This window comes from Cibotium barometz, chromosome 12, assembly GCF_041138505.1.
Source record: "Cibotium barometz isolate CiBa-2024 chromosome 12, ASM4113850v1, whole genome shotgun sequence".
Classification (NCBI taxonomy): Eukaryota; Viridiplantae; Streptophyta; class Polypodiopsida; order Cyatheales; family Cibotiaceae; genus Cibotium; species Cibotium barometz.
In genome coordinates, this window is record NC_141057.1 from 31,336,237 (window position 1) to 31,480,415 (window position 144,179).

Genomic DNA, 144,179 nt, shown 5'->3' on the forward strand with positions numbered 1-144,179 from the left:
CCAAGTGTACACCGCTAAGACAGATTATACCACTAGTCCAGAGATGGGAGGAAGTGCTTCTAATTCCGACTTTGCCACTCATTCAGGGCTCATAGGATGCACCTCTAGCTCAGAGTATACCAATAATCAAGAGCTGATGGAGAGAAATTCATGTGCCTTCTTGCAGCCCATAGGCTCTCACAACCCTTTGATTGATACTACTCTATTGAATAGTCATACTGTGGAAGTGCTCACCAGTGCAGCATTTCCAGGCATAGGGCAAGAACCTAAGGTCTTTGGGCAACAGCAGGAAGAGCAAGGTCTTCAATTAGTTCATCTCCTCCTTGCGTGTGCCGAGATGGTCGGAGAGCAGCAATATGACGTCGTCCAACCCCTCCTTAGCAAATTGCAGAGCATGTCATCTCCAGATGGAGACCCCATGGAGAGAATTGCCTTTTACTTCTCAGAGACCCTCTTGAGAAAAGTTAATAGTATTAATCCCATGGATTTTTCCCCCCCATCACATGAAACACACATCATGGACCATCTCTCCATGTCAGATTATGCAGCTAACCTTAGGCAAATTGAGATTGATAAATTTTACCTTGCTCTTTACCAGGCATTGCCTTATACCAAGTTCTTGCATTTCACTGCAAACCAAGCCATCTTGGAGGCTGTGGCAGACTCATCCCATGTCCATGTGATAGATTTTGACATCCAACAAGGGATTCAATGGCCCAATTTCTTTCAATCACTGGCTGCCAGGCCTGGGGGCCCACCAAAATTGATAAAACTATCAGCTGTTGGGTCTTGCATCAGCAGGCTGAATCAGACAGGGAGGATGCTGGCTGAGTTTGCACACACCTTGAGCTTGAACTTTGCCTTCAATCCAGTTGTGATAAGGAAATTCAAGGAGCTGCATGTGGGCATGTTTGAGACAAGGAAAAGTGATGCTGGTGGCCATGATTATGGTCATGATGACGACAATGATGGCGGCGATGATCATGATGATGATGGAGATGAGGCCATGGCAGTGAATTTCCCTGCAATTCTCCATAGCCAGCTATGGGAAGGGGTGACAGTGGAGGTGTTCTTAAGGTTTGTGAAGAAGCTGAATCCAAGAGTGTTGACTGTGATGAAGGCAGAGAGGCACAATGATGCACCCTCCTTTGTGCACAAATTCATAGAGATATTGTTTTACTACAGTGCTTTATTTGATTCATTGGAGGTTTCATTGGACAGGACGAGCCCAGAAAGAGCTAGGATTGAGAGGGTTCTTCTAAGCTATGGCCTCAAGAACATAACCTCTGCAGGGGATGAGGAGCTTGCCATGCATGCTAGCACGGAGAAATGGCAAGCCCTTCTCAATAGGGCAGGTTTCCACACAACCCAATTCAGTGACCACTCTCTGTACCAAGCCAAATTGCTTCTTCAACTCTATGCATCAGAGGCTTTCAAGATTGAAGACCTTCACCACACCTCTGCCCTCAGCATAGGCTGGAAAGAAACCCCCCTCTTTGCTGTCATGGCATCCTCCTTAAGCAAACTAGAGCAAGTTTTTTAAGCCCATCATTGCATGGTTGGAGGCTTAACCCTTGCTTAATCCTAGGTTTATATGGTCACATTAATTAAATGCCTCGTAAGGCGTTTTCCCGGGCTTACATTGATGCCTGATAGGGCCTCTTAGATTAAGTAGATATAATATAGGGCAACTCAAGAGTAACCGAGAGAGCAAAGGCTGTTTTTCGGTGAAGCAAGCAATGTATTTTTATGCTTATCATTTGAATGTAAAGTCTCTAATATTTGCTCTCCATTATCAAATGAAACATCGAAGTCCTTTTATTTCTAAGTTCTCAATTATGTTCTCTGTGTTTTGCACCATTGTCTACACTATCTTCTTGCAAGCACTGCTTTTCTTTACTTCTCTCTGGACAAACCTAACTTGATACTACTTAGAGAAGGTGGAGGCTTTTGAAGATTAAGGTAGGATTCAAGGCCAATTTTAATGCAATGTTATTTAAACGTCATGGAGTAGAAGCACACCACATACCAATCTGGGCAAACACTTGATGCACACCACACACCAATGTGAGCAAACATTGGGCCCTATTAATCCTTGGGATGATAAGACACTTTTGTCTAGCCCAACCTCATAAAGAAGCAGAAGTACTTGAATTGGCTAAGAAGGCCAAGGAATAGAGAAAAACAAAGTCAGAAGCCAAAAGGCTAGAAAAGGAACATTGAAAGCTCAATAACAAATACAAACTACAGCTCAGAGGAGAGAGCCAGAGCTGAAGAAGAGAGAGCCCAAAGAAAAGCTTTCAAGGAAGTGCAGAGAAAAGCCTCCTAGAGAAATAAGATACAAAAACAACAATTAACAAGAATTATAAAGAAGTAGACTAAGCCTCCTAGAGGGGAAGGGGAAAAGATAATAAAGCCGGGGATAACAAAGAGCAAAGAGAGCACTTAAAACCAAAGGAAATAATTCTAACTTTTGGAAGAATGAGAAAAGACCTCTTGTATTTGTAGTATAAGAAAGTAGCTAAAGGAGAGGTAAGGTAAGTGTTTAAACTCCCTAACATCTTTAGTGCCGTTCCGTTTTAGGGCTTAGCCTTGGGGGTATGAATGTATGATATCATGGAAGTTCAACAAGCGACCTTAATGTGGATAAAAATAACTTGATCGAGGTATCTACATGTGTTGTGATGACGAGGACAAATTTAAGCTAGCTAACCAACATATGTGTATGGTCCCAAACTTACCTCGAGATCGGATGAGCTACCAATCCATACATGAGGTGGAGCTGGCGTGTCTAAAGTCCTAACACGAGTCCGCGACATTTGTGCTTTTCCCCTTCCCTTCCCTCTCCTCCCCTTCCCTCCCTTTTCATATTTGGCCTTGGTGGGTCCTCCCTTCTCATATTTGACTCCGTCCTTTCATATTTGGCCTATCTGTTTCTTACATTTCCCTTAAGCATGGAGTCATGCACCCTCCTCATGAAGCACATTGAGTTCATTGAGACCAAAAGCTCTTAGTGGTTTGCATTGGTGTGCATTCTCCACATCTATGGAGAATCTTGATGTGGAGGATTTGGTTAGAGGGCCTTTCTTATTATGACATGTTAGCAGCCTCCGAGGGCCTTTCAAGGCTCCCTAAGATTTGGGATGCAGTCTTAGATCTATTTTTAGATAGGCATGGTGCCTAACGAGTTCACATAAAGTAGTTTGCCATATCTAGTTATTCTCACCTGCAAATCTTTGGCGAATATGTAGTTGCCTATGGTTGGCTACCTATATGTAGGCTACCAAACCATTGTTAGAGAGGTTTACCATACAAGGAGACAACAAGGCCTAGGATTGCAAAGCACAAGACAAAACACTTCTACTAGTAGTATAGGTAGGTGACACGTCGAGGAGACACAAGGACCATTCCATACATAGCCAGAGCTCTACCCCATGACTAGCTTCAAAGATCATGAGACATTCAAAAATCCCATCGCATGTTTCTCCGAGCTTGCATGAGGACTATTACTCAGCTTTCCTCTCTATTGTCAATGCCATAGGGTTTTATATGTGCTTAGATGTGGCCATTTCTTCCACCTCGATTGCATTACCTAATAGTTGTCATCCTCACATTGCAATTGTCCATTTTGACCATTTTGCAATGCTAAGGTTGTGATCCCCACATATCGAGTGTTAGACATAGATGACCTATATGGCGGTGTAGAGATTCTGAGACCAAAAGACTTGTATCTCACATGACTTGCGAGAATATTTTGAGGTTTGCATGTGAGGACGGCTATGCATATATCCCTATAGACTTCTAGACTTTTCATAGTGGCCTCATAGGTGGTACCTTATTTACTATAGAATAAACTTATAATTTTAAAGGTCATGTCATTGCATAGGCCTCATAGTAGGTACCTTATTTATTATAAAATAAACTTATACAATGCTCTTTATTTATCGTTAAATCTTGTGTGATTGATAGCAAGGGTAGAGTTGATGGGGGATCTATTACATGAGATAGGTGAAGTTGTCAAATGGTGAGGATCTTGTAGCAACAATAGTAAGTAGGTTGGAGGGGCTACTCATGGTGGCAAGGGTTTTGGTTTCTTTTGGATGACATTATAATACATTATATTATCATTAACCTTGAGGTTGCCAGACCATGCACATGGAGTTTATGGGCACCATTTCACATGGGGTAAATCCAAAGAAGAGGTTAACAAGGTATTTTGATCCCCCTTGAGGAAGGTTCATGCATAAGATTTATTCGATAAATTAAAAATTAGCTTAGATTTATAAAAACATGCTACCTTTTTGTTAACCCGGTGGGGATGGTGGTGGCAATGATGGGAACCACCATGTAGTGTGAGGATCAGGTTGTTTGACTCCTTGGTCCATGTTGGTGTTGATGCAAGGTAGCTTTGGTTGTTGGAGCTTTTGTGGCCTTGATGGGTTAAGAGTTTGGGTTTTCCTTCAAGCTATTTGGACTACTTCTCTAACTCAATGTGCTCTGACTTATAAATCTCTTCTATTCTATGCTTTCTTCATTTCTCTAGCACTTGCCACTTTCTTTAACTCTTTACTACTTTCTTCAACATTGTTTTTTAAAGAATAAGTCTATTCTATTCTATGCTTTATTCATTTCTCTAGCACTTGCTACTTTCCACTTGCTACTTTCTTCAACTCTTTAAGACTTTCTACAACATTGTTTTATAAAGGATAAGTACTTATACTATAATGAAGAAACAAATTGAGTTGCTAGCATTGTAGGCCTAGGATAATTTAGCTTGTTGCAAGGCATGTGATATGAATTTGCAACTCTCTCTCATGTTGATATCCACAAAAACTATGTAGCCCATTAGGGAGCATTTGAACATATTTTGGGCCTTTTGCTAATGAAAGTAATTAGAACCGGACCAATAGGAATAGAGGTTGTGCACATTTGGTCTCCTTTGAATATAGAGAGGGAGACTAGGCTATAGGGAGGGGGACTAGGCTTTCAATACTAATAATTACACTTTTTCCTTTCAAAAAGTAGGGGGGTTAGGGTAGGTATGGTCCCACCATTTTCGTGGCTCAAAAAATCCTAAAAATTTTAAAATTTTTGAAAAGTCACTTTTCCCCCCAAAAACCCATCTCAAATTTCATTGTAGTCAAAAATTTCATTGTAGTCAAAAATTTCATTTTCAAGTCCGCTTTCCCTCTTGAACGTCCAAATTAAACTCTTGTTAACCTTCTTCCCTTCCTCTTCCCTTCCTCTTCCATCTCTTCAATATCCATCAAGCCTGAAACCCTAATCTGCATAGCATCTTTGCGTTTTCTTTCTCTATCTCATTCGCCCAACCCTAATCTCACTACTATAGCTTCACAATTGATATGGCTGTACCACGTAGAAGACCAAAAGATGAGATTGAGGAGATCTCATTGTACAACAAGACGGACGATGATGGTGCTTGGGTGAGAGAGGCATTTCGCAAGGGTGCTTGGGTTTTCCTGCAACCTCTACTGCTATTGGTCCGCACCGAGTTTGACGACGAGATGTGATGGAGCTTCATTGGAAGGGTCATCTAGAGGGATTCAAAAATTCGAGCAATGGAGACGACCTGGTGGCCATTGTACAACATGTGTACATGATGGCACGAGACATACATCTTCGTGAACAAACTCGATTCCCATGCAACTGTGATATTATGATAGCTACATCTTTCATGTTTAATAATCTTATTTTTGGGTTGCAGATATTTTTCCTTCCAACTTGGCAGAGGAGAAACCATTATGAAGCCTTACCGGAACATTTTAAGCCCTCCATGTGCAGACATTGGTGAGGCACTGTTTTCTTATAAAACTAGTGCAGGCCTTCTTAAGGAAAAGATCTTCTTTTACCGGCACTCCTATGTGGTGCCAATGCATGACGGTGGGTTTGGTAAGGTAGAGATCATCACATCTCCTCTCCTCTCTTCTGTTGAATAGCCAACTCTTGATGCTTGGACGATTATGGTCATGAAATCAAAGATGCTTTGTGATATACAAAAATCTTTGAAGTTTGCAAAGCCATCTCGATCTGTGGGTCTCAGTTGGGTATGCCCAATTCATCTTTTTGCTAAGATATTCAATCAATTTACTTTCTCACAAACACTTACCATGTTTGTGTGTAAGAAAGTACTAGGTGATGACATGGTTGCCTTGCTTCGAGAGCAATGGAACATTGTAGAGGGGCAACATAAGGATGATATATTCAAGTGCACAATAGTAGAGTCCAGTGTTACATTTCAGTATCTTAAAGCTCGTGCTACCTTCTACATTCGCTTTTATTATGAATGATGGATTAAGAAAAATAATAGTTGGGTCCCATTGCAAGCCGATGAACAAGTTCTTTTGCCTCTTGACATATGCGTTAGGTTGCCCAATGGTGTGTTGGAAATTGTAAGTGCAAGCAGGCATTGGAGCCTCCTAAATATTAGGGAGCACCTCAATATCATGGGAAGTGAGGATATAAGTGGGGCACAGCTCAAGGTGAAGAATAGGAGTCGAAGACCTTGGTAGATACTAATTGGGAATATGATTGTATAAGCATGACTTAATAAGAAAGCTTTGTAGTTTTTTTATGAAGTCTGTTTAGAATTATAATATTTGCCTTCAACTCTTGGGATTTTTTAAATTTACGTATGTAATTCATCAATGAAAAGTTTTGTCTTGTGATTGTTATGCCTTTGTAATTTTTTATGTTGTTCTTTTAGAATTACAATATTTAGAGCTCTTTTTATGAAGCCCTTTAAGAGTTATAATATTTAGAGCTCTTTTTATGAAGCCCTTTAAAAGTTATAATATTTTCCTTTCAGAGGTGTACTCGAGTCACAAGATGACAATTATGGCACAATATCTTAAAACCATTACAAACTCATGTTTCTACCTTGAGAAATTTAAGTACAAATGTGTTTTGAGTAAAAAACATCATAAAATGAGAAGAGAATTTCTCAATCTTTACAAAAACAATTATAAAATTAGAAGAAAATTTACAAGTATTTACAATTATAAATAGGGAGGAGGAGAATGAAGCTTTCTATTTTGTCTCCATCTCCTCTGGTTTTGTTCTCATGTCCCCCTTTGTCTCCTCTGGTTTTGTGGCCTCCTTTGTCTCCATATCCCCCTTTGACTTTTTCTGGCTATTCTTACAGCAAACTTGAGTTCCTTCTTAGCTTTCTTGCCAACACCCTTCTTGGCACCCACTTGAGGACCACTTTTCTTAGAGGTACTTCCTGATTTAGTATCCTTAGTTTCTTTATGTGTGCCTTGTTGAGGAGCACCCTTGGTTTCTTTATGTAGAATTCCTTACTTAAACATCAAATGCTTTAGTGGGAATGTACATGCATTTTCTTCTTCTTCTTAGATGGAGAGGCTTGCCTTGGGGGTGGTGGAGAATCTAGATCATTTGGAGTAATTGAATTATTCCAAATAATATTGATAGCTCTTGCACGAACACTCCACATCCAAAACTCGTGAGATCCAAGAGTCTGTCAAATTAAGAAAATTTCTCATATTTAAGAACTAAGAACTATACAAAATAAGTTAAAAAATTAAGTAAAGATTTACTATAAAAATAGTGGGTTTTTTAACTTAACCTACACTGCTATCAATCTCGGTATATTTAGACGGTATATTTAGATAAAAGATATTTCCACACATTGGCAATAACATGTCATCCACATGAGGTAGAATCTTTTTGTAAAGCCACTGGGGCTGATTCAGAAACTTATAGTCTGCCTCCTTTTTCAAAATTGGATATTGATCTTCAATAGCCACAATAGCTCTCTTACATGCCCTATTAAAAATTAAATTTGAATATAAGAAAAAATAAAGTATGAAGCTTAGAAGGAAGATCAATATTAAAGTTATTAAAAAGAACTACTTACAATTTAATCTGCCCATGCATCCCAGTTAGGCTATTCATGAAAATAACACTCCTTCTTAGAAGATTAATAACACAAGCACTTCAGTGTCCACTGGAAAAAAGTAAAAGAAATATTTAAGAAAGCGAATATCATATGTTAAATATTTAAACACATAGGAATCATCAGTTTTTAGAGACGAAGCTCTCTACATATGGCAAAACAACAAAACAAATGTTCTTACTTTTTATTGGCTTGAAAAAGGATGCCAGCTCGGAAGTCTTCTTCTTCATATCAATCAATGATGCAGGCGACACTAAGGGATCACAAATGAATATTTCGTTGACTTGATTTGGAAGCAATTCCTTCATAAGTGCCTTGAAAGAGATTATAAAGGAAAAATAAACAAAATAGAAAATATTCTTACATTATTATATATGAGAAAATAAACATATGTGAAAAATGTAGTCATACCTTAAACACATGAGAATAACACTATCATTGATCTCCCTATCCTTCCCTGCAAGCATGTAAATGTCCCCAGGTGCAATATAGAGATAGTCTTCCTCCACTGTGCCAACATTGCAGATTAGCTGCCCTGGTACTTGGGCAAGGCTTTGAGAATTGGCCTTCTCCAATTGCACAAGGGTCTCTAAGCTATCATGCACATGTGAGATCTTTTCCTTCACCTCCTCCTCCTTTTCCTTCACCTCCTCCTCCTCCCCAGAACTCTTATCATTTGGTTGAGATTTCCTAACCAACTTTCTTTTCTTCTTGGGAGGAGAAGTAACTTCTTAAACTTTTATATTATCTTCCTTTGATTTCCTTTTCAATGCTGGGGGAATTGCAAGGATCTCAAAAGCTTTCTTATCCCTCATTGGCAAGGGATGAAGAAATTTGTCAAATCTGTACCTCACCCTGCTAACAAGTGTCATGTCTCTATCCACATCAAAATGACTCTTCTTGCATGGGCAGCACATATGAAGCTATCATTCATGAAGTCTATAAGAAAGTCTTCACAAGCTTCTTGAAGACATGCCACTGCACTGCTCTGCCATCTATAATGTCCTTGCCCTTTGATATTGTCACTTACTGTTCTTACAATTCTCGAGAATGGTGCCCTAGGGATGAGAAGATGTGTAGACTCTTGTGCTTGCCTTATCTCAGCAACAACAAACAATTTCTTTTGTTTTGAAAGGAAAGTTCTTGCCTTAGATATATTGGTTCTACCCTTTACTGGTTTCTTCTCTAATGGTTGCTTAGAAGTTGTTGCCTCTGGCTTTGGCTCTGAATCTTGCTGTTTAGGAAGGGAGGGATCTGGGTAAACCATTCTCACAGTTTGCTTTGTACGAGCCATACTTCCAAGAAGTGATGAAGCAAGAATCAGTCCAGGGAGCGATAAAGCAAATCGAGTCCAATCCTTTGAGAAGAGCTGGATTCACACGATGGAAGGAATCTGGCGACAAGGCAAGGGACAAGCGGAGCACTGTCCACGGAGCGATAAGGAAAATTTAAGCATGATGGGAAGGCTACACTCGCGCCGTGGAAGGAATTGGGCGAGAAGGTGGGCGATGAGCAGGCGCTGTCCACGGAGCGATAAGCCGAATCCAAGCCTGACGGAAGTGTGCAGTCGCGTTGTTGACGGAATCGAGCGGGGTGAAGAAAACGTTACGTTTCGCCCATGAAGCGATAAGCCGAATCTGCTGTTGACAAAACGTAGAATCGCGCCATAGAGGAAGGGCCGAATGCTGCGAAAAAGTTCAGAAATAATGACGTAAAAAGTTCATGCGCCGTCAATGGTACCCAATTAAAAAAATCAATATTTTCTCCTTTTTATAGAATGCGATGTCATCATTTGTGAGGATGACTTAAGCCCTACATGTGGCTCTCCGATGATGATGTAAGCCCTACACGTGGTTGGAGGGTGATGATGTCAGTCCTACACGTGGCACAACGGCACACTTCGGTGATGTCAGCCCTAATAATATTTATATATAGTCGTGCCTTGTTTAAATTTTATTTTTTTAATTTCGGTCCCCCTTCCTCGCGCCGTAGATTGGTTTCGGTCCTCCTTCACTCGCGCCTTCAGTTCACCATGCGATAAGCAAATTCGCTTCTGGTCAATTCTTCGTCCTCGCACCGTGGCTTGGCTTCCGTCCCACTTCACTCATGCCTTCAGTTCACCATGCGATTGGCAATTTCACTCCTTGTTAGTTGTTCGCCCTCACGCCACGGCCAACAATTCGAGCATGGAGCAGGTGGTTCACTGATATGATCCTTTGGAAGATGTAGAGATACTTGAAGAGGTAACAAATGAGCCTAGTGCCAATGAAAACCTATTCGATTTGTTAAGAACACCATATTGGGGAATATGGGAATTTCTCACAAGTTTGGGACACGTGGTCAAAAGTTTGGATTAACCATAACTTGAACATCACTAATCCAAAATGAGCACTTTATAGCTCTTTAGATTCCATTTTTCAAGCGCTTTCCAACGATAGGTCATATGATAGGGTTTTGAGAAGCTTACAAACATGTTATCCATGTCCCCTTTTTTAAGTATTCAAAAATGGGAATTGGGAAATTCCCAAATTCACTAATATGTTGTTTAAGGAGAGCTGGGCATGATGAACCTCTTCCAGATGTTGAGCCTATATTCAATGTGCCCCTTAATTTATAACAAATTGTTAAGGACATGGCAAGCTCTATGTTAGGGGAAGAGTGGGCATATTGTTATTTGGTTAGTACAAAATTATAAATGAGGGATCATCACAATATTTTCACATGTCTAGCTTTGCCCTATCCTCATCTGAAAAAAAGAGCATGTCAGGAAGGTGGGATGCCTATTCAGAAGATAAGAGGATAAAGTTTTATCTTGACAACTGTCCTATGCACAAGAAAAAGTGCAAAGTTCTTGAGTACTATTTTGGATTTGTTGCTTATCTATTTCTTCATGCAGACAAAGAGGACTACATAAAGGCTGAACTGGAAGTTCGGAAGGGTCAAAAGGTTCCACAAGCTTCATTTATCATCACAAAGATTGAATCTGATGAGGTTATGGACCTAGTTTCTAGTGATGAGGAGTGCCTTCTAAGCATAGGGTTTGATGTGGCAGAGTTTAAGGCATAGGGTTTGATGTGGCCGAGTTTAAGGCATCCACTGTTATTGATGCAGGATCATCTGTGCCATGGAGAACACTTGAAATCAAACTTCATCATCCCTGGGCTGCCCTCCTTTCTTATAAATGGCAAGAATTTTATTCTTCTCTCCCACATACAAAAGCTTTATAATTTAAGGGAAGATTATTGCCTTACAATTATAGCAGATGGTCTTGAAGCTGCCAGGGGTGTACTTGATGTGGAAAATGAACATAAAGAGGAGTTTTTGGGGTTGGACACTGAGGTGATAGGGAACTTCATTGAAGCCCCTAGAGCCATGTCATTGTGCTTTGACAAAGCCAAGGAGACTGAATCTTCTCTTCCCACAGAACTAGAATTTCAAAGTCTTCAAGAGGAGTTAGGAATTACTGAAATGGGAAGAGAGCCCTTGCCCGCCCCTTGATCAAGGAAATGAAGAAGGCTCCATCAACCGTTGGGATGCATCCAAGTTGGAAGAGGATGAGAACCAAAAGGTAATTTATCTGTTCTTGAGTGAGTGAATTTATGTGATTTATGGTATTAACTGAATTTATGTGAAAGCCAAATTCTTTGTTTAATGTAGATTGAGCTTGATGATGCCGATGGTTTCCTTGGATGTGGAGGTGCTGCCCGTGCAAGAGTTGGCCAAGATGCTACTCTTGCACACTACATCCCATCTTTGACAAAGAAATATTTATTGTCTACCACAGCAAATATTCTATTGATGCTGAAATTTCACTTCTCACACTCAAGGCACTATCTAGATATACGGGCTATTCTTTTATCCCTTACAATACACATAAGGTCATGCTGATAGAGAAGTGTGCTGCTATTCATATCTTTGGATACGGTACAAGATTTTGGCCTTCCAGAACTGATACTTCCTCTGTTATGCTAGCTATGCTCTGGGTGCAGGACTAGAAGATGTAAATGCACTCAAGGGTTATAGTCCAAGAAGTCTTTGCGTTATAGAGAAAAATTGCCTAGTAAAGAGGAAGAGTAAGTAGAGAAGAGACTCGAGAGCAATCAATTATCTTGATTATTTTGTTATATCTTTTATGTAATGAAATGATGTGATTAAGTTTTAATTATAAGTCTCTATTAAGCAAAAAATGTTTACAACACTTCAAAATGTTATAAATTTTGCATACAAAATTTCATTACACTAAATCCAAATTCTTCCTTCTCATCTTCTTGATGATCTCCATGCTGCATGACGTGTTGGTCGTCTTGTGCCAGCTTTCCACTTTAGTGATCTCCTCATTTTGGCTTGATTTCATGCTGCCTTTGCTAAATCACTCGTACGGGCCTTTTCCATTGATAGTTTTTGCCCAAAAGTATATCTGTAGAACCAATTGAACATTTCTTTGAGGTAATTTGTATGAGTCTTTCCTCCTCCATGTCGGGTGTTTTTGAAATATACTCCTCTAGCTCGGTAGTGAGATTTTTCCATTCCTTAGGTGCTCCACATATTAAGAGAACCATATTCATTCATGAAGTATGCACCATGTGCATAGAAAATGTGTTGTAGAAGAAAACAGGACCAATTCAAAAGCTATACTTCATAATCATTTCAAATTGATGAGTAGAAAGAAACTCATGTTTACCATGTAATGCGTAATGTTGGTATCACCCCATGTATTGACCATGGCTTTTGTAAAATTTTGAAGCTCTTCTTGAAATTTTTGGCGCTCCTCTACAATCCTCCTGCTTTTTCTCATTAATTTAACCATTAATTTAACCATCTTATTGAAGTCTAACCAAACCTTCTCACATAGAACTACAAGGCTTGCATTGGTGCAGTCAAATGTTATACATTACACAAATTCTTCCACAAGTCCTAGGACTTCGAGTTCTTTACTTTTTCTGGCCTCTCTAGAAAATGTCTTGTCTTATATCCACTCATTGACACCTGTTGGGCCGCTCATGATTTATGCCAGAAGTCTTCTTGTTAACATTAATCTGCACATTGCTGCCATGGCACCCAATTGAGTTGAGTAGTTCCTCTACTTTTTGAAGAGCTTCATGTTGTCTTTCCGCATAATCAACGTGACACTTGAGTAGACGATCAAACACACGCATGAATGCATGCAAAGTACAAAAGTGGACATTCTTGAGTTCGAAAGGAATTACAGGATTCCATACGGGGTCTCTCAAATGCCTGTTTGGCTCAGCTAGCATGGTAGCAGACAAGACACCACCAACCTAATTGCCAGCATTATCATCCACTATGTCATTCTCATCATCTTGATCCTCTAGCTTCCTCTTCCTTCCTGCCTTCTTCTGTTTCTTTTCTCTCACCATTCTCATGCATTATCATCCACTATGTCATTCTCATCATCTTGATCCTCTAGCTTCCTCTTCCTTCCTGCCTTCTTCTGTTTCTTTTCTCTCACCATTCTCATGCACCCTGGACAAGGATTTGGGGTGTTAGCACCTTGTGGACACCCAAGAAGACACTTTATTGTCTTCAAGTCACCTCCTAAATGCCAGTCTATTGTGTATAAGTGCCCTTACCCTCCACTTCTAATTTTTTCTCATGAATCTGTGCTATAATGACATTGGTAATCCATAGTATCCTATCAAACATCCAAGCCAGCACTTCATGTGTTTCCTTCGGTACTTCAAACGCCCCAAGCGACCATATCTCTCTCTCATATTGGACACTAAAAGAGGGAAAACTTGACTTGCAAACCCTCTCCCTATTGCTTGTCTGATTGTCTTGGTTTTCATTAGAACCTTCCAAAGGTAACTCAATCTCCTCAGTCATGTTGATTTCATTCTTTGTATATGCCATTGCCTCATTCATAAGTGTGATACTCATTCGTTTCTAACCTCTTGCCTTTCACAATCTGACACTCATCCACTTTCAACACAAAACTTACCTTGTCACCTCGCATGACAAACGAAAGTAGATAAGTTTTAGTACTTAAAAGATTTTTCTATTAGCTCGCAAAGAATGTAAAAAATTACTTACATTGTTTAGGCAGTTCATAGAATAAGATCATAGCTCTCTGAAGACATTGTAGATCAACAAATATATTGTTGAACTCATTGTAGGGATACATAATCTTACCATTTGTGCCTCGCTTTTTCCTCCAGCTGCAACGGTTAATGTAGCATTGATGCAATAGTATTCTCCAATTTTGCATTGCACATCATCATTGCATGTCCTCTTTGCTAATCTTATCTTTCTGGGGACAGGAAAAATATTCCTTATGATGTCTTGTTTGCGGAGTGTATCTTTTAGCAATTGATGGAGGGCTTGATATCCTTTTGTGCTAATGCCCACCTTATCACATGCATTCTAAACCTCCTCAATGCTTAGAAGATTGGTAATGTCATCCATTATCTCATTTGTGAGTACCTTACGTATCTTCTTGTGGCGTGGGTCTCAACCTCTCCAACAAACTGAATAAATGAAGGAAGATTAGTGAAGGGTGGAGGACAATGCGAAGAAGGATCATTAGGATATAAATATCCATCAACCCAAAGATCCACATTAGTCTGACCATGTTGTCTTCTTGCATGCTTCTCATGTGCATTCAGACTTTCTTTCTTGATTGGTGCATATTCATTCAATATGCGAATATGCAAGTCCACCTTCCGTACTCTTGTTGAATCTGAAATTTCTGCCATTCAAAAAATGGAAGAGACTATTTTGAAGTGACTCGTGACTGTCCTATTTTATTCATAATAGGGCTATTCTATTGTGAAGAGGGAGAGAGATAGATAGATAGAGAGAGAGAGAGAGAGAGAGAGAGAGAGAGAGAGAGAGAGAGAGAGAGAGAGAGAGAGAGAGTCTTATTGCAAAGGTTGGTAGGAAATGTAATGAATAATAGTAATGATTGAAAGAAATGAAATGTGGGGGGGAATTTCAAATATGACTATTAAAGTGGAGTAAATAAGATTGAAAGCGTAGATATCAGTGATCCTAGTAGAGGGTTTTAATAGCTAGAAAGAGAATGCTAGTTCAAAAATTAGAGAGATCCCATACTTTTAGGCCCAAAAGTAGGCATCATTATGAGCTTTGTCTCCTTAACCCTCAATAAAATTAGTCTTAATTCCTTAAAATTAGGGATCCTTAGGGCCCTTTTTATGCTCAAATGCCCCCTAATGTACATGAGACAGGAAAAGGAGATCTTCAAATCCACTTGCATTTTTTCTATCATATTTGATGTACTTAGGAAAGCTATGGACAGTTGGCTTGATGTTGAGGATATAAGAGAGGTTGAAATGTTTTCCTTATGTTGCATCATAAGCAGGTTGTCCTTGTGCGTTCCTTGACTACCCGAGAGGAGATGTTCTTATGGTCTGCTTGCACCTTCTTAGGTCACCACTTTTAATTTAATGGATTTTGATGAGGCTTGTTGGCTTTAGGACGTTATGTTTGGTAACCCAAATGTTTAGGTTGCCATCATAGAAACCTTGAAATACTAAGAGATGTTTGGACAACCATTGTTGGCATGTGAGTAGGGTTCTTTATTGGCAAGGTTTCCTAGCCTTAGTTGGACTCTTTCTTGGCTTCCTAGGGTTAACAAGATCTACCACCATTATCTTACATCAAGGAGTCATGATAGATACACCAAAGGGTCACACATCCAAGATATGAAGCAATAGTGTCCAAAGCTACAACTTGGACAAGCACCTGTAATGGTGTGACGAAATCTTTATGGTGATTCCCGCTTCAAGAGCTTGTGGTAGCAAGTTAGAATGAAGTCCTCAGTGATGTACTTCATGGATATATTATGAGACTAGTTGTTGTAGTAGCATTAGGCCTCTTATGAGCCTAAAGTGCCTGGCCGGCCACAGTTTAAGTGAGTGTGAACACTTATGGCCATGTATATAAGTGAATATCTCTCATAATACAACATACTCTACCATTTTGCAATAGATTCTTGCTCTTTCTAATCCTCTTTCTAATCCTCTTGCTAATCTCTCTCCCTAATGCACGCTAGTGAGTGTGTGTGATTGAAGTGAGGTGAGAGGAGGGACGAGTACCCGTAGTCCAACATGGCAGTGTGACAACATTCACGGGAGGCATGGTGGAATCGCTTCTTAAGGAGTTGTAGAGCTTGGAGACCTCAAGGGTTAGGAGCTCGGCCATTGAAAAGATCCTCACGGACGACAGTTGCAGTTCACCTGGTAATCTCTTATTGGATGTGTTTCAAGGAGGGTTAGGGTGAGCCATAACATTTTTGGCACTCCTGATGGGGAGATTGGATTTTTATATTTTCGTGATATCTTTTTTTTTTTGGCTCACTTTCTTTTTGAAAATCATAAGCAAGGTTACATGTGATTTGTGTTAGTGGGAAAACTAAGAGATGTTAATAATGGGAGAGAAGAGAGGGAAGGAATTGGAGGAACGTCGACATTATCATCAGAACGAGATGGGGATTCTCAGTTCCTCATTTGATTCATTGAAGGGACATTCATTATTTGAAGAAATTAGCCTTCGATGATGTCCCTTTGTGTGGCCGGATTCTTGTCAAATGTTGTTGATGAGGAGGACCTGTTCCTGCATGCTTCTTCCCATGTGCTTTTTATGTTTTGATGTATATTTAAGTGCTCTTTATGAAGTAGATATACATGAAGTACAAGAAGTGAGTCATATAGACTCTTATTAAACTGCTCTGTGTTGAAGTAGCCACTTTGTTAGTGAGGATTCAAAGAATTACGTTGACTTACGAGGCTAATATAGATATCTTCACTAAGGATTGAAGATCATTGATTTGTGAAGATGGTAGCTAGCGTCGTTTGGAGAGGTTTGTAATTTGAAGGAAAATTCCATGCGATGGGTTGTACCATTGACCAGGCATTCACCCACCATGGCCCCCCCATCCAGAGATGTACCCATAAGTTGTCGATGTTGAGGCTTTGGTGCAAATGTCCTCTAGTGCATGAGTATGGATATGTAAGTGATAAGCTTAACAAAATATAATGGCTATTGAAGATCCTTGGGAGTTGCCATATGCGTTTCTCCCTTGTTTTTGTGTTTTTTTTAATTTTTAAAAATTTTTAACTACCACCTTGCGAACATGTTCTTGTGGCTACTCTCCTTTTTGAGAGAATAGGTTCTTATGTCTGCCACATTGCTTTTGCACTTATGCTTCACATCCAGAGGGGTGAAAAGAGCATTGTGAGTTTATCTTTGATGTGCTCATAAGCCTCTGTTATGCAAATGTGGGAATTGATTCTTGAATTGTTGGCTCAAATGTTGCTGAGGCGGTAGGTAAGACTGCTGGTTGGTTACCATTGGGGTTGTTTGGACACACAAGCTCTTGTGTAGGTACTGAATGCACGAGAGTGGTTGAGTGACTTTCTTGGTGTTGTTTTGGCCTCCATTCTTGTAGAATTTCAGGTGAAGCTATTGGGATTGAAGTCAGTGTTGAGGCTTTCTTCACATTGTTTGATTTTGGCAACCATATGATGGCATTACCATCATAGTATCCTTGTTGTTAAAGCACATGCATAGGCACCCATCTTTGATGAACATTATAAACTGGTGGATGATGCCTTTAGTGCTGAGGTTTGTTTCTTTGAACAGGTTGAGGGAAATTTTTTATTCGCTTGGAAAGCCAAGCAGGTATTTCCTTGGTAGTATCCTTGTGCTTGTATTAATCTTTTTGGTACCCACACTTGTTGACTTGATGGAGTTCGTTGATGAACTCACATAGGTTTTTGTGGATGGTGTTATGGAGTAATTTTATTTTTCCTTGGCCTTTGAGTGTTGCGTTGAGGAAGAGGCTTTAATGATCAAGGCACCCAAATTGAATTGGCACCTTCATAGTAGCCTTAAGCAACAAGTAGCTGCTTCTCCACCCACATCTTGATACCATTAAGATACTTTGATCTTGGCTGTCTTGGTGGAGTTTTCTTTTTTGTGGAAGTGGAAGGTTTTGGGATCTCCTTCACATGGGTAAAGCGTTGAGGCTACAAGTTTAAGACTAATGGGTAATTTTGATGATGATAAGGCGAGAGTCTCTTGTGGAGTGGCTATCAATGATGAGGCTTTCGAGCATGCGGTTGTCTCCTTTGGTAGGGTTTATTGATGATTAGGCAGAGGCTTTGAGGCTTTTCCTTTGAGTTCCTTATTAGAGATAGATGGTTGCGCTGTGGAAACTTCTTTAAGAATAGCTGGTGATTGTGAGGTCTTAGCTCTAACTTCGTTGGTGAGGATGGGGTTGAAGAAGTAAATACTTTATCAGAGTCAATTGTTGATGCAGATGGTAGGTTATTATGTAGAGGGGCTTTCGTGGGAAGAGGCTTGTAACTTTTTGCGTTCAGCATCATGGAAATCCATTAAATTTGGATCCTCTTCCTTGCAATATGGTATTGTCAACTTTTTGACGTTGACCATCATGATGAATCTATCGCTAGCAAAGCACAGTGGTGCTTGGACAGCAATAGTCCATTTATGTCCTAAGATCAAATCTGCTTCTAACACATACTCAACCACAAAAAACTTGCAAGTAAGGGTGTTAGTTTCAATATACATTATATGTTCAAAGTACCCCAAACATGGCATGTTCAAGTCTTGTGTAAAGAGAATTCTTTCAAGATGAGACGTGAGTGTTGGTTGTCCTAACAAATCCCATAACTTGAGGGTCATGAGATTGTGTTCTTGTTGTTGGGTAAAGTTGTGCTTAAGCTATGGTGATTTTATTTGAAATTTTCAATCCAACCAGAATCCTAGGGATCTTTTCAATAAGATATGTTGGAAGTTCCAGCTCCTCTATGGTCTCGTTCTCCTGTAATAGCAATTGTACAATACCTACAGGATTGTTCAAGGTGACTATTTGCATGGATTCATCAATTGAATACAATGAGTCACGTATCCAAGTTCCACCAAGGATGATATCATACTCAAGGGAATCTAGGGTAACATGGAATGTAAATTTCACATCTCCACTGATTGTTTGAGTAGCATAGCTAAAAGAACCGGGAACTTCAATGTTTTGTCCATTGGCTCCTATTATAAGACCATTGTCTGTAGGGATGAGTTTAGGTTGTCCCAATGACACCCAAGTGTCTATTGTCATGATGTTATGACTAGCTCGAGGGCTGATTAATGCGCGTTTGCGCTTGACATCATTGCTTGTAGGGAAATCCAACCATGTCATGATAGAATCTTCAAGAGGAACCATGGATGTTTTAGTTTTTGTTTTAGATTTAGATCCCATTTCTGTTTCATATTCCCATTCACTTTCATCCTCTTTTTGGCTCTTAGCTTTTTCAAGAGTACCCAATGTGTACACTAGCACACTTAGTCCTCTAACAATTCTAAATGAGTTCTATTTGGAAACTTGTGAATCCTTATAGTCCTCTGACAATTCTAAATGAGTTCTATTTGAAAACTTGTGAATCCTTACAGTCCTATTCTATGGAGTTCTTTATGTCTTGGTATAACTCATGTTGAGCTCTTAAAGGTGCAAGTGCTTATGTTATGCTGGCTTCACCATGAGAGAAGCATTCCTCCAAATGAGGTTTTGAGAGACTGCTTTAATTTTGTAAGGGAATTATCGAATTCCTCACGTGCTTTCTCAACCGTGCAATTCATGCACTCTGTCTCGAATAACTCTTCTGTAGAGAGTATGTCTTTCTCTTGAAAGGGGAAGCGGTACTCCTCTAGGTTTCGTATTTTAGTTGCTTTTTTAGTTTTGGCATTATTAGGCTTAATCACAATCGGTGATCCTATAAGACACTCAACCGTGCTAAGCATGCTCTCCTGAGCTTGCTTTTTGTGTTCCGCATATGTCATATAATCATGATTTTTCATTTGGGGTGGTTGGGTGGGTTCTAGTTTCTTGAGTGCACTGAGTGAAGAGTTAGAACTTGTTTCATCCTCACTTAGTAACGTACTAGAACTTGTTTCATTTTCTGACTTTCTTTGGATCGTCAATTTTTCATTATGTTTGTCTATGTGATGAGATTGAATTCTCTTTTGGGCTTTTGTATCCTGTGTCGCACATATGAGTTTTGTGGTTTGTGTAGTGGCTTTTGAGCTGGATGCTTCTGCATCATGTGTAGCTTTTGGCTCTTTTGGGTTTATGTCCTCCACATGCTCCTTTTCCTTATCATTTAATTTAACCTTGGTTTCGATAGTTTGTTATCCCTTGTTTTCTTGGGTTTAGAAGGTTTTGTTTTCTCTTTTGGATTCTGCTTTAAACCATGTTCTTCTACCCATGTTGAGGTATTGTCTTTTACGCTCTTTTTGACTGTTTCTCGTACCTTGGCTTGTATGTGTGTAAGCACATTCAAGGGTACCGTGGACAATTTCCCGTTTTGTACACTTAAGATGTCAAGAGTTATATTTTGTGAGACAAGTTGTATTGAAGCACCTCGTCTTGGGCAATCTTGGAACATGTGATCAATGCCACATCGTTCACACATGCGTTGCAAAGTGTCAGTGACGATGGGCATCGAAGTATTCCAAACTATGCAGTCTGCCACTTTGTGAGGTCCACGACAATAGAAACACTGAAGTGTTCGATTAACTACTTCCTGAGCAGTTTCTACCCTTTGGACTGTTTTTGTTTGGTGCATGGGAGATGGGGGGTTTGAGTCAATTTTTGATGAATTGGGACACTTTTTGGTATCATGATCAAAGGATTTACAATATATGTAATACAGAAAAATAGGTGCCTTGTATGCACAATGTGGATTGGGATGGCCATAGTAGTGATTGCACTGAACAAGGCATTTTGCTCCTCACTTGTAGAGACATTAAGGATGGTTTATTTTGAAGGATCTCATCCACTCTTATAGATGTTGGTTGTAAGCTTTTAAGCAAGGCTGCATAGAATTCAGGGAATGACAATTCTGAGATCAATCTTTCTTTTGCCATTACTTCACTTGGTTTAGATGAGGAACATCTCGTAGCATGTTATCATCTAAACGTACTGCTTCTATACAACATTGATCAAATGTTTCCAGGTTGGATACAATGATCAAGTTGTGTAAGTTATTTTTCTTTAAGCCCATTATGAAACATCTCTTCAATTGAGAACCATTTAATTTCTCCCATGGCTCAGATCGTGAGGCCAAGAGTTTTATCCGAAGGATAAAGTCTCTAATGGTTTCATTTGGGTTACGCTCAATTGAATAGAGTTCTTTTGCTGCACTCCACTGATCACCTTATCTTGAAAAGCCATGGAAAAAGACTGACCTTAAGGTTCTGAAGTTGGTCTTGATCGTCGGCATTAATGTGATATGAACTATCGACTAGCCATTCCCTCTAAACATAGGTTCAACGCATGTACCTTGGTGGGGCAGTTGGGATTTCCAAAGGCTTCACATCTCTATTCAAACATTTGTATGAATTAAACATGATCTGTTGTTCTATCATATTTGCCCATGATTTTGGAGATTTATATAGCTGTATTCTTGTATAAGTCACTGAGGTCGTATGTGAGTGCTCTTGTTGGGAGGGACTCACTCAGTCCTTGGGCTACCCCCTTCCTAGACTAGTCAATATGTCCAAGGTGTGGGCATCCACGAAAGGACTGGTACCTATAGGATTTGTGGAGATGTTAGGTAAAGGACCAAAGCCCGGTGGAATTGAAGTGACAAGGGGTGTAAAACCCGATGACATGCTTTTCATAGGCACGGCCAATGGTATTTGGAGGTACATTTGTGGCATGGCTCGAAGATGTCAACCATCGAGTTCAGTCCTTGTGTGATCCTTAGAAATCCCTCTATCGTTACCATGTCTGATTGCCTAAATGCTCCTTAATGAGCAAGCACACGTTTTTTTTTTTTTGCTTTTTATATTTTCTCACAGCCCGTTACAACCTCAAGAGGCCTAGCGTTCTCTTCGTTGGGTCAAACGAGTGTCCGTTCGCCCTAATTAGCTTAGGCACTATATGTAGGTAAACGATCTCCTAGATATATTTTTCCAGAAAAAGTGCATGCTAGTAACTTTCCAAATGGAAGAAGAGGTCCTAAAACCTATTTTCCATCACTCTCTCAAGACGAAAAAAAATTCGATAATTTTTTCCATGTTTCGCAGCACATTTTTTAGGGTGTTCTAAAATGATTTTTGAAAAACTTTGTATGAGAGTTGTAGCATTTTCGGAGTACTACAACTTTGTCTCGCTTACTCGTTCGTGATTTTGTCGTTTAGACCCTAAAGTAGCTCAAATATGGTTCAATGTCATTTTTGCACTGGTTTTTATGATTTTTCATGCTTTTCGGACTGTTTTTTGCCTCAATTTTCAAGTCAAATTTTGAGGCTGTTGGTCGGAGACCAAAATGATCGATTTTGACTTCAGATGGCTTTGACCAAAGTTGAAGAGCTCGATGTCAGCTTTCCGATGAGCCCTAGAGCGCCTTCATCGGATTCACGGTTTAGGAGATACGAGCCTCCAAATAGGGGGGTGTTTTTTTTAATGGTGTGAGGTCTTAAGGCATGAGACCCTTAATCCGTGAAAGGCTTGGCCGTGAAACATTTGGCCATGAAAGGATTGGCCACCATGAAACTCTTGGCGGTGAAAGACTTGGCCCGTGAAACTCTTGGCCGTGAGACGCTTGGCCGTGAAAGGCTTGGCCGTGAAACTCTTGGCCATGAAAGGCTTGTCTCACGCATTTTTTAAAAATAATATTTTTTAGCGCAAACTCCTAGGGCATGAACCCTTAGGCCGTGAAAGTGCAAAAATGGTTCACGGCGGCGTGAACCACCAAATATTTTTTTTGAATTTTTGTTTTGTTTTTTTTTTTGGAGCCTAGTGAGAAATACGAAGTTCCTTGTTGGGGAGGAATATGTTTTGAATTTGTCTAATCTAGTTTGCAAGGCTTCCATTGTTAATGCACATGCAATGTGAGCATGCTTGAGTAGAGGTCAAGGAGCTGACTTCCTTTACCTTTGCATCTAGGATCATTAGAACCTACATGATTTGATTCGAGTTCTTTAGTTTGCTTTTTCTTTGGAAGTCACCTCCCTTTTACATCTCTCAATCTATCTCTTAAATCTAAAAAACTTGTTGAAGCACTTATCTTTAAAGTAATCTCTTTAAAGAAACATTGAGGAGACCTCCCATCATGGCATAAAAACATGATTGTAGGTTAATAATTTTATTCTCTCGAATGCAAAACCACATTGACCTTACCATGCAAACCACAAAAAGTCATCTTTGACAATACGACAACAATCGATCTGGCTAGGTAAATGATAGCAATCCTTTAGTGGTGGTAGGATCTTTCTCCACAATCTAGTAGTGGATACACAAGTGGAAAATGGCTTGTTTCTCCCATCCTTTCTAACATATTTATTTTTCATTGATACCTACTCATATTGTAGAAAACCTTGCGCTCCAAGTTTAATCGGAGTCCTTCAACCTCAACATTTTATTTAGTATGAAACAAAACTCATCATTTATAGGAATACTAGGTATACGTATCATGTTCACATTTGGCCTTTCCAATAAAAGGATCTCAAAAAAGGGCACATTAGAGAGGATAAATATAGCATTTTATATGCATACCAAATCGCAATTCTACTCAAGACTAGATTGACCTCTATATATTTGATAGTCTGAAGGAGGAGCGATGAAGGAGGATATTAGTACATCACTATAGAAAACCACCTTCCCGAGAGAGCATGCCATAACTATCTCCATCATTTTAGTCATCCTTTTGAAAGTTTTCTACCCATTCTAAAATGAGAGGGTTCTAATGGGTGAAAATGTTCTCTATTATCAAAACCAATCCACTAAATAGAAGGTTTGTCATGCCAATCAAAGCCCTTGCCTTAGGGCACAACTCTTAGGTGAGAAAAGGGAGGGAAACATCAATACTAACATGATGGGGAAGTCATACCATTGTGGAAAATCCTCGAGTTTAATATTTCAAATTCACTAGAAGTAATGCAAACCAAATGGGGTCTCTATTGTCATGTAGACCAAATGGTGTAATGCAGACTCAATCGAGTATCTCATTTCTGAATGGCTTATAGACCAAATCAAGTGTCTCTGTTGTGAGTGGCTTCTTCCATGCATATTCCTATGATGGAGGGAGACTAGCCACTTAGTAATTAGCTTATTAGTATATTCCTATAATGGAGGGAGACTAAGCCCTCCTTCCTCCTTTTGGGGAGTTAGCATATATTCTAGGGCCATCTTAGGAGAGTCCCCATTCCATAGGAATCTCATGAGAAATATGCAGTTTTTAGGCTAGTCATGGAGGGTACCCAACAACTAAGAAAATAATTCAAACCCTGTGAGATAATGTCCTACCAACTAAGTTAAGTTTCTTTCCTTTCCATTTTAGAAACCTTGGTGGCTAAAATTTTCCAAGGCCAAATCTAGCATTGTTTGGGACTTATACCAAACCCCATGCAGATACCAAGAAGCCTGAACACTTTACCTTCTTGGATCCTTGACACCCTTGTGAATTTTAAGAAAGGACATTGAATTCCCCACTCTTCCCCGATTGGAAGTCTAAGATCGATTCTCTTTAAGCACCTCTTGGTATTTTGAACAACCCTAATCCAAAAGGCTTCAAGTGAGAAAAGGGTAAAATCAAGCTTAGCCCATATTTATAGGAATCTTCTCCTAACCTAAGAATACTTAAACAATGAAGTATTACATTTAAATTAAGAACGTCACTCCTACTTAGAATCTGTGAGAATGGGATAATGATCAGAGATCAAAAACAAAGTAAGGGTCTGAACAAACAAAATCTGAAACAAAGATGCTAAGTTGGTGGAGATATAGAACACGATCAACCATATTTGTGGGAGTCTTCTCCTAACCCAAGAATACCTAAGTAAAGTGCTTAGAATCCTGTAAGGTTAGCACAATCGGAACATGACCAACAAACATGAAGTAAGGGTTTGAATGGTAACAAAGATACTAAATTGGTGGAGATATAGAACATGTCTAGCCTTGCTTGTCTATAAGCATTCTCACTCACCCCACTAGAGTTATGCCAAGTGAAGATCTTGTGTGTGCATAGGTCAAAGAAGGTCAATTTCTCTACTAGACTCTTCAAATCTTGTCCTCATCATGATTGTGAGCATCATGTCATCAACGTATAAAACGATGACCAAAAAACAATCTTTACTCCTCTTTACATAGAGGCTACAAGTATGCATTTATCTTATCATACCATGCTTAGGGGGTGTGTTTGAGGCCATATAAATATTTTCTTAACTTGCATACTTTAGACTCTTTCCCCTTCTCAACAAAACCACAAGGCTGAGATACATAAACCTCCTCATGCAAATCATGATTCAAGAAGGTAGCCTTGATATCCAACTGATGTACATTCTAACCATCATGTGCTGCCAATGTAATAATACACATGATTGGAGTCATATGAGACATGGGTGTGAAGGTCTCATCGTAATCTATGCCCTTCTCTCGAGCATAACCCTTTGCAATAATCCTTACCTTCAACACCACCATCAACTTTAAGCTTAAGCTTATAAACCCACTTCATACCAATGGCCTTTTTACCATCAGGAAAATTTGTCAAATACCAAGAATCATTTTTGAGGATTGAGCCATACTCATCCTACATGGTCTACATCCAATGATAATTTTCCCAGGTATCATTTTTGAGGATTGAGCCATAGTCGTCCTACATGGCCTACATCCAATGTTAATTTTCCCATGTTTCCTCAAAGTAAATAAGTTCCTATTCATTGCATTTACTAGCAATGAGAGCATGATCCATAAAATAATATGATACATGTGATGAGAACTTGCACATGTCAAAGGAGTGGAAAATTTGCTATCTCGTAATGTTTACACCAGCCATTTTGGCATACTCTTGGACATATATATGACTGTCCTTTTATCATTCACTATATCGTTCATAATTGCTAATCTATGGGTAAAATTTTGAGCTGATTTTCAGCCGATATGGGCTGATGTATAGCACCTTATTGAGCATTCGTTTTCTCTACATATGGCTGCTCGACATTGTTTAATGGTAAGAGTGTGCAAAGATATATTATGAGCAAACATTTTGTTGTTTCTTACATAAAATCGTAGGCTGAACTGAGTTCTCAACAAATACAACATCTCTACTCACCAAAATCCACTTAGTGGCCGGATGGTAAAGTCCATATCCTTTGATTTTTGAGTTGTATCCCACAAAAATGCATTTTATTGCCTTATCATCTAGCTTATTGCATTGTTTCCAAGGCATAAGGGACATCAAAATACACACAACTAAGCCACAGAGGGCTTTTTGCCATTCCGAACTTGACAAGGGATAATTATGTACCTTGGAAGGGCACCTGTTTAGCACATGAGTGGCACACATCACTACCTTTTCAACAAAAAACATGAAGCAAATTCTGGCTTTAACCATGCAATGTGCCATCTCTCCATGAGAGATATGTTCTCATCCACACCATTTCGCTGAGGTGTATAAGGCACCATGCATAGATGTTTTATGCCTTTTTCATCCATATATGCATGAAACCCTTTTGACATACACTCACTCTTTTTGACATACCCTCCCCCCCTCAATCTGTATGAAGGGTGCTAACTTTACATGTAAACACATTTTTAGCCATAGAAACAAAGTGTCCAAAGCATGTAAAAACCTTTGACTTTGCCTTCAACAATGGATACACCCAAGTGTCCAAAGCATGTAAAAACCTTTGACTTTGCCTTCAACAATGGATACACCCAAGTGTGCTTGTAGTAATCGTCAATAAAGGTCACAAAGTAGAGATATCCCCTGATTAATGGTGTCCAAATTTAAGTGACCAAAGTGGGCATGTCATAGCTCTGCGTCACCCATATCTTGGTGGTAGTAACTCAACAAGCATCATGTGCCAATTTCTCATACCAGTCCAACTTCTGAGGCCCATGGCTTAGAGTGTATGGGATACCATAGTGATGCCTCCATCACTTCGATAATGAACTATACACTTGTCATCCAACAAATCTAACCACCAAGCCTGCCCTAACAATGGTAGTGACTAATAAACAACAAGTTCTATTGAACTCTCGGAAAAAACATGACTTCTAAGAGAGTGATTGTCTCACCATTTGCACAGCAGAGCAGTGAGCATAACCTTATCAACTTCTTTCAGCTGACATGAGGAGTTGTTAGAACATGTGAGAGGAAAGTAAATCAGGTTAAGATGTAATTCTCCTACTAGCACCACTATTAAAATACCAAACATGTTGATCACTACTGCTGATATGCATACATCATGGAGAGAAGGGTCATAACTGTAGTGCATACTGAAAGCCCAATCATCATGTGCATAGTTCATTGACTCCTTCTTTTTTGCACTTGGTGCTGATGCATCAGCCAATAGCCATGCCTGATTCTTCCTTCTTTTCATTCTCCATCCTTTTTCTATGCATTCATTGATATAAATGGCATGGATTTCGATAGTAGTTACATTTGCCTTTCTTCTTAGGCTTATCACCCCCCTTCTTGACATCCTTGCTAAAAGATTGGGTTGATTCTACCTTTGGCTTGATAATTGCCCTAAGAAAATTCTTTACTTTTACCTTTTTGACTAGCATCAAATGCATGATCTTCCACATACATACTAGTTTGGTTTTGATGGGATTTCTCTTCTTGCAAGAGCACTGCAACCAACTTATCAAATGTAAGGGAATTGGGGTCACCCTAAAGTGTGGATATCCGCAAACCCTTGGTATAAATCCAAAAAAAGAGAGTAGTAGACACCATGTTCAAATAGACCTTATCAATACATGCAACCTGCTCTCTAAGATCTTTGATACTTGTGAGAAACGCATCCATTAAGTCTCCCTCATTCATATGGTGAGACTCTAACTGCTTGCATAAGTAAGCCACTTGTGCCTCATTACATATCTAGTAAAGTGCAACAAGCACATCCCAAGCTTACTTGGCAATTTTACAAGAGTAAATATGAGGAATAATGCTCCTTTTTACAACAAGTGCCAACAATGCATGTGCCTATGCATCCTTGTTATCCCATGTGGCTTATTCCGCTATATGGGAGGTGCGAAGGTGGATGTCACAGTTACATCGGAACTAGTATCACCATCCCACCTGGCTTGTTTCGCTATGGGAGGTGCAAAGGAGGATGTCACAGTTACATCGGAACTAGTATCACCATCCAAAGTACTTGTATTATGTTGCAGGGCATGCCTCAATGCCAATAACAACATTCCAAAGCCCTTTGGCAACCAATACATGATGCATCATATAGAACCATAACAGGTAGTTGGTCCCATCAAGCTTATCCTCAGCGACGAAAAACATCCCAAATATATTACTAAATGCCATTTCAATTTGTAAATAATGAATGTATGACACAAAATGCAAATATCCCAACTACCTGTAGATACTATTAATGCCCACTGATGAATGCAACCGAGATGGCCACCATAAGATCATTAATGACAAAGGAAAGTGTATGAAAATGGGCGGTGTAGAGTGTAGAGTTTAGAGTGTAGAAATGTTGCTAGCAGGAATGCAAAAATTAATGTAAGTGATGATGTCAACACTATTAATGATGAGCTCAAAGATGCAATGTTGAGACGATGACAACCCTATTTGCAACTTAAATGTTGCTTTGCAGTGTAGAAAATCCAATATATCAAATAAAGATAGTTTGAACTAACACTCCCCCCGAATGTTTGCAGAAACCTTACAACATGCGAACCCCCAAAACACCCTGAAATGTGTAAATATTTTTGTCAACTTAGTTAACCAAACACTATAGAGTATACTCGGATATCTCAATCTGAGAGACAATCAAAAGAGTAGCTCTAGGACTTGTTTTGATACCAACTATTAGAGTTAAGACCAAGGTAACAACACACACATAGATGTAGTAAGCAAGGAAAGATGGAGAGAAGCACCACACTCAAAGTAGATTGACAAGAATGAGTGAAGTACAAGTGAAGTGACATGATCAAGTCAGTTACACACACTCATAAGAGTGTGTATATGTGCACGGGAGAAAACCTCCTAAGGAGAAAAAAGTGCCTTGACCTGTTATTAGCTTACATCCACACATCCACTACCATATAAATGGCTATAATAACCACATTATTATCTATATCTACTCTCCCACAACCTAGCTCTCCTAGGAATAGAGTTTGGAGCATATATTAAAAAGATGTTAATAACTAAACCTTGGATATACACTTTAATCTAATCCAAATGTGGTTCTCAATCACAACTCCTCCTCCCTAATCACAATAAAAACACTAGTCTTAAAACCCATCGCCACTCCTCCTCCTTTGCCCCTCGAGTAATCTAAGAATACAAATTGCTGAAAGAGTTAAGTCTCTCTAATAGAAGCTCAAGTGCTACCCCATGGGTTAACCCTACTGATCCAAACGTGGTTCTCAACCATAACTCCTCCCTAATCATAATAAAGACAATAGTCTTAATACCCATATCCATTAGAAGCTCAGATGCTACCCCCTAGGTTTAACCCTGTTGATCCAAATGTGATTCTCAATCACACCTCCTCTTCCCTAATCACAATAAAGACACTAGTCTTAATGCCGATATCCACTCCTCCTGGGTGATCAAAGAATATAAATTGCTGAAAGAGTTGAGTCTCTCTAATAGAAGCTCAAATGCTATCCCTTGGGTGATCTGAGAATACAATGGCTAAAAGAGTTAAGTCCCTCCAATAGAAGCTCAGATGTTCTTGAAAAGAAAAAATATCATGAAAATTCATATCCAAAAATCCATTGCTTTAAGAGATATTAAAGGGTCAGTGAAACCCTTAACAGATATGATTATAATCATTTGATTTTCTTTCATTTTGGCATTTTGTTCTTTTTTTCCACATGGGAAGTAGCTTTGGCAAGAAAGCCTACAACTTTTGGTCTTAACTTTTCCATGATTTTAGTTTTGACAGAGGGGACAAGGAAGGAAGGAACCTCTATGTCATTGATTTTTTCTATTCTTCCTCAAATCTAAAATGATGTCTTTCCATGTATTGGTCTCCAATCTCCAATTATGCTATAACAGCGGATCTCAAAGAGGCAAAGAGGCCTCCCTTAACAACACTATCCTCATCAGGGGTAACAGGAAATGAGGATTGCTCCATTTCCTGAATAGTAAGCTTGGGACAAGATATATTTTCACCCTCTTCTTCTCCTTCAAAGAGAGGGTCAAAAAATTCAATCATGAATAATATCTAGAATATTCATCTCCCTTGCCTTGGCATCTTGATTAACATCATATTATGTAGAAGCTTTATGTTTCATTGATTTTGTTTAGGGGATGAACTTAGGAGGCTTATTATTCTGTTATATGATATGTAACCTTAGGGAAATCAAATGTGACTTTTGGGATCTTAGGAGAAGTTGGAATGTCTTTTGGCGTTGGATATAAATCGGCACTTATGTTTGTGCACAAGGGGGATGCAGACGGATGTAAGCAGAACTGTGTTTTGGGCAATAAGGAAGTCAGCAAGTTTGTCAATTTGTCGGTTGATGTTTATGTTTTTGAAGCTTTGATAGTAATGTTTATCAGTCTCATTAATGGAAGGTGTTCCTCTCTTTATAGTACTCTGTATAATGTTGTTCATCTTTGTTGATCTTAGAGAGAAAGAGTTTTTTTGTCAGATCAAAAGTCGGATTGTTTGTCATCCTGTTCAATCTGCTAGGAAGTTACACTAGTTTACACTGGCAATCATGGTGCTTGTGATGGGTTGTCATGGTCGAATTCATTTTCTTATGTGAGATTAATGAGTGCTAAAGAGGTTACAAAGCACTTGTTTGGGATGACGTTTGGAATTCTTTCAGAAGTTGTATGATTCCGACGGCTGTTCAGTTTTGACCTAGAGGATTTGGGAAGACCATCTCATCCTTATTTTACAAGATCTGTAGCAAGACAGCAAAGTACACAACAGGAGGAAGATGATCAGAATCAAGTATTGCAGGAAGGAGGTGAAGAAATTGGGATGCAAAGTGATAGTTTGGAGGAAGAATCAGAGCCGGATACAGAAGAATTCGACGAAACGGAGGAGTATGGTGGTGAACCATCATAAAGAGATGTGTTAGAGGAAAATAGGCAGATAATTCCGTAATTCATAGGCACAGCAGTATTACAGCAGGCACCCAGGAGGAGATTGCAGTATAATCCTTTAACAGTAGGGAGAAGAGCAGTATTGGAAGCACCTCGACCACCATCACTAGGGTCAACATCATCATCATCATCATCAGCATGACACAGGCAGGGTAATTATCCCCAAATACGCTTCAAAACATGATGGCAGCTAGAGCGGATTTACGCGTCAAGTTCGGGACCTTTTTGGGAAAGTCTAAAGAAGACCCTGATTGCCACGTAGCTCAATTTGAGACAAGATGGCAGGCGAGAGGATTTGACAGAGTATATGATGCGTAAGCTAAGATACATCAGTTTGAGGCAACATTGGAGGGCAAAGCCATGCAGTGGTTCAGTAATTTTAATGCAGGACATTTTGCGGATTACAATGCATTGAGGAATGGATTTTTGAATCGGTTTTGGAAGGAGAAGACTCCAAATGAAGTGCTTTCCAAGCTTAGGGACATTAAGCAAAAGAGGATGTTTGTGGAAGATTATGCACAGAAGTTTAATCAGTATCTGAATAGGCTCATGAATGTGGAGAGACCTACGGATGAAATGTTGGGGCGGGATATTTCATGAATGGGTTGCGCAAAGAGCTATGGAATGCAGTAGCAGGTGTGGATATTGCAGCCGGGGTCTGGATGCATTGGTGGACAATGCTACAAGGGTAGAAAAGAGATTTGGATTATCAAATCCAAGTTCAGCACAGAAGAGCTCCAGGGATAAGAAGAAGAAAAAGTCGAACGGGAAGAAGAAGAAGAAGTCAAAAGATGATAGCAGTGATGAGGATTCAGAGGAGGAGTTAGACACAGATTTAGACAGTTTGAATTCGGAAGAGGATTCAGAATCAGATAGTGAGGATGATTCAGACACTGATTCAAGTTCAGATGAAGATGGGAACAGAAAGAAGAAACACAAAAAGAAATCTAGTAAGAAGTCTAAGAAGAAGGTGAAGGATAGTTCGGTTGAAAAGATGGTAGAAAAGAAATTGAAGGAACTGGGAGTTAAGGAGTCAAGCAGTAAAACAACTCACTATGACATCTGTGATAAGTATGACCATAAGACAAAAGACTGTTGGTATAATCCAATTTTTAGGGGAGTAATCCCTGAAAGGATACAGCAGAAGAATGAGCAGAACATGGCGTATGCCAATGGAGTTTTTTCGGAAGCTTCAGGGGACAACAGAGATCATTTAACAACCAAGGATGGCAAAGGTAGCAGCAGCAGCCATATTCAATCTGGAGACCACCATTTAACTCTGGAAGACCACCATTCAGAGGAAATTTCAATCAAGGAAGTCGACCAAGATTTGGCGGATGGCAAAATTTCAGACCATCATGGGGAGTAAATTGGGGTCAGCAACAACAGAGTTGGCCACAACAATAAAATTGGCAACAATCACCTAATTGCAATTAGCAGGGCTAAAATCCGCAGGGTTGGAATTAGCAAGGGTGGAATCAGCAGGGACCTAGTGAGCAGTTACCTCAGTTACCTGCACCACCTATGCAACAAGGTGAAAAGGATAAAGCACCACAAAGTAATTTGATAGAAGTAGAGATTCCTCAGGATCATGGGACAAATCAGGTATCGGCAGATTGTTCTCCTGAATGTGATTGTTCTCAATGTCGGCTAGAGGATCCAAAAGTGATGGTTGTTACACATGCTAAAGCAAAATTAAAACCACCTTTGGATTGGGAAGAGCAGAAGGATGTTCGTGGATGAGGCAGCAGAAGAGTTTCTAAAAGCAAAATTAAAACCACCTTTGGATTGGGAAGAGCATAAGAATGTTCGTGGATGAGGCAGCAGAAGAGATTCTGAAAGCACAAAAAGAAGATCCGATTCCGAAGGGAAAGTCGAAGTTACTAAAGAAGGTGGAGAGTAATGGGGAAAAGTCAGAAGCATTATTTCAGGAATTGCTAAATACCCCAATGCATTTCACATTGGATCAATTGCTTTCGTTGGTTCCAATATTTTGAGAGCAATTTTATTTTAGGAATTGCTAAATACCCCAATGCATTTCACATTGGATCAATTGCTTTCGTTGGTTCCAATATTCAGAGAGCAATTTTATTCGGCCGCAAGGAAGTCAAAAGTTCCAGAATTTTTGAATGAATTGGAGCCAAGTGTGGGGAGTTATCAGATCAGTCCTCTTGATGATGTGGATTTTATTGTTCCAACTGTTCAACTAGAATTTGATGATCGAATGTTTTCGGATGTTTTGCTAGATGGTGGTTTTAGAGTGAATATTTTGTCAGAAACTAAATTTTTGAAGTTGAAAAATGCAAAGTTGGAACCATCACCATTTCAAGTGAGGATGGCCGATCAGCAAAGGGTTCAACCAATTGGAATGCTTAGACGCCAATCTCTCAAAGTGCACGGATTGCAGTTTCAAGCAAATTTTGTTGTCTTAAAGATGCAAGATGCAGGGAATGCCTATACAATGTTGTTAGGAAGGCCATGGTTTAAAACATCAAAGCTCAAGCAGGATTGGGAAAAGAATGAAGTGATATTGAAAAAGGGAAAGAATTTGGTAAGATTTCCGATGGGTTCTAGGAAGAAGTTGTCGATGTCATTGAAGCCGATGATGGCTCAGACAATCAATTTGGCAGAAGAAATCGAGGATGATGAAGAGGCCTGTTTCTTGGCGGCTAATCCGATTGTAGTTCCTGTATTTGAAGTAGATGTGGAATAGATTATTGATCGATATGCCTTGCAGGAGGAATCAAAGATGGTGTCTAGTCAACCTGTGGAGAACGGTTCAGCACAAGATCAGACGTAGAAGTTAGATAAGGGTGTCCAAGATAACCTGAAGGAGGGTACGGATTGTTTAGATGGAGATGTTGCACCAAAGGAGGCAATCAGTCGAGCAAAGTTTTTGTATGACAAGTTGATGGACAAGGTTTCAAGAGTCAAAGAAGATGATCTGCAATCTCGGATCAGAGGAAAATCCAAAAGTAGTCAAAGTTAATGTCCATTTGGATGAGGAATTCAAGGAGGATTTGAAGGAATTGTTATGGAATTGTTATAGGAATTCATTGATGTGCTTGCTTGGGATTATTCTGATTTGAAGGGTATGGATCCTGAAGTGTATAAGCATCAGATCAATCTGAAAGGATGCAGTTCCAGTGATTCAGCAGAGGTATCGGATGAATCCAAATTATGCCAAACAAGTCAAGGAGGAGTTGGATAAGCTTCTGCAAGTTGGTTTCATAAGGCCAGTGGATCAGGCGGAGTGGTTGTCACCAATTGCAGTAGTGCCTAAGAAGTCATGAAAAATTTGTGTGTGTGTGGATTATAGAAAATTGAATGTAGCAACCATTGCAGATCCATTCCCATTGCCATTTATTGGTTCAATTCTGGATGATGTAGGAGGACATGAGATATATAGCTTTCTTAACGAGTTTTCAGGGTATAATCAGATCCGGATGGCTAAAGAGGATATAGCAAAGACTGCATTTATTATTGAATGGGGAGCATTTGCTTATACAGTTATGAGTTTTGGTCTCAAGAATGGACCACCTTCATTTTCAAAAGCAGCTTTCAAAAGTTTTGAGCCATATGTGACAGAGTTTATGCGGATCTTTATGGATGACTTTTCAGTGTTCGAAAAGAAAGTTAAGCATTTGGAGTATCTCAGGAAGTGTTTTGAAAGGTGCAGAATGTTTAGAATGGCCCTAAATCCACATGTGTGCTATTGCAGTTCAAAGAGGGAAATTGTTGGGACATATCATCTCGGAAGAAGGTATGTCGATTGATGCTGATAAGATCAGTGTAATTCAGAAAGCAGCACCACCTGACAACTTGAAGGCAGTTTCAAGGTTTATGGGTCAGATTAAATGGCATAATCTATATTTGAGGTATTTGGCGGACGTTAGTGCTCCATCGAGTCATTTGACAAAGAAAGATGTGGAGTTTGTATGGGGTGAGGCTCATGAAAAAGCATTCCAAATCATGAAGAAGATGTTGGTAGTATCTCCTATTCTCTAACCACTAGATTGGGAGTTACCTTTTCATGTATTTGTAGATGCATCGGATATGGCTGTTGGAGCCGTTTTGATGCACAAGAAGAGGGATGGTTCCGACCAATCTATTATGCCAGCAGGATGTTGAAGCCAGTAGAGAAGAACTACACCGTTACAGAACGAGAAGCTTTAGGGATGATTTTTGTATTGGAAAAGTTTAGGCATTATCTATTGGGGAACAAAGTAGTCTTTCATGTTGACCATCAGGCACTGATATTCTTGGTGAAGAAGCCAAAGCTAGAAGGAAGACTTGCCAGGTGGATGCTTTTGTTGCAGGAATTCGATTATATAGTGTTGCATACTCCCAGAAATAAGCATGCGATGGCGGATTATCTCAGTAGGCTGGAGAATTCACAAGAGACACCAGGAGTGTCAGATCAGTTGCCAGATGCAGAATTGTTTCGGGTGGAAGGTCAGTCCTTTGACAATTGGTATGACCAAATGTTGCAGTTTTTGACAGATGGAGTGTTACCTTCTAATATGACAACGGATTAGAAGAAGAAATTTGCCTTGAGGAGTAGGCCATTTTTTATTATTGCTGGATCATTATATAGAAGAGGAGCAGATCAGATTATTCGCAGATGTGTTCCAGATGAAGAACAGAAGGTGGTTTTGAAAGAGGCACATTGCGGAATGGCTGGAGAACATTTTTCATGAGAAATTACAGGGCAGAAGATTATGCAAGCAGGTCTATGGTTTCCATTGTTGTTAAGAGATGCACACAAGTTTGCCAGAGAATGTGTTCAATGTCAGAAAATTGGTCAACAAACTCAGATGGATTGGATGCAGGATCACCTAGTATTACCACTTGAACCGTTTCAAAAATGGGGTCTGGATTTTGTTGGACCAATAAAGCCAAAGGCCAGGAGGACATGAGCAAGAAATATTTTGGTTGCAACAACAGATTATGCTACAAAGTGGGTAGAAGCAGTACCTTTGAGGGACAATAAAGCAGCAAGTGTGGCCAAGTTCCTCTATAAGAACATCATGACTAGATTTGGATGCCCAATTGAATTGGTGTCAGATCAGGGTGTTCATTTTCTGAATTCAGTCATTGAGGAGTTGACATCCAAGCACATGATCCTCCACAATAAATCTACCCCATATCATCCAAGTAAATGGACAGGGCTGAAAGCACGAATAAGGTGTTGGTGAGGATTTTGAAAAAGATTGTTTCAGATAACAGATCAGACTGGGATGATAAGTTAGATTCAGCATTGTGGTCATTCAGAACATCATACAAAGTGGCAACAGGTATGACACCTTTCAAGTTGGTCTATGGAATTGAAGTAGTTGTTCCAATGGAATATGTGATACCTAGTTTGAGGCTAGTTGTTCAACATAGATTGAGCCTAGAAGATTCAGTTTTGTATTGCCAAAGAGAGTTGCTGAAATTAGAGCAGGATAGGATTTACACTACATATGCAGCAGGAATTGGTCAGCATAGAAGACAGGCATGGATGGCAAGGCATGTGAAGTTCAAGATCTTTCAGAAAGGCGACTGGGTAATGCTGTCTAATTCAAAGTTGGCGCACACGCAGGCAAATTGAAGCTTAGGTATTTTGGCCCATATCAGATAGTGGAAGAACTGGGCCAAGGAACATTCCGATTGAGGGATGTGTTTGGAACTCTGATTCAGAAGCCAGTTAATGGGTTCAGATTGAGAGGGTTCAGATTGAAGAAGTTCTTTGGGAGAATTCCTGAGATTCTTGAATGGATGATAAACAAAGCTAAGGACATTTCAATTAAGTATGTGGGTGTTGATTTTGAGGAGGAAGATAAATCAGTTTTGGAGGTTGAATATTGTCGTTGAGACGCGGATTGTGGATTGTTTGGGAGTTGAAAGCGGAATCAGAATATCATGTTGTCAGTAAACATGTCATGTGCAGGGTTTTTGCAAGAGGAATTGTCAAATAGGGAGTCAAGGCAGCGGAATTGCAAATATTCGAAAGGACAACACTCATGGATGACAAGGCCGTCCCATTGCCACATGTGAGATTTTCGGTGGTGTGCATTTTTTGGGAAATTTCAGTCTGCATGCGGTGCGCTGAATGAAGCAAAAGGAAATGATATAAGTGCATGGGCGTGGTGTGACCATCCATCTCAAATTAGCTCGTGCAGGGCGATGATGTTTTCAGAAAGTCTGAGGCGGAAGCAGCTTGCGCTCACACAAGAGCACACAAGTGAGTCAATGACTCAAACAAGGTCGATGAAGACTGCCATGGAGGAGTTGTTGCGATTGAGAAGGGAAAGTGTCCAAATCATTGAGGAGAGCAAGGAAGCAGATTTGGGAGAGGAGAAGATAACCCGGAGGAGATCGATGTCGAAGAGGGATTCGATGTGCAGGACAAAGAAATCGAGGTATGGCTCAAGCAAATTGGCTTGTATGAGTTTGCATGCTTACCATGGGCTGCATGGGAAAAGAACGAGTTCGCGAAGAAGCAACTGTGTCATCTGAGGGATAACGCAGGATACATCACAGATGACAAGGAGGTGACGCCGAAGCTTGTGGTGGAAGTTTTTCGGGTGCCGTTCATCCAAACACAGAAGTTGAAGAAAATCTCTGATGCTCTGATTCGGGCCGAGTTTGGACCCCCAGAGGGCACAAGGTCTTACTATATGGTGAGGAATACAGACAAGCTGAGGAGTACCCATCTATTTTGGTACTTAGACAAGGTATGCATTCTAGCTAAGACAGCCTATATGTCAAAGGGCGTGTTTGCACCCCTCTACAATGCAGAGAGAGGGATGAAGATGGATTGGGCCACTTTCATCGATGATGACGGGATGCAGTTAGGGGAAGCGTGTGATAAACGCAAGCTACCTTCAGAGGGAAAGTTAGCACCCTACTTGGTGGCAATCTTCGGATATGCGTTGTAGGCGCCCCCTGTTTCACCGATGTCCCCATCAGGGTTTAGCAGAAGCACGAAACAGATGACGGTGGGGGAAGCGAAAAAGAGAAAGCTAGAGTGGGAGCCATCGGCATCGGAAAGTCTATTGTGTGGATTAACTTGAAGGGCCCGAAGTTAAGTCCTCCACAAAAGCATAAAGAAGGGGGTAAGTTCAGTTTCTTTCCCCAATTGCCAAGTGTTTTAAATCCGGATGCAAAGACAAGGACAATTACAGTATTCCCTAAGAGGTTTGGGGAAGTGTCGGGGGAGCAGACCCCAGTGACGGCATCACAGAAGTTAACACCATTTGTCATAAGTGCGAGTTCGAGTTTGCTAGGGATTTTTTCAGTGCAGGATGCAATTCAAAGCCTATCTGATTTGAATCGGTTCATCAAGAACCAGGAGGCTATGCTCTTAACACTGGAAGCTCTGAAATTGGATACTAAGCAAGTTGATGCGTTGGAGAGAGAAGTGTAGAAGCTGCAGGACAAGTTGGAAGAAGCGATGGAGGAGAAGAAAAGCTTGCAGGAGGAAGTGGAGCGTGTAGGAGCTGCGATGCAAGCCAAATATGTAGAGCTTTTAAGCACTGCGCAAGATTTCGGAGTGTGGGCGGATGGCCTAAAAGCAGCCACAGAGTCTCAATTTCAGGAAATGGAGGAGAGGATCACTCGGTTGATCACAGACAATAACTTTTTGCCGAATCGATTGTTGACGCCCTTGGTGGAGATGGAAAAGGCAGCCTTAGATGGGCAGGCAGTTACTGGAGTCCTGGTTGCGGAAGCGGATGTGGATCTGTTGAAGAAAGAGGTGTTTGATTACACTTAGGAGTTATGGAGGCAGGCGACTAGCATTTTTTAGGAGCATTTGTCACACTGCCAATAGACAAGTTCAAGTCTTGGTTCGAAGCAGCAGGTGAGGAAGTGCCGAGGAAAGAGAATCGAGAGTTGAGGAGTACTGTTGCGGAGTTGAAGAAGCAGTTGGAGGCAGAATGGAGTGTAGCAATGGACCAGATGGCAATATTATGAGATGAGACACCTGATAAACAAGATGATACTACAAAAGGCAAGCAAGGTGAGTCTTTGGTGAAAACTGTTATTTTAAATGTTCAAGATGTTGCGGAGCCAGATGCAGCAAAAAGCAAGGAAGTGGAAGTCGGATTGGGTGCAGTGGACAAAAGTGTTGGCAAACCCATGGATAAGGCAGAAGGTTTGGCGGATCAAGGGATTGTGAGTCCAAAGTCAGCCTCTGGCTCAAGCCACCGGGCTGTGCCAGGTATTTAGGGATGAACTTAGGAGGATTATTATTTTGTCATATGATATGTAACCTTAGGGAAATCAAATGTGACTTTTGGGATCTTAGGAGAAGTTGGAATGTCTTTTGGCGTTGGATATAAATCGACAGTTATGTTTGTGCACAAGGGGGATGTAGACGGATGCAAGCAGAACTGTGTTTTGGGCAATAAGGAGTCAGCAAGTTTGTCAATTTGTCGGTTGATGTTTATGTTTTTGAAACTTTGACAGTAATGTTTATTAGTCTCATTTATGGAAGGTGTTCCTCTCTTTATAGTACTCTGTACAATGTTGATCATCTTTGTTTATCTTAGAGAGAATGTGGAAGTTAGAGTTTTTTTGTCAGATCAGAAGTCAGATTATTTGTCATCCTGTTCAATCTGCTAGGAAGTTACACTAGTTTATAGATTTTTTGGAAGGGTCAGCGATTTGTTGCGTACTTGGCTCCTCATCACTAGCAGATAGTCTCTAGCAAAATGCCCCTTAACACCACATTTAAAGCAGGTGTTAGGGAGATTCTTGTAGATATTGTTTTGAATGAAGCATTCTCTAGTGTCTAGAGACATTGGGATCTAGAAGAAGACATGTTTAAGGATGGGGCTTGAGGGTAAGAAAATCATCTACCTCTAATGTATGAACCTCACTTATGGAAGAGGTTATAGCCTTATGGAAGAAAGGGCAAAGAAAAAAGAAGTCCAAGAAACCCTACCCGAATGGAGACCTTTTTGGGTTTGAGTTTCGTAGGGTAAAATTTAGAAAACCATTGGGGTTGAGCATAGCAAAATCTTCTACCTCTAACGTATGAACCTCACTTATGGAAGAGACTATAACCTTAAGGAGGAAAGGGCAAAAAGAAAAAGTGAGTGTAGGAAGCTCTACCCAGATGGATATCTAGGTTTCTTAGGGTGAAACCTAGGGAACCATTACAAAACACAGTGTTTCAAATAAGCTGCTTTCATCCTACTTCTCCTAAGCTCTACCCAGATGGATATCTAGGTTTCTTAGGGTGAAACCTAGGGAACCATTACAAAACACAGTGTTTCAAATAAGCTGCTTTCATCCTACTTCTCCTAAACATTCCTAACCCACCTCATAAGCACATTCAAAGGGGGTCACAAACAATAGAAATAACCTATAATAGTTTGAGCAAACATCCACACAATGTTTTGTTCTACATGTGATCTATAGTGACGGACGTGTTACCCGAGCTAGCTGTAACAAAGCCAAGATGAGCCTGTATAGATGCTCCAATCGGTTATGGTGCTCTGTCCTCCCCCTTAGTACCGAGACTTCTCCCGAGGTACTAGTGAATCCTTTGTGTTATTCAAAGAGGTTATGAGCTCCCCAACGTAGATGAGATGGTTGGCGATTGCTTCTCTCTCTACTAAACCCTCAAGGGTTGGCACTCCCAACTCATGGTTTAGAAAAAGAGGAGGAGCGAGGAACAATCACATGTAAAAATGATTCTTTCTCCACTCATTCTCATTACATGCCAAATCCTTGGGGGATGTCCTTGAATGGAAAGCAATCCCAAACTATCACTACTTGCCACATCACCCTGGAAAAAATGCTTTTTTTCTCCACTCATTCTCACTACATCCCAGATCCTTGGGGGATGTCCCTGAATGGAAAGTAATCCCAAACTATCACTACTTGTCACATTGCTATGGGGAATGTCCGCTCATTATTGACCTTTAAAGCTCATATTGATAAAACCTCTTACTCCTAAAACTGCATGAATGACTTGTCAAATCTCTCTGGGCAATGTCCCCTCATTTTTTACCTTTCTCATAGAAAAAGCTTGTATTGATAGAACCTCTAACACCTAACTGCTGCATGAATGACTTATCACATCGCTCTAGGGAATGTCCCCTCATTTTTGACCTCCCAAACTATCACTACTTGTCACATTGCTCTAGACCTTTCTCATAGAAAAAGCTCATATTGATAGAACCTTTGACTCCTAACTGCATGAATGACTTAGGACTAGGACTTAACAAGATTAGAACCATGTCAACTTTTGCAAGGATTTTGGAAACTAGTTTGGGGAAATCCTCAATAGACCAAAGCCTAGGGCCATCATTCTCGACTTCCATCTCCTCCTTTTTAGCTATCAAACCCCCTTTACAAAAAAAATTCGATTGTTTTATGCATGTGCTAGACTCAGACATCCAAAAATCTACACCTACATCTTTTTGCTAGGGTGCAATATGGAGTCTTAAGCGTTATAGAGTCTATGATCTTGAGGTCTCGAGGCAAGGAAGATCAAGTTGAGCTGTGACGTGGTATTCCTTGAATAACCTCATCAGGTGGAGTAGGAGACTTTGTTTACTTTATCCAATAGTGAGGAGCACTACTAGTATACACAACCACTAGTAGACTCGCAACCTCCCTCTCAGGCAAAGGGCTAAGGGCACTTACATGCTGGTATACATACAAGAGGGTGTTATATAAATAGTTTCTTAATGCAAAATTTTAATGTAAATCATATCCGTTATTATGATTGATTGGAGTATAGGTGCCAAGTTTTTACTATGAAGACAAAGTAAAACTTAAGAGTAACCAAATCCGTTATTATGATTGATTGGAGCATAGGTGCCAAGTTTTTACTATGAAGACAAAGTAAAACTTAAGAGTAACCAAAGACACATTAATTATGCAGACATAATAAAACTTAAGAGTAACCAAAGACGAGCTTATTCAATCCTTGCGATGGCGGCGAGCGCTTGAGCGAGAGTGTGGAGCAGCAGCGGGGTGCAGTGTACACTCTGTTGGCCAGGTACTCCATCAGCCATCTGCAATTTTCCCTGCCTATTTTTTCAAAAGCTTACGGAGGTGAGGAAGGTGCGTTTTGGGTGTGAGTAAAACGCGTTAGATGGAAAGAAGAACTCCCCTTTCATTGATCAGAGACCAGGTTGGCTGCTCTCCGATCAAAGCCATGGAAGGTACAGTTGCTGGCATTGTCCAGGCTTTCTCTTCTGGTGAACAGGTGGGGAAACCTATTATGCCATGGCCCCCTCTCAACACTAAAGGCAAAGAGCCATGGTCTGGTGAATCAGAGCAAGAGTTGAGAATGAAGTTAGAAGTGGCCCAACTCCAAATCTTCTTGCTTCGCAGGCAAGCAGAAGAACCTTCTATGCACAGGCAATCTCATTCTCTACCGGATACAATTCTGGAAGATAACTCCATTCCTGATGAAGTTGAGGACTCCTCTACAGTAAGAGTCAATCTCCCCTTGGATTTGCTCCGGGATGTGGAGGGAGATTATGCAGGCAGATGTCTAATAGGCCTTTTATTTGGCCCGAGACCACCTATAGAATATCTCAGGAAATGGACGGAAGACACGTGGGGCCCACTGGAGGTTGAGATAGAGGCAGTTCAGGTCCTCCCTAAAGGCTACTATCTCTTCTTGTTCAAAAACAGCACAATGGCCATCAAGGTTCTTGGTGCAGGTCAATGGATGTACTGAAACGCCCCCTTCTGCTTCTTCAGATGGACAAAAGATTTCTCGGCAAGTGGACCTAAGCCTTCAACATGCCCAGTGTGGATTGAACTACCAGATCTACCATTCCACATGTATCAATGGACTGATAAGATAGCAGGCGCTCTGGGAAGAGTCCTAGGTCACAGACCTAAATCTTTTATCAACCCATCCTGGCACCCTCAAGTTCTAGTGGAGATTGACCTTGAGAAACCTTTAAAAGAGGTCATCTTTATTAACTGTGGAGAATTCAGTATTACACAGAAAGTCCTGTATAAACATCTCCCAAATGCCTGCTTTCATTGTGGAATGAAAGGCCACATCATCAAGGAATGCCCCTTAAAAGTTTCTAATAAGGGTGTTGCTCAACAAAGAGTTTCCGAGCAGAAGGAAAGACCGCCTACCTCAACCAAAGAAGTCACTGTGTCTATGCCCTCGACAGCGAATCAGGCAGGTGATAACCTCCCCCCAAAGAAAGTAAGCAAAGAAGACTTCATCCCCCTTCCCAAAAAGAAGACTTTCAAACAAAAGAAGAATAACCCTTATAAACCTCAAGCCAACTTCTATTCACTTCTTGACAAGCCTGAATTTTCCGATGAAGATGAGGAAATATTAGATACAATCCAAGAAACCCAGCTTGATGTAAATAGATTGACATCTGAGCTCAATCATCTTGATGATCATCCCGGGGAAGATACAACAATTCATGAAGCTGAAGATCATCCTCAGAGGCCTGCTGCAAGTGAGGATCTACATCAAAGTCAATCTGTAGATCAAGACATGGAATTGCTTAAAGAACTTAAGCGAAACCACGTCCAAGTGGAGAGCCCAACAAAGGGAGGCAGCAACAACAGAAGCAGAAGACAAAAGAAACAAACCCAGCCCAACATCCCATGAAACTTCTATCATTAAATGTCAAGGGTCTCTCAGATCCCACCAAGGGTAAGAAAGTCAAAAGCTGGCTTAAGCAACAAGGCAATTTTGATGCTTTGGTTCTAACGGAGATTAAGATTAGTGGAGACGATCTCATTCAGAGATTGAACTCTATAGATAAAAATCTCATCTGGATATTTACTACCCACCCTTAGGGCTCTGGTGGAGTTGCTTGTGGACTCCACCCTAGATGGGAGAACCAGATTAGAGACTTTTAGATTGACCTTTTTGATCAATGGGTCGCCTTTGAATTAGAGGAACTTGTTCTGATAGGAATGTATGCTAATTGCCCTCAAATCCATAGAGCTCGGATATGGGAATCTGTAACTCACGAATATGAACCCATAATCTTGATAGGTGATCTTAATATGGTTGAAAATGCAGAGGATAGATTCAAAAACCCTGGCAAACTAGTGTCAGGGCCAGAGAAGCAAGCCTGGATTAAATGCAAACAGCATTTTAATCTAGTAGATATTGGCAGTATTGGGCATTTCACATGGCAAAATTATGGAACATTTATGCTAAGGAAAGCTCGACTGGACAGATGCTATGTTAGCCAAGAAATCTGTTCAATGTATGTTACTGTGGAATGCAAAACTTTATATGATACATGCATGTCAGATCACTACCCCATCTATGCTCTTTTTGATAAGGCAGATAAAAAAAGGGGAAGCAAATGGTTCCATACTGACCCCGCGCTCTTCAAACTTCCTATAGTACAAGAGGAAGTAAAGAATATTTGGAACCATTTCTTCAACTTAGGGCTTACCCCAGCTAAGGCCTGGACCTTGGCAGTCAAATCGACCCAATCCCTTCTAAATTGTACAAGGAAGGGAGCTAAAAAGAAAAGAGAAAAGAGAAAACAGGAATGGCTGACTAAAATACAAGATCTTGAGATGAGGGTCAACTTGGGAGATGATACTGCCCAGAAGGAGCTAAGAGATACAAGAGCTTGTCTTAACCGAATGGAAGATAGAGAGCTAGAGGAATGCTCAGTATTCTTTAGAGAGTGGTGGGCTGGCCAGGCAGATAGACCCACGCCTGAAATGTTCCATATGTTAAAAGTGAAGCATGCCGCAGATACCACCCCCCTATTAAAAACAGAAAATGTAAATGCTATTGATGATCAAAAGGAATACTCTAAAATCATTAGACAGAGCAGGGCTAAAACAGTATCTCCTCAACAAGCGCAATGGCTGGAAAAAACCTCACTACAGAAGAACTTGCAAGGGCCATTGACCATCTAAAAGACAAAAAATCACCAGGAAAGGACGGCCTTCCAGCGGAATTCTTCAAAACCTTCAAGAGCCATCTTATTGAGCCCTTGAAGGAAGTCTGGAAAGAAGCTTTGCATCATAAGGCCCTTCCTCTCTCAATCAACGAGGGCATCATCAAATTAATTCATAAAAAGGGCGACAAAGATCTCATCTCCAACTAGAGACCTATTACCCTGCTCAACTGTGCATACAAAATATTTGCCAAGGCTTTCTTACAGCTGCCTTAAGGGTAGGAAAATTATGCGCAGATTGGAGCCATTTTGGTAGCCTTATAGGTTGTCATGTGCATGTACATGGACATTCCTAATCCAAGGCTAATCCTTATAGGCAACAGATAAACATCTAGATTAAGGCTCTAGCATGGGTCTAGGTGTGCACAGAAGACAGCCAGGAGGGCTTAGATCATGTTGGCCAGATATGAGAAGGCTTATGGGGAAGGTCGGCAGCATATTTAAATATATGGATTTTTCTTCTGGCCGATTGCTGGTTGGCCAACTTCTTGGGCATACCTTTGGCCTATGAAAGGCTAGGCCAAGATTCATTCTTGCTATCTCATTCTTGCCAGAGTCATTGTACCCCTTTGTACATCTATGAATATACCGAAAATACAACCATCTCTCTCTCTATTCTTTGTCTATGCTGATTGTTCTTGCATCATGTGCTCCTATGCAGTGCTTAGGGCTGAAAGAAGACTCCTAGAGCTTCCGCACGCGACATTGGTATTAGAGCTTCAGGCTGATTCATAGATATTGTTGTTGCCCATGTCCCACCCACCCTTAATGCATCGCGCATGGATGAAACCATCTGACGAGGCAACATTGTATCAACATCAAGGTCACCTGCACCCTGCACTGGGGTACACAGTGACACTGATGGCATGATCATTAGTGCAACATTTTGTACAAAATAGTACCTTTTTCTAGGAATATTTGTCATACGTATAACACGCCGACAGCCTCTGAATGGACTGACCAGCAGCCTGATGACATATATAAGCAAGCGCGTCAATCCCTCATTATTCATTCAGTAATTTAGCAGAGCATTCAGCAGTTCAAGCATCAGTCAACATCCTACTCTCTCCAGGCTTGTAGTGAAGCTCCTCTTCAGCATTCAGCCAGCATATGTGTAGTCCTACAGCTATCTGGACTTGCATAAGTGGCCCGAAGAGTCTTTTGCAGTGCCTCGGATTAGTGGATACTCAGCTGACATACGGTCTTCCTCGTCCTTGCGTTGGGGAGTCATAGGGGTTGTTCTCAAGCATTGTACAACATTCTCCAAAGAATTAATATAAGCAAATACTCTTGCTTGCAAGGGGGGCCCTTCAATGGGTAAATTGGGACCCAATCTTGTGTTGTCTACAACACTTCTATAATTCTGTTCTCCTCACTCTCTCTACTATGTGAATTGGATACTGAAGATCTCACCACATAAAGGTATAAAGAAGGCCCGTTTGTGCGTCACCACGATTAACCTCAGCGCATGTAGCACTAGTATTAGAGCATTAGGTTGGTCACCCAACTCGGCTACCTACAGAAGTGAAAGCATTCGGTGGATGGTAAAGCTACAGTTTGGAAAAAACAACCAGGCCTCCACCATGTCGGGAGAGAAATCGCATCAAGAAGAAAGCCAGTAGGAAGTTAAGGAGGCACAAAGCTTTTGTCACATGCCCTCTGCACTGTAGTGCATGGTGACAAGATGGCTCATCATCATCAGTGCAACATTGTACATTATTAGTACCCTTTAGGATGATAATTGTCGTATGTCGTGACCCCATTGTAATCCTCAGTCTAGGATAAGTCATGCACGAGCTACGTAGGTCATTCCTCACTCAGTCAGTAAGTATGATGGTAAGTGTGATCATTTAGCAATTAATCAGTTCATTCATCAATTTACTGCTCATTTTCCATTAGCTAGGATTACAGATCCCCGGGATAGAGTCCACGTAGCGACTTCCCACCTTACGGGTGAGGCAGTCACTTGGTGGCAGCACTGGTCTAGTTTTCATGCATACCAGACCACAGGTGTCACAGCTTTTAGCTGGGATACATTTGTTGACCTAAAGACGAGATTTCTCTCGTCCCAGTATATGACCAGCTTGGCAGATGAGTTTTATGGACTCAAACAGAACGGGTCACTAGTGCTTCAGTTTTCCGGAAAGGTTATAACTTTAGCATAACAATTAGGGTTATCTCAGCAAGCCAAGATGGATCAATTCATTTGTGGATTAGATCCTAATATCTGGTTCACAGTTTGCAACTTTGAACCCAGTACATATGACCGGGCTTTGACTCTTGCTCAAAATGAAGAAATGAAGATGAACGGAGGCAAGCCCAAGCAGTCGTCACAGTCCAGTACCAAACCCCCGCAGCAGCAATCTGCTGTGCAGCGAGAGAAAGGTAATGCATCTTCTAAAGATGCTAAGAAGGACGGCAGTAATAGCTCTAGTACAGGGGTAAGAAGGATAAGGAATCCAAGCCTAAGAAAACCCTTGAGGAAAAGGCTAAAGCAGACATCACTGGAGGTTATCTTCCTCCAGAGGAGCAAAGGAAATACCAGTCAGAAAACAAATGGCAAGCGGAGCAAGCCTCCAAAGCTCCTTCTGCCACAGTTGCCACAGCATCTTCAGCTCCTCTAGCCCCGCCTACTACCACAAATGCAGTTCAACTTTTACCTTCTATGCATCCTATGCCATCCGTGGTACTTGATGCTAAGTAGGAGGGTGAGAGCAATGCTGCACAGAAAAGCCTCATCCGAGCTTATGGCTTTGCCAAGGGCCGATAGTTTGTAGTCCTATTCGACATGGGCAGTTTTGGGGACGCCATCTCTTCCCAGTGGGCTAACAAGATGAGCTGCACATTAGTACCATATCATTTGGATGCGGACGGGTTCACACCAAGTCTCCGCACCCACATATCTCAGAAGGCACAACAGTTTACCTTTGAAGTTCAAAAGGCCTCATTCCAACGAGATTTCATTGTCTCGCCTCTTCTGGGGTGTGACATGATCTTAGGAATCTAGTGGTTTCGTCAATATGAGCCTATTCCCAATTGGGGATAAGACACTTTTACTATTTGTAAAGGTTTTCCTGAGCCTGTCATGATTCGTGGGGATAGAAGCATTCTTGGCATCCCATTGATTTCGCACCTCTAGGCCGGACGAGCTATCCACAAGGGAGCGGAAGGGGCACTACTTTATGTTCGTGCTCAGACAGCCTCTACCTCATTGGTAGCACCTAGCTCATCTTCAGTCCCATAGTTAGTAGACCTCCTGTCCAAACATCAGGACATTATGCTTAGGGATGATCTTCCACCCAGTCTCCCTCCATAGCGTCCTGAGGACCATCATATCAATTTGGTCCTTGGATCAGAACCTCCTAGCAGGTTCCCCTATCGTCTTTCGAAGACTTTAGAGGGCGAGCTAGAAAGACAGTTATCTGAGCTCCTCTAAGCCGGATTTGTTCGGCCTTCTTCCTCACCATTTGCTACACCCATCCTATTTGTCCAAAAGAAGGATAAGTCTGCACGCCTTTGTGTAGACTATAGGGCATTGAATCAACTCACCATTAAGAATAAGTTTCCTATGCCAAGGATTGAGTACATTTTGGAGCGTTTAGACAGCGCAAAATCGACCTCAAGAGTGGTTGCCATCAGGTCCGCATTTTCGAAGGTGACATTCCAAAAACAGCTTTCCGGACAGAGCGTGGTCACTACGAGTTCGTAGTCATGCCTTTTAGGCTTACCAATGCACCCACAACCTTCAATAAAATGATGTCCAGGATTTTCGCAGTTCTCTTTGGTAAGTGTGTCTTCATCTCTCTTGATGACATACTTGTATTCTCAGCCATTGCGGAGCAGCATGAGAAAGATGTGGAGAAAGTCTTGGAACTTTTGCGAGATAATGGGCTCTACATAAATGCCAAAAAGTCTTGGGCTCTCCATCGGTTCCGATGGGATTCGATTGGACCCCTCAAAGTTTCAAGAGATCTTGGATTGGGACATCCCTTAGACCGCCCAAGAGATCCGTTCTTTCGTAGGTCTTTGTCAAGCCTACAACACCTATGTTCACTAGTTTTCCAACCTTGCAGCACCTCCCACCTACTTGCTCAAGGGGGTGAAGACTCGTAGACAAAAAGTCTATCACAGACAAGGCGCTTGATGCATTTCGTACACTCTAGAAAGTTGCCTCAGAAGCGCCTGTTTTGAAGTTAGCATCTTGGAATGAACCTTTTGAGGTCATTACCAATGCAAGCAGTGTAGCCATAGGTGTAGTTCTCTAGCAGGACAATAGACCTGTGGCCTACTAAAATGGAAAATTGGATGTCACTTTTGCATGTGATAACAATGCTCAAACATTGGAAGCCTTTCCTTTATGGATAGGTCTTCACAGTAAGAACAGACTACCAAGCAATTAAGTGGCTTCAAACCATGCCAAGTGCCCAGTGGAGTGATCGGCAAGCCAGATGGAGTTAGCTCTTCCAACAATTTGGAGGAATGATCGAGTACATCCCTAGTAAGTGTAACCCAGTCCGCAGATGCTCTTAGTTGAAAGGCCCGAAAACTTTGGAACTAAGTTACAGTTGTCTAGTGCATTCCATCCCCAGACAGACGGCCAGACAGAAATCTATAACCAGTTGGCCTTTGATGTTCTCAAGTCATATTGTTATGACCAGCAGTCCAAATGGGAACATTATCTTCCATTGGTCCAAGCCATCTTGAACGATACTCATTCATCGAGTGTCGGACAGACTCCGTATGAAGAAGTCTTTGGTCGCCGTTTTTCTTCTCTTTTGACGAGATTGGTGTCTCCATCTCTTGAGGCTAATAAAACGACGGAAGCATTTTCCGAAATCATTGAGTCAGTTAAGGACCGCTTGACCAGCACAGGAAGCTTATAGCAGACAAGCAAATAAGTCTAGACGAGATGTCCACTTCAAGGAAGGGGATTGGGTCTATCTGCGCATCATGAAACAGAGATTGAAACAAGTGGGCAAACGTTGTCCCAAGCTTTCTTTGCGTAGTTTTGGACCTTTCCCAATAGTTAAAAAGGTAAGTGATGTCTCCATGAAGTTGAAGTTGCCTAACAGTTGGACGATGCATGATGTTTTCCATGTTTCTTGGCTAAAACCATATGTTGGATCAGAAGTGTTTGATGTTTTAGATGAACAACAGCCAGACGTGGTAGACGAAGCAGAAGTCATGGAGCTTGAGCAGATCCTTCTTCATTGTTGGAAGCATGGTTCCGGTCGACGGATATCTCAGTTCTATACGAAGTTCTGAGATCGAGGTACCCACGAAGCCGTTTGGCTAGACGAGGAGTTGTTTTAAGAGTACCCCCAGTTGTTGGCGGACTACTTGGAAGCCATGAACCTGCCGCCAAGCTAAGCAGGAGGGAATGTCACATGCACTTTGCATTGTAGTGCATGGTGACAAGATGGCTCATCATCATCAGTGCAACATTGTACATTATTAGTACCCTTTAGGATGATAATTGTTGTACGCCGTGACCCCATTGTAATCCTCAGTCCACAGGATAAGTCAAGCACGAGCTATGTAGGTCATTCCTCAGCCTTAGTCAGTCAGTCAGTCAGTCCAAGTCCCTTAACCCACTTGAAGAGATGCATTCATGCATGTAGAGTCAGTAGAAACCTTAGGGTTTGCATTAGAAAGCACTCTGCATATTGCATATCATTCATCCATTGCATATAGACCATTGTAGAAGCCTTCAAATAACATCTAGTATTCATTAGTATTTATTTGGCATTTTTTTCATATTTTCCAACATTATTACAACATTTAAATACCATCAATATCATTTATTAGCCACAAGATCCAGTCGTGTAGCTCTAGGGAGCCAACCGACCAGCCCATGAGCATATAAATAGCCTTGCTATTGCATCACTCCATTCATCTATCTTCAAGCGTGTGAGCCTTCAGCACAAGGAGCATAAACGATTGGACATTCAGCCATAGATATCATAATTCAGCCATCAAAGCTCAAGCGTTGCAGTCCTCAGCCTTGGAGCATCATCGCTTGACAGTTTCAGCCATGCATCAGCAAAACGCAGCATCTCTTGCAGCCGGCCAGCCTCAGAGCTCCATCAGCCTTTTGTTTTCAGCATACACAGCAGCCAGCCAGCATTTGTGCATCATCTTCATTGTGTTTTCAGCATCTAACAGCATTCAGCCGGCATACAACCCATCGTTTTGCTTCAGCCACTTTGGTGAAGGTAAAACTCAGCATTCATAGTCATTTCAGCATTCATACATCGACTAGAACAGTCCCAAACAGTCCCCACCTTAGCCTCAGATTCGCAGCCTTCCCTCATTTCATTGGGAAGAGTGCATAGGCTCGAGATTGGTCATCATTGGTGCTTCTATAGCCGTGTACAGTTCAGCTCGACTCTTGGTCCTTCGAGATCTTGCGTTTGGCTTATCGTCAGTCCAAAGTTAGTCTCTTCAAAGTACAAAGAGTTTTGTGTGAATATATGCTCTTATGTGTGTGTGTGTGTGTGTGGAGTGCATGTGAGAGCATATCTTGATACCGGCCAGCATAAAAAGTGCCCATGACTGCATAAATGCAGTTGGCCAGCAGAAAATTGCCCACGACTTGTCTGTATGCAGTCGGCCAGCAGCCCTGAAGCCCACGCATCACCTCTGTGCAGTCGGCCAGCCACAGGACTGCTGTTGGGACAGTCGGCCAGCTTTGGAGTGCTCCTGCCACCCTCTGGCAACCCTCCCCACCACTAGAAAAAATGGAAAAAAATAGGGAAAAGTACGGGGAGTGTGGAAAAATGATAAAACACCTTATACAGGGCGGGCACACCCACAACAGAGGCCCTGGTGTATAAATATAGACAGGAGATGACTTCTAACACCCCCTCTCAGCTCCTGGCTGTGAAACCAACCCAAGGGAGCTGGAGTGCCGCCTGAGTGTAGCTTGAGGTAGAGACTTCGTGAAGAGGTCCGCCGCATTGTCCTCCGTCGAACAATAAAGTAGCAAAATGTCACTAGCCAAGATCCTCTCACGTACAAAGTGATACTGTATCTCTATATGCTTGGTCCGGGCATGGAAAACCGGGTTCCGAGCAATAGCTATACAACTCTGGTTATCGCACTGGATAACTGTGGGCTCCCTCTGTGGAAACCCAATCTCGCCTAGCAGCCTCCGCAGCCATACAACCTCACAAGCAGCACCACAAGCAGCCCGATACTCTGCCTCTGTCGAAGAAAGGGCAATAGTTGGCTGCCTCTTGCTGCTCCAAGAAACTGCTCCTGAGCCGAGGGTAAAACTGTATCCTGAAGTAGATCTCCTCGTGTCTGGATCTCCTCCCCAATCTGAGTCACTCCAACCTTGGAGCTTGACTCCATTCCCTCTTGTGTAAAAGAGTCCCAGATCCTTCGTACTCTGCAGATACCGCAAGATCCGCAATCCTGCGTCCCAATGAGACTTCAATGGCGTCTGCATAAAAGAGCTCAACAGCCCCACGGAGAAGCTTAAGTCCAATCTGGTGTTCAGCAACCAGATCAATGAACCAACCAACTTCCGGTACTGCGAGGCATCAACTGGCTCACAAGGATCTGTAACGGTTAACTTTGTGTTCGGGTCCATCGGCGAAGTAATAGGCTTGCAGTTCTCCATCCCAAAGGCCTCAAGCAACTCATGAACATACCGCTGCTGAGAGACGAAAAACCCCCTCTGGGTCTGCCAGATCTCCAATTCCAAGAAGAAGTGGAGTAAGCCTAAATCGGTCATCTCAAACTCCTTTGACAAGGCAGCCTTCGTCACTCCAATGTGCTCCACATGACCGCCGGTGAGAATGAGATCATCCACATAAAGGATGATAAGCGTGACCATGCCGCGTTCCCGAAAGAGATACAGGTTCGGATCTGCAACCGATCTCTGAAATCCAGTCCGAATAAAGAAGGAATCAATCTTCTGATTCCAAGCCCTGGGAGCCTGCTTAAGACCATACAAGGCCTTACGTAACCTGTAAACCATCCCTTCCGATCCTGGAACAATGAAGCCTGGAGGCTGCTCAACGTACACCTCCTCCTGCAGGTCACCATTAAGGAAGATCACGATGCTCCAGCATGGTCCTCGCCATCTCCACCACAGTCCTGTTCTTGCGTTCAACAACTACATTCTCCGAAGGCGATCCAGTATTGGCCAATTCCCTTTTGATGCCATGATCTGCACAAAATTTGAAAAATACAGTTGAGGAGAATTCACCTCCTTTATCAGCCCTGAGAGTCTTAACCTGATATCCAGACTCTTTCTCCACCATCACGTGCCAATCCTTGAACCGAGCAAAAGCTTGGTCCTTCTGGGAAAGAAAGTAGACCCACGTGAATCTGGTACAATCATCAACAAGCAGCATAAAATAGAGAGATCCTCCCAAAGATGGTATCTGCTGAGGTCCACACAAGTCAGTGTGAATCAACTCCAATGGTTTCGAAGCCCGCCTGGAAGCCTGCTTCAGAAAGGATTCCCTGTGCTGCTTACCACGTATGCAAGAGCTGCAACGTCCTTGCCTACTACCAACATCTGGCAAGCCAACCACCATCTGGTCCCGGAAGGCGCGCCTCAAAGCATCCACATTTAAGTGGCCAAAATGAAAGTGCCACAAATCTCCGACCTGAGAACCTGTCAAAGTGGAGAGTGCAGAGAGCTTGTAGATACCATTCTCCACACCGCCTTCCCAAACAACCTGGCCAGTCTCACGGTCCCTTAGAGCAACTGAATGCTCCTCAAATTCCACCCGAAAGCCAGTCTTGCATACCTCATGCACTGACAGAAGATGAAAACCCAGAGCAGGGACATAAAGAACAGGGGAAGCATGCTTGCCCCCCTTGCCGTCGGGAATAATCTCCATCCGACCCTCACTATGTATCGGAATAGTGGAGTTATCGCCAATAAAGATGCGACCTGATTGCTGTTTCAGATCCAGAAAGAAGTCACGGGATGGAGTCATGTGCCTGGAAGCACCACTGTCGAGAATCCATTCCCGGGTATCCTTCGCGGTGAAGCCAACTGCCTCCTCGCTCGAAGATGATGAAGCATCGGAGTCCACCATCTCTAAGTGCACAAATGCCGGAGTCTTTGCAGCTGAGGCTGAGGAATCAGCACTCTTCCCTGTCCGCTTAGGGCACTTCCTCCAGTAGTGGCCTTTCTCGCCACAATCATTACAAGATCTTTCGGCCTTCAGCTTCTCTCGTTCTGAATCAGGCTTCTTGTCAAAAGACTTCTCCGGTGAAGCCTTCCCTTTGCCCTTGTTGTTATTCTGGCCTTTCGACTGTTGGCCAGTTAAGACCTCCGAACCTCCGCTCTGAGGAGGGTTCGTGAAACGTTCCTCCTGGTCCAAGACCATTGGCACAAGCTCCTCCCAGGTTATGGTGTTGAGCCTGCCACTCGTAATCAACAAGGAATAGAAAGCAGATTACTGACGAGGCAAGTGGGACAGCAAAGTGATGGCCATGTCTTCAGATGATATCTCTTTCCCAGCTTGTAGGACTTCCTGCTGAAGGGCCTGCAGCTTGTTAATGTGTTCCCGCATCGTTGAGGACTTTGCAGGGTTCATAACCCGCATCTGCACTTCCAAGGAGATCCGTTTCATGGGTGATACCCTGTTATACAAAGAAGCCAAGTGCTCCCATATGCCTCTCGCCAGCGTCATGTGCTTCACATGATTGATCACTTGTGGTGTGCAATTGAGGAAAATAAACGACCGGACCTTGGCGTTGACACGATCCCACATGTGTGCCTGTGCCTCTCGGTCCTTCCTCGTCGATAGTAACTCCCCTTCCTCAGCTTCCGGTCGTGGAACCCCGATGATGATAAAATCAGCAAGGTCATATGACTCCAGCACCGACTCCATCATGACCTTCCAGATGCCGTAATTGGACCCGTCCAACTGACGATCCACTGGGAACGTGGGGAGAGTCGGAATCTTCACGTGCTTCGCAGCCATCTCTAGTAAATCTGCCATCGCGGAGAGTAACCTGAAAGGGTGGGTGGGTGGGAAAAAAAAATCTGAAAACCTGCAAGTGGCTGTCCAGCACCTTAGCCCGCCTTCCTCTTGCACCTTCTCTTCCCGTACAGCCCAAAACAGTCCACCAATCAGTAGCCTAACGCTCCCCCTCTTGCTTAGAAAAACTCCCAAGATCTATCTCGAGTCTAGGGCTCTGATACCATGTTAGAATATGCAGCGGAAATGATAACCAAACTTGGGTAGACAAGAGCAAGTAGACTGCAGAAAATAAACAGCACAAGAAACACAGAGAGATAGGTGTGTAAACTCTTCTCTATACACAAGATCCCGAGAAAACTGAATGAATGAGTGGTGGGGGCAAGGGGCCTATTTATATGCCCTTGGGAGAGCAGTCGGCCAGCATAAAAAGTGCCCACGATTGCATAAATGCAGTCGGCCAGCAGAAAATTGCCCACGACTTGTTTGTATGCAGTCGGCCAGCAGCCCTGAAGCCCACGCATCACCTGTGTGGAGTCGGCCAGCCACAGGACTGCTGTTGGGACAGTCGGCCAGCTCTGGAGTGCTCCTGCCACCCTCTGGCAACCCTCCCCACCACTAGAAAAAATGGGAAAAAATAGGGAAAAATACGGGGAGTGTGGAAAAATGATAAAACACCTTATACAGGGCGGGCACACCCACAACAGAGGCCCTGGTGTATAAATATAGACAGGAGATGACTTCTAACAGCATAATGGAGTTGATAGTTATATAGTCTTGTGGGTTGACTACCATGAGTATATAACATGCACGTTCCTAAAAGATGAATTTGGGCATGTTTTTGGATTCATCTAGGTATATATAATAACGCAAATACTATTCCGGTAATGGGATAGGGGGCCCTTCAGTGGGTAATCAGGGACCTCATACGGTGTACAGTTTCTATCTCTCTCTCTCTCAATCTTTTAAAGTTTGAAGTAATAAAAGTGGATTGCTAAACTCGCGAAACTCAGGATACAGAAGGCGGTGTGAGAATTTGTGTGACAGGATCCTTAATTACGAATACTTCCGCTTCATGTTACAGCTTCCAAATCGACACACCAAAAGATGACACACTAAAAGAAAGTACGCTTCCGCCAAGCATAGAAGAGCTCTGGTCTACCTGAGAAATGAGTCTGGCACTCTCACTCCACCCCTTGGAGGATCATCCTCCCTTGGGACCATTGCCCGAAAACCTTTCTGGCTCCTAGGACTGCCATCCCCTTTGGGCTTTGTGGAACACCACCAACCAACCTCCTGGGAGCTCTTCCCGGTCTTGTGTTCATTGCCTTGGTCTTCGTACTTGTGCACTTTCTTGTACCTTGGACGTGTACACCTTCATATGGAACACGCGGAAGCTCTGAGAGTCTTCTTTCAGCCCTAAACACCACTTAGAACATGCTGATGCAAAAACGCAGAGAGAAGAGAGAGAGAGAGAGAGAGAGAGAGAGAGAGAGAGAGAGTTGGAAAATTCAGTATATTCATATGGTACAAAAAGGTACCTCTAGATCTGCAGCCATGGGCTGCCTTCCATGAAAAGGTGGAAACACCCAAAACAGTCCTAAATGCTGGACCCATAAGGGAGTGAATGGACACAACAATGAGCAAACATGCCTATTTATAGGCTGGAAAATCATTGATGGTCTGGCCGACTGCTGGTCGGCTAGGTTCAAGTCCAAAGAATCATGTGATATGCAGCCGCGGATAGGTCCATTCACTCCCTTAGGAGTGAATGGACACAACAATGAGCAAACATGCCTATTTATAGGCTGGAAAATCACTGATGGTCTGGCCGACTGCTGGTCGGCTAGGTTCAAGTCCAAAGAATCATGTGATATGCAGCCGCGGATAGGTTCATTAGTCTACTCTTATGCTGGCCGACAGCAACACCACCTCTTCCATCAGATATCCTCCTGCCCAAGACAGCATAACATGCTCCTAAATTCTGGTTCTAACTGATTCTTAATTCCTTCTTTATCTGCTGCCCTTCAGGACTAGCCTCAGAGAATGTCCATGGCAAATCTTGCACATGACATCCCCCTCTACTAAACTTGATGACGGGATTCCAACCTGTTCTTGGATGACTGCCATCATCCTAGTCTGTTCACAAAGTCCCGCTGTCATCCCATCCATCTCTGGCAACCCTTTTCACTGAAAGCCCGGCCCGGTCTCCAAATCCAGTCTGACTCTGAATAAGATCTATGCATCTGTTCCATCTAGTCTCCAATCCGTTCTTGCCCTGTCTCTGAACACCGTCTTGGTCTTCATTCTTGAGAAATGAGTCTGGCACTCTCACTCCACCCCTTGGAGGATCATCCTTCCTTGGGACCATTGCCCGAAAACCTTTCTGGCTCCCAGGAGTGCCATCCCCTTTGGGCTTTGTGGAACACCACCAACCAACCTCCTGGGAGCTCTTCCCGGTCTTGTGTTCGTTGCCTTGGTCTTCGTACCTGTGCACTTTCCTGTACCTTGGACGTGTACACCTTCATATGAAACACACAGAAGCTCTGAGAGTCTTCTTTCAGCCCTAAATACCACTTAGAACATGCTGAACCTGATGCTCTGATACCAATGTAACACGCGGAAGCTCTGAGAGTCTTCTTTCAGCCCTAAACACCACTTAGAACATGCTGATGCAAAAACGTAGACAGAAGAGAGATAGTTGGAAAATTCAGTATATTCATATGGTACAAAAAGGTACCTCTAAATCTGCAGCCATGGGCTGCCTTCCATGAAAAGGTGGAAACACCCAAAACAGTCCTAAATGCTAGACCCACTCCATAAGGGAGTGAATGAACGCAACAATGAGCAAACATGCTACAATATGCGGAAGCTCTGGGTAGTCTTCTTTCAGCCCTAAACACTCTTGGAAACCTTCTGATGCAAAAACGCACCATCTGATGCAAAAACGCAGGTAGAGAGAGAGTAGAGAGAGAGAGTGAGAAGTGCTGGAAATTCAATATATACTATGGTACAAAAAGGGTACATATCTGCAGCCATGGGCTGCCTTCATAAAAAGGTGGTTAATCCTAAAATCTGTCCCCTATAGGACCTTTAAGGATCCAAACCCCTAGTGGGATTGAATCAATAAGACATTGAGTAAGGGGGGCTATTTATAGCCCCTTGGAATAAATGGTGAACTGGCCGACTACTGGTCGGCCAGTTACAAGTTCATCAAAGTCCCTTTAATGCAGCCCGACTGGATCTTATCCATGTTCTTGATGCGCTTGCTGCTGTCCACTCTGCTGACTTCAGCCAATAGCTATTCTGGCAACCAACATCCTCTTTCTTGCAGCCGACAGCCCTTGTCTGGATTCATGTGCTTCAGCCGTCTGCTTCCCTCCATGATCCCACTTGTCCTGCTCCATGCTCACCTCAGATGCTACACCTGAAGCTCCTACATTCTGGTTCTACCTATCTTCTACTGGTTCATGGTCTTTATCTGTTTTGCCTCTTCTGGATCTAGCCCTGAGAATGTCCATGGCATCTATGATGCACATGACATCCCCCTCTGCTAAACTTGATGACGGGAATCCAACCTGCTCTTGGATGACTGTCATCATCCCAATCTTGTTCCGAAGTCCCTCTGTCATCATCCATCCCTGGCAAAACCTTTTTCTCTGAAAATCCGGTCTGTTCTCCAAACCACTCTGTCTCTGATGAAGATCTATGCATCTGGTCTTCCTCTAGTCCACAATCCATTCCTGCCCTGACTCTGAACACCGTCTTGGTCTTCATTCCTGGAACTGAGTCTGGCACTCTCACATCACCCTTGGAGGATCAACCTCCCTTGGGACCGTTACCTGAGAACCTATCTGGCTCACGGAACTGCCATCCCCATCTGGCACTGTGGAACACCACCAACAAACCTCCTGGGAGTTCTTCCCGATCTGTGTTCTTGCCTTGGGCTTTGAATCCGTGTACTATCCTGTACCTTGGACCTGTACACCATCATATGGGACTGAATCAGCGTTTAGCCTGGCTGAGCCTGATGCTCTGATACCAATACAATATGCGGAAGCTCTGGGTAGTCTTCTTTCAGCCCTAAACACTCTTGGAAACCTTCTGATGCAAAAACGCACCATCTGATGCAAAAACGCAGGTAGAGAGAGAGTAGAGAGAGAGAGTGAGAAGTGCTGGAAATTCAATATATACTATGGTACAAAAAGGGTACATATCTGCAGCCATGGGCTGCCTTCATAAAAAGGTGGTTAATCCTAAAATCTGTCCCCTATAGGACCTTTAAGGATCCAAACCCCTAGTGGGATTGAATCAATAAGACATTGAGTAAGGGGGGCTATTTATAGCCCCTTGGAATAAATGGTGAACTGGCCGACTACTGGTCGGCCAGTTACAAGTTCATCAAAGTCCCTTTAATGCAGCCCGACTGGATCTTATCCATGTTCTTGATGCGCTTGCTGCTGTCCACTCTGCTGACTTCAGCCAATAGCTATTCTGGCAACCAACATCCTCTTTCTTGCAGCCGACAGCCCTTGTCTGGATTCATGTGCTTCAGCCGTCTGCTTCCCTCCATGATCCCACTTGTCCTGCTCCATGCTCACCTCAGATGCTACACCTGAAGCTCCTACATTCTGGTTCTACCTATCTTCTACTGGTTCATGGTCTTTATCTGTTTTGCCTCTTCTGGATCTAGCCCTGAGAATGTCCATGGCATCTATGATGCACATGACACATGCCTATTTATAGGCTGGAAAATCACTGATGGTCTGGCCCACTGAGCTGGTCAGCCAGGTTCAAGTCCAAAAAATCATGTGATATGCAGCCGACAGGTTCATTAGTCTACTCTTATGCTGGCCGACAGCAACACCACCTCTTCCATCAGATATCCTCCTGCCCAAGAGAGCATAACATGCTCCTAAATTCTGGTTCTAATTGATTCTTAATTCCTTCTTTATCTATGGCCCTTCAGAACTAGCCTCAGAGAATGTCCATGGCAAATCTTGCAGATGATAAGTAGTTACCCAAATTATGATCTATTATCCTATGGGTCATTTGATTTTTAGAAGACCACGCTCCCCTTGTGGGATAGGACTAGGTCTTACCTACAAATCGTATCCTTGAATCTTTGCATGGTCAAGGTGTCGACGAGTAGGAAATTTTCTCCAAGTTAAGACTTAGTAGACTATCGTAAGTGTTTCCTCTATTTTGGAAGGGGGGAACCTTACAATTAGGAATTTTGAGCCTCAGAATTATGCATAGGCACTGACTCTCGCTCAAAATCAGGAACTGATGCTGGACTCAGATAAGCCCAAGCAAGTACAGTCTAATTCTAAACCCCAACAACAGTCATCTACATAGAGTAAGGGGGCTTAGAACAACAAAGACCAAAAGGACCAAAAGAAAAACCTTAGGGTCAATTGGGCAATAAGAAAGATTCTACACCCAAGAAGACTCCTGAGGAAAAAGCTAAGGAGGGCATTAGTGGAGGTTACCTCGAGTCGGATGAACAGACACGATATAGGACAGAGAACCGTTGTTTCTTTTGCCACACTGTGGGACACGGGAAGAAAGATTGGAGTAAGTTTCAGATTGAAAAGTCTGCCAAGGCATCCACTTCCATAGTAGCGATCGTAGCATCCCCATCCACAGCTCCGCCATCAGCCTCTAATGCCGTTCAACTATTGCCCACTTTGAATTGAGTACCACCACTGGTATTTGAGGATAAGCAGGAGGGTGAGGTTGAGGGACAAACAAAGGAGCTCATCCATGTGTATGGCACTGCAAGGGGATAGCAGTTCATTGTCCTCTTTGACATGGACAGTTCTGAGGATGCCATCTCTGCGTAGTTGGCAAACAAGATGCGTTGTACCTTGGTTTCTTACCATTTAGATGTGGATGGGTTTACCCTTGGTCTACGTACACACATCTCTCATAAAGCTCAACAGTTTGAGTTTCAGGTTCAAAGGGCAACATTCCAGTGGGATTTCATTGTTTCCCCTCTACTAGGGTGTGACATGATCCTCATGATCCAGTGGTTTAGAAAGTATGCACCCATTCCTGATTGGAGGCAGGACACTTTCACCATGTTCAAGATTTTCTTGAGCCCATTATGATTAGCGGGGGATTGGAGCATTCCTAGAATTCCACTCATTTTCCACATTCAGGCCCAACGAGCCATAAGAAAAGGAGCAGAGTGCGCGTTGCTATATGTTCGCTCTCAGTCTAATGCAGTTCAGACAACACCCGTAGTAGAGTAGAGGATGGCTAGTCTTTTGTCTCAATATAGCAACATTATGCTGCGAGATGACCTACCACCCAATCTCCCACCCAGTAGACCTGAGGACCATCGCATAGAGTTGGTTCCTGGTTCAAAGCCTCCCAACAAGTTCCCCTACCGCCTTTCTATGGCATTGGAGAGCGAGTAGGAGCAACAGTTATCCTAGCTACTCTGGTTTGGATTTATCCGACCTTCCTTCTCCCCATTCGCTGCTCCCATTTTGTTTGTCCAAAAGAAGGATAAGTCTGCACGCTTATGTGTGGATTACAGGGCGCTTAATAAGCTAACAGTTAAGAATAGATTTCCTATGCCCAAAATAGAGTACATCCTAGAACGATTCAATAGTGTAAAATTTTTCTCTAAGATAGATCTTAAGAGAGGCTACCATCAGGTTTGGATCTTTGAGACTGACATTCCAAAAACCGCCTAACCGAGCTCGGCCACTATGAATTTGTGGTGATGTTCTTTGGACTCACCAACGCACCAGCGACGTTCAACAAGATGATGTCTCTTGGGTTTTTCGGGATCTCATTGGCAAATTCGTCTTCATCTTCCTAGATGATATCCTTATCTTCTCAGGGACTACAGAGTAGCATGAGCGAGATGTGGCACAAGTTTTGCAACTCTTGCACGACAATGAGTTGTTTATTAATGCCAAGAAGAGTGAGTTTGGAGTACTGAAAATCCATTACTTGGGATGTACCATTAGTTCATCAGGTATTAGCCTCGATCATGAAAAGGTATAGGCAATTCTCAGTTGGGATATTCACAAGATAGCCCAAGAAATCCACTCATTTGTGGGTCTTTGTCAAGCCTACAACACACACATGGACGAGTTTTCTGACCTTGCAACACCTCTCACCGACTTGCTGAAGGGCGTGAAGATTTGTCACCAAAAAGTGTCCATCATGGGCAAGGCTTTAGAGGCATTTCAGGCAATGAAGAAAGTTGCCTCTGAGTCTCACCAGTTTTGAAGTTGGCATCATGGGATGATCCTTTTGAGGTGATTACCGATGCTAGTAACCTAACGATTGGAGCTGTTCCTTAGCAAGATGGTAGGCTAGTGGCTTATTATAGCCACAAGTTGAATAACGTCGAAAAGAATTATTCAGTGTTTGACAAAGAGCTTGGAAGTACTTTCTTTACGGGAGGGACTTCATAGTTAAGACAGATCACCAGGCACTTAAATGGTTGCAAACCAAGCCCAACGCCCAATGGAGTGGCAGACAGTCCAGATGGAGTCAATTGTTTCAACAATTTGGGGGAATGATTGAATATGTCCTTGGCAAGAACAACCCCGTTGTCGATGCTTAGTCGAAAAGGCACAATCCAAACATTGCAAGAGTGATAGAATGCACAACGGAAGATAGAAAGTGGAAACATAGGAGAGAGTGAGAGAGAGATGGAGAGGAAACACAGGTATAGACCTGCTCTCAATATCACCAACCAAGAATATAAGTCCCGAGCAAGAGGGGAGAAGGCCTCGTATGTGAGGGATTGCAGCAAACAATGCTAAGCAATGAAAAGAGTGAGGGTATGCCCAGCTATATATATGTCCATGTAGGGGCAGCCGACCAGCTCTCCACGACTAGGATAAAATGTCCAAGACTCCATAAAATGGGAAAAATATGGGAAAATGATGTGAGGGGTGACCAGCCCCTCTAGCTAACATGGTCAGCCCTAAAGGCTAAAATAGGATACCACACATGAAGCCATCAACAAGGGGATGATGTCTAACACCCCCTGGATGCTGAGTGAACTCCAAGAAACCAGAGATGCCATCCTCGATCAAAGATGAAAGACTGCGGAAACAGGTACCAAGAAAGCTCCACAAGCAATCTCCTTAGCAACTCAGCTACAAAAGCTACAGAACAAGTTGCCAGGTACACCGCTCCTCTGGAAGAAAACAACCATGTAGGTTGCGACGTGCTGCTCCAAATAATGGATCCAAACCTAAGCGTAAGAACACTCCCCGAAGTCAAATGTCGTGTATCTAGCTTGGAGAAGGTATGAAAAACCTCAAAACCAACCAAGATCAGATCCTGGGAGAAGCAAGTTGCTCCTCACTGGAACCCTCTGAGTTTGTTTGCTCAAACTCTGTAGTAAGAGTTGCCAAATGCTGAAAAGAAGCATCCTCTGGAAAGGTCGGAATTGCAAGATGTAAAGAAATTGTAGAAAAGATGGGGTTCATCTGCCCAAACTCCATACCATGAGTTGCCCAATGCTGTACATAAGTACGCTCCACTGAGGTGGGCATGGCCAGATGAAAAGACTCCACATCCCCCTTTGAAAAATGATGTCGTCAGACTGGTACAAGCCCAACCTGATTTTGATCCAAATCTAAAAAAATTTGGAAGTACCACTGTGCCCTAGGCATGGTTAGCAACGACAGATCCAAAGCATCCCATTGGGTCCAAAAAACCATCCTCCAAAACAACAAACCGGCACACCGCATCAAACTGGCAGGGGGAGGGGCATCCTTAGAAGCATCACAAAGAGAGGCAGAGGTAGACTCCTCACATTGAGGAAGGGAAGCATGAATATAAACTGCAGTGGTAACAAAGTCCTCAAGAGCATCACTGATAGCAGAAGACTCTTCCATAAGTAGAATCAGATCCCAAGAATCAACAACAAACAAATGATCCATGTGTGTGGGTTGACTACCATGAGTATATAACATGCACGTTCCTAAAAGGTGAATTTGGGCATGTTCCTGGATTCATCTAGGTATATAAATGATCCATGTGAAAGGATCACACCTCACAGGCAAAACACCCTCCTTTCTCTGCAAACACTGCAAAGAACACAGGCTTGGACAAAATAAACTTTGCTCAGGATCTCTGAAAAGATCACTACTCTCCTCCAAAATCTATAAACTCTTGTCACAGAAGAAAGTCTCCACAGATACAAAACAACTCCCGAAAACTGATCCTCAAGTGAAGTAGTTGGAGATGGGCCCCCCCGCTGAGTGAAGAAAACTCTTTTGGGAAGCAAAACGCAGCCAAAACACTGCTGTCCAGCAAAAAAACAGCACTCCACCGCCAACAGAAGGCAAGGAACATGAAGAAACTGGGTAACTGTGTAGGCCAAGAACAAAACGCAGGTATAGATGCTCCAAAATCAGCAAAACGCTGACTGAAATCAGAAATTCAGTGTCCTCCTCAAGTACCAAACTGCCACTAGCATGCCTACCAATTTAATTATATCCGCACATCGAGTCTTATTTCAAAGCTTTCTTATTTCGAAACCCTTTTTCACTCTTAACTGGATAGAGCCAAGAACGCCAATGGCAGACTCTTGAGCAAAGCTTGGATGGCGTAGCAATTAGGAGAAACTGAAACACCACTATATATTTCGATTCTCCTGGCAGTGCGACTCTCTCAATGAAATGGAAGCTATTGGACCGGACGCATAAAAAATTACGATGATCCCTTTCAACCCCTTAGGCTTGGCCCTCAAAAAGCTCTCTCCAAATCAAGTTAGGGAGGTGGAAAACGCACCACGTGGGAATGCTAACTTATGACCATACTCACGCAACGTCTTCAAAAAGAACAAATAGGTTATACCGGAGGGATGGGGGCTTAATGAATCCCCCTTCCTTTTTGGCCCCTCTGACCAAAAGGGTGAAGCATGGTAATTGATCATTCTATTTTAGATTCATAGGAACTAAGGCATCCTAATAACTGGCTTTACAACCCTGGGCAATAACGGACTTAAACCCCACTGACTCTCTTACGGCATATTGTTTTTTGCAAGTACGTTTCCCACACTTGACAATCAAGTGTTGGAATCTTGGAAGAAGATGACCTCAGATTACCATTGATGTTCTGCCATGGGGAGTTGTTAAAACTTCCAAACTTTTATCTATTTTGAGTTTTTAGTCATGGGTTCTTTACCAGGAAGTCCCCCCAAATCTGAATATTTTGTAGCCATGGGTTCTCTGCCCGGGAAGTCCCCCGAAATCTGAATATATTTGTAATACTCAATCATTACCTTTTTATCCCTGCTTAGAGCGGGCGGGGGGGGGGGGGGGGTGGGGGGGGTGGTCATCTTGATGAACTGATGTAGGCTGTCTTTGTCTCCCAAGGCAAGACATGACCTCTGAGTCTTTTGCATTGAGCCATGCTACATGAGCCTCTAAGCCATGCTTTTATGCTTTGAGCTATGAGCCTTTGAGATAGTTGCGGGGACCATGTCTTGTTTCTTTGCTAGTGTTGGAGTATAGAGACTATTGAAGGTTTGTCAAGCATCACCTCCATCACTCCGAAGGGGGATTTGTTGAGTATTTTTTAGTTAGTTGGTGTGAACACCATCGAGGGTGTGAACAGCCTTTACTAAGGTCTAGGTCAAAAGATGAGGCTTGATGCCTATAAAAACATGTACTTGGGAGGTTCTTATCACAATGAGTATCAGTTGAGTTGCGCAACATATTTCTCTTGTGGTCTCTTGATGCCCTTTACACAGTTCTTGAGGATGATGATGTGACCTCTCCACTAGCTACCCTAGCTTGATGGTCCTTGGACCTTGGGTCATTGTGCTATTGTATTCTTGACAATGTATTCCTAAGGATGCTACTTGTATTTGTAGCTAGTAGTCTTTTTCATGTGTTTTATTTTTCTGTTTTACCAAGATCTGTGCAACACGGAGATACTTTGTAACACCTTTTGGTCTCATAGATCCTAGTGGTCTTTTGAAGACGTTAATAAAAATTTCTCTCTCTCTCTCTCTCTCTCTCTCTCTCTCTCTCTCTCTCTTCACCATTGTCACGGCTTGAACTTCATCTCTCCTTGAATCATCATCTCTTTTCCACACTCACATCATGGATATCTTCCACACTCCATAGCTTGCTCTTTGATTCTGTGAATACCAACGAATAGGTGTAACGATAGCTCTATTTTTTTTTTGCCATCAATAGGATTGATGATGGATGGCCCAGTCCCTTCACAGTGAGATTGCAAGTCTGCGTAGAGAGCAGTAAGAAGCCTTCGTGGTTAGACTGCATCCTGTTTATAAAATTTGATATGGCATTGTGTATTACATTAACATTTACTTGGTTTTTTCTCTTGCTTCTATTTTTTAAAATTCTTGGTTATAATGCTTATATGTTTTGTTTTTAAATTAGAACCATGGGGGAACCTCAACAAGTTACGCGAGATCCAACAACGAATGTGGAACCAAATGCTGAAAGTAAGTTTAATTTATCATCGCCCTTAGCTTTCTCCTTTGCGTTTAACCTTGAGTTCTCCTCATCGACATCTTAATTCTTACCATTGGGACAATGTACTAGATAGTAAGGATGTCTTTGCGTGTAGTCTATGCCATGCAAGATGATGATATGTAATCTAAGATTGTACATAATTTTTTTAATAGTGGATTTTATCTTAGGTAGATAGGCCATTGAAGGTGGCAAAGAAGGAGGGCTCTTGAGAACTCAGATGTCCTACCAATGCTTAGGCAGGCAAAGAGATGAAGGTCATGGACATTTTGGCAGAAGAGGGGCAATTGCATCTCGGCTTCTTTAAAAAAAGCAGGGTTTAACAAGGCCTACATACACGGAACGGTGGGTCAAAACAACCATAGTTACAAGAAATGTTTCGAGGCTTTTTAGATATCTCATTGAAACGCTTTGTTTCTTTGTGAGTAAACTATGTGTTTCAAAAAATCAAAACATTATAAGGTACTTCAAAATATGTAGAGCTTTTAGAAACCATTGATCGAAAAACAAATAAAAAAACCATAAACTTTTAAACTTGACTTTGAAAGCTTGAAAATTCAAAGTACTAACTTGTAGACGTTAAGATGTTGGTAGAGACGCTTGGATTTTGGTGGGGCACTATGAGAAATTGGGAAAGTTAGGGATATGTGAAAACTTTGGAGAGATGGGGTGTTACTCTCGAAGTGGGATGAGGTCATGTCACGTGCATGCCTTAACTTGGATGCACGTTGGCCAGGATCAATATAATCAATGAATACAAAACAAACACATATGCCGATGTAGGATATCCAAGTCGATGTCGATGTCGAGGCACAAGATCTCTAATGCCGAGCACACCACGGGGATGACCCACAAGCATAGTTTTTCCATACGGCAAACGCATACGGGCATGGAAGTACAAAAAAAGTACGGTTCACACCCCCAAGAAATTCCATATGCTGGATACCATACGGTACCCTAAATTTAAGGAAAAACATGCTACATATGACACAAAAAACCAACTTGAAACTGCAAAGATTTTGGGATTACAAAAAACATAAATGATGTAGAGCCAGAATCCAAACTCCGGACTTTATATTACTGTTTACATCATACATCATTTTATGTATGATCAATGATGTATCATGTAACATGTTACATAAGTAGGGAGCGTGGAGTGGGCAAATGCCAAAACCTGTCACCTGTAGGCTGTTGCCATGCGGACAAACATGAGGAGGTCCAAGCCTCAAGAAACTAAATAAAACATGAGTGAAAGCGAGCAAAAACATGGATGATGGAGTGCTCATTGCTCAGTGGGCAAGCCGCAAAACTTGTAGACTGACTCTTGAGCAGTGAGGAAAAACATAAGTAGGAAGTGGACAAAACATAAGTAGAGAGTGGAAGAATACTAAGTAACCCTAAGCCTCATCAAAGCTCCCCTCATCCTCATCTGCAAACTCCTCCTCCTCCTCCTCATCATCATCAAACTCATAAGCCTCAGCAGCAACTGACCATGATGTCCCAACATGGCTAGAGAATGGCTGGCCATCTGTAGAGGGTGGAGCAATCGAAAGAGGCTCCAAAGCCTCATCTTCCTCTGCAATAGCCTCTTGCAAATCTTGCAAGGCAATCAAGCATTCCTCATCTTTTTCTTTGTTAAGCATATCCAATGTGATCTCCATTCTCTCATAGCCTCTTTCTTTGATCTTGGAGATGAGCGTCAAGTTTGTGTATGAAAACAAGCTTCTCCATATGAGAAGGAAGAAGCCTGTTTCTTCTCTTAGTATGAATGAGAGAAAGTGTGCTCCAATTTCTTTCACATGAAAAGGCACATGTGCCTTGAGAAAGCACCCTAAGTGCAAGAGCTTGTAATTGGGTGTGCAAGTCCCAAATGTCTCCCACCATTTCACACCCTCTTGCATTCTTTTCTCATCTTTTGCAATGGGACGAGCAAATGTGCCGCTTTCTCACTTGTCTAGATCATCAATGAGATCTCCTTGCAAGGCCAAATCACCCTTAGTGTATTTTTCCAACAATGTCATCCATCCATCATGCACCTCTGAGTCACTATCTTGCTCTTTTCCTTTCCATACAGGGTGCAAGATATAGCCCACAACATGCAATGGTGTGTGCATCATTCCCCATCTACCAATGCATAGATCTTCGATCTCTTTTATCTTATTGGCCTCAATGCCTTGCATGTTTTGCAATTGTTCTACCATACGATCTGTAAGCTCATACATGAGGCCCATGGTGGTGTCAGAATATGCAGCGGAAATGATATCCAAACTTGGGTAGACAAGAGCAAGTAGACTGCAGAAAATAATCAGCACAAGAAACACAGAGAGATGTGTGTAAACTCTTCTCTATACACAAGATCCCGAAGATACTGAATGAGAAAGTGGAGGAGGATGGGGAGCAATATATACAAGCCCATGAGGGCAGTCGGCCAGCACTGGAAAGGGCCCACGACTGAGCAAAACTCCCACGACTGCTGAATATAGCAGTCGGCTAGCATCTGATGCCCCACGCCTGGACAGAACAAGTCGGCCAGCACTCAGACAGCCCACGACTGATACAGATGCAGTCGGCCAGCTTCAGAGTGCTCCTGGCATCAACTGGCAGCCCTCCAGCCACTAGAAAAAATGGGAAAAATAGGGAAAAAATACGGGGAGTGTGGAAAAATGATATACGGCGGGCACACCCACAACAGAGGCCCTGGTGTAGACAAATAGACAGGAGATGACTTCTAACACCCCCTCTCAGCTCCTGGCTGTGTAACCAACCCCAGGGAGCTGGAGTGCCGCCTGAGCGTAGCCTGAGGTAGAGACTTCGTGAAGAGGTCCGCCGCATTGTCCTCCGTCGAACAATAAAGTAGCAAGATGTCACCCGCCAAGATCTTCTCACGAACAAAGTGATACTGTATCTCTATATGCTTGGTCCGGGCATGGAAAACCGGGTTCCGAGCAATAGCTATACAACTCTGGTTATCACACTGGATGACTGTGGGCTCCCTCTGTGGAAACCCCATCTCGCCAAGCAGCCTCCGCAGCCATACAACCTCACAAGCAGCACCACAAGCAGCCCGATACTCTGCCTCTGTCGAAGAAAGGGCAATAGTTGGCTGCTTCTTGCTGCTCCAAGAAACCGCTCCTGAGCCGAGGGTAAAAGTGTATCCTGAAGTAGATCTCCTCGTGTCTGGATCTCCTCCCCAATCTGAGTCACTCCAACCTTGGAGCTTGACTCCATTCCCTCCTGTGTAAAAGAGTCCCAGATCCTTCGTACTCTCCAGATACCGCAAGATCCTCAATCCTGCGTCCCAATGAGTCTTCAATGGCGTCTGCATAAAAGAGCTCAACAGCCCCACGGAGAAGCTCAAGTCCAATCTGGTGTTCAGCAACCAGATCAATGAACCAACCAACTTCCGGTACTGCGAGGCATCAACTGGCTCACAAGGATCTGTAACGGTTAACTTTGTGTTCGGGTCCATCGGCAAAGTAATAGGCTTGCAGTTCTCCATCCCAAAGGCCTCAAGCAACTCATGAACATACCGCTGCTGAGAGACGAAAAACCCCCTCTGGGTCTGCCAGATCTCCAATCCCAAGAAGAAGTGGAGTAAGCCTAAGTCGGTCATCTCAAACTCCTTTGACAAGGCAGCCTTCGTCACTCCAATGTGCTCCACATGACCGCCGGTGAGAATGAGATCATCCACATAAAGGATGATGAGTGTGACCATGCCGCGTTCCCGAAAGAGATACAGGTTCGGATCTGCAACCGATCTCTGGAATCCAGTCCGAATAAAGAAGGAATCAATCTTCTGATTCCAAGCCCGCGGAGCCTGCTTAAGACCATACAAGGCCTTACGTAACCTGTAAACCATCCCTTCCGATCCTGGAACAATGAAGCCTGGAGGCTGCTCAACGTACACCTCCTCCTGCAGGTCACCATTAAGGAACGCCGATTTTACATCCATCTGGTACACGGGCCACCTCTGAGAAGAAGCAAGGGCAAGAACGGTCCGAATCGTGGTCATCCTCGCTGTCGGTGCAAAGGTATCCTCGTAGTCGATGCCTGGCCGCTGAGCATAACCCTTAGCCACGAGCCTGGCTTTGTGTTTGTCCACCGACCCATCAGCCGCGTACTTGGTCTTAAAGACCCATTTGACACCAATGACTGACCGCTTCGACGGCCTCGGTACCAACTCCCAAGTGTTGTTCTTCTCGATGGCGTCAAGTTCCACCTGCATGGCTTCCCTCCAAGTATCCTGTGAAAGGGCTTCCTTTACGGAAGTGGGCTCTTTATCCCGCATGATATGAGACATAAGAGCATAGTTCACCTGAAGAAGCTCCGCCGTGTTGCTTTTATCTCGAACTCGATGTGATCTTCGAGGGCCGTCCTCTGTGGTCCACTCGGAGGGTAGCTCCGTGACACCTGACTCCCGAAGGGTGTCCATCAACCACCTAGGTACTCGAACAGATTGTGGAGCCTCCTGTGGTCGCGGGGGCTCAACTCCAGTTGCGGGCTCGACCTCCTGTGATGACTGAGGTGGATCAACTGGAGTGGTAGACTGGGAATCATCATCAGACTCTGGATCTCCAAGAAGTGGCGGCTCCTCGACAGTGGATGCTGGAACATGCTCGTCAAAGACCACATCCCGGCTGACAACAATCTCGTTCCTCTCTGGATCATACAACCTGTATCCCTTGGAAAGAGAGTTATACTCCACAAATACCAGCTTGCGGGACTTGGAGTCAAGCTTCCCCCTCTGCTTCTTCGGAATATGTACATACGCGTCACTCCCAAAGACACAGAAGTGCGAGACATCGGGTTTCCTGCCAAAATATGCCTCAAATGGAGTCATATGGGGTACAGAAGTCGTCGGAGAGCGGTTAATGGTATGGACAGCTGTCGCCACAGCCTCACCCCAAAGTGGACGAGGAAGATCACGATGCTCCAGCATGGTCCTCGCCATCTCCACCACAGTCCTGTTCTTACGTTCAACAACTCCATTCTCCGAAGGCGATCCGGTATTGGCCAATTCCCTCTTGATGCCATGATCTGCACAAAACCGAAAGAATACAGTCGAGGAGAATTCCCCTCCTTTGTCAGCCCTGAGAGTCTTGACCTGAAATCCAGACTCTTTCTCCACCATCAGGTGCCAATCCTTGAACCGAGCAAAAGCCTGGTCCTTCTGTGAAAGAAAGTAGACCCACGTGAATCTAGTACAATCATCAACAAGCAGCATGAAGTAGAGAGATCCTCCTAAGGATGGTATCTGCTGTGGTCCACACAAGTCAGTGTGAATCAACTCCAAAGGTTTCGAAGCCCGCCTGGAAGCCTGCTTCGGAAAGGATTCCCTGTGCTGCTTACCACGTATGCAAGAACCGCAGCGTCCTTGCCTACTACCAACATCTGGCAAGCCAACCACCATCTGGTCCTGGAAGGCGCGCCGCAAAGCATCCACATTTAAGTGGCCAAAACGAAAGTGCCACAAATCTCCGACCTGAGAGCCTGTCAGTGAGGAGAGTGCAGAGAGCTTGTAGATGCCGTTCTCCACACCGCCTTCCCAAACAACTTTGCCTGTCTCACGGTCCCTTAGAGCAACTGAATGCTCCTCAAATTCCACCCGAAAGCCAGTCTTGCATACCTCATGCACTGACAAAAGATGAAAGCCCAGAGCAGGGACATAAAGAACACGGGAAGCATGCTTGCCCCCCTTGCCGTCGGGAATGATCTCCATCCGGCCCTCACTATGAATCGGAATAGTGGAGTTATCGCCAATAAAGATACGACCTGACTGCCGTTTCAGATCCAGGAAGAAGTCACGGGATGGAGTCATGTGCCTGGAAGCACCACTGTCGAGAATCCATTCCCGAGTATCCTTTGCGGTGAAGCCAACTGCCTCCTCGCTCGAAGACGATGAATCATCGGAGTCCACCATCTCCAAGTGCACAAATGCCGGAGTCTTCGCAGCTGAGGCTGATGAATCAGCACTCTTCCTTGTCCGCTTAGGGCACTTTCTCTAGTAGTGGCCTTTCTCGCCACAATCATTACACGATCTTTCGGCCTTCAGCTTCTCTCGTTCTGGATCAGGCTTCTTCTCGGAAGACTTATCTGGTGAAGCCTTCCCTTTGCCCTTGTTGGTATTACGGCCTTTCGACCGTTGGCCAGTTAAGGCCTCCGAACCTCCGCCGTGAGGAGGGTTCGTGAAACGTTCCTCCTGGTCCAGGACCATTGGCACAAGCTCCTCCCAAGTAATGGTGCTGAGCCTGCCACTAGTGATCAACGAGGAATAGAAAGCGGAATACTGACCAGGCAAGTGGGAAAGTAACGTGATGGCCATATCTTCGGACGATATCTCTTTCCCAGCTTGAAGGACTTCCTGCTGAAGGGCCTGCAGCTTGTTAATGTGTTCCCGCATCGTCGACCCGCATCGTCGAAGACTTTGCAGGGTTCATAACCCGCATCTGCACTTCCAAGGATATCCGCTTCATGGGTGGCACCCTGTTGTACAAAGAAGCCAAGTGCTCCCATATGCCTCTCGCCAGCGTCATGTGCTTCACATGGTTGATCACCTGTGGTGTGCAATTGAGGAATATAAACGACCGGACCCTGGCGTTGACACGGTCCCACATTTGTGCCTGTGCCTCGCGGTCCTTCCTCGTCGATAAAACCTCCCCTTCCTCAGCTTCCGGCCTTGGCACCCCTTTGATAATAAAATCAGCAAGATCATATGACTCCAAAACTGACTCCATCATGACCTTCCAGATGCCATAATTGGACCCGTCCAACTGCCGATCCACTGGGAACGTGGGGAGAGTTGGAATCTTCACGTGCTTCTCAGCCATCTCGAGTAAATCCGCCATCTCGGAGAGTAACCTGAAAGGGTGGGTGGGTGGGAAAAATCTGAAAATCAGAAAATATGCAAGTGGCTGTCCAGCCCCTCTGCCCGCCTTCCTCTTGCACCTTCACTTCCCGTTCAGCCCGAAACAGTCCACCGATCAGCAACCTGTTGCTCCCCCTCTTGCTCAGAAAAACGCCCAAGATCTGATAGAGCCTAGGGCTCTGATACCATGTCAGAATATGCAGCGGAAATGATATCCAAACTTGGGTAGACAAGAGCAAGTAGTTTGCAGAAAATAATCAGCACAAGAAACACAGAGAGATGTGTGTAAACTCTTCTCTATACACAAGATCCCGAAGATACTGAATGAGAAAGTGGAGGAGGATGGGGAGCAATATATACAAGCCCATGAGGGCAGTCGGCCAGCACTGGAAAGGGCCCACGACTGAGCAAAACTCCCACGACTGCTGAATATAGCAGTCGGCCAGCATCTGATGCCCCACGCCTGGACAGAACAAGTCGGCCAGCACTCAGACAGCCCACGACTGATACAGATGCAGTCGGCCAGCTTCAGAGTGCTCCTGGCATCAACTGGCAGCCCTCCAGCCACTAGAAAAAAATGGGAAAAATAGGGGAAAAATACGGGGAGTGTGGAAAAATGATATACGGGCGGGCACACCCACAACAGAGGCCCTGGTGTATACAAATAGACAGGAGATGACTTCTAACAGGTGGCTCCTTCCCTGTCAACCAAGCGGAGAATCTTCAAAATGGGAGTGCATATCTTGACAATGGTTCTTGCCTCTTGCCAAAAAGATGTAGAGAACACAATGTCTAACACCTCAATTGCCTGAGGGGTCTTTGATGCCTTCATTTTTACAAATTTATCATCAATCATCAGCTTGCGCACACCTTGCATACATCTCTCATCCGAGAGAGTAACCGACACAATAAAAAAGTATGCAAACCGAGTTGTAGAAGGCTTCAGCAAGTCCTTCTTACTGAGTTTTCTAAACAATGCCAACACTGCGGACTTCCTTGTGACAAATGTGACAACTTGAGTTGCTTGGTTTAGTACTTTCGCAACCCAAGAAATTTTGCCAATGTCCTCAAACAAGAGGCCCAAGCAATGGCATGCACATCTAGTGTTATACGCGGAAGCTTTGAGAGTCTTCTTTCAGCCCTAAACACCACTTAGAACATGCTGATGCAAAAACACAGACAGAAGAGAGAGAGAGAGGTGGCTGGAAATTCAGTATCTTCATATGGTACAAAAAGATACATAGATTCTTGCAGCCATGCGCTGCCTTCTATGAAAAGGTGGAAACACCCACAATAGTTCCAAATCCTAGACCCACTCCATAAGGGAGTGAATGACGCTAACTATGAGAACTAGTGCCTTTATATAGGCCCTTGAAGTGACCATAGAGCTGCTTCGGCCAGCCGACTAGACATTTATTGCAAGATCTTGCAGCCGACAACTCATCTTGCTGCCGACAGGTCCTCCTTGTCCTTATCCTAGTCCAACCCTTGCCAAATTTGCACTTCATGGTCCAAAATCCCTGGTTCTAATCTCTTTTTCTGGCTGCCCCTTCAAGACTAGCTTCAGGACATGTCCATGGCAATTCTTGCACATGACACCCCCCTCTACTAAACTTGATGACGGGATTCCAACCTGTTCTTGGATGGCTGTCATCATCCCATTCTGTTCCCGGAGTCCCTCTGTCATCCCATCCATCTCTGGCAACCCTTTTCACTGAAAACCCAGCCCGGTCTCCAAAACCACTCAAACTTTGAATAAGATCTATGCATTTGTTCCATGGAGTCCCCAATCCGTTCCTGCCGTGTCTCTGAACACCATCTTGGTCTTCATTCCTGAGAAATGAGTCTGGCACTCTCACTCCACTCCTTTGAGGATCATCCTCCCTTGGAACCTTTGCTCGAAAGCCTTTCCTGGCTCACAGGATTGCCATCCCCTTTGGCAATCCTGTGACTTGCTCGTTCACGAGGCACGCTCTGATACCACTGTCAAATCCCCATAGGATCTCCTTGTAGAACGCTCCTGGTACGAGACTCGAAACCTGCAAACAAACCAAACAAACAAGAAGGGGGTGCAGGCGTGACTCACCACCCAACCATGACAGCCGTGGGCAAGCCCACAGACTTGGCTGTCCCCATCGAGCCACGAGCTAAGCTAACTAGGTTGACGTAGCGACCAATCTCTACCTCGCGACATCCCATACCGCCACGAAGCTACCCTCGCTTGCCTCGAGACTGTTGCCGGCCTCGGCTGCATAAAGCAGGTGCACGTCTGCACTAGATCCACGCTCCTGACCATAGAGCTCTCACAAATCATGCGAGACTCTATATCACTAATGACTAACCTTGGCCACCCTTTTATAGGCTCTTGGCCGGTCATCGGGCGTCCACACTTGGGCGCCCGCCCGTCCATACTTGGGTGCCCGCCCGTCCATACTTGGGTGCCCGCCCGTTAGTCTATCCCTAACTCAGCTCCAATGAGCTCCAAGCTTCCCCAAACCTTGAAGCTAGTCTTGCGTGCGTGTAGCACACGGTAGATACACACTGTGCGTGTAGCACACGGTAGATACACACTGTGCACATGACAGCGGCTATGGATTTGGGAGTCCGACCTCTCACGTGGTTGCAGTGGGATGCGGGAGAGTGGACTTGGCATGATCCTGTGGATCGGGAGGAGACTCTGGATGCCCCCTCCTTTGCATATACAGGGCGGCTAGGCCATAGGATCTAGATGCCCAAGATAGATGGCACACTGGCACCAATGCCTATCACAAATGTTTCCTTTTAGATTTTTGGAAGAGGCGCTGGGACAGCTTTCGGCCTAGAAAGATCACACTCTTTCTTTCCCTGGTGGCACACAGGAGTTTGGCGGTCGGTACTTGGCTGGCAGTTGGAGGTCGGTCAGCGGCTTGTCGGCGGTGCGGCCACCATCAGGAGTCTCAGCAACATTGCCTTTGGAATTGCCCGAAGGCTCTGCAGATTTGGCAGCGAATTCTCCGCATCTTCACTATGGACAGGGCATTTACCCGGATCATCACTTGGGGCACTGTCGCTTGCGCCACATAGGTTGGTGCGATAGGGCTTATTAGGAGGATGGGGAAGGACTAGCCCTTTAGGTCTCTCACCATTGTATTGGAGCAGTACCAATCTCACAGCCCCTCCTACAGGTGCGTGGCGGCCAAGCTCATGCCAGAGATGGGAGATTTGCAGTAGCTTCACAGCCTGGCACATTTGTCGTGCTAGATGCAGCGAGGCGATCGAGGGTACCCACACTCCGCTGACTGAGACCATCAGGAGCATATGGCTTGATATCATTCACACCCTCCGCAGTCAATGGGGGAAGTTACAGGGAGGTTCTGACTGCATGCGGAAGCGATGGGCAGCCTTCTTGAGACTTTGGAGGCTAGGCCCTTTGCTCACAGATAGAGACGGTGACCCAATTTGGCATTATAGACCACCTGTGTGGGTGTTCCCCCCCCTCCCCTTGTATGAGATAGCCTTCTCCTCAAAGAGCGGCTAGCCAGAGGAGAAGCATCTCTTCCCCTTACGACTCTACTTGTTTCCCGCCCTTATGTAACAGCAGCGGAATTATGCGTAATGAAGGATCCTGTCACACAAAGTAACACCGTCTTCTTTATCTTGAGTTTCGCGAGTCTTTAGCAATCCACTTTTATCACTTCAAACTTTAAGAGATGAGAGAGAGAGAAAGAAAGAAAGAAAGAAAGATTTTATTAACGTCTTCCAAAAGACCAAACTCGGCCTATGAGACAAATTACAAGAGAGAGAGAGAGAGAGAGAGAGAGAGAGAGAGAGAGAGAGAGAGAGAGATCTGTACACCTTATCGGGTCCCAAATTACCCACTGAAGGGCCTCCTCCTATTGCTAGGAGTATTTGCTTTATTATCTTTGAAGAGAATGACTTTATGACTGACATTGGACTATAGATAAGCCAAACGCAAGACATTTGAAAGACCAAGAGTCAAGCTGAACTGTACACGGCTATAGAAGCACCAATGATGACTGATCTCAAGCCTATGCACTCTTCCAATAGAATGTAGGAAGGCTGCAAATCTGAGGCTGAGAGAAGGGGCTGACTGGGACTGTTCTAGGCTGTGAATGTATGCTAAAAATGAATGTATGAATGCGTTTTACCTTCACCAACAGGGCTGTAGCAAAACGATGATATGTATGGATGTTGCCTTTTGCATGAAGGCTGAAAACATAGGTTCTGAAGCACTTCCTTCCTTGGCTTAATATGGGTTGATGCCGTTGCTGAAGTATGCTCTATATGCTCAAGCGATGAAGCTCTATGTAGCTGAAGATTGAAACGCTTGAAGGCTGATGATTATGAGATGATATGAATGATGGAAACAATGCTATTTATATGTAGTTTATGGGCTGGTCGGTTGGCTGTAAAGCTGGCCGACTGGCTCCCTAAAGGTACACGATTGGATAAATAGAATAATGATGATAAAATGCTAGAAAATTATGGGAAAAATACCATCTAAATAGAATAAAATATTGAATGATATTCTGAGGCTTCTGCAATGGTCTAGACGGTCTATATGCAAATGATATGCAAAATGCAAACATGTTCTGATGCAAACCCTAAGGCTTCTATGACTTCTATATGCATGAATGATTCTCTCGAAGTGGGTTAAGGGACTTGACTGACTGACTGATTGACTCTCTAAGGCTGAGGAATGACCTACGTAGCTCATGACTGACATATCTTGGACTGAGGATTACAATGGGGTCACGACGTACTAGAAATATCAAATCTTTAAGGGTTCTACTGCTGTACAGTGTTGCACTCATGATGAGCCATCTTGTCACCATGCACTATAGTGGAGAGTACATGTGATATTCCCTCCTGCTTAGCTTGGCGGCAGGTTCATGGCTTCCAAGTAGTCCGCTAGCAACTGGAGTACTCTTGAAAGAACTCTTCGTCTAGCCAAACTACTTCGTAGGTACCTCGATCTCGGAACTTTGTATAGAACTGACGGAGTCTTCGATTGGAACCATGCTTCCAATGATGAAGAAGGATCTGCTCAAGCTCAACGACTTCTGATTCGTCGACCACGTCTGGCTACTGTTCATTTGAAACATCAAACACTTTTGGTCCAACATATGGTTTTAGCCAAGAAACGCATTGTCCAACAGTTAGACAACTTCAACTTCATGGAGACATCATTTATCTTTTTAGCTATAGGAAAGGGTCCAAAACTACGGAAAGAAAGCTTGGGATAGCGTTTGCCTACTTGTTTCAATCTCTGTTTCATGATGTACAAATAGACCCAATCCCCTTCCTTGAAGTGAACATCTCGTCTAGACTTATTTGCTTGTCTGCTATAAGCTTCCTGGGCTTTGGTCAAGCGGTCTTTAACTGACTCAATGATTTCGGAAAATGCTTCCGTCGTTTTGTTAGCCTCAAGAGATGGAGACACCATTCTCATCAAAAGAGAAGAGAAACGGCGACCAAAGGCTGCCTCACACACGGAGTTCGTCCGACACTGGATGAATGAGTATCATTCACGATGGCTTGGACCAATGGAAGATAATGTTTCCATTTGGACTGCTGGTCATGACAGTATGACTTGAGAACATGAAAGGCCAACTGGTTATAGATTTTTTTTGGCCGTCTGTTTGTGGATGGAATGCACTAGACAACTGTAACTTGGTTTCAAAGTTCTCGAATAATGCCCTCCAAAAATACGAGGTGAACTTGGAATCCCTATATGATGTAATGGTGCTAGGCAAACCACAAATGAGATACCAATGCTTGAGAAAAAGACGAGCTACGTCCTTAGCTGTGGCCATATGCTTGCATGGGATGCGTATGCAGAACTTACTCAAGCGATCCACAATGGTAAAACACTGAGTGTTACGAGATCCGGTGGATGCTAGTAGAGGCCATACAAAGTCCATAGAAATGTCGATGAAAGGTCCGTCGGGGATAGGCAAAGGCTGAAGTAATCCAATCTTTTTCGTATGTGGAACCTTAAGTTTTTGACAAATCTTACAGGCTTGAACATGTGAATAAACATCACGCCTCATTTTTGGCCAGTAAAAGGACCGTTCTTATTTTTGGAGGATACTGTTGACACCTCTATGTCCTCCAGTAAGGACTCATGGGCATCATGGAGACGAGTTGCTCACTTTTCTCGAATGACACAGAGGTGGTTCTTGTAGAACAACCAACCGCCGTTCTGAACTGAGTAATGGCCAAGCTCAGATATAAGGGCCAAACCGTATTGAGTACCAAACTCCAGGGAATGGACATACTGATCTTTCATACTATCTAAGTCATTCCCAGTGATTTCGAGAATGGTAGACTCGTGCATGGTCTGGATGCTGGCCTTTCGACTAAGAGCATCTGTGATTGGGTTATGCTTACCAGGGATGTACTCGATCATTCCTCCAAATTGTTGGAAGATTTGACTCCATCTGGCTTGCCGATCACTCCAATGGGCACTTGGCATGGTCTGAAGCCACTTAAGTGCTTGGTGGTTTGTTTTGAGTGTGAAAACCTGTCCATAAAGGAAAGGCTTCCAATGTTTGAGCACTGTGAGCACACCCAAAAGCGCTTTGTCATAAACTGAATAATTCTTTTCGGCAACATCCAACTTTCTATTGTAGTAGGCCACGGGTCTATTGTCCTGCTGAAGAACTGCACCTATGGCTACGTTGCTGGCATCGATAATGACCTCGAAAGGTTCATCCCAAGATGCTAACATCAGAACAGGCGCTTCTGAGGCTGCTTTCTGGAGTGCACGAAATGCATCAAGCGCCTTGCCTATAACTGTGACTTTTTGTCTACGAGTCTTCACCCCCTTGAGCAAGTCGGTGAGAGGTGCTACAAGGTTGGAAAACTGGTGAACATGAGTGTTGTAGGCTTGGCAAAGACCTATGAAAGAACGGATCTCTTGGGCGGTATAAGGGATGTCCTAATCCAAGATCTCTTGAACCTTTGAGGAGTTCAATCGAATCCCAGCAGAACCGATGATATAGCCCAGGTATTGAACCTCTGTAACGGCGAAGATAGACTTTTTGGCGTTTATGTAGAGCCCATTATCTCGCAAAAGTTGCAAGACTTTCTCCACATCTTTCTCATGCTGCTCCGTAGTGGCTGAGAATATAAGTATGTCATCAAGAAATATGAAAATACACTTACCGATGAGGAGTGAGAAAATCCTGGACATCATTTTATTGAAGCCCAAAGGGCATGACTACGAACTTGTAGTGACCACGCTTTGTCTGGAAAGCTGTTTTTGGAATGTCAGCTTCAAAAATACGGACTTGATGATAACCACTCTTGAGGTCGATCTTAGTGAGAAATTTTGCACCGTCTAAACGCTTCAAAATGTACTCAATCCTTGGCATAGGAAACTTATTCTTAATGGTGAGTTTGTTTAATGCCCTCTAGTCTACACAAAGGCGTGCATACTTGTCCTTCTTTTGGACAAATAGGATGGATGCAACAAATGGTGAAGAAGATGGCCGAACGAATCCGGCTCGAAGGATCTTAGATAATTGCTTTTCTAGCTCGCCCTCTAAAGTCTTGGAAAGACGATAGGGAACTTGCTAGGAGGTTCTGATCCAAGGACCAAATTGATATGATGGTCCTCAGGACGGGATGGGAGGAGACTGAGTGGGAGATCGTCCCTAAGCATAATGTCCTGATGTCTAGATAGGAGGTCTGCTAACTATGGGACTGGGGATGAAGATGAGACAGCCGCCTACGGATGAGGTAGAGGCTGTTTGAGTACTAACATAAAGCAATGCTCCTTCCACTCCCTTGTGGATAGCTCGTGGGGCCTGGAGATGAGAAATCAACGGAATGCCAAGAATGCTTCTATCCCCACGAATCATAACGGGCTCAAGAAAACTTTTACATATAGTAAAAGTGTCCTGCCTCCAATCGGGAATAGGCTCATATTGACAAAACCACTGGATTCCTGAGATCATGTCACACCCCAGAAGAGGCAAGACAATGAAATCTCGTTGGAATGAGGCCTTTTGAACTACAAAGGCAAATTGCTGTGCCTTTTGAGATATGTGGGTGCGGAGACTAGGTGTGAACCCATCCACATTCAAATGATATGACACTAATGTACATCTCTTTTTGGTAGCCAACTGGGGAGAGATGGCGTCCTCAGAACTGCCCATGTCAAATAGGACTACAAACTGGCGGCCCTTGGCAAAGCCATAAGCTCGGATGAGGCTTTTCTGTGCAACATTGCTCTCACCCTCCTGCTTAGCATCAAATACCATGGATGGCATAGGATGTAAAAGCTGAACTATGTTTGTGGTAGTAGGTGGGGCTAGAGGCGCAGGAGATACTATGGCAACTGTGGAAGAAGGTGTTTTGGAGGCTTGTTCCGCTTGCCATTTCTGGCAATCCTTCTTACCATGTCCAATGGTAGGACATAAAAAACATATGTTCTTTGACTGGTACTTCCTTTGCTCCTCTGGAGGAAGATAGTCTCCAGTGATGCCTGCTTTAGCCTTTTTCTTGGGGGTTTTCTTAGGCTTGGATTCGTGATCCTTCTTACCCCCTGAACTAGAGCTAGAATTGCTATCCTTCTTAGCATCTTTAGAAGATGCATTACCTTTCCGCGGCTGCGAAGCAGTTTGTTGCTGCTGGGGTTTGGTACTAGACTGCGGTTGCTTAGGCTTGTCTCCGTTCATCTTCATTTCTTCATTTTGAGCCAAAGTCAAAGCCCGGTCATGTGTGTTGGGTTCAAAGTTACGAATTGTGAACTGGATGCTAGGATCTAATCCACACATGAATTGATCCATCTTGGCCTGCTCAGATAATCCTAACTATTATGCTAAGTTATAACCTTACCGGAAAACTGAAGCATGGGCGACCCCTTCTGTCTGAGTCCATAGAACTCATCTGCCAGGTTGGCCAGATACTAGGGAGGGAGAAATCTGGTATTAAGGTCATGGACAAAGGTATCCTAGTGAAAAGCTGTGACACCTATGGTCGGGTGTGTATGAAGACTAGACCAATGTTGCCACCAAGTGACTGCCTCACCCAAAAGGTCGGGAGCTGCTACGTGGACTCTATCTTAAGAATCTGTGATCCTAGCTAAAGGAAAATGAGCATTAAATTGATGAATAAATTGATTGACTGCTAAATGATCACACTTACCATCATACTTACTAAAATTCGGTTGAGTTCGGATGATGGTTGTTGATGTCGCGGGGTTTTGGCTGGTGGCACCTATGGGTGGGGAAACTGAAGAGAGGTGTTGATACTTCATATGCAAGGCCTCCATTTCTCATTGGTGTTCGAGTAACATGCGCTCTCGATCGAGCTCTCGTTGGTGCTCCCGAGCGACGAGTTCAGCCTGACGCCGGTCTTCTTCAAGCTTGCGTTGGGATTTCTCATAGTCCCGTCTGTTTTTCTTCTTGCCGTCTGGCTTCATCCTCTCGTCTTTGTTGTTCCATCTGAAAGAAGAGAGTGACGAAGTCGGGGGTAATTGGAGGAGTGGGTTTTGCTGCTATTGCCTCCAAGAGTTGGAGGCGCTCCATAAGAAGCTGGTTTTGTGCTCGGAGTAGGGCTATGGTATCTGTAGTAGGCGGAAGAGCAAGGTTTCCTTCGGGGGAGACGTCTTCCTCTTGATGTGTACTCTCCTCTGTAGACATGTTACTGAAGTCGGTGGTCGTGCCGGAGCGAAGTATGACCATCCAAGGATGCTCTCATGCTAGGATGCGGTGTGTGTGGACAAGCTGAATCTGATACCAATGTAACATGCAATGGAATTATGTGTAATGAAGGATCCTATCACACAAAGTCTCACACCGTCTTCTTTATCTTGAGTTTCACGAGTCTTTAGCAATCCACTTTTATCACTTCAAACTTTAAGAGATGAGAGAGAGAGAGAGATAGATCTGTACACCTTATTGGGCCCCAAATTACCCACTGAAGGGCTCCCTCCTATTGCTAGGAGTATTTGCTTTATTATCTTTGAAGAGAATGACTTTATGACTGACTTTGGACTGTAGATAAGCCAAATGCAAGACATTTGAAAGACCAAGAGTCGGGCTGAACTGTACACGACTGTAGAAGCACCAATGATGACTGATCTCAAGCCTATGCACTCTTCCAATAGAATGTAGGAAGGCTGCAAATCTGAGGCTCAGAGAGGGGGCTGATTGGGACTGTTCTAGGTTTTGAATGTATGCTGAAAATGAATGTATGAATGTGTTTTACCTTCACCAACATGGCTCTAGCAGAACGATGATATGTATGGATGTTGCCTTCTGCATGAAGGCTGAAAACGCAGGTTTTGAAGCACTTCCTTCCTTGGCTGAATATGGGCTGATGCGTTTGCTGAAGCGATGAAGCTCCAAGTAGTTGAAGATTGAAACGCTTGAAGGCTGATGATTATGAGATGATATGAATGATGGAAACAATGCTATTTATATGTAGTTTATGGGCTGGTCGGTTGGTTGTAAAGCTGGCCGACTGGCTCCCTAAAGCTACACGATTGGATAAATAGAATAATGATGATAAAATGCTGGAAAATTATGGGAAAAATACCATATAAATAGGATAAAATACTGAATGATATTTTGAGGCTTCTGCAATGGTCTAGATGGTCTATATGCAAATGATATGTAAAATGCAAACATGTTCTGATGCAAACCCTAAGGCTTCTATGACTTCTATATGCATGAATGATTCTCTCCAAGTGGGTTAAGGGACTTGACGACTGACTGACTGACTCTCTAAGGCTGAGGAATGACCTACGTAGCTCGTGCCTGACATATCGTAGACTGAGGATTACAATGGGGTCACGACGTATGACAAATATCAAATCCTAAAGAGTTCTATTGCTGTACAGTGTTGCATTGATGATCAGGCATCTTGTCACCATGCACTACAGTGCAGAGTGCATGTGACACGTTATATGAGGCGAGTTTGTATTTAGTTCTTCGTGGTTGTACTTAGCCCTTTGTGGTTGTTTTTCTCTTTAACTAATTGAAGGATCTTTTTCCCGAAAAAAAAGAAAGAAAGACGGCAGCACTTTCAGACAAGTGCTGGGAGCAATATTGATAACGCCGGCCAGTAGCTGGCTCCAGTCAGTGGTGGCTGGTGGCGGTTGGCTACAGTTGGGTCGGAAGGTGAACAGGCGCAGGTGTTCGGCAAAAGCGCACAACAACTTTTTGGCATACACAGGTGCACTGTTTGTTAGCGCACGAATGAATGGAGGTTGGCTAATGAATCCTGCGCTTTCACAATCTTGTTGATGATGATGATGTTTTGAAGATGGCAATGATGAACACCAAGACTTGATGATGAAGTTGTTGATGAGCCCCACTCTAGTGTGAAAAGGGAGGGGTTCATGCTTCTTTTATACTTGAGGGGATCTTTGCTTTTAGCAAAAAGCGATGCTTTTGCTTTGCCTTCCCCAGTCTTGAAATCGGTCCATGTCTTTGGCTTGATCCCTTTTTGTATCACTCTTAGCCACCAATTCAAGGTAGCATCCTTGAAATGCATGCGGACCATATGAAGCTTTCAACTTTCGGAGTAGTTGTCTCCTCCTAAAGCGGCATCAAACTGCTTGACAAAAGATAATGCTTTTTGTGTATCCCGCTTTCCATGAAAAGCATCAAACTTGACGCTCTTCTCTCCCAGCTTGAAGTCCATCTTGCCGGTTGATGAAGGTTCCTTTGCCTTACTTTCCTTTACTAGATTTAAAGATGCTGCATCCGAAAGAGCGGGCCTAGGGATAGCCTCCCTGTTTCCTCCACGAGAAATAGTCCAAGTAGCTCTAGATCCTTCTACAATGGTGACTCCTTTGGCCTGAAGATAGGTTTTAGCAGCTTCGACTCCTTCACCTTCGGTGGCTAGATCCTTGATGAAATCTTCAAACATCCGAGCCCTTCTATGGTCCTGCTCCTTCTTGGCTCTCCGAGCAAGGAATTCTTCATTTTCGAGAAACTGTCTAAACTACTGAAAATCTCAATACTTTGGGGATGTCATGGCCGCGGTTTCATGAGATAGATTGTCGGCCTTGGTTCCCATCTTGAAGTCCTGTATCGGCCTCATAGTTGTCCCCTTCATTAGGTCCTTGGTTTTCCTCTGCTCTTGACATGGCTTTATCACCCCAAGAAAGTTTCTTCAAGAGAAATCATGCTCTGATACCTCTGTAAGCCCAGCGGGGCGTGCCGTGTGACAGATTCTACCACGTATCCAACATATATAAATATAGAGAGAGGAGATAGAGAGAGATGGAGAGAAGGAGAGAGAGAAGGGTTCAGAGAACATTGCACAATATTCCACATTAAACTTTGCCCAAACTTGAGGTAGAAGTAGCCCACAAGATTCCAAACAGGGGAGTTAGAACTGAGTCCAATACTCGTGGTCTCACAGTATGATCTAGTCCGCAACCGTAAGGTATGGCGTAGAACGACTCGTACAGTTGACTTCAATAGATGTGGATCAGGCGGCGGTTGAGGGCAGCAGCCTGCAAATATCGATAGTTAGCTGTTGTTCAACGAGCGGCGGCTACGTGTATCTTGTGGTGGCCAGGTGTAGATAGCGGCGGCTAGGTGTAGTAGTAGGCATTGGCGGCTCTGTGCGGATAGCAGCTCTAGATGGCAGGCAGAGCTGGTTGCGGACAGTGACTTTGGTGGTGGAAGTGTTGGCAGCACAGTGGCGGTAGGCAAGAGTAGTTGTTGGCGGCCAGGTACAAAGGGTGGCGACAGCACAAGTCGGGTAGCACAGGCCAGAAAATGGAACTTTCCAACAGTTCAAGAGGCACATCAAAGCTAGAGAAAGCACCAACAAGTAAGTGGTGCACAAATGGTGACAGCTAGGTGCACGCATAAAGACCGGGCAGTGCACAGAAGAAAGACGGCAACGCTTTTAGACAGGTGCGGGGGGCAGTATTGATGACGTCGGCCAGCGCGCGGCTCCAGTCAGTGGGGGTGGGTGGCTGCAGTTGGTTCGGAAGGCAAACAGGTGCAGGTGTTCAACAAAACTGCAGTGCACAGCTGATGACACGGGTTTATTTTTGCATGGCCAGGAGGCCAATCTTCAGAGGGCAGAGTAGTCGCTTCAGGTTTTTAGTGCAGCTTCGGGAGCATTGATCAATTGGCGCAAGACAGTGGCCTTTTGGATCAGTAGCGCTCCCACTCTGGCATGGAGCCCAGACCCGGGTTTTCGATGGATTCCTCCTGGCTCAGCAGTGCGGTATTTGGGATGCGAGATTGGACTAGATTTGTCACCTGAGCAGCAGATTGCCCCGCTTCTTCTGAGCATTCGGAGGAAGCTTTTGTATTGGAGTACAGCTCGGCTATCCTTGGCTGGGAGGGTGGTGGTGGCGAATCAGGTGCTTTTAGCGACCATGTGGTACATCACGTCTTGCTGGATCTTCTTGAGCTCTTGCATCAGCCAGGTACAGAGGCTGATCAGGAACTTTCTTTGGTCTGGGCGGGATGGTCAGCCAGCCCAGGCTAAGGTCGCTTGGGCAGTTATTATACTTCCGCTGGCCCAGGGGGGCTTGGGTATTATAGATCCAGTTGATCAGAGTAGAGTCTTATTGGGGAAGCTTATTGAATATCATCTCTCATAATCAACCCCCCTCTGAAATGACTCAGCCTCTCCACCTGGATCTCCTCTGGGAGACTGCAGAAGGCCTGCCAGTCTCCAAAACCTCGAGCTGGGCCTGCCGCTAGAGGCCCCCAAGCTAAACGAGGCCGAACCGCTGGGCTCCAGATGAGCGGCTGTCTGGCCCGCTCCTCAACACAAGAAGGAGGTCGTTGAGAGAGCCCCGGTCTCAGCAACTCCCAAGCTCTCAGGATACTCAAAGCAAATCTGTCCTCCCATCCTCTACTGAGGCCTGTCCTCCTCATCTCTATGAAGATCCAGCGAATCTCTGGTGCCCAAGTGCCCCCTGCTGGGGGCGCCCGAGCCTGCAGCCGCTGCAAGAGGAGCTCTTTCCAAGGCTCAGCGCCTAGAAGCAACCCCCGAACAATAAGCTTCCCCAATAAGGCTCTGCTCTGATCGACTGGATCTATAATGCCCAAGCCTCCCTGAGCCAGCGGAAGTGTAATAACTGCCCATGCAACCTTTGCCCGAGCTGGCTGACCGTCCCGCCCAGACCACAGAAAGTTCCTGATCAGCCTCTGTACCTGGCTGATGCAAGAGCTCGAGAAGATCCAGCAAGACGTAATGTACCACATGGTCGCTAACAACACCTGATTTGCCACCACCACCCTCCAGCCAAGGATAGTCGAGCTGTACTCCAATACAAAAGCTTCTTCCGAATGCTCAGAAGAAGCGGGGCAATCTGCTGCTCAGGTGACAAATCTAGGCCAATCTGGCATCCCAAATACCGCACTGCTGTGCTTGGAGGAATCCATCTAAAACCGGGGTCCGGACTCCATGCCGGAGTGGGAGCACTACTGATCCAAAAGGCCACTGTCTTGGACCAATTGATCAATGCTCCCGAAGCTGCACTAAAAACCTGCAGCGACTGCTCTGCCCGAAGAAGATTGGCCTCTTGGCCATGCAAAAATAAGCCCGTGTCGTCTGCAAACTCAGCATCAAGCAAGTCCTCCCCTCGGACTGGGAGCTGAAGTCCTCTCAAACCAACCTCCTCTGCCGTCAAATACATGCTCATAGCCTCCGCAAAGAAGAGAAAAAGAAAGGGGGCGAGGGGACACCCCTGACGGACTGATCTGGTCAGCTCAAAACTCGGCCCCCGTCCTCCTGCAATCAACACCTGGCTGCGAGCTGTGGAATACAGAGCCGCCACCCCTCTGATCCATCCTGGCTCAAAGCCCAGGCGAAGCATAGTGCCCTCTAAGAAACCCCAATCAACTCTATCGTATGCCTTCTCAAAATCAAGAAGCATCACGACCAAGTCCTCGCCAAGAAATCTAGCTCTGGCCGTCGCCTCCCAGAAAGTAAAGATGTTGTCAAGGATACTGCGCTCCTTGACAAATCCTGTCTGAGTAGCATGAATCAACTCCCCCAGGAAGGGCTGGATCCTCAAACTCAAGGCCTTTGCTAAGACCTTGTAGACAGTATTGAGGATCGTAATAGGCCTCCAATGCCGAATATCATCTGATACTCCCTCCCCCTTGGGGATAAGATAAATCAAGCCCTCTGAAAAGCTCTGCGGCATCACCCCAGTGTCCAAAACATGCTGAAAGCCCCTGCGGAGGCCTGGCCCCAAAAGGTCCCAATAGCGCATAAAAAAGGCCGGCGTCAGTCCGTCCTCCCCTGGGCAACTATGTCGCGGCAGGACCCTCAAGGCCTCGGCAAGCTCAATCTCTGAAAGAGGCGCACCAAGAACTGAACGCATACGATCTGTGACCCTCCTCTGCACATGGGCCCACACAGTCTGTCTGCAAGCATCTCTGTCCTCAGTGGCTGGCTCCGCTGAAAGCAGGTCTCTATAAAATGCAATGGCAATGGCTCTGATCTCCCCGGGCTCAGTAGCTACCGAACCATCCGGTCTACCAAGCTGACGGACTCCTGCCTGAGCATGGCGGGGTCCAGTGATCTCAAAAAACTCACCAGTCACTCTATCACCAAGCTGCGTCCACTGAGAGGCGTGACGACGATAGTAAAACTCATGCCTCTGCTCCTCTGCCTCTCTAACCTCCTGGCGTGCCTGGCTCAGCTGGGACGCCAACCACTCACATGCCGGCTGCTGCTCCTGGAGGCGCTGTAACGAGGCAAGGCTGCGTCTCAGCCGATGCTCCCTCTCGCGAATCTCTCCCAGCCGTGTCAAAGCTGCAGCGTGCAGAAAAGAGCTAAGCTCGATGAGTCCCTGGGCACACTGGCCTGCTGCATCCTGGTCAGAGCACTGACTATCATGCCAAATCCTCTCAATGTCCTCAGCGAGACTGGGATCTGTAAGTACCCTCTCTGGGATCCTCAACTGCAAGCTGGGCTCCTGTGTCCTCTCCTCCCATGTCAGGATAACTGGCGCATGATCTGAAAATGAGGTGCCAGCGAGAATGCCGACGGAGCCCCCTCGCTCCCCTAACCAGTCGCCCACATAAAAGCGATCAATCCGTGATAGATTAGTCCCTCCCTGTCGGCGATCCGACCGAGAGAAACTAAGACTGTCCTGAGAACGGGAGAAGGCCCCATGCTGCCATGCATCAGTGATCCGTGATAGATTAGTCCCTCCCTGTCGGCGATCCGACCGAGAGAAACTAAGACTGTCCTGAGAACGGGAGAAGGCCCCATGCTGCCATGCATCAGTGATCCTCAGTGTCATGCAAAACCGGTCCCAAGCTGCAAGCTCCGTGCCGTGCACTGTAACATGACTGCCTCCCACCCTATCGGCCGGGTCCTCAAGCATGTTGAAGTCTCCCCCGACACACCAACGTGCGGCCTCTGGCAATGCATCCGTAACCTGGGTCCAGAACTCTGCTCTGGCACTAGCATGATTAGGCGCATAGACGTTGAGCACGCCCAATAGCTCATCATGCATCCTCAGAATGACATACTGTGCTCTACCAGGCACAATGATCCCTCGATCCACAATGGCCTGCCGCCATACATCTGCAATGACCATGCAAACTCCTCCCTGTCCACCCAAAGGACCAAACCCTGCAGACCAAAAGGTATCCCATCTACCAGGCATCACCGAACCATATCTCCGGATCCTGCTCTCACCCAAGTGGTGCTCCTGCATCATCAAAATATCAATGCTGCCACCAACCAGGCATCTCTGAAGCTCCTGCCTCAAGCAACCTCGATAGCGTATAAAATGTGCTCCGCCCAGGCCCTGTACATTCCATGAGATGATCCTCATGGATGACCTGCTGAGGTAGATGCTGTCTCAGCCGTGCGGCGGGCCTTCGCAAGCGGCTTGGATGGAGAGTAGTCCCCATCCGAGCGGCTGCGAATCTGCCCACCCGGTGTACTGCAGGAATCCCGGATCAGGCGCCAGTGGCTGTGGCCCATGGCTACTGCCTCCCGCTCTGCCAGAGCAACCTCGTGTATACATACATATCCAGGGTCGCGTGCTAAGTCTGCCACTATACGCACGACCAAATGACGAATCCCTGAGGCATCCACACTCCCGGGATCCAAGAAAAAATGAGCCAACTCCCAGAGCCGGCCTATCACATCTGTCACCTCCAGGTCGCTCACATGATGAGAAAACTCAACTGCTTGAGTCTTCAAAGTGCTAATAGCGAGCTCTAGAGTCCACTCCCGGTCGCAAGGGCCATAGAGAGGGAACGAGAAGGCCACTGCTGAATCAAGTGCCTCCTCCCCGCGGGCGGGAGGTATCACTACATGAACTCGGATGGGAGCTGGCTCATGGGGGCCCTCTGCTCCAAAAAGCCGAGTGAAGGCGTAACCGAAAGCCTCCGATCGCTGTCTAATGCCGAGGCGACTCAGCCGACTGCGGATAGATGATATCCGTGAAGCCCGGATCGGCATGGTAGGTCTCCTCTGTGGTGCTCGAGCGAGGTCGGTGCTCAGCGCCCTCCGGACTGCGGGCGAGCGCCAGGGGACTGCCAGGGCCTCCCGGGAAGGCGAGGCGGGTGGGGGAGGAGGAGGGGGGGGCGAGGGGGGCGGAGAGGGAGCCGTTGCCGAGACCGGAGCGGGGGCGGGAGGAGGCGAGGGTGGAAGCGAGGCAGTGGGAGGGGATGGGGGTGGGGGTGGGGGGGGGGTGAAGGAGGGGGTGCTGGCATCTCCTGGTCCTCAGTCTCGCTGCAGGGGTCTCCTCCTGGAGGGGAGCAAAGCTAATCCTCACGGGAACCCAGTGAGGCTGAGACTGTGGCTGCTACTGCAGCGGTCTCTGTGCGTGCTGCTGTGACTGTCTCCCTCGGTGGCGCCCCTGTCCAGGCTGCCACTCCGAGGTCTCTGTGGCCTGAGCAGGTGTCCCGGAGGCAGCCTGCCGTGCCGCATCTGTGGGCGGGCCATCAGGGGCCTGCTGCTGTGGTGAGGGTCGAGGTCTCCTGCGAGGGCAGGCCTTGGCCAGATGGCCGACCTGCTTGCATATGAAGCACTGGTTCGGGAGCCCCGAGAACTCCACTCTCTGATCAATCCATCCCCCCCCTATCCTAGGTAGCTGAATGACCTTAGGAAGGGAGGAGATGTCAGACACCAAAACTCTGACGGAGGGTAGCCCAGCTGCTCTGGCCACCACTGAAGCTGCTGTGGGACTAGTCTCGAGTACCGAGCCCACCAATGCTCCTAGCCGAGAGAGAAGCGGAAGATACTCCCGGCGGAGTCCAGGGAAGCAAACTGTAACATGAAAAAGGCGCTCTCCCTGCTCAGCCGCTGCTGGATCAAAGCCATGCTGCCAAGGTCTGAAGAAAGCCCGAGCACCCCTGATGTCAAGGGGACTCATGACAAGGACCTTGGCCACACTCTGGGCGGTTTTGAACTCGATCTGATAATGTCCCCGGCCCAGAAGCTGTACGTCCAGGATCTTGCCCACATCTGCAAGAAGACGGGCCTGGAGAAGATCCTGGATCTCCCCTCTGCTGGGGCGAGTGCCGACTATACGGCAGATGGTGGAATGGGCCTGAAGGCGTTCCACCTCTGCGGTGAGGCTCGCTTCCTCTTCCGGCGAAAGAGAAAGCCTGATGGGGGTGTCCTCGGGGGCGGGCGAGGGGGCTGCGGATGAGTCCCTCTGAGGCGAGGCGGGAGGAGTCTCCATCAGAGTCTGAAGCTTAGGCGTAGGCGAGGCGAAAGCGGAAATCCTGCAAGAAACGGGCTACACACAAAGAGGCGGAAGACCGGAGGAAAAAAGAAAAGCAAAACCCCCGGGGGGGGGCGGAAAACAGCACGAAAAGGGAGGGGGGGGGGGGCGGCAGCTGCGCGAATGAGGCGGGGAGGAGAATGCTGGCGGAGGGGGGGTCGGGGCGATGCAGAGGTGAGATGGGCGCGAAGCAAGGGATGGGGCGAGAAGACGAGGAGGGAGGGGGCGAGAAGGCGAGGAGGGAGGGGGCGAGAAGGCGAGGGAGGGGGCGCAGCAGCGAAGCAGGCGAAGGGGGGGAGGAGAGAAAGGCGGCGGGCAGAGCAACAAGGGAGTGGGGCGCAGGAACTACAGCAGGCGGGGGGGGGGGGCAAGAGCAAGGGCAATGGCGCTGGTGTGCAGGTCGCGCAGGCAGGGATGGGGCGTGGCTTCAGCGAGCAGCGATGTGTTAGCGTCCCCACCTTTGTGTATGGGTGAGATGATGTGTGATGACCAAGTGTGGGGAAAATCTTCCGCTAGTGCCTTGATAAACATGTAAGCCAAGTGGGGCGCAAGGGTGTCAGTTGCATGTGATAGATGTTGCGATCAATCCCCTTATGATCCTGGGAGGGGCCTTTTTGGAGTTTATGGATGGCATTTTCCACCATGGTTGATGTGAAGGAAGTGGATGAAGTGGGGTGAGGTTCGGGTAGGTGTGGGAGTGGAGGCTGATTGGGAATATGGTAAAGTGAGTGTGCATAAGTGTGCCAAATGTGAGGATCTGTGATGGGTGTGGGTGGGCGTTGTTCCCTCGGCCTATGCCAAGCTACGTGAGAATGACTGCTCAAGAAGGGTTGGTATATCTCCCATTGTTTGCTCTATCACATATGCTTGTTTCTTGTGGCGAGTGAGAGCGGTTAATCCTTTGAGCATCACGCTCAAGGATTTGACTAGTCACCGCCTCTCGCTGTGGATGAGCACGTGTGGTGCGGCACTCATCATCATACCAACCATTCTTGGGCATGGTACCCATCCGAGGCTTAGCATTGGAGCGGGGGGTGTATGGAAGGCTGGCTATGCCTGCAGAATGTATGGTGTCGGTGAGTTGGGAGGTGAGGGTTTCAAGGAGAATTGATGGGTCCATATCTACCAAACCATCATCAATGTTCTTGGCATATATGTGGTCACATTCATGTGTGAAGTGGATTTTCATATAGTGGGAGGTGGGTGGGGGTAGCAGTGGGAGGGGTGGTGTACAAGCAATGGAGAAGGAGAGGTAGGTGTGGTTCGGCAAAGATACTGTCTATTGGAAGTGTATGCAGCAATCACCAAGACCATTTGCAAAGCCAGCACAAAGCATGAGCTTAGGAAGCTTGATAAAGCAAATAAGGAATTATCAATGTTCTTGGCATATATGTGGTCACATTCATGTGTGAAGTGGATTTTCAAAATTTCATATAGTGGGAGGTGGGGGTGGCGGTGGGTGGGGGTGGCGGTGGGAGGGGTGTGGTATAGGCAATGGAGAAGGAGAGGTAGGTGTGGTTAGGCAAAGATACTGCCTATTGGAAATATTAGATGTGTGTGCAACAATCACCAAGACCATTTGCAAGGCCAGCACAAAGCATGAGCTTAGGAAGCTTGATAAAGCAAAGAAGGAATTGAAGGATTTCTCAAAGTTCTTGAAGGAAGCAAGGCATCAATCTGATCAATACGAATGCGAGAGCCCCTAAGATGCTGAGTGGATGCAACTCTCCGATCCTCCGGAAGACTCTTAAAGGTCTTCCAAGCAAGAACTGTGTATGCGCATCTCTCCCATCCTGACCATTGCATATAACGAGATGCACCAAGTGGCCGACCAGCCTCATCCCTAATGAACTCGTTCCACATAATAGGTTGTCGGTCAGCCTCGTCCAAAGACCTAGGAAGCCTTTGTCGCAAAAAATATCTCATGCTTTTCCATGCTCTGACAATGGCTGCAATAAGAGGGGAAGATGGTGTCCTAATATTAGCCTCTGTGAACAAAAAACGTGTGTTGGGCATCCAGTCTCTCCCGACCCTAGGTGTACACCTGGAAATCTGAGACAAGAAAAAATCCTTCCAAGGCTCAGTGCCTGGTAGGAAACCTCTGACCACCAATTATTCAGCCCTTCATTGGCACACATAACTATGCCACCTGGAGGTGAATCTTGCAAATTGGCAAATTGATCTCTGCAAGAAGTGATGTGCTTAGAAGCACCACTGTCAAAGCACCAATCTCCAGCTGAGATAGACATACAAGAAGCAGGCAAACTGCATGTAACCACTAATGCATATCCCTCATGAGCAAAGTTAGCCTCTTCTTTAATGTCCACAGTAGGAGCCAAACCTTGCTGCTTCTTTTTCTTTTCACTCTCAATGCGCTTCCTACATTCCTCAATAAGATGGCCAGGTTTTCTGCAATAGTTGCATCTCTTCTTTTTCTTGGTTTCACCCTCTTTAGATGAGGTAGAATCTGAATGGGCATGTGGTTTGCCCTTAGGCTTACCACTAGATGCAGCCCTAGATTTGTCTTTGTTTCGATCAAAAGCACCAAATGTCTGATTAGCAGAAAGCATAGTAGTCCTGTTAGAACGAGAGTGCTCCTCCTGCAATAAGAGAGTCACTAACTCATCAAAGGTATACAAGTTTCGATTACCCTTCATGAGTAGACGAAGAGTAGTAGCAAAACCCTGATAGGATTCTAGCAAACCCTGAAGCAGTGTAGATACAAGTGAACCATTTGGAATGATCTCATCAATGTTGATGAGCTGCTCTCGCAAATCCTTGATGCGGTTAAGGACTTGTCCATTGAATCACCCTCATCCATATGGTCGGACTCAATCTTCTTTCGAAGATAGGCAACACGAGCCTCATTGCGAACCTGATACAAAGAAGCAAGTACATCCCATGCACCCTTGCATGAACGAATGTGCAGTATAACTTGCCTTTTGCATGAAAGGGCAATCAAAGCATGTGCCTGAGCATCCTTGGCATCCCATCTGAGCTGTTCTGGAGTGGGTGGCAAAGCTGTAGAAGATGTAGCACCACCTGAAGATACGTCATCACCTTCATCAATGGTTCCTGAAGCACTAGCTGCTCGTGTAGGTACAATAGGCCTGACATCAGCCCCTGATACATAGACCCACAAATTCTTTGCAACTAGTACATGTTTCATCATATATGCCCACATAGGATAGTGGTGCCATCCAACTTATCATCAATGGAGAGCATACCAAACAAATCATTAGTATTCCCAGACATGGCTGTCACAAATGCGTAGGCAAAAATCTGCTATCCAATGCTGAGACACATAAGAAATTGGGGGAAATGCCCCAGTTGTGTCTTTATCACCTGTTCCAATGCTGCAACACCCAAAAATTGGGGGAAATGCCCCAATGCCAGAGCAATGTACCTGTAATAGCAAAAATGCTTGCAAATATCTCTAGTAACCCTGTAAATAGTGTTAATTTTTGCAAAATCCCCAATTTTTTAGTGCAATTATGCACCAAATCTAAGAAAATCAATGCCAATGTTGCAATTTTAGGCTCAATGATGAAAAGCCCCAAAATTAATGCTGTCAATTTGCTATTTTTTAAGCAATTTTTGCAATATTTAACAGAGATTAGAAATAATAGCAAAACAACTTTACTGATTACTAATGGCACTGGTTTTGAGAAGAAGATGCTGATGTCGATGCAGATCTGTACGGACTACAGCAGGTACCAGGCAGTCGGGCTATTGCAGATCTTGAAGTTGTAGATCTGGAGATGTTGCAGTCGGGTAGCAGAGTGGTGAAGAGGCGGTGCGAGCAGGCGGCGCAAGGGCAGTGCCGGGCAGATGACAGGCGGCGCAGGGAGAAACGGGCAGCTATAGGGCAAAACGTACGGCACAGATCTAAGGTGTTGAAAGTATGAAACCCTAATGCAGGCAATAGGCTGAAGAAACCCTAATTCAGACAACAGGTTGAAGAAACCCTAACCCTAAACCTAACAGAGCAGGTGGGTGAAACCTTAACCCTAAATGGCTCTGATACCAATGTTGGGGTTGAGTAGAGCTTGCTTGTACACCACCACACACACACAGCTTGAACCACACACGTGAGAGAGCTAGTTGCTGGAAAGTACTCTTATGATAATGATTAGTACAAAAGTACTATGAGTACAAGATATAGCCTAGGGCAAAGTGCCCAACACACGTAAGTGTGTTCACACGGGGAAAAGCCGTGTGTCCAGCCATGTCCATCTCAGAAGAGGTAGTGGAACCTCTCCCTAATCTCATAGTATATTGGTCATCCGTATACATAATGGGCCTCTGTCTCAACCTCTGTGTGACAAATCTGATATATCCTGTCCTCCGGTGCAGCTGCCCTCGGCCCATATTTGGCTGTCTCCACTCTCAACTGATGGGATGAGGTGTGGATCTGTCCAATCGCACATTGCACCCCAAATGACAGATGTGTGTCCATGTAGTGCGGGTGTGTGATGAAGCCATCCTCTGTTAGGCAAAGAAAATGGTCCTCGTAAAGGCCAACTTCGTCCCAAGGGGCTGGACGAGTGGGTGCCAAGTCCTTTGAGTATCCAGTCTCACGATGTCCTTATGACCCTGTTCAGCTCTGTGCAGCTGAGATTAAAGGAGGGCGCATCCATGCTATATTGGAACGGAGGGAGTGCCTCCATCTACATGCCATGCATACCAAACCAAGTGCTCACCTGGGCATACCAACACTGCGTGTCTTTGTCTAGTGCAAGCTGTCTCGAGGACTCTAGGGCGAGCCTGGGGTATCTGTCTGGTGGTAGCTCCCATAATATGTGCCAGTATGTCAGTCTAGAAAATAGCGTCTGTCACAATCGGTGTAGCCCCTATTTCCACCCACACAATCTAGTGTGGCACTGATGGCTTACTTCTAATCATGCATGAGATCGTCATCACTAGCGGCTTCTCCATCGGCTTCCACCCATCATATACATCCTCCGTGTCTATCTCAGTTGGCCCCTTCCTCCATCTCCTCGTGTCGTATAAACTAGGACCCCAGATGGGAGCTCCATATAGTAGTGCGGGTGTGACTAGTGTGTCAAATAGCTAGAGCTTCATCCTCGGCTCCTGAAACTGTATCTGTGAGCACTGCCTCTCAAGTGAGCCCAAGGCTGCATAGCTGCGCAACAATCTGGTTTCGGCCGCCATTCACATAGAGAAACACGGTCCGGTAAAAGTGATCCCAAGGTATACATAAGAGGTCACATGCTCCACTGGCTCCCCACTATATGTAAACTGTTGTGCAGATCTGCGTATCCACTGCGAGGAGGTGTTAAAGATCATAACCTTGGTCTTGCCAAGGTTTACGGTGAGGTCCCGATCCTTGCAAAAGACCTATAATGCATCCAAGTGTCTTTGCAGCCCCTCTGGTGAGTCAGAGATGAGGACAATGTCATCTGCATACAATAGAATGGGTATCAAAACTCCTACCAAAAGTGCTCCTGGACCTCCGTGTCTATCTATGTAGTGAGACACCTCATCAATGTAGAGCCCAAATAGAGTGGGAGATAAGGGACAGCCCTGTTTCACCCCCTGGTAGGGGGAGGGGGCCATCAAGGATATCAAGCATGGGGTTAGCTTGAAGAAGGCTCTGCAGATCCGTCGGGCGTGGGAAGTTGGCTTTGTGCGTCTCCAAGATCTCCTCAAGCTAGGGTTGATGTCTGTGTTACTGGTGAGGTCTCGGGAGTTTGGGACGTCGGGCTCGCTGTAGTGCCATGGCCTAGTCTAGAGTCACACCAAAGTGGGGTTTGGCGGGGGGTGGGCGCTCCAGAATGTGTGGCTCGATGAGGCTGTGGCTATGCCATCCATGGCTAGGGGGCATCCTCTCTTGGTCAGAAGAACTAAGTGATGGTCACCTGGGGCTGGGGTGGATGTCTCCCATGGGGTCTCAACTCCCTAATCAGTGAGGCTCTGTGGTGATGAAGGTCTAGTAGGAAGAGACCCAGGCACCACTAATGTGGTCAATCCATGATCCTTGGTAAGGGTCCAAACCCCTCTCTGAAGAGGCACTGTAACCTCCCTCGAATCTCGTAATATACGGTGCAACTTCATATGAGGTGCTCCTCTAACTCGACCTCTTGCTGGCACAGTGTGCATATCTGCATGGCTCTCCCTGTCTCTATCCTCAGGTGGTGCGATCACACCCACAACTGGCCCACTGCAATCCACATGGCATGTGACATGTATATGTCAAGATATCTGGTCCTCAGCATGAAACGATCCTCTACAAGCCTCAGGAAAGTATCCATGTAGTACTGCCATTTGTGTGAGAGAGAAGATGAAGAAGCAGAAGAAGATATATTAACGTCTTGCAAAAGACCCAATGGATCACAGAAGCCTACCTTTCGGTGGACATTGAGGGTTTGCAGTGCATTGTGCAGCGATGTTTGCTTGGGAAAGATTGCTAGTTACCTTTGAGACATGACTAATAATGATGTATTTGGGATGCTCTTTGGCGAGGAAAATCTTGATGGGACTATCCCATGTGGGTATATATGATGAAGCATGTATTGGTTGCAAAGAATTTGTGGGTATATGTATCTAGTGTTGAGTTAAGGCCTACTGGTCCCGCATCTGCAACTAGCACAATAGGGGGATCCATTGTTGGAACGAGTGATTTTGGTTCCAGTGGAATTGCACCGCCTGCATCTCTTCTACACAAGAACAACTGAGATGGGATGCTAAAGATGCGCAGCCTCATGCCTTGATTGCTCTCTCGTGTAAACAATGAGTTATTCCTCATATCTGTTTATGTTTTTCTTCTAAGGGTGCATGGGATATACTCGTCTCTTTATATCAGATCCGCAATGACGCTCGTATCTACCAAAAAAGCTTGGCATGGAGCATATGAGTGAAGGTGATTCTATGGATAGATTTCTCACCCGTGTTAAGGATTTGTGAGAGTAGTTAATCAATATTGATGAGGTGATACTTGACAGTTCACATGTTTCTACAGTTCTCAATGGTTTGCCTGAGTCCTATCAAGGATTTGCTACCACTTTTCGCCTCTTGACGAAGAGAAATTCAGATTTTGTACACATTTGATGATTTGGTAGCTCTGCTGTTATAGAAAGAGCAATCGTGGTCCAACCAAATCAACACGATGGCTACAGATCAGGCTTTTGCTGCCTCCTTTCATGGCAAACGAAAATCTGGAGCTGGTTCTAATTCTAAGCCTAATGGCAAAGCACAAGCCCATTTAGATTCTCCTAAGTCTAAAGAGGAGAAGACTGAGAAGGAAAAGAGATGCAACTATTGTCAGAAACCTGGTCATGCAATTGAGAAATGCAGGAATCGTAAAGAGAGTGAGAAGAAGCAGCAGCAGCAAGGTCTTACTGCAACTATAGGTGACACCCATGAAGAGGCAAACTTTGCACATGATGACTATGCATTGACAGTCACATGCAGTGCTATTTCTATGCCTGCTTCATGCCTGTCTTTATTTGAAGCTTATTGGTACTTCGATAGTGATGCTACAACACGCATTACCTCTTGTAAGAAGCTGTTTGCTACCTTGAGAGGTGGTACAGTTCTGTGTGCTAATAATGGATCATATGCCATTAAAGGCATTGGTAATGTGGAGTTGACGTCATGTAGTGGGGACACATTTACTCTTGCAGATACTTTGTATGTACCTGGGATTCGCAAGAATCTTATTCCTGTCTCAGCACACGCAAAAACTGGTTTCAAATTCCACTTTTCTGATCATCACTGCTCCATTTATGGTAGAACAGATACTGATGTGCTTATGCTCTTTGGTACATTGAGCAATGGCCTTTAGAGGCTTGTCATGTATGACAGTAGTGATTCTCACGATGATGCTATGGTTGCTTCCACATCACAGTATGCGTGACACTAAGCTACAGCATGCTTGGTTTGGTCACCTTAATTTCCATTCTCTTATGCGTTTACAGCGTCAGTCTATGGTTCATGAGTTGCCACCTATGCAGCTCCCACACAAGCATGTAGGCAAGGGATGTATATTGGGAAAGATGCATCATCGGCCTTTCCAAAGGATGGGGGAAAGATGCATCATCGGCCTTTCCAAAGGATGGCACTGTGCGAGCTGCTCGGCCATTGTAGCTCATACATAGTGATCTATGTGGCCCTATGAGGGCACCATCTTTTGCAAGACATTTGTACTTTATGACTTTCATTGACGATTACACTCGTTTTTGTTGGGTGTATGGTTTGAAAGCTGAATCAACTGCAGTTTCAGCTTTCCAACAGTTTCTCCCTATGGTTGAAAATGTTTACAGCCATAAGCTCATGACATTGCGCACAGATCGAGAGGCGGAATTCACATGAGTTTACAGCTTTTATGCAATCATGTGGTATTTCTCATCAATGTATGTCACCAATTGGCCGACCATTTGGTCCATCTCCAGTTTTTGCGTCTCGTTCACTTGAGGCCAGGCCGGTGTCTCGTGTGAAGAGGCGAGTATTTTGTTGACATGGACGGGAGCCAGACTGGTGCCACCCGTGTGTTAGCAGGATGGTGTCGTATGGACGAGAGCCAGACCAGTGCCACCCGTGTATGACCTGGACTGTGTTCGACCCATGGGATTGTCACGCCATGGAAGAGCCAGTATTCGTGCCGTGTTTTGCCTATGGGACTGTCACGCCATAAGGAGACTCGTGCCTGGAACTGTGTCTTACCTATGGGACTATCACTCCATAGGAAGACCAGGTTTTTATGTTTTTATGTCGTGCGAGTTTTGTGCCGACAGATATTTTGTACTTGTTCCATGAACGGGAGATATGTCCATGTTACTATTTGCACATGCACACATATTTTGCATGCTTGAAACTGTTTTCGCATGACTTGTATTTTTGTGTTTGCCTGCTTGACGTGTTACTTACTGAGCGGGGACGCCTGCCAGTGAGTCATGAAGTCTGCTCTGTATTCTGACGAGTCTTGGTGCATGTGAACAGGTGGTAAGTATGTTGCACAGTTGTTTTTAATATTTTATTCTAAGCCCTTTGTTTTATAAGGTTAGGTGTTTACATTTATTTAAAAGTGGGCACCCCCTTTGGGCACCCACTTAGGGGCCAAGGTGGGAAGCCCCACTTTAAGTGAGAGTGGGGGTGGGCATGGTCACCTACCCACACCCCCTTAGAGCTGGCCGCCCACATGCAAGCGTGGGGAGCCAGCCAGCACTTATTGATTACTCCCTCTCCATCCTTAATAAGAAAAGCTTCACGATCACCTTTGAGAAGGAAGGGGAATTCGTGCGCCTCCATCACCCTACGCTTGCATCGTTTGCTGTTGACGGCTGAACCTTGTTCAAAGGGAGCTGTGCTACTGCATACAACAGGCGCATGCTCTCAAGAGGGGCCATCTCCTCCAACATTGCTGACGGCTGCACACGTTATAGGCTACGCTTCTTGCACAGAGGCGGCTGCCACCTACGTTTCTGCTCTGCTACAGCCGGCTGCTAGGCCATCTCCTCTTCAGGTCATAACCAGGCGGCTGTACACTGCAGTCAGGCCACTACAGCAGCACAGAGGCGGCTGTTCCTAACTACAGCATGCTGCCTCTGCTCCTACAGGCGACAGCATACCCTCTGGCTGCGCTGCCTGTCCTTCTTGCAGGCAGCTGCGTGTGTTCTTCCCTTTCATCTTCCTTCCTATAGGCGGCTATTCCCCCAGGCGACAGTACCTGCAGGTTGCCCAACCACTACCGGCTGCACCTCTCCAAGCTACGCATGCCCCTACAGGCTGCTATGGCTGTGCACTTGTGCTCCAGCCAGTAGAACACTACCCTCAGGCGACTTCGCTTGAGCTCCTCCACACTGCAACCAGGCATCTCCTCCCTTGCAAGTGGATGCTTCTTCTCTCACAGCAGGCGGCTGTGTCTTTTGCGGTGATACTTGTCTTGGTGGTTCACCACGAGGCAATTGTTTCTTCAACAAGGGTGGCTTCATCATACCACGAGTATTGGTTCTCTATCAGCTATCCACAAGTAAGTGAATTTCAGATTTAAGTAAAGTATTTTGTGTTTAAATCTAGTAAGGGATTCTCGACTCCCTCTACGGCCACACCCGTTCGGTGCCGGGTTGTCCAAGCTTTATTGGAGAACCTCGGTCCAAAGGTGCTGAGATCGGGAGAGCCAGGCGTTAGTACGAGAGCGCCTGTTTGTGTGTGGTCTCGGAACACCAGTGAGGCGCTCTCCGCGGAGTCCAGTGAAAGCACAGGACTGTAGAGATTGGACCACACTAGTGGTCGTACTGCTTCGAGCTTCTACATCAAGTTTCGACTTCGAGCATATTTGTTTGGTACTGTTTTCATATGTACATGGACATTATCTGGTTCTTGGAACCCATGGTATTCATTAAATACTCCCAATAAATATATCATATATTGAGGGGGGGGTCGGCCCGTTCCGGCCCCAGTGCTGGTGTCCATCTTTCCATTTCATTTCATTTAAATTTCAAGTTGTATTAAGTTGTCCATTTCAAATTTGTGGTTTTAAAGTTGTGCTATTAAGCGTGTGGGTGTCCAACGGAGTCCTTCCCACTTGACGGGATCGGTTTCATTGGTATCAGAGCACGGTTGTTTCCCTCTTCCTAGTGGGGAAACGAACCTGTGTACTGGACATCCCGCTTTTAGCAACCTTTGAACACAATGGACAGCCAAGGTAACCCTTTGGAAGTGCCAAATTCGAGGGGTCCATCTAGTGCCTCTCGTGGGTCTGATGCCCTGCGTGGTAGGCACAAGCCCCTTGAAAGGGTTCTTGATAGTGAATCAAAGGGTCAACTGTCTCTAGGAAAGACAGTTATGCTTGAATATGAGAAAACTTTTGTAGGCTCAAGAGCGAGAGTTAAAGTTTTTACATGAAGATCCCCATCTACAAAGTGCTATTGAAGCCAGGAAGGCTGATGCTATGGTAGATGTAACTTTTGAATCAATGGCTCGTGAAGTGGGCAAGAAACCAAGGGAGTTGGCACTTGCCTATCTCCTTCGCAAAGGTGATATCAAAGAGGGGAATGACGGAGAGCTGAAATTCAGAAATCCACCTCGTTTAAAGCATGGAGATCCCGCATCTCAAAGGCTGAAATCTTTTATGCAAAAGGAAGAGGTGACATCCACCTCTTGACATGCATCTTCTCCACAAGGCACTAAGCCTGACAGATATATGTATGCCAGTGCTCATGGAGGGCTTGAAAGTCACATGCATGCAAGACATGTATCTCATGGTGACAGGTCTACTTCCAGAAAAATTTTGCCTTCTGAGTTGTCTCATGGAGAGACAATGCCATATGCAGGTAAGTCACATGCATCTGAGTTTCGAGTTCGTGGAGCACATGCCACCGTGCCCCATGAAACTTCTCTGACGGCCCATGGAGCCCATGCAGACAGGGCTGCCCCGTTGGATAAGGGGAAAAGAAAAAGAGAAGACCATGAGCCTCATGCCAGGAAGCTCAAGGAATTCAAAGCAGGTGACAAATCTGTTAAATTTGATGCTTTTCATGGTGAACATGATGCTTCTAAGGTGTTAGCATTTGTGGCACAGTTCGACATTGCTTTTAGCGATGAGGACTTCACAGAAAAGTCAAAGGTGCGCCATGCTAGCATGTTTTTGAAAGGGACTGCTGCTCATTGGTGGATCACTGAAAAGATCACCAAGGATCCCATTTCTACTTGGAAGGAATTCAAGGATAGATTTTATGCTCAATTCTTGCCACCCAACGCGGAGCAAACTCTCACTCAAAAGTGGGACAGGCTGGAACAAAGGGATAATGAAAGTGTGCAACAGTATGTTAACAAATTCTGGAAAGTGTTGCTGGAAGTGACTCCCTTCATGCAAATCACTGAAGATGAAAGAAAGAGGAAGTTTCGTTCTGGACTGCAACCAGCATATAGATCGGGTATTGAATTGCACCCGAAACATACGTTGCAACAACTTACAGCTTCTGCTCTTGCTACGGAGCAATTGGTGCTCAAGATTAAGCAGGATCAAGGAGGTTCCAAGGGGAAGGACACGGCTGTTCCAAATCAGCAAAAGGGTGGACAGCCACCTAAAAAGAACTTCCGGGAGCCCTACAAGGGTGGTAAAGCTGAAAATAACACATCTAAAGATCAGGGCCCAAGGAAGAACAAATTCGGCTTAACCCCGGAGCAAAGAGAGCAATATGCCAAGGATGGAAAATGCTTTTCTTGTGGTAGCAAAGACCACATGTTTCGACAATGCCCAGATCGCAAACCAAAGCACGAGGACAAGCACACCAAAGCTAATGTACATGCAGTTCCTGATGTGCAAGGAAATACAGGTCATGATGCAAAAGAGCGAATGGTTTGCAAGGCTTGGGGGCAAATCAAGGATCAGCCCGCACTCTTCATGTTTGATGACTGTGCAACTGACAATTTCATCTCTATGCAAATGGCAGCTGCATTGGGTATTGAGGTTGAAAACATGGGACCTCAGATTGAAGCCGAAGCTGCATTTATTGGTAAAGAGGTGCAGGTTACCCCTTTGATAGGGAAGTTGCGCATCCATATCCAGGGCTACCTTGATAAGGAGCATTTCCTAGTTGCTCCACTGAATGGATGTGATGTATTGTTGGGCAAGCCGTGGCATCATAGGCTTGAACCCCGCAAAGACTACAAGTCCAATATGATTTCTTTTATGCATAAAGGCCGCATGCATTTTATTGATGCTGGCAAAGAAGGGGATTCCATCCCACTTGTATCACACATCCAAATTAATAAAGCAATGAAAAAGAGTCTTTCAGCGTACTTGGTTTTTGTGCGTGATAGTCTTGTGCCAAATCATCAAAATGTGGATGCTATGTCTAATGATAGGCTGAATTTTCTTAATGCATTCAATGACTGTTTTGCTGACTCGTTGCCAGGTGAACTACCTCCCCAAAGGCCCGAAGATCATCGCATAGATCTTGTGCTAGGTAGTTCTCCACCTAACAAACCCGCACACCGAGTGAGTGCTGCACAACAAGAAGAAATCATGAAGCAGGTAAACGAGCTTTTAGAGAAAGGTTTGGTTCAGCCCAGTTCCTCACCTTACTGCTCTCCTGTGCTTCTTGTTCAAAAGAAGGACGGATCATTCCGTATGTGTGTGGACTATAGAGCTTTGAACAAGCTTACCATCAAGAACAGATTCCCAATTCCACGTATTGATGATATCTTGGATAAGCTTGATGGCTCAGCTTGCTTTAGCAGACTTGATTTGAAGAGTGGTTATCACCAGATACGCGTGGTGCCACAAGATGTCCATAAGACTGCTTTCAGGACAGCCTTTGGATTATATGAATTCTTGGTAATGCCTTTTGGTCTCACCAATGCTCCTGCTACTTTTAATCGTATGATGGATAGGATATTCCGACCCCATCGCAAGTTCACAGGAGTCTTCTTTGATGATATCTTGGTTTTCACCAAGAATGAGCAGGAACACAGAACTCATTTGGTCACAGTGTTCGAAGAGTTGCGGAAGCATAAACTTTTCGTCAACGCCAAGAAAAGTGAGTTTTTCCTTTCAGAGATTCATTATCTGGGTCATATTGTATCCAAAGATGGAGTTACAATGGATCCTGCAAAGACAGAGACCATTCGCAATTGGCCCGAATTGCAAAACGTACATCAAGTACGTAGTTTTCTGGGATTATGTTCGTATTACAGGCGTTTCATAAGGCATTTCGCCATGATTGCCACTCCTCTACATGATCTCACGAAGAAGAAAACTGCTTTCAAATGGACTTCAAAGGAACAGGATGCTTTCTTGCAGCTCAAGCATGCGATCATATGTGGTCCAGTATTGATTGTTCCTGACTTGCACAAGTCATTCGTGGTTGAATGTGATGCTTGTGGTGATTGCATAGGAGCTGTCCTAAATCAGGAAGAGCATGCAGTTGCATACGAGAGCCGTCGTTTGCATGATGCCGAGCTTCATATGGATATCTATGAGAAAGAGCTCTTGGCTGTAATTCACGCCTTAAAGATTTGGAAACATTACCTTCTTGGGACTGAATTTGTAGTCAAGACAGATCATCAAAGCTATCTCAAACCAAGCTTTCAGAGAAGCAGATGACAATGGCAAATTTTCTTTCCATGTTTCATTTTCAGATTGTGCATACTCCAGGAAAGAAAAATGTGGTGGCCGATGCACTATCTAGGAGGCCTTATGTTGCTGCAGTCTCAATGGCCTCTCATGGAGACTTATCTGCTATGAGAGATTTGTATCATTTGGATGCTGAATTTTGCCATATATGGACTGATTTGATGGCTGGTCATTCACATGCCTCTTATGTTATCAACGAGGGTTATCTCATGAAGGATAATTGCCTATGTGTGGTAAAGGATTTGCGTCCAAAGGTTATGGACGAATGTCACGCTCCACCTTATGCTGGTCATAGAGGTATTATGCCTACTACTCGCATGATTCAGAGGTATTTCTTTTGGCCGAGCATGCATAAAGACATTGAGGCTTATGTGCGTGCATGTATTACTTGCCAAAAGGTGAAATTTGACAAGCAAAAGCCTCCAGGTTTGCTTCAGCCATTGCCTATTCCCTCGCAACCTTGGGAAAGTATCACGATGGATTTTACTATGGATTTGCCTAGATCCCAGCATGGAAATGATGCTATTTGGACTATTGTGGACAGGTTTAGCAAGCAAGCTCACTTCTTGCCCGTCAAGAAAACCATTAAAGCTGATCATATGGTAAAGCTTTTTCTTGCTAATATTTTCAAGCATCATGGTATGCCTAAATCCATTGTTGGGGATAGAGATCCCAGGACTACGAGCCTATTTTGGAGGGCTTTATTTGATAATATGGGTACTAAGCTTGAGTTTTCATCAGCTTATCATCCCCAAACGGATGGCCAAAGTGAAGCTGCAAATTCAGCTGTGTTGGATTTATTGAAATGTTATGTGGCAGATCAAAAGACTGCATGGGAGAAGTATCTTCCACTTGTTGAGTTTGCCTACAGCAATACGATCCATGCTTCCACAGGGAAGGCTCCGTTTGAGATTATTTATGGGACAGAGTGGTCTTGCCACCCATCCTTCGTACAAAGGATGAGATTTTTGCAGCTGATGAATATGTTCGTGACTTGGATGTTGCCTTTGGTCAGGTCCGGACAGCCATTGCAAGATCTCAAGATAAGCATAAAATGGATGCTGACAAGCATAGAAGGGACATGGAAGTCAAAGAAGGTGATTGGGTATTGCTGAAATTTGAGAAGGCTCGGCTTCGGAAGAGGCCAGGACGCGAAGGATCATATCCTAAGCTTTCTCCTCGCTATTATGGACCCTGCAAGGTGGTTCAGAAGATCAATGAAGTGTCCTACAGGCTTGCTCTACCTAGTCATTGGAAGATTCACAATGCTTTTCATGTGAGTCTATTTCGGAAATATGTGGGGCCAGATCCTGATGAGCCTGTCACAGAAGATCCGTCGTTCACTTGAGGCCAGGCCGGTGTCTCGTGTGAAGAGGCCAGTATTTTGCTGACATGGACGGGAGCCAGACTGGTGCCACCCGTGTGTTAGCAGGATGGTGTCGTATGGACGAGAGCCAGACCAGTGCCACCCGTGTATGACCTGGACTGTGTTCGACCCATGGGATTGTCACGCCATGGAAGAGCCAGTATTCGTGCCGTGTTTTGCCTATGGGACTGTCACGCCATAGGGAGACTCGTGCCTGGAACTGTGTCTTACCTATGGGACTGTCACTCCATAGGAAGACCAGGTTTTTATGTCGTGCGAGTTTTGTGCCGACAGATATTTTGTACTTGTTCCATGAACGGGAGATATGTCCATGTTACTATTTGCACATGCACACATATTTTGCATGCTAGAAACTGTTTTCGCATGACTTGTATTTTTGTGTTTGCCTGCTTGACGTGTTACTTACTGAGCGGGGACGCCTGCCAGTGAGTCATGAAGTCTGCTCTGTATTCTGACGAGTCTTGGTGCATGTGAACAGGTGGTAAGTATGTTGCACATGTTGTTTTTAATATTTTATTCTAAGCCCTTTGTTTTATAAGGTTAGGTGTTCACATTTATTTAAAAGTGGGCACCCCCTTTGGGCACCCACTTAGGGGCCAAGGTGGGAAGCCCCACTTTAAGTGAGAGTGGGGGTGGGCATGGTCACCTACCCACACCCCCTTAGAGCTGGCCACCCACATGCAAGCGTGGGGAGCCAGCCAGCACTTATTGATTACTCCCTCTCCATCCTTAATAAGAAAAGCTTCACGATCACCTTTGAGAAGGAAGGGGAATTCGTGCGCCTCCATCACCCTACGCTTGCATCGTTTGCTGTTGACGGCTGAACCTTGTTCAAAGGGAGCTGTGCTACTGCATACAACAGGCGCATGCTCTCAAGAGGGGCCATCTCCTCCAACGTTGCTGACGGCTGCACACGTTATAGGCTACGCTTCTTGCACAGAGGCGGCTGCCACCTACGTTTCTGCTCTGCTACAGCCGGCTGCTAGGCCATCTCCTCTTCAGGTCATAACCAGGCGGCTGTACACTGCAGCCAGGCCACTACAGCAGCACAGAGGCGGCTGTTCCTAACTACAGCATGCTGCCTCTGCTCCTACAGGCAACAGCATACCCTCTTGCTGCGCTGCCTGTCCTTCTTGCAGGCAGCTGCGTGTGTTCTTCCCTTTCATCTTCCTTCCTATAGGCGGCTATTCCCCCAGGCGACAGTACCTGCAGGTTGCCCACCACTACCGGCTGCACCTCTCCAAGCTACGCATGCCCCTACAGGCTGCTATGGCTGTGCACTTGTGCTCCAGCCAGTAGAACACTACCCTCAGGCGACTTCGCTTGAGCTCCTCCACACTGCAACCAGGCATCTCCTCCCTTGCAAGTGGATGCTTCTTCTCTCACAGCAGGCGGCTGTGTCTTTTGCGGTGATACTTGTCTTGGTGGTTCACCACGAGGCAATTGTTTCTTCAACAAGGGTGGCTTCATCATACCACGAGTATTGGTTCTCTATCAGCTATCCACAAGTAAGTGAATTTCAGATTTAAGTAAAGTATTTTGTGTTTAAATCTGGTAAGGGATTCCCGACTCCCTCTACGGCTACACCCGTTCGGTGCCGGGTTGTCCAAGCTTTATTGGAGAACCTCGGTCCAAAGGTGCTGAGATCGGGAGAGCCAGGCGTTAGTACGAGAGCGCTTGTTTGTGCGTGGTCTCGGAACACCAGTGAGGCGCTCTCCGCGGAGTCCAGTGAAAGCACAGGACCGTAGAGATTGGACCTTACTAGTGGTCGTACTGCTTCGAGCTTCTACATCAAGTTTCGACTTCGAGCATATTTGTTTGGTACTGTTTTCATATGTACATGGACATTATCTGGTTCTTGGAACCCATGGAGCATTGTATTCATTAAATACTCCCAATAAATATATCATATATTGAGGGGGGGGTCAGCCCGTTCCGGCCCGAGTGCTGGTGTCCATCTTTCCATTTCATTTCATTTAAATTTCAAGTTGTATTAAGTTGTCCATTTCAAATTTGTGGTTTTAAAGTTGTGCTATTAAGCGTGTGGGTGTCCAACGGAGTCCTTCCCACTTGACGGGATCGGTTTCAATGTACTACTCCTTATACACCACTACAGAATGGTGTGGGTGAGCACTGTAATTGTACACTTATGGAAATGGCCAGATGTATGCTTAAAAGCAAGGATTCGCCATCCAGATTTTGGCTTGAAGTAGTCATTTGTGCTAACTATGTGCTAAATTGTTGTCCCATTAAAGCATTGAAGTCTATGACAGCCTATGAGGCTTGGAATGGTAGAATTCTTGTAATTACTCATATGCTTGTTTTTGGGTGTCTGGCTTACGTGCATGTACGAGCACAACAAAGACATAAACTTGAAGCAAAAGCATTGAAATGTATTTTGTGGGGTATAAATGAGAGCAAGGGATACATGCTTTATGTAGCTTCCACCAAGAAGATTATTGTGTCCAGAGATGCAATCTTTGATGAATATGCATCTTAGCCCAGGCCCCATGCTTTCATGTATTCTACATCCATCAATTGATGCCCTAGATGTCTTTGATACATTACTGCCATTATTTGGTACAAGTGTTGAACCTGTTGAGCTTGCTTTGGCTCCAAATCAGCCCCTTGTTGCTGCTGAAAATCAGCAAAATCAGCAGCCAAACATTCCCCATATTGTTCCAGATTTGCCACACTTTGATAAGGATGCCATGGGTGATGCATTGGCTGAAGAGGATGCAGCAATTCGTGACTCATAGAGAGTTCCGTGTTGGCTCATTGATACCTTGTGTGACAAGAAGCTACCTACACTTATGCCAAGTCGTACATGCGTTGCCTCTCGACATGCATCTCATTTTGTTGACACAGCCCTTGTTGCTACCGCATCTAATGAGAAGCCACTTTCTCATTTTGATGCACTGGAGAGTGATGATTGGGTTATAGCCATGTGCTCGGAGTTGGACTCCATTGAAAAAAAATGCTACATGGGAGTTATATAACTTGCCTACAGGGGAGTGTACCAAAGGCACAAAGTGGGTGTATAAATTGAAACGCAAGCCTGATGGCTCGATTGATCGCTGTAAGGCTCGTTTAGTCACCAAAGGGTATGCCCAGAGAGAGGGCATTGACTATGAGGAGACTTTTGCACCTACTTCACGTATGACTACCATACGCACTATTGTTGCATTGGTTGCACATAAAGGTTGGAATGTGTATCAGTTGGATGTCAAAACTGCTTTTCTGAATGGTGACTTGCAGGAGGAGGTTTATGTATTGCAACCTCCTGGCTTTGTTCAGAAAGGTGCAGAGCATAAACTTTAAAGTATGCAGATTGCATAAAGCACTTTATGGCCTTAAATAGGTCCCTTGTGCTTGGTGTCAAAAGATTCATGCGTACTTGATCTCTCATGTTTTTCAGAATAGTCCTATTGAGAGTACCCTCTATGTTCACAGACAAGGGGATGATTTCATAATCCTCAACCTTTATGTGGATGATTTACTCGTGATTGGCCTTGATGAGGGGTGAATTTCAGCTTTCATAGCTGAATTACAGCATGCATTTGATGTTACAGACATGGGGCTTTTGCATTACTATTTGGGTATTCAGTTTATACCAGTTGAGAGGGGCGTCATGCTATCTCAGCGACGATACATTGAGCAGCTCTTAGAAAGGTTCCAAATGATAGATTGCATATTTGTTTGTACTCCTATGGAACCAGGCTTTTGACTAGCACTTGAGGCCTCCTCCGAGCCATTTAATGTTGCCAGTTATCAACAAGTTGTTCGATGCCTTATTTATCTATGCACTACCCGTCTTGACATTCAGTATGCAGTGTCATAGTTGAGCAAATTTATGCATTGCCCTGGCACTAGTCATCGGTAAGCACTGAAGCGTATCTTTCGTTACCTTAAAGGCACTCTTGACTTTGCATTGTTTTTATGGCAACGCATCTTCTTTATGCTTGACCGCCTACAGTGACAGTGACAGTGACAGTGACTGGGTAGGATGTTATGACACTAGGGTGTCAACCAGTGGTTACTGTTTCCCTCTTGGGGGATCATGCATTTCATGGCTCAACAAGAAGCAGCCAACAGTGACCACTTCTAGTTGTTACGCTGAGTACAGGGTAGCATTCACAGCTACTGTGGAGTGTGTATGGCTCTGCCGTCTATTGGTAGATCTTGGTATTAGATAGCCAACTGGAAATAAATAATTTTTTGGAAGTATAGAAACTTCCGGTGATGTGTTGATGAAGATATGTAATTTTCCATCGGCATTGCCAAGGAACGGACATTTAGGCTATCTTTTTAGGCTTAGGGGCCAGGGCAGAGAACCTGTGCATGCATGAATTGGGAGCAGCAGAGACAGCATGCTGGTGGTGATGGCAGCAATAGCATCAAAACACAGCCTTGATGATGATGATGATGATGATGGCGACAACAGTATTGGTGGCGGTAGCAGCATCAAAAACAGTCATGAAGATGGTTGAACCTTGCTCTAATACCATGTTGGTATCCACAAAATCAGAGAGAAAGCTATGGAGGGTGGAAGATACCCATGATGTGAGTGTGGAAAAGAGAGATGAGGATTCAAGGAGAGAGAAAGTTCAAGCCATGACAATGGTAGAGAGAGAGAGAGAGAGAGAGAGAGAGAGAGATGATAGAACACAAGAGAGATGTTGCACAACTCAAATGATACTCATTGTACCACCCAAGCACATGCTTTTATAGGCATCAAGCCTCATCTTTTGACTTAGACCTTAATAAGGGTTGTTCACGCCTTTAGAGGGTGTTCACACCAACTATCTCCGAAATACCCAACAAGATGTGTGTACCATAAGAACAAACTGTTACAAAGGTTACATGTTTAAACTGAAGATCATAAATATGGAGATAAAAAATGCCAAAGAAAAACTAGACCCGCGTACTACATGTACCATGAATGAGAAGGCTGGTACGACCAGTTGTGCTTATCCTGTATCATCCTCATTTATGACGGTTTACTTAGAGGCAATGTCCATTACATGGGGTAGAGCGGCTTTGTGGTGCTGGAGGATCTCCTGGATCTGAAGCTGGCGGGAAGAAGGCCGGGGTCTCAGAGGATGGGGACACCTGGCTCTCTGAAGGGTCTATGTCCGATCCTGGATACCTCCATGTGCGAGGTGCCAGCGGGTCCCGTTTTGAGGGCAGGTGGTTTCCCGTCCATGGTCTCCCAATCCTCTTGAGCATTGATGGGGCTGAGAATCTGCAGCATCGCCCTGAGAAGGTCCGAAGAAGTCAGCGGTGAATGGCTGAGTGGTATCCTGCTGGGCCTCGCACCCTGTCTGTAGCCTCAATAGGGCCTCTCAGTGATGATACAGCTCTAGTAAATAAAGGCCCAGGCATCGCAAAATCATGACTCCCGAGGGATACCCTCTGCTCTCCCGGTCTCTTTTGAAGGCAGTGGGAAGCTACCCTCAGCTGACCAATGGCAATCCTTGTGGCATTGGATACTTGTCAGTATAGGTATCTCGGTTTCTCAATGAAACTGTCCTCCCTGTAGAACTGAAGCTTCATGGGTAGCTCATGGGGGACAGCCATGTCCGGCTTGTATGGAGGTGAGCTAGGTCAAGGTGGATGATGTGGTTGATCTCTTGCTGAGAGAGATCTAGAGAGGGTGCGTCTGAAGACCATGTATATCAAACCATTGTGATGTGGGAGTACCAAGTCCTGTCTGTGCAAATTACATGGGTGACTCAAGTGCCACCCTCGGGGTCTCTGTCCAGTGTGTATATATGGTAGGTGTAGGTGACAGTCTGGAAAAGGGCATCAAGGACCAAGGGGTCTGCCCCAACTTCAGCAAGCACAATCTCATGTGGCACCGATGGCTTACTCCTGATCATCCAGGAGTACATCATGATCTGCGGTCTCTCTACTGTCTGAGAGAGAGAGAGAGAGAGAGAGAGAGAGGCGGCTTTATATTAACTCTACTCTCGCATTGATGTTCCCCCCCCCCCCCCCCCCGGCCCCCCCCCCCCTCCCCCCCCGGCCTCCCACGGCTTCCAGCACATTTCTTCAGAAAGAGCAAAGGCAACAAGAACTTGAGAAAGCGTCCCACGGAAGGGGAAGAGACTAATGATGATGACACAGGTTCTGCTGTCATTCAGAAGGCAAAATCTGCAAGGAAAACAGATGGTCATCTTGAATTCTCCTCTCAAAACCCAGCAGTCTCCCGGAAGCCATCAACAGAGAAAGACACCAGCCTAGAGCAAGACAAGAGAACCTTTTTCTACGAGTCTACAAGAGAGGTTCAAACTCAGACAGATAGCCGGGCAACTGCGACCTTGGAGACAGAGACAGAGTTTGATAAGGATGCCCGTGCAATCAGAGAAAGGGTATTGAAGCAAGCAGATGAAGCTTTGAGAGGAAACAAGCCTCAGGATGAGAAGGTATACAAGGGGATTCATGGGTACACTGACCACAAGGCAGGTTTTAGGAGGGAGCACACCATTGCAGGAGAGAAAGCTGGAGGTGCACATGGACCTTTGAGAGCTTCTTCCCACATCAGATGGTCGGTAAGGTTTGATTATCAACCAGACATATGCAAAGACTACAAGGAGACTGGGTATTGTGGATATGGGGATGCTTGTAAGTTCATGCATGATCGTGGAGACTATAAGTCAGGGTGGCAGATGGATAGAGAATGGGAAGAAACAGAGAAGAAGCGGAAAGCTAGATTGGCACAAGGTGTGCAAGATGAGGAAGAGAAGTCTGAAGAAGATGAAGATGGTGATGATGACTTGCCTTATGCATGCTTCATATGTCGCCAACCGTTCAAAGATCCAGTTTTGACAATATGCAAGCACTACTTTTGTGAGCATTGCGCCTTGAAGGTAAGAGTTCTCATGTCTAGCTTAGATTTTTAGTTATAGACGATAATGCACTTGAGAATGTGTGGTTGGGATCTACCTTACATGTGAATTTGCTTGTGTGCAGCATCATGCAAAGAACAAGCATTGCTTTGTTTGCAATAAACCCACAAATGGCATGTTCAATACAGCTTTTGAGATATTGAAGAGAGCAGCAGCAGAGAAAGGTAGAGCAGCAGGCTCATCCACACCTCAAGGGTGATGAGAGTTTTCTTCTGATAGAGTGATACAGGATACATACTGGTTCAGAAGTTACAAGTTGTTCTCCACGCACCTTGGAGACGATAATCAATGGGGGTATCCATCCACAAGATATATTTTCGGACATGTAAGAAATGTTCTCAAGTTGGTGAATGTTTCAAAGAGATGTTGCTTGTGACAATCATGGGGTACCTGAAGAATTTTCAAAGGGATGTTTAGAATTCTCTTTTTCATGTGACATGGATACCTTCTCTTACTCATCGACAAGTTTTTGAACTGCTTGAATGTAACTAGATGTTTTTTTATAGGTACAAGCAGTGCCTTCATATCACTTCCATACACTATTTTGGTATTAAGGAAAATGCTATAACCTTGTAACTCTGGCTATCATCTTAATATCCATGTACACAGCACAATTGCGCCCCTTGGAAAAAGGCGTTACCTTGTCTATTTCACTGATTAGTCATGCTTGTACAGTTAACATCTTGCCCAATCGTGAAGCACCATTCTTTTTTGTGAAGTACCAATTGGACCTAACAAGAATTTTCTCAATGGCTATTTTGATGTCTCCACCGTTCAATGTGAAGACCATGTATGTCACTGTATTAAGTTTCTTTAGAGTTTATATTTCTCTGATAATGGTTTTGATTGAGAGGTAGATCTTGGTGTTTATACGATGCCAGATTGAGTAGTTTCTTGGGAAATTCAGATCTTTGAATGTTTGATGGAGTCTTGGTACTAAGCCATTTCAAATGAGAGCCAAATCGATGAGGTAGAGCTTGAAAGAAGGGGAGTTTTTCTCTTGTATGTCAAGATAATGGAAGCTGTGGCTGGGTACACGACATTGGACTTCGGGGAGTGTTCTTACACTTGGGTTTGGAACCATTATTTGGAGCAGCACCCCCTTCGCCGTGTGGTGCTCCCCCCCGTCCCCCTCTAGGCGACTAGGGAGGCATCTCATCCCCCTCCGATGGTTGATGAGGGCCCTCCTCCTGTCTTTTCGGCCATAGGACCTCATTGTCAGTGGGACGATGTGCGCAACATCATGGGACTGACAGTTCGATGAAGGCAAATCTGCCCAGTGAAGGCTGGCTTTCAAAATACAGATCATGGGGACTCAGGACACGCCCAAGCGGCTCACAGGGGTTGGTTGATCCATCTCATCCCCAAAGATAGAGGGGATTGATTGGAGGTGCCCCAGTGGAGAACCCTTGGGTACCGCCCAGAAAGTCCTTGTGAAAGCCTTTAGCACAGATGCCTCCAATCATACCTCCAAGACTTCATCCATGGTACACAAACATGTTTCATTCAAGATAGGAGCACCTTGGATAACGTCTTCACTTTGTGGGAGGTGACAAACGTCAGCTAGCTTTCTTTAGGACTTAACGGTGCTCGTGCTAGACTTTGAGAAAGCCTACGACAAGGTGGACTTGACTTTCCTCAAGGGTCTTCTTATATAGGGGTCTTCAGGGCCTTCGGCTACCCATTAGGACCTTCGAGGAGCTCTTGGATCGAGAGTTGTGTGTTGCTGCGGGTTGTGGCACAGATTGAGCTCTTCCTCATCCCAAGGGGAAAAAATAAGTGGCACGAATCATGTGGTTTTTGGCTTGGTACCCAATTAGGGTTTTTAGTGGGTCCCTTGCGGCACACCCTTGAGGAAGCTTTTGTATTGGAGCTATGCACAAGTCTCTTTGGTTGGAAGAATGGTTGTGGCCAACCATGTTGATGTTGTACATCACTCTTTATGATAGCCATTCTCACATTCTTGCAAAGGCTTGGTTCAACAACTTATCAGGAACTTTTGGGGGTGACGTTAGGATCGCTCGTGCCATCATTCAACTCCCCACAAAGGGGGGCTCTACAAGGTTCCGTGGAGAGTCATCATTCAACTCCCCACAAAAGGGGAATTGGAGTCATCAATCCAATGGTACATGAGCATGTGCAGCTGATAGTCCATGGCCTTCTTGCGAGGGGGAGGGACTTCCCATATGGGTTTCTTGTTGGTAGTTATGAGGCGAGAAGATCAATCAGACAAGGTTGTCCTTTGGCTCCCTTGTTGTTTGCCTTGGTTACCCAACCCTTAATCCTTGCCCTCGAAGGTGTTGTTGAGAAGGTCAAATTGTTGGTCCAAGGGAGTAAATGGTCATTCGTGCTTTGTAGATGATTCACCTTGATTCATTTTTTTACTAATGCCTCTGGTTCTAAGTGTAACATTTTTAAATCCAGAATAAGACTCTTTTGATACATCAAGGTGGGGTTGCCAAGTCATCAATAAGTGTTTGGACATTTGGGGGATCCTCTTGGTGTTGGTTTCTAAAGAGATTTGGAAAACACTAGAGTTGTTATAATTAATTCCATCCTTAATACCTACATCATGTTTTTAATGCCCAGTGATTGACTTAGTAAAGCTCATTGGAATACTTTTATGTCTCACTCACAAGGTTCCTATGGGAAAAGTAGAAATTCACAAGGCATGGGGAAAGATTTGTGTACCTAAAGAGTTGGGGGGATTGGGATCCTATTTCTACCTATTCATGCAAAGGTGAGACTAGCTTCCCTATTGCCTAAGTTTTTGAACCAAAGTGAGTGTTGGGCCAAGATGATGAAACAAATAGTGGATGGGTCTGTGATGAGATGCAAGGGGATATGGAAAGGCCTCTCATGGGTGGATAATGTGTTTTCTCTTGCACCTCTCAAAGTTGTTGTAGCTCCCTTCTCTAACTTCTTGGGTAAATCTTGGAAAGACATCTTGGGTTTACTATGGCTCCACTAGAGTCGCTCTTTTTTTCACCTGCATCTTGGTGGTCTCACACCTTCACTCCCCCTTACCAAATTGTATGTAGGAACAACTAAGAGACTAGAATAACAAGGGGATGATATATTTTGGGGATTTGTAAAGAGGAATGGAGGGATGAAAGATAATAAGGTTACATGCACAATATCAATTTGAAGGATATGATGCTAGTCAGATAGGAACTAAATCTAGTGGGGGGTCTATAGGTCTCCACTATCATCAATAAAAACAATTGGTAAAATATTGGTGTTGGAAGAAGTTCTCTCCTCTAGATCATCCAACAATCAATGTCATCTATGGTGAGAGTATTGCCTTTGGCAGGAATGCCTTGTATTGCAACCAAGTCTAGAAGGTGAAATGAGGGTTATTTGGAAGAAAAGATGACAACTATTGTGGAAGCTTGCCCACTGAATAAGGCCCAAATATGATGGCATGGGGAAGAGTCCATATCTCAAGGCACATGCACTCTTGAAAATGGCACATGGGCCCATTTGAATGTCCACACCTCATCCTATATTGACGAGACTTTGTTAGGGTGTGGAAGCCACAGACTCTAGAAAATGACACAAGGGCCCTCTTGATTGTCCACACCTCATCCTACAGTGAATGAGACTTTGCTAGTGTGTGGAAGGCCCCACAAGTGTGCAAATTCTTAAGACAAGGTTTTGGTATGGTAGCATGGGGAAGACAAGGTTCGGGTATGATAGCATGGGGAAGAGTCCAATTTTACCATATCTCTTAAGACCCAAGAGACTCTAGAAAATGGCACCCATGCCCAGTTAAATGCTTGAACCTCCTCCGATGGTAATGACACTTTGCATGAGTATGGGGGGGGCCCCCTTTACACTTTTGCATAGTACGTTTTATGGCATGGGAAAGAGACCAATGGGTGTGGATGGAATCCCCCTCCGCATGCAAAGTATCTTTACCATCATCAGACGAGGTTGGGTATGATGCCCTAGGAAAGGGTCCAATTTTACGAGAGATCTCAAGGCACGTGAGACTCCAAAAAATGGAATGTCCAAGACTAGTTCAACATTCGAACCCTATCTAATTGTGATGAGACTTTGCAGAGGTGTGGAGAGGATTCCCCTCCACAACTGTGCAAAGTCTCATCACCATCTGTAGACAAAGTTTAGCTATTATAGCATGGGGAATGGTCTAGTTTCAGGGTCCAATTTCATGAGAGCTCTCAAGGCATATGTGACTCTGGAAAATGGTGCCACCTATGCAGAGTCTCGTCACCATCATTGAACGAGGTTTGAGTATGATGGCATGGAGAAGAGTCTAATTTTAGAAGAGCTATCAAAGCACATGATGAGACTCTAGAAAATGGTGCTCGAGCCCTCTTTATGAACACCAAACCTCATATGATGTCTATAAGAATTTATAGCGGTGTGGAAGGAGTCTGCTCCCTCCCCACTCCCCCACAGTTGGAGTTGCAACACACACAGAGGTGCAGAAAGCAAGGAGAAATCGAGAGAAGCATAACACTTAAAGTAGATTGACAAGAATGAGTGTACAAGTGAAACAACATGATAAGATCACTTACACACATGCGTAAAAGTGTGTACACACACTCGGGGGAAAAATCATAGCCTACGTCCACACATCACTACCATATGAATGGCTACAAATCCCCCTGTAGTGATGATGTGAACATGCACAGGGATTATGTGGCTGATCAATCCCCAAATGACAATAAGCTAAAAGCTTTGCAAAAAGCTTTGGACTTCTCTGATAAAAGATCCTTTATGAACATATCTGCCACATTGTCATATGTAGAGAGATAAGCTAGGCTAATCTCTCCTCTTCTTGACATAATGAATCTCTTTTTGCAAAAAGCTTCGATCTTTTCTAATGAGAGAGCCTTTATTGTCTTATGTAGAGAGATAAGAAAGGCTAATCTCTCTTGCAATGAACCCCTTCTTGACATAATGATAATGCACCTTATGTGCTTTGTGTGAGCATGAAACACTAGGTTCCTTGCAAAACTGCCAATGCAATCTTGCTACCACAATGAAGATGAAGGTGGTGGATTGTTGTCCACACCGGATCTACCAAAAGACGTCTAAGCTATACACACTCCTCCACCATCGCTCTAAAAGCTACTCTGTACTTAGAAACACAACTTAAAGTGGCCCACCACCGTCGGCGGCAGGGTGCATCTTACTAAGCCATGATATACATGAATCATCAAGATAAAAGCAAAAGCCACTATTGAGCACTTGCATGTCATAACATCTAGCCCAACCGGAATCACTGAAAGCATGCAGTTGAATATCACCCCTCTTAGCATAAAATAGCCCAAGGAACTAAGTATCTTATAAGTATCAAAATACTCTCTTAGCATCCTTCCACAATGCTTACTTCTGGGACTGTGCATGAACCTGCTCAACTAGGAGACCCCAAACTAGATGTCTGGCCTCATATTACATAGATAGATGAGACACCCAACACCCTACTAATAAAGTGATATATCAAATAGTTCACATGTATCCTGGTGACTGAGCCTAGCACTTGTCTCTACTAGTGTAGTAACAAACTTATAGTCTTTAAGACCAAACCACGTAAACAGTCTCTGTATGTACTTTAACTCCAACATCATTATACCATCATCACTATGCCCAAATAATAATGCAATGAGCCCAAATCTATTATCTCAAATGACAAATGTAATTCAGCCTTGAAGGCTGAAATCTTCTTCTCATTAGGGCGTGTGAGCATCATGTCATCAATGTATAAAATGATAATGACCAAAAAGCAATCTGTATTTCTCATTACATAGAGGGTACTCTCATTGGACTGTTACAAAAACCATTCACAATCAAGGATGAATTTATACTCTCATACCATGCTTTGGAAACCTGCTTAAGGCCCTATAGATCTTTTGTGAACTTGTATACTTAGACTCCATTTTGAGCAACACCCGTCTCCTAAGATCCTTCTCAAATAGACTACTTCACATGAAGTAAAGCATGATTCCTTGTACTCAGCCTCTATAGAAGAAAGTGTTGTTGTAGGCTGCTTCTTGTGCTAATCTAGGATGTAATTCCAAACCCAATAAGAAACCATTAACCAAAAACATATTTTTTGCTATCACAATCTCGTGCCCAATCCAAGTCACAAAATCCAGTCAAGGAATCTCCCGATTTGTAAGTGATACGATACCCAATGGTACCTTTGATGTACTTTAACACCTATATCCCTGATTTGTAAGTGATACGATACCCAAATGGTACCTTTGATGTACTTTAACACCTATATCCCTGCCTTTCAATGGTTCTCTTAGGGTGATTTGAGAACCTGCTAAGGATACCAAACTGTAAAGATAATGCTAGGCCATGTATTACACATAAAGATCAAACTCTGCACTGACTTCATGTAATCCTTCATATTTGAAGTGGAGAATTATCTTCCATAGAAAGCTTTGCATCAACCTCCATGGGCATAACTGACTTGCAATGCCTTCAAAATTTCTCATGCATAATTTTGCTGAGAAATGAAGATTCCATTTGACTCTTGCCATACCTCAATCTCCAACAAGATATATTTAAGCCTAAGGTCTGTCATGTCAAACTCTAAACTCAACTTCTCTTGTGTCTCTTCATGCTTCTCTATCATAATGAGGTCATCCACATATAGGAAAATGGTCATGTACCTACCATGCTATATATATTTACATCTAAGGGCTTTTAGAAATACCAATACTTATAAAGAAAGTTTCTATGCACTAGCATCATGACAGAGGGCCTGTTTTCAACTGGTATAATGCCTTCACGAGTCTGAACACCTTGCTTTTTGAACCGAGTATCTCAAACCTAGGTGGTTGTGCCACATAAACCTCCTCCTTAAGATGGCCATTCAAAAATGCTGACTTCACATCCATTTGCAATACTGGCCACTTCTCGTGTGCAATAAAGGCTAGCACTGTGTGAATAGGTCAATATAGCTATGGGGGTGAATGTCTCATGAAAGTCAAACCCTTCAACCTGTGCAAAACCCTTTTCCATGAGACTTTTCTTGTACTTATCCAATCCAAATGTACCATCAGCAGACTTGTACTTGGCCTTCCAAACCCACTTTTGGTGCCAAATAATCTTCCATTTTTTAGGATGATCCATAAGATCCCAAGTGTGGTTTCTCAAAATTGAGTCATACTCTAACTCCATGGTCCCCCTCCTCCAATTTGGATCTGATAATGCTACCTCCAAGCTAGCTAGCTCTTATACTTTCATTATCTCAGCCATCAAATTCATATTGTTAATGTGAGCAGAGGTCCCCTTCTACTCCTCTATTCTCTTGGATCTACGAATATTTGGCTCTTCTATGATTACCGGTGGACCTTTCCCATCCAAAAGCTACTTCACCCATTTAGAATTACCCATTTAATATGGCCATTTTTGTGGTGTTGCAGGCTTCTCTTCTTCATCATGTGATGAATCCACCTCTTGTGGAGTTGGTACTGTCATTGGTGGATTCATCATGTGATGAATCCACCTCTTGTGGAGTTGGTACTTTGTTGGGCTACTTCTTTGTTGAAGGATAGTGTGGATGGAGCCTTCTCCTCCACTTGATGAGGTTGTTCCTCAAACACCACATCACAATTGGCAAATTAACTTTTTTGCATCTGGGTTCTATAGTTGATAACCCTTTGACCCCATATACGGTACCCTAAGAAGATACACTTTCTGCTCTTGGAATTCTTACTTGGTCCTAGATGAGTCTGGAACATACATGAAACAGTCACAACCAAACGTTTTGAAATATACAATTGAGGGTTTCTTACGTGAATAAGTTTCTTGAGGTGTCATGTCCTTCATGTTGCCTTTGCGTCATGTCCATGTTGCCTTTGCGTAACTTTTGTTAATGCACTACAATGTTAACTACCTCGGCCCAAAAAGAATTATGTAATCCTTTTCTTTTGAGCATACTATGTGCCATCTCCATAATGTTGTGATTCTTGTGCTCTACAACACTATTTTGTAGAGTATGAGTAAATGTCAAATCTCTCTTGATCCTGTGCTCCTTATAGTAGGCATTAAATTGACATTAGGCAAAATATGGACTCTCATTTTTGCCCCTTAAGTATTTCCACACCTCCTCTCTCTAGAAAAATGGGCTCATGGTAAAATTTTTATAAATCAAATCAAAAGCTCGTGGAGATTTGATATATAGCATGATGGAAAATTTGGATTATTCAAGAAGTTCCCAAATTGGTGATGACATGGCATGTAACAACCTTTCCGATGTATATAGCATGATGGGAAATTTTGATTATTCAAGAAGTCCCCAAATTGGTGATGACGTGGAGATGCCATGTCATCACCAATTTGGGGACTTCTTGAATAATAAAAATTTCCCATCATGCTATATATCATCAGAAAGGTCTCAATGAGTGGATTCTAAATGTGCAATCTCCACCAACGTTTGATTTGATTTATAAAAATTTCACCCATGAGTCCATTTTTCTAGAGAGAGGAGGTGTGAAAATCTTTAAGGGGCAAAAATGAGAGTCCATATTTCGCCTAATGCTTGATCCTCCTTGATCTATTTCAGCCTCTTTCTTATCTCATTCTTTGCCAAGTTATGCCATATTTTGAACTTTCTAAAAGCTTTAGCCTTATCCCAAAGATATTACACCCACATCTTCCTACTAAAGTCATCGAACAAGAAGTAAGAAGAACTTTCCAATGCAATGGTTAGCATTGTACCACAGAGATATGTATGTATAAGCTCTAGAGGATTCTTTGCATGATTCTTGCTTTCTTGTGGAAATGCATACCGATGGGCTCCTTGCCCATCATAAGCTTCACACACATCTGACATCTGTGGAAATGCTGGTAGATGTGCCCCAATCCCAAACCTTTGCATCTACTTCAAGATTTAAAAAAAAACTTAGGTTCCCAAACCTCTCACGTCATAGTTTTCTTGTCCCGACATCAGATTGGGCTTTATGAAATCCAATAGCTCATGCAAGTTGTTGCACTGGATTCCTCTCCCAAGGACATATTGCTCATCGTTGGCATTTGTAATGACTGCACCAACCTTATCAAGGAGAACCTATGGATGTAATAGACAACATATTCCTCTAGATGTCTAGCACATAAAGGACATATTGCATGCTGGCATTTGTGTGATAATTGCACCAGCCTTATCGAAGAGAACCTTCACAATCAACTATGGCCATAACATGCAGCAAATTCCTCTTGATGTCTGACACATAAAGGACATCAAACAACTTCTTAGTATCACCATTGCTAAAACTAAAAGAAATGGTTCTTGAATCCATGGACATTTGGCACTTTTCCTAACTACTACCATAATGGACATCCCCACATACTTGAGGAGGAATACCAGCCCCTTTGACCAATCATATGTGTCGGGATGCACCACTATTGATGATCCATGAACCATCTGATGCTGAGGAATGTTATACCTTTGCATGTTTCTTCTATTGCCACAACTAGCTCCAATTCTGCTTCAACATTATTTATGGACTCCTTCCTCGTTTTCAAAGTGCCATTTTTCTCATCTACTTCCTTCAGTCTATATGTTTTGAACACATGACCAGGGTTATCATAGTAGAAACACTTTGTTGCTTAGATATCTTCTTCTTTTCTAAAGCATTGGGGTTATTGTAGCCCTTCGAGCCCTTCCCTTTGCTCTTCTTAGCATTTGCGGAGAATGCAACATTACAACCATTGTTAGCTTTGAAATGCATTGTTAACCCATTTTATGGTTAACAAGGTTGCCACACCCAATTGTATACTAAAGCACGAGTAATCTACATCAAATATCAATGATGGGAACACCAAACTCATGTACAAACACGCCATGAGGAAATGGTATCCAAAGTCAAACTTGGATGGGCACCCATGAAGGTCCGATGGATAATTATGGCATTTCCCACTCCAAGAGCGTGTGGTAGTGAGATAGGATGTGCTCCCTAGCGTTGTAATGCATCAATGTATTATGAGAAGAATGTACAAGAAATAGGCCAAATAGAAGCTTTGGGTACCTTATGGCTATATATATAAGGAAATTTCTATCATAATATAAGGACACTCTCCCATTGTGCAATTGAGCTTTCCCTCTTGCTAAACCTCTCTCTAATCTTCTCTCTAATGCATGCTAGTAAGTGTGTGTGAGGTGAGAGGAGGGAGTATTGCCCGTAGTGCAGCACGATGGTGTGACAACACTCACGGGAGGATTTGTACATGTTAACTAGGTTTTTGGTTATAGTTGATTACATTAGCATGTTAGCATTCACACTAGGTAGCTTAATCAACAAAAAATTTCATAAAAAATAAAACGGTACTCTTGATTTTTGCTAATTTTCACTAATACACTGGTTTCTTTATTAGTGAAGTCTAGAGACAAAAATCATAAAAAAAAGGAGTTTACAGAGCAGATTGGACTCCATTAAATACATATTCGTGATGTTCATTAAGAGATCCATACTAGACAATTTAGTCATGTAAAAACATCAAAAACATCTCAAAATTCGGTTTTGTTATTTTACAAAATCATGTTTTCGGGTAAAACATTCAAAATCATAGTTTTGATCACACCCATGATTATCTTCTCAAGATTCGTGCCAATTTTCAAGATTATGAGACCAAAAATCTAGACCTTATCTTGATCAACTCGATTTAGTAGTCTCATGGTAAAAATCTACGTGATTCTGTAGTCATGGCGGCCAAAACTGACGTGATCAAGAATCATGGCATATAGATAAATCACAGTGTATGGGCGACATGATTCTACAGCCATGACATTTGTAGTCCATGATAAAAATCATAGTGTACGACTAGAATCACAGTGTATGAGCAAACCTACAGAATCATGGCTTTGAAAACTCAAAGCTACAAAATCATGGTGTAAGAACAAGGTCAAAAGAAGGTGAATTGAGTCTAAAATAGCAAAAGAGAGTGAGGAGAAGCTTTAGAGAAGCTAGAAGCTTGAACTTTGGCTTAAGAATCCCAACCTATTTGAAAGCTTCCAAAGCCCCTCTTTTCCAATTTTTGTTATCTAGGCTACACTTCTACAACCAAAAAATCTTATAATTATATTTTTATGAAATATTAATGCAATTTTAAGTTTGAATTCTATCACCTAAAGGCATATCAAAGTCATGCATGATTTTCAGACTAGGAGGTTCCATATGCTAAAAACTTGAGAGAAAAGGGAGCTCCTTAGCTAAGAGGCTTATAAGAACAAGGTCAAAAGAGGAAAGAATGGCTAGTCTAAGAGATCAAAGCTTACCCCTGTTAAACAATCCTAAAATGCGATTGATCATGGTGATAGACAAATTAAGCAGCAACATAATTAAGGTGGATTAAACCACACTAAAAACTCCATAAGAGAGAGAGAGAGAGAGAGAGAGATTGCACACTCAACACTTTCTATTTCATATCTCAAGTGAACCATACAATGATATAGGCTTTCTAGCCTTATCCCACTTTACATGTCATCATCCATGTGGCAACTCCTTTTCCACTCTTTTGGTCAACACTCACACACCATACAATATTACATGTGGTATTCTTATCTCGCCACAATATCTTGCACCTCTAGGGTGCTTTCCCACATACGCACATGTCCAGCTGGGAGACACTCCCGTTCTCCTTGGACTGTAGCACCTCCAAGGCACATAGTTGTAGTTTCACGCCAACCAATCCTTTGCGTGCTTTGTCAAGTGCTGATTCATCTTTCCTCGCAGCCTTCTGGGCCGCCTTCTTGCCCCAATAAATGTATCTGCTCGTGATTCTCCTGTTCATTTTGAGAAATGAGTAGTTGTCGCTTCATGTGCTCATTATCTCCCCCTCCTCAGCCTCTGGAGAGAGAGAAGCCTCGTTCATGAGCATACTCAATGATGATCCCATAGGCATTGCCAATGGCATTTTCATGCCCATTGAATAGCTTTTTCAGCTTCTGATTTTGGGAACGAACCTTGAATCTTTTGGTGGTCCTTCTCCATCGCCATGGCCCTTCTCTTCTTGTGTTCCTGCTGGTACTTGCTTTGCTAAATGAGTACTCATCAGAGTGGCCTGAATGCTTTCTTGTAAAATCTTGATAATCAAGCTTTAATGATAGCCTTGCTGGTGGTTTTCTTCCCGAAGCTGCCCCATATCTTGCTATTGGAAAGCTTCAAAATTGGCCTTGTTTTGCACTGCAGTGGTTTTCTTGTTGTTTACATCTCATCTCCTTGTTGTTGCCTCTATAGACTCCCACTGCACAAGCTACCCAACTTGTGTCCATCATGCTACATTCAATGCTCTTAAGTGTGCACTTACAAGTCTTCCTTCTTCCACTTATGAGGGCCTCCATAACCTGCTTCTCTTTGAAGCATTTTCTCCTTGTGCTGTGCAATTAAGTTTGCCTCCAAGTTGAGGTTTTCCACATAACCATTGACATGGCCTCTATGAGCTCTAAAATTGAGCTCCATGATGTGTACGCTTCATCCCCACACACCATCTTCAAGGGAGCTTCTTCAAGGCAGTTTCTCATAAGAACCAAGGTGCATAAACCATTGTGAAAGTTCCCACAAATTTCACAACTTTGCTTATCTCCTTCTTGAGCAACATCCACAAGTGCATCCTCTTCTTGATGCACACACATGTGAACTCCATTGAGTCCCACTTGCCATCATCTTGACAAGCATGCACCTCCACACGAGCATTCTCCCATGCTCAATAACCAAAAACATTGAGACAAAACTTCACAAATTACCTCCACAAACTTCTTGGCAGCTTCCTTGTTGACATCGAAGACTCCATAGCCTTCATACTTTCTAAAATCTCCATTTTCAGCTTCTTTAGGCAGCACCATAAACTCCAAATCTCCATGGGCATAATCTCTCTAAATGCAATACTATAACAATGAGTGTGCTAATTTTTTTTCATAATAAACTGAAAATAATGCTTAATCAAATGAACACATAACCAAGAAATCTATACATAAATATTCACCATGACTAAGAGCCTGCCCAAGCTCTGAGACCATGTTAAACAATCCAAAAATGGGATTGATCATGGTGATAGACAGATTAAGAAACATAATTAAGGTGGATTAAGCCACACTAAAAACTCCATATAAGAGAGAGAGAGAGAGATTGCACACTCAACACTCAATTCTATTTCATATCTCAAGTGAGCCATACAATGATATAGGCTTCCTCCTTATCCCACTTTACATGTCATCATCCATGTGGCAACTCCTTTTTCACTCTTTTGGTCAACACTCACACACCATACAATATTACATGTGGCATTCTTATCTTGCCACAATATCTTGCACCTCTAGGGTGATTTTCCACATACACACAACACCGCGATTACATCTATCAACACCCACTTTTAATCAAGGTGTTCCACAACTCACCCATCACCCATCAATGTAGCATTGCACAACCGCAATCTCTACCTCTCAACAACCCCTACACAAGAGGATGTCTGATTTAGACCTTGAAGCTAGCCTTAGGTAACCATTGAGACCTATGCCACACATTGAGGCGCCTCACACTCCTTAGGGACTTCATATCTACATTGAACCAACACTATACACGTGAGTGCTTCACTAGTTTCACTAAACCTATATAGTAAGCCTAATTTTTCCAGTCTCAAGTCCCTTGTATAACACTAGTTCTAACCCAATCACTTCTCAACTCCCTTTATGCTTTAGTGAACAAATTCTTTCAATGCTAGAATAGTTTAGAAAGGGGGGTCGCACATGGGTTCAAAGATGTCCTAAGCCAAGAAGGAGTTGCACATAGCTCAAGGACTTCCCTTCAACCTATTTCCTAGGTATATCCAAATATATAAAAAAATTTGATGGTTCCATGGACCCATTTAAGTTCATACAAGTGATTAAACAACATTGTGATACTTTTGGAGATAATGACTATCCATTTCGGGTTCAAACTTTCACATTATGCTTAATAGGCAAATCCAGTTGATGGTTTACCATGCTACAACTTCGTATCCAAGTCAATCTTAGAACTTCGAAGGCAGCTTTAATCTGTGGGTTCTCGAGGCACGGTCACTAGTGGTGTACATCACGTGAACTTTACTCAATCGAGTGTAAACTGATGAAACCATACGAGATTTTATCCTTTAGATAAAAACTCTGGATTCATGTGAAACCATGGGAAAAATTGAATGACGCTTAATTAAAACGATGTTTTATGATGGGGCTAACGAAAAATGACATGTGTAATTTGATCCTTGTATGAAATCCTGAGACCTTTGACCAATGTTACAAAGAGGCTATCCGATTAGATAAAAACATGTTGAATGATGACCTAAAAGTGGAAAATCCCTCAACCAAATAAGGGGTTGTAAACTATTTAATTTCAGAGCTCACTACTCAACAACTCTATGCCGCTTTGATGGGGAGAGAAATTTGGGATGTAAAAGGAGCTAAACATTAACAAAATCTGAAACCTTTTCCATGTGGGAGCTTGAAACCAATGTTTTTACATTGTAATCATTGCAAACAAGGCCATGAAGCCACACCTTATCCTAAAGTTTGTGCAACTAAACCAAATTAATCACAAACAAAAGTTGTGCACACCAACCTTATTTGATTGGTACATCATCTTTAACTTAGCAAAATACTATACAAATGAATGAGCACAAGACACAAAATCTGATCCTCAAAGCCTACAAATCCAAGACCTCACATGAGAAATTCTAGTATCCCTTGGCCTCTAGAATGAGACCAAACAAGGGGTATAAATTGTTAAAGATATCAGAAGACCATCACTCTAGTGCTTTTATTGTCGTGGACCATAGAAGATAGTAGATTGCCCTATTTTGAACACCCTGTCTCCAACAGGCTACCACACCTTAAAAACCCTATGTGAAATTTATGTTACACCACTCATATTCAAAGACTGTCCAAAAAAACATAGTAATACCACAATAGAAGTTGTACCACACTCAACATTGTTAGTGTGCTAAATGTGTTAACACACGTCTGTAAAACAAGGGTGCAAACCAAAATAGAATTTGCCAACACTGGAGCTTCAAAGTCAGTCAATGAAAACATTGTGACACATCAGACCAATGAGGATCCAAAGTTGAAGGGTGAATCCCAAAAATAAAAACAAAAACTAAACGGAGACAAGCAAGCCTTAAACTAACCAAAAGCTCAAATAAAGAAAGGGACCCGGAGCCTCAAAAACCAAACAAAACCAAGGACAAGCAAAGGTGGAGGTCGAAACAAGCTCAAATGAGAATAGGAAAATCAAAATAGTCTCACCAAAGGAACTCAAGTCAACTCTTGATGCAAGAAAAATCATTGCACAAACATCAAAACTTGCATGTGAAACAATTGATATTGGTAGCAAGGAAAAAACGTTTTGCTAGTAGATAGAGATTGGGATGTAAGTGCTACATGGAGAGACACAAATAAAAACCTAAAACAAAAACTACCCTATGCCACCACATCAGAACACAAGGGATTTGAAGCACATACACTCTTCCAACCAAATGAAGAAGAATTATCTCCAGCTAATAATTTCGAGGGTGAAACATGGGAGAGCATGGTGAATGGTGGACCTAGTCATCGGTTGACTCCTCCCCATTGAGTTTCTAAATGTTCACGTGAGAGAAATAAGACTAACCCAAGGATTATCAATTTCCCTTCCAAAATGAGCCAAATTTGCCAAATGAAACTCAACCTCTAAGACAAGCTAATTTCTCCACACTCATGCAAATCTTAAACTTGTTGCCATAAAACAAAATTTAGACGTTCAATAGGGCCCATACTATTTTCTAGAGTCTCATGTGCCTTGAGATGTTTAATGGTGATGAGAATTTACACGTGTGGGGGAGGGGACCCCCTTCATTGAGAAGAGGATGAGAATAAGCTTGAGCTCCTTTGCAAGAACACACACACACACAAGAGTAGACAATTACACAAGTGAGATGGATGGCTTAATTTTCTTATATTCTCTTCTCTTCTCTATAACCATTAACATAAAGAGATAAGAGTTCATACTATGAAGGAAAGTACTCTCCTACTATGACATACAAAGGTCAATCCATAGTGTAAACGTGACTATATGAGTTGGTGCTATAACTATGCCATACTTAGTAATCCAAATGTGGTTGTACACACCCTATCATCCACTACTGGCATATCAACCATAATCTCACCAACCATGCTAGTGGCGTAAGTGCGAAGCTTTCATCCTAATGTGACCAATATTTGTGCTAGTTGAGCTCGATATCTCAAAACTCCCCCTCGAGCTCAACTCTATACCTTGTACTCTAAGTAAGCTCTTGAACCTATGGAGCTTCTTTGTACCCAATGCCTTTGTGAAGATGTCAATCACGCCTGATTCTCTGTGGTGCTGACATCCACCAAATACACGTCACCCTGCTAGACTCACAAAGTGATAATACATCTCAATATGCTTCGTCCTAGCATAATACATTGTGTTACTCACCAATTGTATGTTGCCCATGACCACAACCCTATCCATGGGCTCACCCATATCTACCGGTAGCTTCTGCAACCAAGCTATCTCACATGCTGCTACTATAGCAATGCCCCTATACTCACTACTATACCAGACAAAGTAATCATTTTTTTCTTCTTGTGCTATAGCTAACAACAACACTTCCAAAAGAAAAGATAAAGTCGCTCTAGTAGATATCTCATGTCTGAGAGATATCATTAGCCTAATATGCATCTATATGTCCATGCATATGTACCTATACTCTGGCCTCATAAAAAAGTCCATAGTGTATATCTTAGTATCCTTCGGTCACATCTAAGTGTGGATTTCTCGAGGCCTGCATAAATTTGACCTCGTGATATTCATGTAAATCAAACTCCCTACAATGCACCTATACATAGTAGCGTCCTCCAAAAGATTACCTATATCTGTAGCCAATTTTGTGTTTTCCTCAAATGGCACTGAGATTGTAATCTCGTACTTGGACAATATGTCCAATGGCACTGAGATTAGCTTATAGCTTGTCATCCCATACTTAGAAATCATGACTACCTCTACAAAAGCCAAATCTCTTGAGGTGATCTAATCACTGCTATACCCCAAGAAGTACCATAGCACACCCAAATCCCTCATTTCAAACTTTCTCTATGAGAATCTTCATGTCATGAATGTCACCAGATGTCAGAGCATGTGGGATCTATCAGTTATATTTCTTTGACCATATAAGCATAATGATGGGTTATAACCCATCATCTATCTACCTATCCATTATATATCTAACCCTTGTAGACCTACACACACTTGGATCACTGCCAGGTGTTCTCAACACACTTGGATCACTGTCAGGTGTTCTCAACATTGCTTTGGCTCTGTGTACACTTAGTGTAAAAACATCTAAGATTCCAAACTCATCATCAAGGCTCTATTTAGAGCCACTATCCCCATCAACAAATGAATGACTTATTGTGAAACATCAGGCGCATTATGAAAGGTTGATCCACCTTCTCTTTTCCCTCGTGTAATACATATGAATTTGTTGAAATCTTTAGCACTTGTAGTACCAAATGATATGTCAGAGTTCCTGTCATTCTATCCTAACCTTGGTCTAACAATAAGCCCATTGCTAGAGCAATCTCAAGGTCCACTAAGCACATCTGATTGGTGTTATCCATTCATTACAACCACATTGTTGTTTACATCAGCCTCTATAGAATCCTTCACAAGAGTATAGTAGAGCTACTCATCTCATTAAAAACTACATCTCACAAACAAGTAGTGGGGTTATAGAATCTATAACCTTTCTACTTAAGGGAGTATCCAATGAAGATACTTTTTTTGTTGCAGGATCCAGTTTGCTTCTTAATTCACGTTCCTATCATGTGGAAATACCTGTTTAGATTATTTTCCCAATTGGCATGCTTCACATACCTTGTGCATTCCATTCACTTTAAACTTTGGCAAACATGTAACAATGCTTTGGGCTTGGATTTCAGCTCGTTCAGCCCTCCTTTTCCTCCTTTCTTCCCTTGCTTGTCTTGGGTCAATTGTTCGACCCTGAGTAGACTCACTCATGCACTTCTTACTTCCTGAGGTTCTTCGTGATTCTCTGGATTATCTAGCTTGATGGACCTTAAAATTGCCTTGATAAACCACTTCCACCAGATTGGTGCATGGAACAAACCAAAGGGCTCTATGGATCTAAGATAATCCTTGCAGTATGTGGCCTTGATCTTACGTATCACATCACTGGGAAACCGTGGGTAATATTCTTGAATGAATATGTCCTCCCACTCTTGTCGTTCTTCTTCGTACGGAACCCAGTTAGCAAAACTCTCCAAAAAATCACATGTGTTTACCAATGCCCCTCTCTCATTTGACTCCTCGCGGCCACTCCTAAGTCCTTCTGATCCTAGGAGTCGTACCGTTTTTTTTTTGAACTCCTAAACCCTGGTTCTCACACGTAAAATATATGCGCCGAGATATCCCGTAGCTACTAACTAGCTAGTGATCTCCCGAACGCACCAAAAAATGACTGGCCTTCCTACTCTCTAGTCCAACGCACTAAATACCCACTAAAACAGTGAATGCGTCCTAAATAACAACCACACACAGCCTAAATCCTAGAAACACACACCGAAAAGACATCTTTTTGTACGAAATAATTTACAATGTTTTATTTACACACACCCACACAGACACACAAATGGAAAAGAACAAACTACTACGACCCAACAGATCATCAAGACACAACTTCACCATTCTAAACTGAATAAAGAAATTTAATGTCAAAATGGTTTTGTGTAAGTTGTTTCCAAGAATTTAATGAAAAAGAACCAATATTTCCAACACTTCCACGTTTCAGTCAATCTGCAACAGCATCACTGCATTCAACATTTGGCTAATCTTCACTTCACTCTCTCTCTTTCACACTTCAAAACTCTTTCTTTCTTTCTTCTCTCTCTCTACTCACTATTCTCGTGAACTCTCTTCTTCTTCTTCTTTCTTTCTCTTTCTCCTCCTGAAACACAAACACAAGAATAATGTACACAATCTAATACATTCTCTCACACTCTCATGCTTTTACTTTTAAGTATGCACCATGTCAAAGTGATCAAATCTCTTTCTCTCTCTTTCCTATTTTGCATGTACACACATAGCGCAGCCATATTGCTCTCTCTCTCTCTTCTTTCCTTCTTCTTCTACCCACACACAATGTCTCCTCTACTTGCTATGGTTCCCCACCTTCTCTCTCCTCATTTTAGCTTGAGAGCATGGAGACCTCCCACATGCACACACACGTTTCTTTCTCTCTCTCACAGTCTACCATGGGTGCCTCTCTCTCTCTCTCTCTCCTACTGATTGCCATCAGGGAAAAAACCACGCTCTCTACTCCCTCCTTGTTAGTGGATAAGGTCACGATCCCCTCTCTCTCATATGCTGGGTTGCCTACGCTAATGTCTCCTGTCCAAAATGGCAGGCTGCCCTTCCCTCTTCTTCTTATTGCTTACATGGGCAACAGCCCTCTCATGCTTCTACTGCTTAAATGGATGCCTTCTTCATGCTATGGCAGCAAGCACAGCCACTAACTCTCCCTCCTTCACTATCAGTGTACACCAACAAGGCTGCCCCTTCATGCCTATACTAAAGCAACCAAGCAGCACACACAGGATTGCTCTTTCTCATGCCAATGCTATGCTATATGGTGCTCCGATGCCCTCCATGGTTGCTCCTCTACAAACCAGCACTGTGGCTACCTATATAAGTCTCTCTCTATGCTATGGCTGCACCCCACGATGGTGCCCCTCCCTCTTATGCAAGGCAGCCCTCAACAGCCGGCCGTTCTCCTTTACGTGTATGCTCACAGTTTGCTGCACCAGCAACAACCGCCCTGATGCTCTTATGTATATGCAAGGCAAGTATGGTCTCTCCTCTTCTTTAACTGATGGCGGCCAGCAGTGCCAACCCCTTCTTCTCCTCTCTCCACGCTAGTGCTTATGCAAAGCAGCAGTCGGCAACCTGCATTGCTCTTCTCAATGTGGTGCTCACAGCTACTCCAGAGCCGGCCCTCCTGACTCTCAATATGGTGCTTATGCAGGCCACAGACGGCGGCCACTCTCGGTCTATCTCTATGCTAAGGCATCGCAGAATGTGGCTCTCCTTCTCATCTACTTCTGCTATGCGCTATGCCTACGGCCGCACAAAGGTATGCAGCCAGCAAATGGCTATTCTTTCTCCCTTCTTCTACTATACTCTTCGCCACCCTCTATGGGTGTATAATGCAGAACGCGCAGCAGCCCTTTTCTTCTCTAGGCGGGCAGCGGGGCTGCCTCTTTTGCTTTGTGTACAAAGTAATGCAACTACCACCCTTGATGTATATGCTAGGCAGGCAGCACCGCCTCTCCTTGGTGTGTATGGAATACAAGGCTGTAGAGATACCTAGTCTTCGCCTACGCTATGCTCACAGCTTTCTAGCAGCCGGCGTCGGCCCATGGTCATGCTCCCTGCTCCCCTCTCTCTCATCTTATCTCCTTCTGCCTTCTGCTCACAACAATGGTACTTCTCTGATGGAGAAGTAGCCACTTTCTCTGAAGCACAGCCTTTGAACGTAGCCGCCCCTCTACTTGTCTATGCACTCTGGGTCGAGCCCATCACGGCTCTCACCATACTCCTCAGTGCTTTTGGACGACCAACCTTTATCGTGGCACACACACAGGCGACCAGCCCAGCCATCCCTATGCGCACAGCTACCTGCCAGCATTCAGCATATGGTGCCGCTCGACCATGTCCTTCGTGAAGTCTCTCCATGCACGCCGGCCACGTGCAGACGACTAGCCCAATCCGTCGGGCTTGGCCTACGCACTCGGCTGCAGACCAGCCCAGCCAAGGCTTTGTGACCCGCCAGCGCCCCGGCCATGGCTTTCATCTCCATTCGTAGAGTTGGACAGCCCCGTCCGTTGGGCTTTGCATAGCCGACAGCCCTGCCTCCTTGTGATGCGCAGGCGGCCCACTTCCATACAAGACACGCACACACCCATACTCTCTCTCTCTCTCTTTATGTACAGAGTTCACACACATTCATTAATCAACAAACAAACAAACAGGCTTACCTCCTCCTCCTCCTCCGCCTGTTCTTCACGTTAGCCAGAGAAAGAAACGCTCCCTCTCTCTTTCTCTTTTATGCTCTCAAGAGGTTGGCGGGTACCAAAACGGGTGCTAAAACTACCCACCCTTCCATTTTTAATTTGAAACTTTTCATTTGTAACCACATAAGGTCTCCAAACTTGCGTTCCCACCTAACCATCCTCAAAGCTTGAGCTCGAAACTTATCATACTAACCCTCGTTCTCTCCCCCTCGATCTCTCTCTTCTCTCTACCCACTTACATACAACCTTCTCTTTATGTACAAAACAATGTTAATCGTCACCATTTCCATGCAATGTGCTTACACAATGGACAACATCGACAATCATGATGCATGCAAATACCATGACATTCCACACACACATGCTTTCAAATACCATGGAAATGCACCTAAAATAACCACAATTGACCCTATTTAAACCCTAAAAATTGCTAAAAATGGCTTTGATCCAGGGGTCATCAATTGTCCACATCGCTCAAGGCAAGCATCTCGATCCAATACAATAGTACCACAGTTTCCACCAATTGAAAGATATTGTCTAGGGTGTTGTGTAGAACACTTCCCAAAGGATTGTTTGCTGAAACCACATGAGGAAGGCACATCTCAACCCAAGGTCTCACTCAACCTTGTAGGGGCAGTTCCATCGCCACCTTCATCTGAGAATGAGGATGTCGTGCCACTTAGAGTCATGACTAGATCACAGACACGAAATGCCGAAATGCAAACTGATGAGACACCTCGAACTAGGGATGCAAAGGCAAATCTAGTGGACAAGACCCTACATTCCAATAGAAAAAGGACCACTAGGAGGAAAAAGAACCGCAACAAGCGAACTAAAAGTGCATCCACTAGTTCTCAAGAAGCCTCTAAACAAAACATGAAGGATCAAACTTTTACATCCCAAGAAGTGCATGAGGAGCATCAACCTCAACCTGGGCCTAGTGCTAAACAAGATGAGACTAGTACGACCGAGGATAGTTCTGGGGGTTCTGTTTTTGTGGATAAGGTGAATGAGACTCTAGATGCCATCATTGATGCTCATAGAAGTCGCATTACAGCTTTATCTGAGCTACCCAAGAAGCTTCAAGAATACCCAAACCCTCGTGAGGAGAAGATCAACCTCGCTGTACATCAGCAACTCATTAGGGAAGCTCAATCAATACTTGAGGGACCACCTCCACCTATCCCTCGGGGCCCAACCTCTCTTAAGCCAACATTAGAAACCATACCAGAAGTGTCATCAAGTCGGGAAATGAAAAGTGAGCTCATTTCACAAGCTCATAGCGAGAGGTCTGCACCAATTGACACCCAATTGAAAGGAGGTATTCTGCCACCACCTAGCCTTGTCTTCCCATGCAATGATGAAGTTATTGATGCTAACGAGGACATGGCAAATGAGATGTGGGCAGCAGTTCATGAGAAAGTTAATGAGAATATGTCCTCTATTATTTCACCTCCATTCTCTGAGGTAGATTTTACCAGGGGCACAGAAAACAACTCTAGACGCCCAAGCATCCAGGAGGAAGTTCAAACAATTGTTTCTCCTAGAAGTAAGCATACAATGAAAACCTTACCATCATATTTGGGAGAATATGAGAACTGTTCTCAAACCTTGAGGATACCCTCCATGCATAGAAGGTTGACAAAGGAGATGGATATGGGTATAGTGCAAGCTATTTTGTCAGCACCAATGGCTTGTACCTTACCTTTGATTGATTTGATAAAGCTTCGACCTGAGTTGTGGAATGATATTGCCACATGTTTGTCAGAGCAGGTATTGCTACAAAGGGGTCACCATCATTGTACTATACACCTTGAGACAAAGCATGTTTTGCGAGTTCCTATCAACAAAGTAGGAAAATTTTGTGAGGACGATCAGGGAAATGCTACCCTCCCATTAGAAGTGCGAAAAGTAGCTTCAACTGCAATACTTGATAGTGGTGCAGGAGTGGGCATTGTGACAAGGTCCATTTGGGAAAAGTGGAGCAAACCAGCTATTAGGAGCACCAGGATGCGCTTGCAGCTAGCAGATGGAAGCTTAGAACATCCCCTTGGGCTGCTTGAGAACATATTGGTCACCACATGTGGGATTGAATATGAGCACACCTTTGCAGTAGTGGATTTTGGAAAACATCCAAACTATAAAGTGATATTGGTGGGTAGACCATTCATGCGACAATTTCAAATGATTCAAGATTGGGGATACAATTATTTGTACCTCCGACATGATTCTATCATCACAAGGGTCAACCTAAAGAATCACTCACATCGTGATGTACAAGGCTCCAATAGATGAGTAGCCATTGTTCAGAGGGGTTTTAATAAGTTCTACTGACTAACGAGATTATCGTCATCATCACCACCCTACTTCTTTTTCAATCTACTAACATGAAAAATTGGATGAACTTTGGAGCTTTCTGGTAAAGCTAACTTATAAAAGCAACACTACCTACTTTTTAAAGTATTATAAATGGACCACAATGCCTTGGAGATAGCTTCGGACTTCTCCCCATTTTCAAAGATTCAGAGTGTGCGCGAGAGCCTTTAAAAACACTTTATCACCTTCCTCAAATATGATTTGCCTATGGTCTTTATCGGCATAATGTTTAGCACGGTCCTGTGCTCTCTTAACATTATCTTTTGCGATTTTTGTCATCTCTTGGAGACCCTGGAGAAAATATTTAACTTTTTGTATCTTTTCTTTCACGAGTCCCACAACTATTGGAGCTCGGGGTTGAAAACCATACATCAACATAAATGGACTAAATCCCGTTTGATGAATGTTTAGCAGCATTATAAGCAAACTCCAATATGGATAAATATTCTTCCCAATTGGTTTGCTTTTTTCTTACATATGCTTGTAGCATGTCTTCCAAGACTTGGTTGACTCTCTTGGTTTGACCATCGCTTTGAGGATGATCAGCCATACTCATTTATTTTGCGGATCTTCAATGCACTTCCACTTAAGTGATTCCAAAAAATCACTCTTAATTTAAGTAAGACTCAACTCGTTAACCATGGGCATGCGACTCAATGAATTGGCTACCACATTGTAACGTCCTTTTCTATATCTCAATTGAAAGTCAAACTCTTGGAGCAACTCTGTCCATCGATCTTTGACTACTTTCAACTCTTTTTGACTAGATAGCCATTTTATACTCTCATGATCAAAGAGTGGAGTGTCATAGAGAAGAGGGATCCCTTGACTATAAATAAAGATAACCCCATTTACGATACAGACACTTCCACTAGCGGTAAGTCTTGAGAGATGTCTCAAGGAGACAAGTCACTTACAAGTGATGAAAGAAATCATTGGAAGACTGTTTCCATCGATAATGGTTATCTACTTTACAAAGGTAGACTATGTATACCTTTGGGCTCAGTCATTAGGTGCCGAATTTTATATGAATGTCATGGTAGACTGAGTGCTGGTCATCCTTAGAAAAATTTGTAATTCTTCTAAGTTTGTGGGATGTGGCCATTTCAATATGGTGTCAACTTTTGTTGGATCCATACGAATGCCATCTTCCGAGATTATGTGGCCGAAGTATTGAATTTCTTTGACGAAGAATTCACATTTACTCTCTTCGGCATAAAGTGAATGGTTCCTAATAAGTAACTTAAATACTTGTCGTAAGTGTTCGAGATGTTCTTTCTTAGTGCGACTATAGATCATGATATCGTCTAGGAAAACCACAATAAGTATTTATAAATAAGGTTTCAAGAAACTATCCATGAGTGTCATGAATGTGGCTGGAGCATTAGTCAAACCAAAGGGCATGATGACTAAAACTCACAGTGACCAAACTTAGTTTGAAAAGCAGTTTTTGGACATCCGCTTCCCGAATTCTCACTTGATGATATCCGGATCGTAAATCAATTTTCGTAAAGTACTTTGCTCCTTATAGTTGATTAAACAACTCATCTATTCATGGCAAAGGGTACTTATTCTTAATCGTGATTTGATTCAAACCAATGGTAGTCTACACATAATTGCATAGACCCATCTTTTTTCTTCACCAATTGGTGAAGCCCAACGTAAAGCACTTGGTCAAATGAATCCAATTTTAAGGTATTCCTTTAACTGCCATTTAACTTCTTGTGATTCCTTAAAACTAAGCCTATAATAAGGAGGCTTACTTACTGGCTTTGAGCCAGGTATTACTTCAATTGGATGCTCAACATTGGGGATAGGAGGTAATCCTTTCGATAATTTATTTGGAAACACATCTTTAAACTATTGTAACAATTGCTTTAAGGATTCATTACCTTTTTTATTGTTAACATGCTTTGATTGAAAAGAAGTCATGTAAACACTATGCTCACTCAAACTACTTATGTTTTCACATGCAAAAAAATAAATGACATCATCAAGAAGCATGTAGTACAAAAAAATGCTTTCTACTTCATTAGCTTGTACAAGGTGATTGAGTTCCATAGAGCATGTAAGAGGTGAGGAGGGTACATCATGTTCACCTTGCAAGCTCACTTTCTTACCATCTACTTCAAAATCAAAAGAATTATGCAAATAACTTCTAGACAAAGTTGGACCAATGTTATATAACCACTCTCAACCTAGAATAACATTTGCTCAAGTGATATATATAACTTGAAAATCTAAATGCATCTCATGACCTTGAATGACTAATGGAACATCACAAACTACTGTATCCGAGACATCTTTATCATAGCCGTTAATCAAAGAAACCACATATTTATGATCACTTAGACTTTGTGGCAACTTTAATTTCTTGACTAAGGTATAGTTCAAGAAATTGTGTGTGACACTATCATCAATCATAACTCGTTCTTTGTGACCTTTAACGTGACCATGCATTTGAACCAACTCATGTGATCTAAACGTTGGCACCCACATCAATGACGTGACACAATACGCCTGAGTAGAATCAACATGATCAACTTGAACCTCTTTAAACTTACGAGAAGTCTCTAGAGGGAGCACATGAATAGTGTGCACTTTCTTTTCTTTACTTTGATCGTGCTAATTTTTCTCATTTTCTTTTAGCTTAGGACACTATAGTTTACTATGACCCTTTTCCATGCAGTGAAAACATGAATTTTCTTTTTTAGCTTTTTCAAAATCTACATACTTCAAAATTTTTTGTGGTCCTTTAGTCTTCTTAGATTGGTCATTCTTTTTGTGGTCCTTTAGTCTTCTTAGATTGGTCATTCTTTTGGCTATGTCCCTTTCTTTTATTTTGACCTTGCTTGGAACCCTCGGACACACTAGATGTCCATTGTGGATTCTGTGCACGCTTTTCTTTTTGACAGTGTCGTTGAAAATTTGAGCAAACTTAATTGCTTCTTCTAAAGTTTTCGGCTCATTTTGTTTAACTTGATTCTTATAGTCCAAATCTAATCCGTAAATAAATCCACGATTTTTTTGAAAGTCATCTATACCTTTCAAATTGAGAATGATTTCTCTATAATTGGAGATGTACTGAGTTAATGTGAGATTTCTCATCTCACAATTGTCCATGCTTCCCAATTACAATCCATCTCATTCTCTAGAAGAAATTCTTTCATGAATGCGCTTTCAAATTTAGCCCATGTAGTAGGCTGATTTTTGGACTCCAAGCTCATCCACCACTTGTATGCTTTACCTCCTAGAGTTAAGCTCACTTCAAGCGCGTGTCATGCCACTTTTGTAAAAAAAGTGTTGACAGCATCCTTATTGCGTTCCTTCTCCTCCTCATTGAAGATCGGAGGTTTCAAATCTTTTAGAATAGCAGCAACATCTCTAGAGTGAGAAGTACTGACATTCATGTTCCCCCCTTGGCTGTTGGGAGCCACTGACATCTCTCCCACTGTAGCACTTACAGTGGTAGAAGTTTACATGTTATCCTTTAACTCCTAAAGAAAGAGGAGTATCCTATCGTACTTGGCCTTAATGTCTAAAGTACGGGACTCTAGAGCCTTAAACTATTTAGTGCTGACCAAATTATCATCAAGTAAATCATCGTCGGTCATCACGACATCAAGATTGGCCACTGCCTCTGACAAATGACTGGGATCTCCACTTACGAATTCATTAGGGTTATTAGATTCCATGTGAACCCTCTAAATGCGATGCAAGAGAATAACACAAGCACCAACCTCAAGTCCAAGCACTAGGAAAGCAATCAAATTGTTAGCTCGAAGCGGAATCACCGGTGCGGTATGCTTAAAGCAGAATCACTCATACGATATGAAAAGCTGAGAGTTGTCATGGTGAAACACCTCTCGAGCTTTGTAAAAACAGCCTCCTGATCTTCGTGGGAACAAGCTCTTGGATACAAAGACTTAAACCTTAATAAGGTATAACCTTTGTTTTTTTTTAAAAGAAAAATCTCTAAATTTTTTCGTGGAAGCCTCAACGTTCACTGCAACACGGTGGCTCTCAGACTCTCATGTGATTTTGTTTTCTTCTAGCTGGAAACTATCAGTGATTTTGTACATTTGGTGATGGCTGAGTCATCCGATTAGCCTCAAAAGCCAAGTGTTGTGACGCCAGTATGGCGGGCTGGTTGCGCTGATGTGTATGCTAGCCAATTAAATTTGGCTATGCTTAGCAGTGTTGGCCAAACACACTATGGCGTGCCTGCCAACGTTCTTGATGGTGGTCGTAACAATGTTGATAAGCGATCAAATACTCCTTGGTTAAGCTCAATTGGGCTGGCAATCTCCTCCTTGCTTAACCGATATTAAGGTTTCATTACACCACAATTTGCAGCATTTAGCGGCGGTGAGGACGTCCAATGCTCTGATATACCAGTGTTAAGGCACCCTCATGTAGGTGACCTCCTTATTGAGAGCTCCTTCTTCTCCACCCAACCATGCCAAAAACACACCCTGGTTCCTATATCCAGACCCACACTCTTTTAATAGAAAACGTGCTCTTCACACGTTCCTGGACACTCTTATTAGAGCTCAGTCACCCTAGAGTCTGTAATCGGTCTCTTGGCTCCCTTGAACCTTGCCCGTGCCTTGCCCGAACGGTCGAGCTCTCTAGGCTTCCGTTCCATTGTCATGACATACATGTAGTGTAGTGTGCACCTCACGCTATCCAAATGTGGCTTTTGAGGAACCTACATAAATTGACTCTCCAACCCAACTATGTAGTTCATGTCTGGCGGCCTGGTGATTGTCATGTAGATCAAGCTAACCACTATCTTTGTGTACATAGAGGCATTCTCCCAAATCCACCTACATTTGCACTCATCTTGCCATTCTGATCCAACAGTATAGAAATGGGCTTACAACCTACCATACCATATTTGGATAGTATCTCTAATGCATAATGTCTATCAGCCATATGCCCTTTAGGAGTCCCCTCAACACCAAGAAAGTATCTCAGCTCACCCAAATCCTTCATGTTAAACTTCTTCTCTAGGAGACCCTTTGCATTCTCAACTTACTCTACATTATCATCCCCAACAATCAAGTCATCCACATAGATAGTGATGACCACAATCCCCTTATCACTCTTTCTCACATAGAGTGAATGATTAACATCTGCCATATGAAAGCCAATGGTGATAAGGTACTATGCAATCTTCTCATACCATGCTCTTAGTGCCTGCTTTAAGCCATACAAGGCATTACATAGCCTATAAACATGATCTTGATGACTCAAATCCTCATAACCAAATTGTTTGCACGCATTACATAGCCTGCAAACATGATCTTGATGACTCAAATCCTCATAAAACCAAATTGTTGTTCCAAATATACTTCTTCTTTGCAACTCACCATGCAAGAACACATTCTTTACATTCATCTGATGTAAAACCCAACCTTTTGATGTAGCCACTACAATAACAACTCTCACGATTGCCATATTGGGAACGAGGTTGAATGTCTCCTCATAATCAATGCTGTAGGTCCAAGCATAACCTTTGGCAACCAATCTTGCCTTATACCTGCTCATGCTTCCATCGGAGTTGTTGTAGATCCACTTACATCCAATAGACTTTTTTCCCTCAAGCAAAGGCACTGATTCCCATGTCTTATTTGTATCATCCAATGTAACCATTTCTTCATCCATGGCTTTCTCCCAATGCCCAACTACATTCTCAAAACATGTGGGTTCAACCTCCTGCACAACCTTTGCATTGTATGCAAAGGGCATAATTGGTATTGACATGGATGTTTGAAAGGACTCCCTGGATAACAGATGTAATCAAAAAGCAAATTGATGGTCAACTTTTAGATGTAAAAAAAATAGGAAAGTTCAAGGTGGATAGGCATCTTGGGAGAGATTTGAAGACAATCAAATTCATGATGGGTTGTGCTCAAGGCACGACATCAAGATGGCCTTGTCCATATTGCAATGCTTAGATTGATATTCCTAGGCAGAAAAAGACAAATGGAAAAGGTATACAAAAGGTTGGTTCTATTGGGAAGGATGCCTCAAAAGGTCCCAAGAAAGGGAAGAAGCAACAAGAAGATGCAGTAGATCCAACCGTGTCAACTGATGATGAAGATGAGGAACAACCAAATGCAAGATGGGTGGAAGGTGTCATGTCTCGTGATATGCTAGGAGAACCAAATAGGAATTCAAATTGGAGCCCCATCATTAATTTTCCACTAAAGAATATGTTGAAATTTGAGCATAATGATGAGCTATGGTGGATCAAACACTAGAATCAACATCATTAACAAAGTGATTAGTAAATGATTAAGACTTAATTAGTGAATAATTAGCAAATAGA

The 144,179-nt window shown here is 43.9% G+C and overlaps 2 protein-coding genes and 1 pseudogene across 4 annotated transcripts in view; all 3 read left to right on the forward strand.

Annotated features, from left to right (window-relative positions):
• Positions 1-1,810, forward strand: part of LOC147633286 (DELLA protein RGA2-like) — a 3,328-nt gene extending 1,518 nt beyond the window's left edge. Inside the window, exon 1 of the mRNA XM_086805832.1 lies at positions 1-1,810. This exon is cut by the window's left edge and continues 1,518 nt beyond it. Coding sequence (XP_086661958.1) covers positions 1-1,543 — 1,543 coding nt within the window. The 3' untranslated portion in view covers positions 1,544-1,810.
• A 35,387-nt stretch (positions 1,811-37,197) lies between these two features.
• Positions 37,198-37,949, forward strand: LOC147633287 (uncharacterized; annotated as a pseudogene).
• Positions 37,950-41,922: 3,973 nt separating this feature from the next.
• On the forward strand, positions 41,923-115,116 carry LOC147633288 (zinc finger CCCH domain-containing protein 1-like). Of its 3 annotated transcripts, XM_086806327.1 has the most exons (5): positions 41,937-42,028; positions 66,097-66,155; positions 66,304-66,368; positions 113,495-114,321; positions 114,425-115,116. In XM_086806327.1, exons 2-5 carry the CDS (start codon positions 66,109-66,111, stop codon positions 114,557-114,559), a joined length of 1,074 nt encoding a protein of 357 aa, XP_086662453.1. In that variant the 5' UTR covers positions 41,937-42,028; positions 66,097-66,108; the 3' UTR covers positions 114,560-115,116. The 3 variants fall into 3 exon arrangements, with proteins under 3 accessions (XP_086662455.1, XP_086662453.1, XP_086662454.1); XM_086806329.1 differs by lacking the exon at positions 66,097-66,155 and having other exon boundaries at positions 41,923-42,028; positions 114,425-115,039; XM_086806328.1 differs by lacking the exon at positions 41,937-42,028 and having other exon boundaries at positions 66,097-66,171; positions 114,425-114,698.
• The last annotated feature ends 29,063 nt before the right edge of the window (positions 115,117-144,179 follow it).

Excerpts from the sequence above, each read along its gene's own strand:
- LOC147633288 (XM_086806327.1), top strand. The coding sequence starts at position 66,109 with ATGGCCCAGTCCCTTCACAGTGAGATTGCAAGTCTGCGTAGAGAGCA. Across the intron at positions 66,156-66,303 it reads GCAAGTCTGCGTAGAGAGCA|AACCATGGGGGAACCTCAAC; the intron begins GTAAGAAGCCTT and ends TTTTTAAATTAG. Across the intron at positions 114,322-114,424 it reads GTGAGCATTGCGCCTTGAAG|CATCATGCAAAGAACAAGCA; the intron begins GTAAGAGTTCTC and ends GCTTGTGTGCAG.